The following is a 142,862-nucleotide window of genomic DNA, read 5'->3' on the forward strand; positions in this document are numbered from 1 at the left end:
GTGAGCTGATGCCAGTTTTACAAATGACGTTTCACATTTGCTTTTTGCAATATTTCTTTGAATTGGGGTGTGGTGCTGCATACAATACCCGGTTCCGAGGCTTGCTGCTCTCTCAGGTATGTGTACAGAGGGTGGGAAAAGGCAGCAGAGTCAGCAGGACAGAGGTGGAACAAGCAGGAATGCAGGGTGAAACCAGGAGAACAAACAGGTACTCAGGGAAACTTCTAACTTAGTTCTGCTTTCCCTGACTCAAAGTATAACTCCAGTGTGCCCAAGGGGCTGGTACAGGGAGATACCAACCTTATGCTAACTCCAGATCCTGCACAAGTAGAAACTGCTGGTCCAGACCCTCCATCCTGAGACTTTTGTTGAAAAATCTACTTTTAAGCTTATTTCTCTTCAGGTCCGGGTGATGCTGTGCTTCTAGCAGGTGCATCATTCTGGGCTGCCACTGTAGACCAGGGCAGGCCTGTCATGACACCTTGGTGCCTCTGGCTCCAGCCCTGTTTTCTAGAATTGCACTTGGCCTTGCCTTGGCCCTTTGCCCAGACTGAATTTGCCTTCTTGGTTTTCACTTCTTTCCCATATCGGTTTTCTCTCCTGTTCTGTCTTCCTGCTGATCCTCTGGGCTCTGGTTCTGTAAACCCTCCGCCCAGGTGGACCTCTGTGGAGGTGAGCACCCCCTCACTCCCAAGGCCCCTTCATGAGTTAAAAAGAGATACGAGATATCTCCAGACTCATTCCTTTTTTTTTTGCCATTTCACTTTTTTTCCTCTTCAAACTGACTTTTAGATATTCCTTTTAGAAAAGTCCCTCTTCTTTTTCTTTTAGCCAGTTCCTCAGCTTTATCCCTCTGTAAGCTATTTGGTGGCTGGTATTTTAGGAAATAGAAAGGCTGGTTTGCCTGTGGGATCGGACACGCACGGAACGCACGTACGACGCTGGTTTGCCCACATTGTTTGGATAAGGTATCAGAGAGGACAGACTGTCTTTGCATTGAAACCTGCAGGTCAAGAAATTGGCCTCCCTTCAGTTCACAGGCCTCATGGCTGCCAGCCAGTAATGTAAAGCCCTGATGAATATTTCTGGAAAACTCTGGAATCCCACCTCCAACTACAATGTGTTTAATCTCTCATTTCCAGGCATATTCAGTTTTCCTTCTTCTTCTCTTCTTCCTCCTACTCTTCTTTTTCTTCTCATCCTTCTTCTCCTTCTTCTTCTTCCTCCTCTTCTTCTGCCATGGGTGACGGGTGAATCACCAGGGGTCTCTCCAGTGATGGACAGGGCAGCATCACTTTTGTTCCATGTGCTGTAAATCAGAGATCATACAGAGTCTCCATATCCTGTCATTCCTCCAGTATTTTCCCAGGGCTTGGAGTCCCACTGAAAGGGTTTGAAAGACTTTTGTTCGTTGGGTTGGAATTTGAGGACCTGTTCAGAAGTAATGTTTATTTTTTTATTTCTTTCCGACAATGGTGAAAAATGCTCTTGTTCTTCCAGAATGGAGTCTCTGACCTGCTTTTAATTCTAATTGCATCCTTTCCCCATGTTTTTTTAATTACTTTTCACTGTTTAATAAACTCTTAACCACTTGGATAAAGTAGATTCTTGATGATTCAGTCACTGCCACAGAAGCACCAAGCTGAACCTAGACCTTCTGAAGTCCAAATCAGGTCCTTCATCCCTAGGACAACCTTCCTTTAGGCATCCCAGTACTTGGAGCTCTGCACCAAATCTATGGCTTTTGAAATTCCCAGGCTGCTAAAGGCCTCCTTTATGGGCTGCTGAGTCAGTGTCTGTACATGATGGAAGCAGGGAAGAGGAAAATAGGTACTTGCTTATGCAGAAAAGAGCCAAAAAGGAAATCAGGTTTCACTGCTTTTGACACAAACTGTGCTCCCACTCAATTATTTTTCGGTTGTGGGTGTTTGGGAGAAAGGTGGGCTTTGATTCTGCTTACAAGTGGGTTTTTTTTGTTGCCCCACAAAGAAGCAGAGCAGGTAACAATGTAAGTAAGAACATCTCTAACTGGAAATAATCCCAGCTAACACCTCACTAGTTAGCTTGCTTGATCAATAATAGAACAGAGAGCCTTGCCATGCTAGGCTGGAGTAGGTCCTGCTGAAAGGTTTGTCAAGAAGGACAGCAGCTGTGTCAGGTTTAGGTGGATATCAGGAAAGGTTCTTCCCCCAGAGGGTGCTGGGCACTGCCCAGGCTCCCCAGGGAATGGGAAGGGGCCCAAGGCTGTCAGAGCTCCAGGAGTGTTTGGACAACGCTCTCAGGCACAGGGTGGGATTGTTGGGGTGTCTGTGCAAGGTCAGGAGTTGGACTCTGATCCTTGTGAGTCCCTTCCAACTCAGGATATTCTGTGACAGAATGAGCAGGAGCCTTTCTGTCAGAAACCATCTTTTCAGTGTCACGTGTCTGTGGGAGGCTCGTGTTCTGCTCACACACACACCCTGTGTAAGTTTATTCAGTGAGCACTTTCTAAGAATGATGATTAATTGTGGGTATGAACCTTGTCACCAGGCAACTGGTACAAACGAGCCCCACCAGTTTGTTATTGCTGGAGATGGAGGGCACAGGGCATGGCCATGTTACTCAAGAGGGACTCCTGGGCAGGATCTTCCTTCTCTGGTTTCAGGTGAGGATGTTTACATTAATGAACTCAAAATTCATCCATGTGTTGACATTTCCCAGAACTTGCTATAGCACCTTCCAGTAAAGTCCTTTCCTATTGCTAAAAATCCGAAAGAGCTCATATGAATTATTTCTGCAGCAGTTGTCCTGCTCTGCTTATTTACACCTTGTAGTAGTGATTGAGATCATTAAATCTTCTGCTGGCAGCAGATCTCAAGCTGCAATTAAAGGACAAAGACAAATGTCGGCACCCTGGAGGTGCTACGTGGTTGTGCGGAATTGCAGATTTTGGCAGTGATGGAGGGCAAAACATCAGTAACAGCAGAACTCAGGGCTAGAGACATGGAGTGGTTTGTAAGGGCTGGGAGCTGCTAGCCCTGTGCTGTTCTCCAAAAGCCTTCATGATTCATCAGATCCAAAAGGAATCTGCTTATCTCCGGTGGCCACATGGCTGGACGGCGCTCGTTAGGAGAATGATGGTCTTTATTAGTACCAGTCACAATTGCAGAGCAGGAGGAATGAGTTCTTCATCTTCTGGAGGTCCTCCTTGTTTCTCAGGGTTGAGGCTCTGATGGAGTGGGGAGTAAAAAAGTGCAAAAGCAAACGTGGGCTAAAGGCAGTGATTCTTTCCAAGAGCTGGATGAGATCAGTTCATGTTCTTCTTGTAATATCCCTTGAGGAAACCCATTGATGTGGAGATATTTTACAACAGATGTGTTTCTAACACAGCTCAGGGGAATTTTAACAACAGACCGTTAAAACGGCTCTCCCTTTATTTTATGAGTCGTGTTGCTGAAGCACTTCCCTAATCATAGAATCATAGAAATGTTAAGGTTGGAAAAAACCTCCAAGATCGTTGGGTCCAACCTTTGGCCATTCACCACCTTCCCAAGCAGACCAGGACACTGAGCTGTTTTTTGAACACCTACAATGATGCTGACTTCATTCCCTCCCTGGGCAGCTCAGGCTGGACATCAGGAAGAATTTCTTCACAGAAAGATTTCTGAGTTTTGAGGCCCAGCCGCTCTAAATGAACAATATTTAGCAGCAGAGCCCTCACACTCTCAGCAGAAGGCAGACAGTGTCTGTATGAACAACAAGGGGTAACTTTTCTAGCCTCGCTCACTCTTGGGCATCTCTGAAAAGTGACAAAGGGAGTGAGTCAAGTAACAGCAACTTAAGATTCACCCTGCGTGGGACAGGCAACCTTTTAATAGCATTCTCAAAACAATAAAAATCATCCTTAAAAACTTAAAAATAGAAAAGAGCAGACAATCCTACTGTTTCGACTGCCTTGTGCCTGATTACCAAAGACTGCCTTTTTAGAACTGCATTATTTTAATGTTCCCACACAGTGTTTTTGTAGGGATTTGTGAAAAAAAAAACACCAAACCCCCGCTGTTTGGAATAAAAGAGCAGTGCTGAACCTGATTCTCCTCTTAGCTCAGAAGTGGTTCTAGACGTGGTCCTGACACCTCGGCAGAGACACTTTAATGTAAAGCAGAAATAAAGTCCAAGCTGGGCCCAGTTCTGTGTTTTAGGAGACATATGAATTTATTTATTCAGGAGGAGGCAGAATATTCTGGTAGAACAGGCCAGCTCTGAAGCACTCAGAGAAATCATGAAAATCTCAGAGTGGTTGTAAAAAATGTTCCTTTTGCCATTCAAGCAGCTGCACTTGTTTTTACCGGTCGGCCCTTAAGTGAAGAAAACGTAATCCCTTGGAGTTGTTTGCTCGGTTCCCTTTGTTTTAATTGACAAGCTTAGGCAGTTGAAAGGAAGGGGTAGGAGGGAATTGATCTTAGCACACTTATGGGCATCTCCTCCTGTAATTCATGTCATTAAAATGTCTCTGACATGGGCCTTTATTTATTTATTTATTTGTGGTTTTAGGCATGTTTCTGCTCAGGCACAAATCTGGTGAGGCAAGTTATTTTGTTGTTGTTGTTGTTGTTTTCTTTTTTTCTTTCTTTCTTTTTTTGTTTTTCCCAAGGCGGGTTGTTTGCCGACTTTAGAGCCCAAAAAGGTGCAGCTGCTCTAAAAATAACATAGGATGCAAGAACTGGTTTGGGAAGGTCTGAGTCCAGAGGCATCTCCTGAAATGCTGCCATTAGAGAAGTTTCCCTTGTAAACAGAGCTGGCCTAATTTCTAGAGGTGCTGAACATCGACCTGCAGTGCTTGCTGGTAGGTCCTGAGCACACAAAACCTGGAAGTGGGTCGGATGTGAGTGGCTGGGATTTTATCACGAACGTGTCCAGGCAAACCCACAATCAGTGGGTTGAAACAAAAGTGGGCAAATAATTGCCCCTCAGTTCCTGACCCCTGCGAGCAGAGCTGGGCACTGGGGCTCTGGGACACCTGCCACCAGCACAGTCTGCTGTCACAGCCAAGGTCTGCCCATGATGGATCACTCCTTGGTCTGGCCAGTCTTTGCAGGGTGAACGTCCCCAACACCCTGGCACTTTGCTTCCAAAGGAGACCAATGATTTTGCTGTCCAGGTGCAGAGATTCCCAGGTTTTTCACAGAAGAGAGAGAGGAAAAAACCTGGCAGCAGATCCCTTAGTCAGGCTGGGACTGGGTCACAGGCAAGACCACCATCAATCCCCCCATCACCCATGTGAGGTGTGATCAGGGGAGCTGAGCCTTGCGTTGAGTGGAGACACAATGTTCCCTGTTTCTGATGTGCTGGATCTTTAATGTTGCATCTACCGCTGAATTAAGCAGTGTTTGCTTTTCAAACCTTCCACATTTGTATTTTTAGCTCCGTTTTGGCATCGCTTTTTTGGTTGGAATATATAACACACTGGGTTGTTTAGTGTGCCTGGACCGAGTTCAGCCGATGTGTAACTCCACGGGCTGCAGCAGAAGCTCCGTTCAAGGTGAATTACGCTCTATGGGGCCAAGGAAATACAGCTTCTGTAGAAAGGCAGCCCAGCTCCTTCAGTAAACGCTACACTATTTCCATCCATGGTTATTCCTTTGTGGTTTGGGTTATGTATTTACATTTTACGGAATAAATACTACAGCTTTCCCCATGACTAACACTTCTTAGTAACCAGGGAGCTACTCAAATACGCTCTTGCCTCCTACGAGAGCCCAAACCACACTGCTCTGCCCTGGCTCTCTGGCCCCAGCTGGCCACCTCCTCGCACAGGGGCACGGTTAACCAGCGTTACATAAGCAATTTTTGGGATCTCAGCTTGATGGGATGGCTTAGGAGAGCAGGCACTGGATGCCGTGAGACTGAATTCCTCCGGGACAAACATTTCCAGCACGGCCTCTCTCTGATCCTTACAAAACCCAAGTGAGGTCTTCAGACAAAGAGAGGAACATATCCTACAAAGAGGGAGCCGGTTGCTTTTCCCAGTCCAAGGGTCTGTTTTAGGAACAGCACTATACAGGCCCTCACGTAAACTTTGTTTATAGACTGGAGTATTTTCAATGAAAATGTTATTTAACTCGAAAAAAAGTTGCACAGCAGCTACTCCCAAAATTGTTTTTCCTTGTTAAGAATAACACACAGTGTGATACATTTGAAATGGCGATAGCAATATTTCACAAATTTTGATGGATTCATAGTCCAAATACCTTGCTAACAGATGTTTCTTTTAAACTCGGAGTGGTATAGGAATAACTCAGAGATATTACAGTGTCAGCACTGCCTTTTATCTGTGCGTGTCCTCTCGGTGACATCCCTGGGCTTTTCTAATGCATGGGTCAGGTCTGAACTAAGAAAAAAAAAAAAAAAAGAAAAGTGAAATATGAAAGGAAGGCGTCTGTGATGGTGTGTGAGTTCTGGGGCAGCGCTGGGAGGACACCGAGGCGCTGGTGTGGGTTTGTTGTGCTCAGGCACAGCAGCCCCGTGGTTTGTGGCCACAGTCATCGTTTCTGAGCTGGTTTTTGGTTGTGGTTAATTGATGAGCTTAGGAGTTCCCATGGCCACTCCAGGACCACATCTTTTGGACTCATAAATTAACTGTGTTCTCACTGCGGGTGACAGTTTGCACGACACAAAGGGATACCCCAGCAGGGCAAAGGGACAGATTTTAATGCCCTGGTGGAGCTGGCTTTATTTACCATGGGCTTGCTCAGTCTACTCTGTGTCTCCAAAGTATGGTGCATCCCTCACACTTCATAGAGGGTCTTTCCCCAGAGCTGCCCTCTCACACCGTGTTCATACATCACAGAATATCCTGAGCTGGAAGGGATCCACAAGGATCAACGAGTCCAAATCCTGGCCCTGCACAGGACAGCCCCAAGAATCCCACCCTGTGCCTGAGAGCATTGTCGGTGTGTGCTAATGGTAAACCAGTTTGTCCCAAACGCCCACCTGGGAACAGCCTCAAGCCCTGGCAAGTCTCATTCTTATTCTCAGCCCAAAGCTGGCCCAGAGCAGTTCTGGGGTTGAACTGTGGGGAACAGAGCATCTTTCCTCCCGGAGACCCCTGTCCGCCCCTCTTTGGAGCCGCCAGCTGTGGCCATACACAGCCCGTGCGGGCCTGGGAAGGCGCCTGCGGCACACCTCGGTGGGGGTCCGGGAACCCGGCCTGGTGGGAAGGGGGAAAGCGCTATTCAGGCAGCCAGGGAGAAGGATGAGAAAATCCGGAGGACGAGAGGGAATCCAGGGCAGCCACTGGGGACAACCCCCAGTGCTGGCAACGGGCTCCCGACCTCCGGGAGGGGACCCTGTGGGCTGGCGGGTGGTGGGAGCACAGGAGCAACCAGCGCTCTGCCGCCGTGCCTTTCCCCCGCGCAACTGCTTCTCGTTCTTAAGCTCTTCCTCCCTTCTCATCGGAGGACAGCCGCTTCCCGAGTCTCCCGTCCCGAATCTCCCTTCCCAGCCCGGTCCCCCGGGGAGCCCCGCGGTGCCCGCTCCCCGCTGTGCCCCGTCCTCCGCGGGGACCCCGCCCCGGCCGCGCGGGGACAGGGCGGGGCGGGAGGGTCCCCCGGGGATGCACCTGAGCGGCGCGGGGGATCCCGGAGGCACCGCGCCGACCCCGTCCCGCGCCCCGAGGGTCCGAGCGCGGCCGCTCCGCCGGGGGTCCCCGCGCTCCCCCCGCTCCCCGGGCGCGGGCGGCGGGGCGGGCAGGGCCGTCCCCCGCGGGGCCGGGCCGGGCCGGGGGCGGGCCGGGGGCGGCGGGCCGGGCCGGGCCGGGCCGGGCTGGCGGCGAGCGCGGCTCCACGTGACTGCGGGGCCGGCAGAAAACCGGGGCCGGCGGCGGCGGCGGCCGCACTGCGCCGGGCGGCGATCGCGGGAGGCGCTCGGCAGCCGCTGCCCCGGGGCTTTCGGCGCGCTGGGTCCGGGCTGGCTCTCCAGAATCATGGACTGTGCTGATATGCCTTGCTTGCTGTCAGTGAGTACAGCCCTCTTCTTCCTCCGCCTCGCTCCTCGCTTTTTGTTTTCATCGCAGGGTTTTATTTATTTTTTTAATTTTTTTTTTTTTTTTTTTTTTTAAGAAAAACTTTTATGTTGCTTTTATCCCGGTTTTCCCTCCCGGGGTCCGGCGGCGGGATTCGAACCGGCGGCTCCAGAGCGCGCCGAGCCGCGCGCCCCTTCCTTCCCCGCCGGGCGCCGCCGCCGCTGGTCCCGCTCCGCTCCCGTCCCGTCCCGGCGGGGCTGCGGGGCCGGGATGCGCCGGGAACCCGCCTGCCCGAGGGGACTGCGGGGCTGCGGACAGCCCGGGGACGGCGGCCGGTCCCTGCCCGCCGGGGCGCTCCGGCTGCCGCTCGAATGGGGGCCGCTCCCCGTGTCCTTTTGCCACTTATTACTACTATTATTACTACTCTTATTATTATTTTTAAGTTTATTCGGAAGAGGAGGGGGGTTTCGCTTCTCATCCTGACTTTCCTTCTTGTTTGTTGTCGTATTTTTTACACCCCAGAGACACCATGATTCCTGGTAACCGAATGCTGATGGTCATCCTACTATGCCAAGTCCTTCTAGGAGGTACTAACCATGCTAGCCTAATCCCTGAGACCGGCAGGAAGAAAGTGGCAGAGCTTCAGGGACAAGCCGGATCCGGACGCCGCTCTGCCCAAAGCCATGAACTCTTGCGGGGTTTCGAAACAACTCTGCTGCAGATGTTTGGGCTCCGAAGGCGGCCTCAGCCCAGCAAGTCAGCCGTCATTCCTAGTTACATGCTGGATCTCTATCGACTCCAGTCCGGAGAAGAGGAGGAAAGCCTCCAGGAAATTAGCCTGCAGTACCCTGAGCGATCGACCAGCCGGGCAAACACCGTGAGGAGTTTCCACCATGAAGGTCAGTGATGGGAAGCGGTAAATTCCCAGCCCCGGTTGCGATCGGGATTTCCTTGCGTTTGGAAGCTCACAAATGCCTTTAGAAGCAGGACGTGCCCGGCCCTAAATTTATGGGAGGAAAACCACCCCCCCCCCCCTCCCCTCCCCAGCCTGCCGTGTGTGGGTGACAGGCGTGCTGCTCGGTATTTTTTCCAGCATCCTGTGCTTAACCCGAGCTTGACCATATTTTGAAGTGCTTTTGCTTCTGTTGACAACAGTGAGTTTCCTTCGGTGCCTCTGCCTCGGGGTCACTCCCTGGGCTCGCGTGGATTTAATGGCTCTGGATCGGATGCGGGAGTAAAGCGAGGGCGGGATCTCGCCCCTGGAGTGTTTCTTTTGAACTATCAAAGCAATTGCTGCCTGCTTTTACTCTTAAAAAAAAAAAAAAAAAAAGAAAAAAATCCCCCCAAACCCCGACTCGAATTTAATACTTACAGCTGTGTGTTTATAAGGTTTATTCAATAGACCCTTGTAATCTGATCCAAATGTTTCCTAGCGGATGTTTCTTTTCCAAAGTAAATCTGAATTATTAATCCAGCCGCATCATTACTGCGTTGGAATTTGCTTCTCTTTCTCCCCCTGCCCCCCGTAACAAGGCACCTCTGTGCTCCGCGGCGCCGCATCTCGCCGGGGAGATGATTTTGGAGAGCCTGGGGGAGGAAAAGCAAAAGGGGAAAAGCTAAAGGGACAAAAAAATCTCCCTGCACGGGGAGGCGGGATGGGAAGGGGCGGACTGCTCGAGGCGCGGGTGAGCCAGCGGTGCCGGGGCAGGAGCTGCTCCCGGTGCAGGAGGCGGGAGGGATGCGTGGGGGAGCGGAGAGGAGCCGCTGGCTGCCGGGCAGGTGAAGCGTGGGTGTGAGCTGTGGCTGTGCCGGGGCCGTGGCCGGGTGCCCCGAGGCTGACGTGCTCTTGTTTGCTTGTCTTACCGCTTCCCCCCCCCACCTCCCTGTTCTCCTCCAGAGCACCTGGAGACCGTCCCGGGTCCCAGCGAGGCGCCCCGGATCCGCTTCGTCTTCAACCTCAGCAGCGTGCCGGAAAACGAGGTGATCTCCTCGGCGGAGCTGCGGCTGTACCGGGAGCAGGTGGAGGAGCCGAGCGCGGCGTGGGAGAGGGGCTTCCACCGGATAAACATTTACGAAGTGATGAAGCCGCTGTCGGAGCGCGCCCAGGCCATTACGCGCCTGCTGGACACGCGGCTGGTGCACCACAACGTGACGCGCTGGGAGACCTTTGATGTGAGCCCGGCCGTGATCCGGTGGACCAAGGACAAGCAGCCGAACCACGGGCTGGTGATCGAGGTCACCCACCTCCACCACACACAGACTCATCAGGGCAAACACGTCAGGATTAGCCGTTCTTTACCTCAAGGGCGCGGGGACTGGGCGCAGCTCAGGCCGCTCCTGGTCACTTTTGGGCACGACGGGCGAGGCCACGCGCTGACCCGCCGAGCCCGCCGGAGCCCCAAGCACCAGCGTTCCCGCAAGAACAAAAAAAACTGCCGCCGCCACGCCCTCTATGTGGATTTCAGCGACGTGGGCTGGAACGACTGGATCGTGGCACCCCCGGGGTACCAGGCGTTTTACTGCCACGGGGACTGCCCCTTCCCTCTGGCCGACCACCTCAACTCCACGAACCACGCCATCGTGCAGACGCTGGTGAACTCCGTGAACTCCAGCATTCCCAAGGCCTGCTGCGTGCCCACGGAGCTCAGCGCCATCTCCATGCTCTACCTGGATGAGTATGACAAGGTGGTCCTGAAAAACTACCAGGAGATGGTGGTGGAGGGGTGCGGGTGCCGCTGACCCCCTTCCCCGCCGCCCTCTCCTCCCCTTCTCTCTCCCTCCCGTCCCCACCCCAGAACTGCTTGCTATAGCTGGACTCTTCTCTAAACTAAACGTTCACCTTGACCTTATTTATGACTTTATGTGCAAATGTTTTTGACAATAATGATCATATATTTTGACAAAATATATTTATAACTACATATTAAAAGAAAAAAATAAAATGAGTCATTATTTTAAAGGTAAATGCATTTTGTGTCTCGCCTCTCAGGGTGCTGCTGAGGCTGTGCTGGCTGGGAGTGCAGCCGGGAGTTTTATTTTGTCTCCTTATCTTCTTACCCCCCTTCCCTCCTTCTCCACTCCTTTCACCCCCACCCCCACCCTTTTTTCACTTAAAGGCTTTGCAAATTTTAGTCTTTCTATTTCTCGCCGAGGTACCGCGGATTCCCTGGTGCTGGGGCTGTGCCACGTGGGAGATGAGGGTCCCTGGAGATTTAAGAGCCGCTGGGAATAGAGCCGACCTTGCTAACCTGGCCCAAGCCTTTCCAAAGCAACCCACCAAAAATGCATTTGAAAAGAAGGTGAAGATTTACCTGAGGGCTTTATGCTAAACCCGCTGGGTTTTATACCCTTTCTCTGGCTTCAGGATTCCCCAGGTTTTAAAACTATTAACGTTTTCCCCCTCTCCTCCCCTCCCCACTGGAGATTGGGAAGCTTCAAAGGTTTCCACAGGTCCTTTGAAGATCAAATCACTCCATTACAATGCCAAAAAAAAAAAAAAGATATCTGGAGCAGTTAAATATGTGTTAGCTAATAGCTACCTGTGCTGTGTCCTTTCTAAATTGCTTCCGAGCAGGAAGGTGATTGGAGCTGAGCAGGTACAGTTTGGAGGTATCCAGGGCCTTGAAAACCCTGCCTCAAGTGCATTGGAGGGGCTGTGTTTGGCTTGGAAAATAGGGAGCTGTGCCTGGGATAGGTGGTGTGGGGCCATCGTGGGAGTGGGGAAGGGACAGCAGGGTGAAGGGTGCATGATGCTTGCTTTTTTTTTTTTTTTTTTTTTCTTTCTTTTCTTTTCTTTTAATGATTGAAGCTTTCCAACCCTCCGAAAGGGGCAGCTTAGTTGAAACCAATAAAAACTAGAGCGGAAAGCTTGCCAAAAAGCCTTGGCTCCCTGAAGAGTGCAGGTGGAGAGAGGAGATGGGAGCTGCGGGGGAGTTGGGGGGGTGGTGGGGAGGAGAGCGTGGCCCTGTGCTTCTCTTGGAAAGAAAAATCCCCAGCCCTCGACCTCCTGTGTGCCACCGAGGCTTTCCCACCCCTCCATCCCAGCCGCGTTCAGGCCACAGGGTCCCGTGTGCTGCCGGGGAGCCCTCGGGTGTCTCCGGGTGCTGGGGGGTCCTCGCAGGCTCCCAGCACCCCAGGGAGGAGCGATGGGTGTTGGGTCTCCGGGGCCCCCTCGGCCCCGGGCTGACACTCTCATTCCTGCCTTTAGAAGGGAAATGTGTGGCCTGGGGCATCGGCGACCTGCTGCCTCCCCTTTGATGCCTGCATATCAGACATAGCCATGCCAAAGAAAGAATTTCATTTTGAAGTGGCATCAGCTAAAGGCGAGCGCCTTTCAGCTGCCTGACAGGGCAATTACACACATCTCCCTCGATAACCCCGGCTGCTGCGGGGTCGGGTGGGAAAAGGGGGTCTCCGGGCCCCCAGGCAGCCCTGGATGTGGGGCAGCCGCTGTGGGAGGGTACCTGGGGAAAAAAAAAAGAATTTAAAAAAAAATAAATTACTGTGACTTTACTAAAAAGAAAGAGGCTTCTCCCAGGTTTGCTTCCCTGTTCGCGTCGGTGCATCCCGGGTTGTCCCAGGGGCTGTGAGGGTGTTGTGGAGCTGAGCAGCATCCGCATAAATGCCTCTTGGATTTAGGTCATTCTCGCTGGAGGAGCCTCCAACTGCTTTGCTGCGTTCCTGCTGCTTTATGGAGCTGTTTATTTTGGTGCTTCTTTTTGCATTGCGTTTCGATGATGAAATCAAAGCTTTCACCCTGTGGAGGCACAGGCACTTGCTTTTCTGTAGGTGCTGCTCTTGTCCTGAGGCCTTTGGGAGATTTTCCTTTGCCTGGGCTGCTGAGATCCTACGTGGGTTGTTCTGCTCAGAAAGTGTAGGGAAAAAAAGTCAACTGTTGGAAAAAAAGTCAACTGTTTTTAAAAAAAAAAAAAATTTAATTATGTAAAATTTACAGGAATCTAAACTGTGGCTATAAACCTGCTGGCGGTAAATGTGATCTCAGGGACAAAATACTCATGGATGCATTAAGGAATTTATTCATCATGGCTGAACTCCTGCATTTTACACAGAACCACGGGGGTTGAGGGTTCCCCTCCCTGTGTGTGTCCTTGTCACACACAGGTGGCAAGCTGCTGCATAACCCTGTGTGATTGGAGAGGCACTTAGCGAAATTCTCAAACTGCTAAATCATTGAAAAATAGCAAAACCCACCAAAACTGTAGTGAAGCCAGAATTAGTCCCTTTCTAGTTTCCATCTGACAGCCAGTGGTGGTTTTTTTTCCCCCACCACTTCAACCTGTGCTGGGTTTTAATGGTGTTGACCAGAGCTCTCTTCACCATCCTGGCAAGGAGGAGCAGGGTTGCTTTGGGGAAGCTGGGAGTGAAGCACCGGTGTGGAGAGACCCTGGAATTCCGCACAGTGTTCCTGGCCATTGTTTTGTGCATTTCTTGCAGCAGTTATGGGGTTTAATCCCGTGCTGGAATTAACGTGGTGACCAGTCCTGTCTGTTTGACAAGTGCTCTGTGCCATAGAAGTGCCAGTTTGGTTTCAACAGGGCAGACCTGGAGTGAAGCTTAGTCTCAGGAAACCAGTGCTTATCTCTGCTAAAAAATATGACAAATGTATCGTGCCATCATCCCTCTGAGCACGGAACTTACTCTTTGCAGATGTGCCTTATTTCAGAGTGAGGGCTGTGTTTGTGTTGGCCGGTGCAGGGATCCCTGGGAGGTCTGAGATAAGGCATATCAGTTTAATCCCCCCCTTATTCAGTCCAAGCTGTGAACGAAAGGGGAGCAGGCTGAAGGTGGGTGTGCAGCCACTTCCCACCATCTGGTGTCCTTCTGGCAGCTGTGCCCGTGGGCCAGCATCCCCAGAAGTGTGAGGTGGATGGGAGATGCTCTGCAGCTCACCACGAGGAGATTTCTCTGTGCTTTCCCCAGGAAGGCTTTGGCTTTGGATACCTGAAAAATGGGTATAGGAAATGAGGAGGAATCTCAGTGGGGTTCGCCAGCTCCCCGCACTCCAATGGTCACAGTGGTGGTGATGGGAGCCACTGGATGCTCTCTCTCTGCGCACAGGTGAGGGCGTGGGGTCAGGTGTGCTGGAAAACGGGGTCCCACGCTCTGCCGTGTGTCAGGAGCTCCCCCCAGAGACCTGTGGTTACACTGATCCCATCCCCAACCCTTTCCCTGTTGGTTTTAGGATCCCAAGAGTCTTCAGGCAGGACTTTCTTCTCCCAGGTGTGAATCCACCCCCAGTCCAAGTTTACAGCATCACATTGAGCAAAGCTGCTGCCGCAGAGATGCCGTGGCTGAGGAGGCTGCACAGACAGCCAGGCTTTGCTTGTAGCCACAGTGGCAGAGGCTTTGCAAATTAGTTTCTAAAAATGCAAATGGGTTTGGAAGAGAAGCACCGAGGTTTGCACGTTGCTATTCTGGGAGGAGCACGGAGGCTTTGCTGCAGAGCCAGCAAAGGAAAACTGGGCCCTTCCCTGCTGCTGTGCTTGGACACCTCTGGAAAACTTCTCACCCATCACAAAATGATGAGCACAGTCAGGCTGGGATGGCTTGGAAATCTTGGCATCAGCAGAGGCTTTGTTCTCTTTATTCTGGGGCTTCATAGCATGAAAGCTGGTCTGAAGATCCTCTGCTGTGGAGTGTGTGTCTGAAATCACAGGACTGAAACAGGTAAGAGGAGATATCACTGACCCCCTATAGATAAGGGTCTTGAGCACAGAGAGATGAAGAGACTTGGGCAGAGTCACGTGTGAAGAGCAGGCAGAGACAGGAGAGGTATCTGACACCTCAGCCCCTGTCCTGTGGTACGGCATAAAACTCTTCTCTGGTCTAGAGTCTGGCCTGAAGATCCATCACTGCACCTCAAACCAGAGGTGGATTCCTGTATGATATAATGGAGAGGAAGCTACAAAGTCCATGTTGTTTTCTAGACAGGAGTGATAATGACAGGGAGCATCAGAAACGGCCCAGAAAATGCTCATGCAGTTCATGGATCTTGCATTCAAGTCTGAAAGTGTGAAAAAGGACTTTCAATGCCTTGTTTTCACCTGGCTTCCTAAAGAAGTGCCTCAAACTTGCTCCTTAGTTGACTGCAGACTATCCATTAAGACACAATCAATGAAGGAAAAATTCTGTCACTTGCACCTTAACAGAGCACAGGGAGGGCTGAGGGTTCCATGGGGGACTCTGGCTCTGCTGGATCAGCTGTGAGCAATTTATTCCACCCAACAGATGAGAAAAAATGTGCTGGGACTTCAGTTCTGAGTGGTCCATCCAGAACCTGCCCCAGCTTGGAGATCTCGGCTGTTTTTCACACAGTCAGCATTTTTCATCCACTGCCTCCTGCTCATGCCTTGATTCCATGATTTACACAAGAACAGCAGGATCCCACTGATCCCTTGTGTTCTCCCAGAACTCTGGTTTGGCCTTGTGGGGAGCCGCTCTGAGCCCATTTTCTGAGCAGAGGCAGTGGAGTTAATGGGATCCATGTCCACAAGAGGCATCACAGAATCACAGAATTCTTTGGAATGGAACAGACCTTTAAAGGGTTTGTAGTCCAACCCCCCTGCAATGAGCAGGGACATAAAATCCCAGAATGTCAGAATGGTTTGGGTTGGAAGGGACCCTAAAGCTCATCTCATTCCAGCCGCCTGCCATGGGCAGGGACACCTTCCTCTATCCCAGGTTGCTCCAAGCCCTGTCCAACCTGGCCTTGGACACTTCCAGGATGGAGCATCACTCCCAGCCCCAGAGTTGTGTTGCAAACCACCAGGGCTTCCTGGACCTTTTGTTCAAACAAAGCCATCACCAGTAGGATTTCATCCTCGGAAGGACCTGTGATGAGCTGCCCATTACAAAACATCGGAGTGCCAAGGAAATCCTTATCCAAACCCAGCCTTGGATCTGTCCATGTGCTCCAGGTGTGGCTGCACCTCGAGGTGCTTTACACCATCAGCATTTCTTCCAGTCTTCGTTCAGGTGCTGGCACAAAATGTATTTATAGACGCAGATTTTCCTTTCCACTTTTGGTGTGATTCTCCCTTTTACTGGGGATCACAGATGTGCAGATCCAGGGAGACCACACAGTTCCCAGAGGAGACCTTGGCTTCCAGTTCTAGCAGACTATGGATGGGAAATGTTGAAGCTACTCTATATTCACAATGAAAAAAATGAAAAAAGTCTGTGCTAATTCTCTCCAAAAGTCCACCTAGTGCTGTGGGAGAAGGGAGGAACACAGCAGGTCTATAACAATTTTTTTCTGCAGCACCCAGCAGTCTCCACCTACTTACAGGTCAGAGCTCCCAGATCCAAAATCAGGACCGCTGTATTTAATATGCCATTTTACTTCCAGTAATTTATAGAATTGCTCTGTAAGTCTTATAACTTTTTTTTTCCCAGTGTAATCCTGTGCCAGAGATTCCTACATTTCATTTATCCATTCCTTTTGAACTGTTGCCTTTAATTGATTTTGAAACCATCACCTAGAAGTTCATGCCCCACAGTTCTTATGTTCCCACAGGCAAAGAACAAGTGGTTTTCCAAGTAATCCACCCATCCCTCACCTGTTCTTCAGTAATTTGAGATTATATGTTACGAAATGATCTCATACAGAGCGTGCTGTTTTACGTATCGGATTTGAGGGAAGATGGTGACAATCTGCATTGCTGTTCTTGGCTTGGTGGGTTTTATCCAGGCTGTTATGCACACCTGCTATTTAGTACTGGAACCAGTGAAATCCTTCATGCCAAGATTAGCTCAGAAATGCCAAATTGATTTTACACCTCACCGCGGGAGCCCTGGACAGGATGTGCAGGTTGAAGGACGTTTCATAGGGAATTAAATAAACAGAAGCAAACACTCTGCTTGAATGCCACACCAAGCAGTTATCTCCCAAGGAGGAGGACTGGGGATCTCAGTGGAGAGCCACCCATTTCCTTTTCTCCCTAATTTTTGGAGCAACCTGCTCTAGTGGAAGGTGTCCCTGTGCATGGCATGGGGTAGAACGAGGTGAGCTTTAAGTCTGTGATTCTCTGAAAATGCTTCTCTTGGCTGATAAAAGCTCTTTGGGGAGCAGGGAGTAAAGGGATGAAGTTGTGGAAACAGCACAGCCCCACTGTTGCTTCACTGCTGCTCGTGGCTGGGCCCTGGGGGCTGAGCTCTGGATCTGCACTGAGGGCACCCCACGCTGCTGGGCTGGTCCTGTGGGGAGTTTCTTGCTGTTGTTCTACATCAAAGAGGAAAACCAAGCCCTTATTCCATCACTGTCTCCTGCCTGGGTGCCTGAGGAGAAGGGCTCCGACCCCACATGGCACCTCCTGCTCTTCACCATCCAAGGGCCTTCACATCAGGAATGCCTCTAGCAGAGGCACCAAGCAAGACATCCTGTGGAACATCCTGATCCTTCTGGGCTCAGAACATCAGAAACAGATATTTCTAGGTGTCACTTGAAGAGAGTTAATATCTACAGCTTGAGGAGTCACTATTTGTTCTGGTGTTTGAAAGGATTAAAAATAATCACGGCAGCGTTCCTTGAAAGACAGTTTGTAGGGTTGGACAGTTTCCCAGTAAGAGGCAGTCCCCAAGGATCATTTGCAAAGATAATATTTTTAATTTGATTAACCAATGGTAGCACTGAGCAGGACTCGCATGTGCCTCAGTAGCAGGATGGAATCTGGGAGCAAAATTTGGTTGTACAAGTAATGAAATGTAGTGAGAAAGGCTCCACAGAGAGCTGAGCAGTTCTGTTGGATGTGGCAGAAAACAAAGACCTGGGGGCTTTGCTGGTCAGAAAACAACTTGAGAGAGCCCAAATTACACTTGGGATGGATGAAGTAAGGATTTTCCCCTAGAGATGCCAAGGGCAGAGCTGAAAGCTGACTGGTTTTCTGACCCCTGCATTCATGGGGAGTTGTTTCAGACATTACCGGGCTGGAATCAGGATCAAACAACCTTAGGGAACAGCCTGGTCAGGTTCTGGCAGGAAAATGGGAGGCTGGAGGGGAATTCTGTGTGTGTCTTGGGGTGAATACTGGTGAGAGGGAAGGGCTGTCCATCTCTGAGTAGGAACATCTGGGGAACTGGAAAAAAAAAAAATCATCCAGTTGTCAGAAATGAGATCCCAGATGGGTCACTTCAACAGGGCTACCCAGGTCAAAAATCTGTCCTTGTTTGGAGGTGACTCCTCTTTACCAATGGGAAAGCAAAATGTTGTTCTCAGGAGAGCAGAGAGCAGCTCTCCCCTGCTGGGGGTCCCTGCAGCTTTGGGCACAGGATGTCAGGTGAGCAGCTCGACCCAAAGTCACTCAGGGACCACCTGCAATCCCAGGTTTCACTGTGGGTCTCATCAGCCACGGTCAGAAGAGAAGCAACCTCAGACAATTATTTCTCGTCATCAGAATGGGGTCAAAACGCCCTTTCCTGGTTTAATGGGTAGTGGGGGAGACGTGGGAAGGGGCATTTGCTGTCCCCAGCCAGTCAGAGATTTGGAAGTGGCTTATGGAGGGGAAAAGAGGCTGGGGTGCCCTGCTGTGACTCCCTGGGGTGCTGGAAATATGGCACTGCTCAAAATTCCCGTTCCCGTGGGATGAATAGCTGGCTCATTACAACAACATGGCTTCTGTGGCCTTGGGGCAGCACAGCCTCAGGATGGGAGAGAGGAGGGCTGGATTTTCTTCCCACCTCCATCTGTGTGGTCCAGGGTGGGTCAGTGAATGGCCTCGTGCCTCAGTTTCCCCCTTTCACAAGCCAGCAATGCACTCATCCTGCTGACAGTCCCGGCCATAAATATTATCTCACAAGCAGCTGCTCTTGAAAAAAAAAATCTTTTATTGCTTCCCGTTAAGCTGATGACTGTTAATGAGGAGAATTAAATTCACTGCCCTGTTGCCATTAGACAAATATGTGCTCCATCTCCATCCCAAAACCCCATTGTAAATAGCTGTGGAGGAGTGGGATAAACATCGTCCTTCCCAGGGCAGGGCCCAGCAGCAGCAATGAGCAAACACAGGTGTGGAAGATTTGTAAGCTTTAAGGGAGATTGGGGATATTTGGGAATCAAATCTGGTTTTGGTTAGGAGCATCTTCTGTGGGAAAGAAGTCCCAAACCACCATGGACAGACCCCACAGCCGGGGCGATGACGGCTGTCTGCAGCTGCAGGCTGGATGTGGCGCCTGGGAATGGGGTGGTGGCAGCATCCCAGCATCCTGGGGACAACCAGGGGACAACGATCCTGACGCTGCTCCCTCATCCCATCATTTTGCCACGTGGCATCCCCAGATCCCTGCTGGATCCGAAGCCCCACGTGGAGAAACCCTTCTGCACCAGGCCAGCTCCTCTTGGATTGGTGTTGTTCAGTTTGTAACTGGGGCTAAGCTGGCTGCTTTCCGTGGCTTTCCTTTCTGTCTCTCCCTTTTCCTTTTGAAGGCGAAGGTTTTCTGTGGCTGGAAGGTGTTAAAGCTCCCAGAAAAGCAAGTGAAACACAAGTGGACGTTTTCTGGTTTTGGGGGAGGATGTGACCGGTTTGGGTGGGCCTGACCCAGAGGCCACGTGAGGGATGATTGGAAGCGTTTTCTGTTGGAATACCGAAAATTTGTGTCATTTGTGGAGGAAAATGTGACATCTAGGACAGCCACCTGTGCTTTGGGGGCCAGGCCCTCCCCTCCCTTCTCTCAGCCCTGCTCTGATGCCGTAGCAGGAGGTTTGTTTTTACTGCAGTTAATTTCTCCTGAAGGATCCTTGACACCAAGCTCAGCCCACCTGGCAGTTAAGGCCACCCAAATGAGATTGCAGGACAGAGAGTTTTTCCACCCTAAAGGAGGTCCCTGATGCAGAGATGGGACAGTTTGCCCTGCATCCACCCTGAGGAGCCGTGCACTGCCACTTTGCAATGCAGAGGACAACAGGATGTTTTGCACAGAGCCCATGGCATCCTGCACACATCCGCTGCTCTCCATTTATCTTGTTCTGGACAACTCATTTCAGACTCAGCAAAAGCAGGAGCTGGGATGCACTAAGTATTTCCTGACCTTGTTCTGGTGTGAGGACACAGGGCTCTTCCCTTTGCTCCCTGGAAGAGGCACAGCCAGGCCAAGCAAGTGCAAGAATCTGTCACAAAAATGCTGCTGAATTTTCTTCCGTCCCCGCCTTGGAGGAGCCAGCACTTGGTGGACAAATTTGCCATGAAAAGCTGGTGGGACTCCATCATTCCCATGTTCCCTGAGGCTTGTGGATGACAGGAGCCATTTCCCATCTGCTGGGAACTCGGGGTGAGGAGCATCTCCAAATGCTGGGGCTTCTGCCCTGCTTCGGAGTTCTCCATCTCTGTGGGAGGCACAGAAGAGGAAAGACAAAGAGAGGATGTCCCGCGGAGCTGGGCTCTGTCTCCAGGACTGTGTGTCTGAAATCCATCCCTCGATATTCCAAGCTCCAAACTCTCTGCTCTCCTGACAGGGAAGGACTTGCCTCATGAGCAAGAAGAAAGTGCATGGCCTTGTGTCACCTCGATGCCACAAAGCTCCAGTGATGCCCAAGGCTCCAAGCAGCCTGGAGCTGAACCTCTCCAAAACTATTGGCAACGTCTCCACCCACAGCTCCTGCACCTGCAGGTGAAAGGCTGTGTCCCCTCAGGGCTGCAACAGCTTCAAAAATCCCCACTGCAGCTTCTGGGATCACGCCATGCTTTGGCTCAGGTGTCCCAAGGAGATTGTGGCTGGCTGGGAGGAGATGTGGAATCTCCTGGATCAGTGGTGGGGCTGCTCTCCATGGTGAACACCTGCATGTCTTGGCAAAACGGGCTCTGCGGCCTGGCACAACTTCCTGCTGAATATTTTGGCTGGATCCATGAACTTGTGCGGCTTTTGTGGCATGGAAACTGCCTATAATTTATGCTGAATACAGCCCCATATATTAAGCTGACAGTTCCAGAGCATTCTAACATCATTTAGTCCTTTGAAAACAATTTCAAGCCACAGGGCAATTGTTTAATGATCAGTAGAAAAGTCCCACATTAAGCCCACAAATAAGGAAAAAAAAGAAATCTAAAAGACACCCCCAGCCTCCAGCAACTTGAAACCCAAGACCTGTCACACCTGTGACACACCAATGGCTTGGAATTGCAAAGGAAGTGCTGGCTCCTGGGGAAACTGCAGTGTGAGGAAACTGCAGGGATGAAGGTGGGTGCAAGCTGAGGAAGCATTTAGAGATGAGATTTAGGAGTGAACAGCCTCGGTGGCTTTAGTTGTCTCGTTCTCTCCCTTCACCTTGTGCTGTGAGGAGTATCCATACGGCATTCACCCTGCCCCAGTGCCCAAAGTGCTCTTCAGCTTCCACAAATCCAGAGAAAATATTGTGAGTGTAGCAGCAGCCTAAGGATGCCCCAGGAAGCCAACAGAGATCCAGGGTTTTCCTCTCAGAGCCCTCTTGAATACACCTGTGGAGATGGCATTTTTTCCCAGGGGAAGATCTTGAGTTTCCTGAGGCAGTTTCCAATGCATCCAAGCAAGGAGAAGACTCAGGTGCATGGATAACCTGTAGCGACTTGCTGGATATCCATCTGTTTGGTGTGAGTATCTTTCTGCTGCTTTGGGTCTCCTCCTTGCAGGGATCTGGGTTCAGTTTTGGGCCCCTCATGACAACAGTGAGGGGCTGGAGCTGGTCCAGGGAAGGGAACAGAGCTGTGGAAGAACCTGGAGCACGAGGAGAGGCTGAGAGAGCTGGGAAAGGGGCTCAGCCTGGAGGAGAGGAGGCTCAGGGGGGACCCTGTGGCTCTGCACAGCTCCCTGCCAGGAGGGGACAGCTGTGGGGTCGGGCTCTGCTCCCAGGGAACAGGGACAGGAGGAGAGGGAATGGCCTCAAGTTGTGCCAGGGGAGGTTTAGATTGAATATTGGGGGAATTTTCTTCCTGAATGGTTGTACAGCCCTGGCACAGCTGCCCAGGAGTCCCCTTCTCTGGAAGGATTTCAAAGCCATGTGGATGTGGGGACTTGGGGGCATGGGCTAGTGGTGGCTTTGGCATTGCTGGGGGAATGGTTGCGCTTGATCTTAGGGGTCTTTTCCAGCCTGAATGATTCGGAGTTCTCCCCCGAGGCCTGAGCTGTGCCCAAGCTCTGAGAATCCCGAGGGAGTCACCTCCCATCCCATGGCTCAGCCCCACTGTCCCTCCCTCCTGCGCTCTGTTTTCTTTCCCTCTTCCAGAGCCGGCTGCAGGTTGTGCTTTCCCTGCACTGCTTTTATCAGTGCTGGTAGCAGCCATCCCCACCACGCAGGATTTATTTACATTGAAGGGTAAGTGGGAGGCTGTAATTGGGATGGGATTTGAAGAGGTCAGGAGGAGCCCGTGCGGGAAAAGTGCAAATGAGGGAGGGCTGGGAGTTTGCTCAGTCCTTACGCGCAGACCATTCCAGCTTCCACTCAGTGCCATTAGCTGGGGGTAAACGTGCTGTCCAGGGACATGTGTATATACATTAATGGGGTTTTTTAAACAGACCATCAGTAATGAGCTGTTAATGTTTTCCAAGTGGTCTTTCAATCCCGCGCTCTGATTTCCTTCGGCTGCACGGCGCACTTGAGAATTTTGGATCTCTCTGTCCCTGTGCGGGGGACAGATCCCTGTCCCTGGGCAGATCCCTTTCCATGCACCAGGACCCTGCTCAGCCTTGGCCCCCTGGGCTCTGTCCCTGCCTGTCTCGTGTCCCTCCAGCCCTGTCACAAACCCCAGCTCAGTCCCACACACACAGGTTGGCCACGCAGTGTGTTGGTGTGACCGGTGTGAGCTCAGCCAGGAGGAAGGTGTAGGATGAAAATCCAAGGAATTGCCTTTCCAGGAAACCTGGTTAAATCACGGGCTGAAAGCTGGTGGCTCGTGGCCTCAGGCGCACTCAGGAAAACAAGAGCTCAGTCACTACACCCCCTTTCCTCCCAGCCCCAGCTCGTCTCTGGGGCACCCTTGGGAGCCCACTTGAAGAATCGCACCAGTGATAGAATCAGTAATTGAGGAAACTGATGCAAACGTGATGTCCCAAAAGGTTGTGTGGGAAGCAGATTTGGGAGGGATGCTCAGATAAGTGGAATTTTTGCTTTTTGTGCCTTTCTTGAGCAACATCATCAGGCCCAAGGGTTTCCTGTTTATTTATTCAGCGCTCACTGCTGTATTACACGCGTAGGAAATCACAAACCCCATTGTTCTGAGGACAGGTGAGGTGGAAATAAAGGCTGCTATTTAGGCTGGGGCATTTTGGCTGGTGCCGAGCATCTTGCCTTGTGACTGTTCTCACGCATCAGCGGAGAGAGCACAAACACACCCTGCAAACATCTGGAAGGAAGATGCCTCAGCTGTGCTGAGCAGGACCAACAACAATAACAACACAGAGCGGCCCCAAAGCTGCTCTGCTCCGGGCCAGGTAGCAGAGAGGCCCCTGCAGTGGGCTCTGGGTGGATCTGTGGCAGAAGGCAGATGTAGAAATGGCTTTGTACGCCCCTTGGTCTGGGTTTGGCAGGTGTGGGATGTCTGTAGTAAAGCTGGGGAGCTGGAGTGGATGATGCTGTAGGAAAACCAGCCGGGTTCCAGCGTGTCATCCGCATCTGTTCCCCCCGGGGAGGTTTGCATCCAAGTGTTCTCCCAAACCAGCCCACCACGCAGCCTCCTCTGGCTGCAAAAATGTGCTCAGATGACTTAACTTGATGACTTGGCTGAGTTGAACGGTGTCCAGTAGCTCAGTCATGTGTTTGGGGAGGGAAGAGCTTTCCAGAGGAAGCTGTTTGCCCATCGAACCCAAACAACTTTCCACTGCTGATGGGGGTACAGGAAACTCTGAGTGCCCTGGGCAGGGCACCCATGGCTTCATTCCCGTAGAGCTTGGCAAGGGAAGCAAAATCCAGGAATTCAGCTCCTTCCCACATTTCCCAGCTGTTGGACAACCAGCAGTGGGAAGCTGTGGCAAGTCAAGAAGGACTTGCAGGAAGTCTTTGTCGCAGGGCTGCTCTTGCTTGGCTGTCACCCAGTGATGCCAACAGGGCTGGGCTCAGAATGTCTGGGAATTCTTCCCTTTCTCAGCAGTAAAGGGGATTCCTCTGTCTCTCCCTGGTGGATCACAACTGGTGATGCTCACTAGGACGAGGGGTAATGGTTCTAAACTGAAAATAGATAAAAGACTAGATCCAAGGAAGAAATTATTTAGGATGAGGACAATGGGGCCCTGGCACAGGGGGCCCAGAGAAACTGTGGCTGCCTCTGGATCCCTGGAAGTGTCCAAGGCCAGGTTGGACAGGGTTTGGAGCAGCCTGGGATAGTGGAAGGTGTCCCTACCCGTGGCAGGGGGTGGAAAAAGGTGGCCTTTAAAGGTCCCTTCCAACCCAAACCATCCTAGGATTGTTTGTCTGAGGGAATAAGGAATGAATGGGCTGGTTTAGTGTCCTGGGAAGGACGAAATCCTTTAGGATCTGAAAATATGTAACTCCAAATGCTGTTCCAGCTTCGCATAATCGCTGTGAGCTCCACGGGATTGTGGACAAGGATATTGTTTCACCTACACTCATGTGGGGCCCAAAAATCACAGTTTAACAGATTCATTTACGGTTTTGATAGCTATACTTTGTTTTCCAGTAAAAGATGGGATTTGGTCAAAGAAAAAGGGTAAAATCCTCATTTCTTTGTCTCCTGAAATTCCAGGAAGCCTGATTTGTTTCAGTGCAAAATTTTAAAAATTGCATTCTCTGAAATAAACCTTCTGAAATTTATTTTAACTTTATTTTATTATTTTTCATTTAATTTTATTAATTTAGCTTCATTTTAGTTTCCTTGAAGTGTTGATTCTGATATAGAAATTACCCCAAACTTTTCATTTTACATTGTCATAATTTGTTTTTTAATGAAATATCCAAACAGGTGGCATGATATTTGAGATGACCAATGGACTGAAATTCTGTATTTTATTCAACCTCACCTGATTGTTTGAGCCTCTTTTAAATAGTCAGCAACTGCGAAACTGCTGTGACAAGACTCCAGGTAAGAACAGACAGTTCAGTTTCTCTTTTTGGCGTTTTCTTCTGATCAAACCTTTAAGACTGCTTAATCCAAAAGCAAATTTAAACACGGGGGATTTTTTCATCTTCTTTTTTTATTTTTCTGTGTCTTGCCATAGGTTCTACTTTTTAAGAGCTGAAGCAATTACATACAGCAAAAAATAAGAACAATATCAACAACAATGACAAGAAATTAATAATACTAATAATATTAATACCACTACTAATAATAATATTATCCCCCACAACTGCAGCACTAAATAACCCGTTATTTTTACTTCTGGCATAGTCTTGCCTAAACTATTTTATTCTGGTTACATATTTGTATGTTTGTATTTATTATCTTTATTTATATTGCCATTTATTTATAATTATTTATATAAATATTATATATGTACGTATTATTTACATTATATATTTTTAAACCTAATTTTTTTACCTAATACCCAACCATGGGTCCCAGCAGTGGTGCAGGTTTCCCAATCACTGCAGTGTAGTCAAGGATTATCCTGGACAATCTCAGCTCTTTCCACCTTGTCATTTCACCAGCTAATTGTGTTGGAAAGAGAGGGGAAAAAAAAAAAGAAAAATAAAGAAATCCCATCACGCCGCCGCGATGCAGAGGTTGTTTTATCTCACGGGGAGGTTGAATGAGGCCTCATAATTGCTGGGAGATTTATGAGTCTGGAATTCTGCTCAGTTCTTGCCGGCTGATGTTTCTGTGGTGTGGAGGTTGTGAAAGCACCTTGGGAGACCACATGTGAGGAAACTTCAGAAGGTGTGTGTGATCTCTGGGGGCAAAGTGAAAAACCCCACGTCCCACAGGAGGTGGGTTTGCCTGTGGTGTTGACAGGGAGCCAATCGTCCCCCCCTGGCCAAAATAAAATGTCTGGAGTGACACTCTTGTGCTGCATCAGATAAACAGTGGTGAGGACAGAGTTCATGTTCCTGATTCTCCAGGGTCCTCACACGTCCGAGGATTGGGAGTGAGTGATTCACAAACCTCCTTCAAGGCAGGAAATATTGGAACAGCCACGTGCTTCCCTCCATCCCACAAGTTCTCCCCACAAGCACAACCTCCTTTGGGAGGTGCTGGTGCTTGGGGTTCAGATTCCTTCGGGGTGGAAAGGCAGTGGGACAATCCAGAGCCACACTGGTGCCTGGGAAAGCACCGTGGGATGCAGCCGGCTCAGAGAAAGCGTTTTTGCCATCGGGGTGAGCTTACTGCCAGGCCCTGCATGGATCCCATGGCTCAGGAGCAGTCCTGCTGTGACTGGAGGCATTGGCACTGTCATTTACCCAACCAAGGCCTGGTGATGTCCTTCAACATTTTAATGCCAGAATCATCCCTGTGAGAGAATGGATGCTGCGTTGAGCCCTGACCCATTTGCTGTACATTTGCAGCACTTATTTAACAGCCTAACCTGGCCACAAGCCTGCGGCACCCACCAAATTTACGAATTGAGCCTCCTAGTTACTTTTTAATTTTGCACTTTTCTAAATCCCTTTTCCTTTGCTTTTTTTTTCCATGTAGTTTTGTGCAGCTCTGCCCAAGAGGGAGTCAATGACAGCCGCCTCGCACTGTGCACAGGAAGGTGCTCATCATTCCTGCCAAACTTTTCCTTGATTCTCCCCTGTCTTCTACTGCACCCAACCGCTGCCTTCGATTTGGTGCTCTGCGAGGTCAGTGAGTTCTCTTTTGCAACACGGTGAAATTGGTATTCCAGTAAATATTTGTGAAACAGGGTGACTCTGTTTGAGCAGTGGGGTGAGGAAAGCCAGCAGAAGGGTGTGAGGATGCCAGAGCCAGCTCTGCTAGATGTGGGTTCAGGCAGAAACCTCACCTGCTCTAAGGGAACTCAGTGCTCTGCTCAGCCCTGCCTGAAATGACCTGTGTGTCTGCCGACCACAGAGACTGACAAGTGATACAATCACATTTGTGTTTAGGCAACAGCTGTTTCAAAACCCCACGGTAAATAGTCCTGCTGAACCCCTTTCCCAAGGCTCTGCATCCCTTGGGGCTCTCCGTGTGCTGGCGCAAAGCATCCCTGCAATGCTCAATGGATCTTCTGCTGCGTGGAAGTTGTGGATGGGAAGCGCCCAGGTGTGCTGTGACCTGCCCACCCTAAAGGGCTGCACGGTTTGTGTTGGTCTGGAGCAGCTGGGGATGCCCTGGGGTCTGGATTGGAGGAGTTGCATCCATGAATCCACTGTGACAGTGACAGGGCCTGAGGGAACAGCTGGAGCTGTGCCAGGGGAGGTTTAGGTTGGATTTCAGGGAAAGATTCCTCCCCCAGAGGGTGCTGGGCACTGAACTGACTCCTCAGGGAATGGGCACAGCCCCGAGGCTGCCAGAGCTCCAGGAGTGTTTGGCCAGCGCTGCCAGGGATGCCCAGGGTGGGACTATTGTGGTGTCTGTGCAAGGCTTGGAGCTGGATCAATGATCCTTGTTGGTCCCGTCCAGCTCAGGATATTCTATGAAAAAGCTGAGGGTCTGTAACACTGAGAGGGAGGTGTTGGTTGTATTGTTATAAAAGCTTTAAAGAGCTGTAGGATTTTGTAGAGCACAGCACTCTGCAGTCTCTGTGATCCTTCTTGCAGCAACTGAGAGCCAGTGACGATGTTTTCACCTCTTTCAGAGGAGCTGTTCCCAGGGGAGGCACTGCCAAGCCTTGCCTGAGGGCACTGACATCTCAGTTCCCAGTTGCCTCCTCAACCTCCAAACACCTACAGACCTCCCCAGCCATCATTCTCTCATTCCTAAATTCTTGATAAATGGACTCTTTCAACCAAGTAATTCCCAAGCACTCCCCTGCAAGCCAAGACAATTATAGATGTAAATATAATATGCACCAGGTTTGGCACCCCTGAGAAATCCAGAGGTGCGGTGTTTTGGGTTTTTTTCTTCTTCTTCTTCTTCTTTTTTTTTCCCTCTGGTCTTTAAAAAAAAAAAAAACAACCAACCCTCCAGATGTTTCACCATGATGTCTTGGTGGAGTTTCTGAGAGTGGAGGCATGCCTTTCTCTGAGGAAAGGAGTGAGTTTCTGGTTTGGCTGGTTACCTCAGGACTTCACACCTTGTTTGTGAGATGCAGCTGGAGGCATTTGGTTTGGGGCTGGGTGAGGATATTAGAAATGCCTGAAATACATATTTGAGTGGATGCATAGCCAGGAGCAGGAGATGAGATAAGCTCTATGGTTTTGCATAATACAGGTGAAACCTTTGTTGCCTGGAAGATGGGAATGTCACTGCAAACCTGGGGAGATAGAGAACAACAAAACCTCGGAGCTGATCTCTTTTGTATTTTTGTCTTATGAACTTTGAATTGAACTTCTGCACCGGATCTGATCTGGATGAAATATCATATCTGGGGCTGATCCTTATCTCTTAAACCTTTCCTTTGTCTCTTTGATTCTTTGGGCTTTACCCTCTTGTTTTGTTGTGAGTGGCCCAGGGCTTTGATCTCGTGCTGAGCCCCGGCGGGCAGCACAAACCTTTGCTTTGGTGTGACACACACAGAGGGACTTTGGGGTCTAAAGAGACAAGAGGTTTCTTCTTCTGTGGCAAAGTCCGAAGGCAAACGGGGTAACTTCAGAATTCGCTGTCTCCCCTTACATGATGGGAAACTGGAAATTCACACGGGTATTTCCCCAGTAAAGAAAATGCACCTGTGGGAACTTGGTTGTTGTATATCTGTTTCCAATTTTATTTACAATCCCTTTTATTTTTATAAAGAGTCTGAGCAATTTAAGCTTACCTATCCTTTAATATAAAATAATTGAAACCAAAGCTCTTAAATGCTTTATAATGTCTTTTTCTCTGCTTTTTACAGTCACGAGAGGAGGTTTTCATTCTTCCAAAGTATCTAGGCTGCTAAGCTTGAATTATATTTTACCTTTTTGGGAAATTCCTTTACTAGAAACCAACAGCTGGTCTTAATCTAATCCGATGATACCTGCTGATCTATACAGTAAGAGCAAAGTGAGGCCAACTGTGTTGGAAAGCATCAGGGGCTAAGCTGAAAATATTCATTCATTGTTTTGGACTACATTTTTTTTTTTTTTTTTAAGGAATGATGTAGAGAGACACTTCAGCCTTACTCCCCACGTTTTCCATTAGTGGTAATTTAAAACTTTGAAAAATGTACAGTAACTTGCCTAGGTCAGCTGAGTATCAGCATGTAGCTTTTCATTCACATTTTTCATTTAATCCGGTGGCTTTGAATTCCTTGCCTTGTAAGTTCCTATATATGAAGATTAGAAACTGCTCCTGGCTATGGAGAATTACATGCTTTTAGATGAAATTTAATCCCTTGTAAAAGGTTTTGTTCGTGGTGATCTTTCCTGTTCACAGCACTGGGCTGCCTGGCTGAGAGCAGATGACACAGGTGAAACTATCAGCAGACAACAGGCAAAAATAAAAAAAAAAAATCACAGCCTGCATTTAGGATTAAATCTTTATCAGAGGTTTTGGAGATTTGGCAGCTTAGAGATTTCTGCCTTTGATTCCAGGAAAGCAGCCCAGCAAAGCGAAAGTCTGCAAAACCTATTGAGAATAAATTGGATGCGTCCGCATCGTCTGTGTTTTGACAGAGGTTGAAGTGGGAAGTCTTGGCTTGGGAAGAGTTTGGTGTGTGATCCAAGCACACCCCATCCCACGGTCTGGCTGGGACTTCTGTCTTCCTAGCAGGATCAAGACCTTTCCCCAGACTTCACCCCCTGAGAACTTTCCTTGAAGGGAAGAGTCAGGGCTCATCTCCTGCTCAGAGAGTTTCTTCTCCAAGCAATTGGTCATTTACACACCTCAGGATGCAGAATTCCCCAGCAGGGTCTGGGGATGAACAGGGAATCACCTCAATGTTTATTTGCCAGTGACTCCTCAGACCATCTAGAAGAACAAAGGAGAAGCAAAGATGGAGGTTTCTGCAGTTCTGTGTCCAGCTCTGGGGCTCACAACATCCAGAAGGACGTGGAGCTGCTGGAGTGAGTCCAGAGAGACCATGGAGATGCTCCAAGGGCTGGAGCCAGGTTGGGAGAGCTGGGGGTGTTCTCCTGGAGAAGAGAAGGTCCAGGGAGAGCTCAGAGTCCCTGCCAGGGCCTAAAGGGGCTCCAGGAGAGCTGGAGAGGGACTGGGGACAAGGGATGGAGGGACAGGACACAGGGAATGGCTTCCCACTGCCAGAGGGCAGGGATGGATGGGATAATGGGAAGGAATTCCTGGCTGGGAGGGTGGTGAGGCTCTGGCACAGGGTGCCCAGAGAAGCTGTGGCTGCCCCTGCATCCCTGGAAGTGTCCAAGGCCAGGTTGGACAGGGCTTGGAGCCACCTGGGATAGTGGAAAGTGTCCCTGCCCATGGCAGGGGGTGGAACTGGGTGGTCCTTAAAGATTCCTTCCAACCCAAACCATTCTCTGATTGAAAAGCTCATCATGGTGTGAGTTCTTTCAGCCTGGGAATTCATTACAGTCAAAAAAGAAACTAACATTCCCCTTCTTCTAAACTCGGCATCCAACCATGCCATTCCAGCCTGACATGAAAATTCACCCTGCAAAACCCAGCTGCTTCCCTTGCCCCATGGCTCTGCCTCAGCCACCCGTGAAATCAGGTGAGAGGATCCCATGTGGGACTCAGGAGCATCTATGGCACGTGCCAGGAGAGCAGGTGTGGAGAAAACACCTTTGGAAGCTCACTGATCTTATTTTGGGGTTCTTTTGTCCCATGTTGTATGAATTTAGAGGGGGGCTGTGTGTTAATGGAGGTATCACTGGGGCCTGTTGAATCCTCCAGTGGAGGACAAGGAGAAAAAGCCAGATGACTTAGGTGACAAATTATATAGGTTAAATCACAAATATTTCAATGAATTCTGGCTGCTGATGAATGGCAGTCTCCTGGCTGGGATGTACATACAACCTTGATGGAGAAAAATTGGTGAACCCTGCTCTTTTCTGGCAATTTTTAGAAAAATGAGGGCAGAGCTGTTCATTTCAAGTCGCTCTCCTGGCTCCAGCAGAGTTAAGAGTTGCTGGAGCCAAACAAAATTCAGAAAATTTCACTTCTGAATAAAGCATGTGAGCCTGGCCCAGAAGCTGGCTGCTCTCTTCCTTTTATGAATCAGTCTCCAAGATATGCTCACATTCCTGAGGAACAAGCCTGGAATAACAGGGCTGGCTTTGGGTGCAATACACTGATTGTGAGGAAGCAACAGTCTCCCGTGTATGAATAGCTTTTATGTTGCAATAGGTCAGAGCTATAGCATCCAGTGAAAAATGGCTTTTTAATGTGCTTTACGGGCTGTCAGGGCAGGATGAATGTAAACCACGGGCCTGGCTGCGTCAGAATGATATTTTATTTTTTTGCTTTATCGCCCAGACACAATGAATCTCAGATCAATTAGTTTTGCTTTGAAGTTTGCTCTTGATCCAGATCTTCAATAAAAAGGAAGTTTCCAAATCACTGGTCTGTGAACACTGTTTGTGATTAATTACCCTCTTATAATCTGAGGAATTCTGGTCGTCGCTGTATTTTGAATACCTCAGACTGCACGGGGAGTTTTATTTTGGCTGGTATATTTGGAAACTGCTAATAAACACCTACTTCCTGTTTTTCTTGCTACTGTGTATAACAAATTGTTAAAAAACTTGCTTTCCCATTTCAGCCTCCTGCCCGTTAGACCAGACCTGAACCATATATGGGTTAATCAACACCCCTATAGCATTTGCCAACGAATTTTCTCAGCTCTCAAAAGCAGGACGTTGTCTCTGCCTCTGTAACAGAAAAATGAGTAACTTGAAGAGACCTTACTCGAAGCCTCTGCTGGAGACAAATAATGACTGATCCGGTTTTAAATCCGAGAGGAAGCTTTCTGCAAAGCTTCCTAAAATAACAGCGTGTTTTCCTGTCGATGCCTGGGTTAATTGGGGATGGTCATGGATGTTCTTTGCTCCGTCCCGGGGAAGCGATGCCGAGCCGTGCCCGCGGTGGGAACATCTGTCTGGGCAAAGATTTTGAGGTTAACACTTCCACGGAGGATGTTTGTTTAGACAGGATGAATGCTTTTTGTGAAATCTAATATTAGGCTCTATCTAGGTATGTCCGCTTGGCGCCGGCCTCCGCATTTTGTGCGCGAACAAATGTTAATTAGCAGGGGACAAAAAAAATAATATAAAAAAAATCCCCCGCTTTGTGGCTGAAGTAACGCGGCGTAGCAGTGGGAATAGATTAGTCCAGCTGCTGAAAGGTCCCTGTGGCTGTTGCCTGGTGCAAGTGTTATCAGTGTTTGTGTGGTGCTCCGGGGGTTTGTTTGCTGGCCGTGCCCGCGCGGAGCGGGTGACTCACGGCAGAGCCCGTTTCCAGCACGTCCAAGTTCCTTAAATCCATCGCTTTCGTGGCGCTGGCGGTAACAAACACTTTCAGAAATTTCCCTGAAATGGTGTGCTGAGGTTGTTTTGAAGCCCAAGCCTTTGTTTTCACAGTCTGTGCTGCGTTTAACCTTTTACGTTTCGAATATGCTTCCCTCCCAGCTCTCTCTGGGGTAGCTGGGTCTGGGGGATCAGCTCAGAGTTTGGCAGGGTGGAGGGAAGGATGGATTTGCAGAGTGATGGTGGTTTCAGTGTGTATCATGTCCCGCATTCTCACCCACACGGATTTGGGGCAGGTGTGTGTAAATCACTTGGAGAGGACACCCTCTCTCCAGGTTTTGGTCCTGGCTCCTGCTGACAGGGTCTGGCAGCATCCAGCTGGCAGCTGGAGTGCAGAGACCTGTGGGGTTCACCTTGGCTGGGGGCATTTGGTCTGTGCAGCCTTGAGAAGAGAAAAAAGAGAGAGGAAACTGAGGGGAGACCTCATTGCAGTCTACAGCTTCCTCATGGGGGGAAGAGGAGGAGCAGACATTGATCTCCTCTCCCTGGTGACCTGTTACAGGACGTGGGGACTGGCCTGGAATGTCAGGGGAGGTCTAGGCTGGGTATTAGGGACAGCTTCTTCCCCCAGAGGGTGCTCGGGCACTGACCAGGCTCCCCAGGGCAGTGGTCACAGCCACAGCCTGACAGAGCTCCAGGAGTGTTTGAACAGTGCTCTCAGGCACAGGGTGTGACTCCTGGGGATGATCCTGTGCAGGCCAGGAGTTGGAATTGGTGATCCTCGTTGGTGCCTTCCAGCTGAGCTCATTCTGAGATTCTGTGATTCCTCCAAGTTCCCTTTGCTGCGGGAGGAGGGAACCTCTCCCCAATCCCAGAGTGGATTGCTCATCTCTGACCCTCGGGTGTCCCTGTGGTGGTACCAGCCCTTCGAGCTCACCAAACTATCAAAGCAAAGCACAACCCTGAGGATGCAGATCAATGCTGGGGTTCAAACCATCTGCAAATCCTCGTTTCTGGTGGATTTGGGTCCTCAATGCTCAAGCTCTCCAGCCCCAGGCTGCTTCTGCTGTGGTGACACTGGGGTGTTGTGACAGCACAGACTTTAGTGGTACCAGCTGCTTGACTATGCTGGTGGTCACCTGTGCTGGCCAGGTGCCACTGGCCAGGACAAACTCCAATCATCTCTGTTCCTCTGGCTCCTCATTGTCAAAAATGCAGTACCTCTTCCACATCCTCCTACACGTTCCTTTATTAGTTGCTTCTTTGGAAGCGTCTTTAAAGATGCCATTTGTGAATGATGGAGGCTGAAGGGTCACCGTGGAGTAAAAAAGCTCCAGGTGTATGGGAGTGGGAAGTTCTCCCTTGCCTCCTCACAGGCTGGAACACCTGCTTCACCTAGCCAAATGTCAATGACCTGCATCTGCTCAGGGAGCTCAGGGAGGAGTTCCAGTCTGGTGGCACTGCGACTTCCCCCCCTGACACTTCTCCCAGGAATACCCACTGTCATGTCCCTGCGCAACACCTTCTTGTCAGCTGCCTGCAGCCACAAGCCTTTAAAAGCAACAAAAAGGAGAGAGAACTGGGAGGAGGTGGAAATACTCATGACTGAGGGCTGGAAAATCCACCTGTAATTTTGGGCCATCTCAGCGTGATCCCTTGGGTTCAGCATCTTCAAACATGACTCAGACATCGCTGTCTGAGTCACCTTGAAATGGGGCAGGATGTGGGAAGTAAAACCAGCAGGCATCACGGAAACCTCTGAGTCAAGCAGGTCTCCAGAAGCACTGGGAGGGAGTTTGGGATAGAGGAGGACTCTGGGATGCACAACCTCTTCCATGGAAATGTCCTGGAGGGGCCATGGAATGCTGCAGGAAAAGGGGCACCCTTCCCTTTGCTCAGGTGGCCAGCAGGTACCCAATAGCTCCAGCAGCATCAGGAGTGCTGAGCTTTGCCAAAACGTCCTTTTTTTTTTTTTTTTGTGCCAAAAAACATCCTTTTGGTATTGCTGGCAGAGTTTTCTTCTTGACTTGCAGCACATTCAGTGGGCCAGGGCAGCCTACAGCTGTGCTGCCACCTCTCCCACGTACCCTTCCGAGGCACAGCACACCTTAACAGGCACCGTTTGCCTTCTGCCTCCCGTGTTTTGGTTATATTTAGAGCCTGTTTTTTGGCTGAGCTGCCCCCGTGTTGGGGCTGGCTGATGCTCTCTCCTTGGAGCTGGCTCAGGGTTTTACACCCTGCCCTCAAACAGGGGGACCTGCCCAGGTGGGTGGGAGCTGGCCAGATGTGCCAGCCTGGGGTTTGGCAGTGGGGAGGGAGAAAGCAGTGGGTGGAAGATGCCTGTCCTTCCTGCCAGCTCCCCTGTGGCAGCCTGGTAAGCTCAGATCATCCTGGGACCGTCAAAAAAGCAGTTTCTTCCTCAGGTTCCAGGTCTGAAATGTTTGAGATACAGTCCCACTGGATCGAAAAGAAATCCCCCACGGAAGGAGACTTTTTAATTTGTTCTGCTGGGCACAGGGAGGTTAAATGAGGTGCCTGCAGTCAAACAGACCTCTGGACCAGGGATCTTGCCGCTGGCCCCAGATTTCTGTATCACAGCCCCATTCCCATCACTTTTTGTCACTATAAAAGTCCACAGGATCAGGGACAGGCTGGTGCCACAGCACTGGGCATCATGGAGAGCTCAGCAGCAATTGCAGCTCAGTCCTGACCCTGTGGTTTCTTTCTGCTTCTCCAGAAGGATATGATTAATTCCTCACTGGAGGAACAAAGCACCTCGCTCGAGTACGCTGAACTTTATTAATGCCCACAAAATTATACAGGAAAAAAAGAAAAGAGGAGGTAATCTGAAGAATGTTTGACCGTGAGCCCATGTGTGTTTTGAAATGACACAATGTGTGTGTTTTATGATAGCTGCAACCACTTTGCGTGGAGATAAGAGATTTAACATAATGTTTTTTTTCTTCGCCGTCATTTAGGAAAAAAAGGAGCCAACATACCATTGCTGAAAAACATAAACAAAGTGGCCTTTTATATCTCTTACCTAAAACTCAGGCTGTTCCAAATGTGTTTTTACTGAATGGCTGGTGGGTTTGGTTTTTTTCTTTTTAAGTAGCAGAAACGTTGGTCAATTTTAAAACAGTTCCCTGCAGCTTCCCAGGTAAATAAATTAGAAGTTAGAGCTGGTTTAGTAGCCACTTCCTGCCATGAAGGCCAAACAGGATTCATTCCCTGTTTTCTCTGTCACGCAAGGAGCGGGCAGGGAGCACACAGGTTATGACTAGGAGAGTGTTTCAACCTCCTCTCTATTTAATTAGTCATATAATTAACACTTTCTAAAAGGAGGTAATTTTTTCCAAGCCCTTGTAAACTCCTAACCACTTCATTGAGCTGTTACTACCTTCAAAAAGGCTGCTGCAGAAAATGCTGGTGTTTCCCAGCCTTGGACACTTTTCTCCCAACCATAACAGACGGATTGCACAGTTGTGGAGAAGATCTGTACCAAAAAAAGCCAATTTATTCACTCTGTCTCTCCTAAGGCTGTGGTTGCCTTGTAACAGGTGAAAGACATAAACTTTGAGAAACAAATACAAAAAATAGTGAGGTAAAACTGATCTTAAAGGTAGCAGGGAGGAAAATATGAGAATTGTGGAAAACTTGATGTGAAAAATGACTACTTGTAAGACTTCTTCTTGGCTCATAGGCAAGGGATGTCCCTGCAGCTGTAACTACATCCCCTTCCCTCCCTCAGTGCTCAGATCCCAGGAGCTGGGTGTTGGCCAGGATCAGCCTGAGGGATAATGGAGCAGCCCCGTTCCTGTCAGGGTGAGAAGCAGCTGCTTGGGAAGTGAGGTGAGATGTGATGTCCTCGCTGAGCCTTTCTGGGTGAGAAACCACCCTCAGGCTGGGCCATGAGTCCTATCCCTGCGGTGATCCAGGCCTGTAGAAAGTGCTACACTCCCCAAATTCCTGTTTTTTGTAACCTGGATGGTTTCACCAGGTTGAGTGAAGTGCTCAAGGGGGAAAAGGTTCAGCCATGAGCAGCTCAGATGATGGGAAGACCTTACCCCAGCCCCCTGGCTCTGCTGGTGGGCCAAAGCCATAAGCGAGCTACACTTGAGCTCAAATGCCCACAAAATTCCCTAAACCCAAGGCACCATTTCCCCCTTGGGAACTCTCTCAGGTCCAAAAGCAGGGAGTAACTTTCCCCCAGCTGCGGGTGGGGAATAACCCGAATCGTTTCTTCTGCATCCCAAAATTGCCGGTGTGAGAGGCAAAGCCACGAGAGCTTCTTTCCTCTGCCAGCAGAAGGATGAGGCCCCCACAGGGACAGGGCAGGGGAGCAGGACCATGGCCATGGGGAGGGCTTGGCCATGCAGCTGGCTCTGATCAAAGCCTGGCAGCACTCTCCGTGTCCGACAGCCCTGTTTACATTATCCGGGCTCGCGCGGCGTTTCCTAACCTGGCTCTTGCTTCCATCGCTGCCCCTGGGGAGTGGGGGAGGATGGGGAAGGGCAGCCAGCCCCTTCCCGGTGCTGCTGAGTGCAGAGGAGGGATGGGCTCCCCTCGTGGGTCCAGCCCCCGTGGAGTGTGGCCACTCTGCAGAGCAGATGTGCTGTCCTGGCAGAAGGAAATGCTCCCATCACACTGATGGGAAACTCCTTCCCTGTGGAGCTCTTGGCTGTTCTGCTGACCCTGACTCCAGGGTGGTGGAGTCACAATATGAACACTTCTGTTCACAGGGTTTTCTCTGTGTGTTCTCAGAGTTTACCCTTTTTCTTCTTCATAGAATTTTTAAATCCTAGGATGGTTACAGATCATCCTGTTCCACTCACCTCCCATGGGCAGAGACACCTTCAATAGACCAGGTTGTTCCAAGCCCCATCCAACCTCTCCCTGAACACTTCCAGGGATCCCAGGGGCAGCCACAGCTTCTCTGGGCAGTCTACGCCAGGGCCTCACCACCCTCATAGGGAAGAATTTCTCCCCAGTATCCCATCTTACTCTCTCTTCTGTCGGCAGGAAGCCATTCCTCCTTGTCCTGTCACTCCAGGTCATTGTCCGAAGTCTCTCTCGGTGTCTCTTGTAGCCCCTTCAGGTACTGAAAAAAGTTCACCCTGGGACTTCCTTTTGTCCAGGCTGAACAATCTCAATGCCCTCCGCTTTTCCTCATAGGAGAGGTGTTCCATCCCTTTGATCATCTCTGTGGCCTCCTCTGGACTCACTTCTCCACTGTGTACAGGAGAGTCAGGTGATTGTGCCACTGGGAGGCTGCTGAGCACCAGGACCTCAGTCCATGGACATTTGCTGAGTTTTTGGCCACCTGTCTCAGTGTCCTCATCACCCCAGGACACCCCCACTGCCTAAGAGCAGCCTGTGGGATATGAATTCCAGCAGCACTACCCCAAAGCACTTGCAGGCCTTTAGGATGAGAAAGAAGCTGCAGTGTTTTCTTCTCTGGTCAGGAGTTTCGGGGAGTCACAACAAAGCACAGAGCACAGGCTGGATCTGCTGATGGAGGGGCAATCTGGCCTCTTGGAGATGAAAGAAAATTGTGCATCATGTGGAGATCCAGGGAATCCTGGTGTGGGATTATGTGGGCTTTGTGGTGGTGGGGAAAGGGGTGCAAGAGGCGTCTTGGGGGTGCTCTGGTGCAGCTTGAAGGTGTCCAGCAGGTGTTTTGCAGGAGCACACCTCTGCCCACATTTGGTGCTTTTTGACACTTGTTTTTGGTTTTTTTTTTTGCAGGAAGTTATTCGTGTTATTCTGGTTCTATAAGGACTCCAAGGCTCTGTCAAAGACCAGGGGCAGTTTGGAATATTATGATGGGAAATGGTCCCTTGGTCACTCATCTCGGGGTGAAAATTGAGTAATATTATGTGGTTAAATTCTCTCCACTTCAGTTTTAGAGGGAAAAACTATTGCATGCCACAGTGGCTGGTTGGTCCTGTGTCCTGAATTTGCTGGGTGTAGTAGAGCCACTCATTAGTGGGTGACAAACTGCCTCAGGGCAGGGCTGAATGTCCCTGCACATCCCTAGGAGGGGTATCTGCCACTACTTCTCACTCCTGAAAACTGTCACCTTTACTTTGCAGGACGTCACCCATCGAATTTCCTCACACTCCTTGGAATGTGCTAAGTAATCAAAAGGAGCAGCTGACAAAATAAATGAGGAAAGTGTGTGTTTTTATGGGGACGTCGCCCAAAGGGCAGGACGGGCCATTTGGGATGTGCAGCTCCTGCCCTTCAGGAGTGTTGATGTTCAGGTCCATGGGGCAGCTGGCAGAAAGGGTCACTCCCAGCCTTTGTGCACCCAGACACGACCCCTCTGTCCTTGGCTTTGCTCGGTGCTATCTGTCTGCTTTCCTAATTAACCATAGTCCTGCTACCTCTCCTCGCAGACATGATGCAAAATAAATGACCTAAGAATTCCCCCCAGAGCACGGCTCATTAGAGATGGACCAAACACCAGGAAACACATGAGAAGGGCTGGTCAGAGCCCCTCATGAGGTGAGCTAAATGATCTACCAGCCTCTTTCCCGTTCAGAGGGTGAAGGGCTGGGATCTGGGTCGCACACCAAAGGTTCCCTGGCTCACACCCTATAGCCCTGCAGGTCTGTATTCCACACACCCTTCCCAGTTATTCCACAATCCTCATGAACATATGGCTCTAGCAGTTGTCAAAAAACGTCGGACAGAGACTTTGTGGTCAGCTTGATCTGTCCCATCTGGTCATCTGATCTCTTTGTTCTCTGGACTCCCATCCCTCCACTCGCTGTGGAGATAATTTGAGTTATGCTTCCCTTGTTCTTTTTTCGTTTTGCTGTGTCGTTATTTTCCCTGCTAGGAAGTGCAATCTTCTCCTCCTTGGCTTGGGGGATAAAAATGGTATGGCTTGACCCTGGCTGCCTGGAGAGGTTTGTTTAGTCTTTCCTGTGTTGTAGAGCACACGGTGTATGCAGCGCAGCAAACCTGTCCAAGTTCAGCAGGACAGTTTGCATTGGGGATGCCAGAAGAGATGAGAAATGTCATGCTCTGGCCTGGAGATTTTGGTTTTCTCCCAGGTGAGATGTGGGCAGGTCTGTACCTTCATTTCTTCAAACCACTCTGAGCTGTGGGTTCCTTGGAGCTGCGCTCTTCATTCTTGATGTGTCCGGCACCTTGCACTGACTGGAGAAGGGATGAGGAGTCCCTGGGGGTCACGTCCATTGCGATTCCTCTCTCCTTTTTATCAGACCTCTGTTATTCCTGACCCAGCTTTGGCTGAACCCCAGTGAACTTCCCCTCCATCCCCGTGCTCTTCCCCCTTCCCCGCCAGCGCTTTTGCCGCCGTGAACTTCCCGTGCCCGACCTGAGAGTGTCTCCGAGAGGTGTGATCCAAGTCGTGGCAGGAATGGCTGCAGCCACAGGAAGGACATCGCTGACCCACCCCTGGTTCCCTCCCAGCCTTCCTAATCAGGGGAGGAATGTCTCTGGATGAGCCTGTGGCCACTTGGCTCTGTGCTGTGCAAGTGCTTCCCTTTGTGAGCCATCTGTGCCGGTCATGCCGGGCAAAGCACACCCTGTGCCCTCATGGATCAGCATGTTTTGACACCACTGGCATCAGCTGGGAGGAAGAGGAGGATGATACACAGAATGCGAGGAAAGGTGCGAGGTGGGTCAGCCACTGCTGTTCCTACCTTGCTGAATGGAAATGGGATTATTCTGGGAAAGGCAACTCCTGTGTCTGTGCTGAGGGTGTTTTGGGGTGTCCATCCTGCCAGCCAGTGCATGTTTCTTGGTGTGGGTTTGGAGATTTGTGGTCAAATGGCAGCTGCTCTCCTCTGCTTGATGTCGCATGATTGATCAATAAGGAGGCAAGACCTGACCCTGCAAGGAGGGGTGTCTCATGAGGACACACAGGACAAGCAGGAATGTCTTGGTGACCGTGAGGGTGGGGAGGCCCTGGCACAGGGTGCCCAGAGAAGCTGTGGCTGCCCCATCCCTGGAAGTGTCCCAGGCCAGGTTGGACAGGGCTTGGAGCAACCTGGGATCGTGGGAGGTGTCCCTGCCCATGACAGGAGATGCAATGAGATGGTCTTTAAGGTCCTTTCCAACCCAAACCATTCTGTGATTTTGTGATCTCCTTTCTCACTGAGATGCCCACCACGGCCACTACAACTGTGTGGAGAAGGCAGAGATGGATGTTCCTGAGTGTTGTGGCAGCAAAGGCTCTCCCCGATGGTTACAAAGCCCCTCTGGCTGGGGTTCAGCCCCTCATCGTGGTGGGTCTTGCTGCTGTGCCTGGAGGCTCCAGCACGGTGCCCATGGGTCACTCAGGGCTCTCTGCACCCTGCAAACCTGGGGGCAGGTCCTGATGTCAAAGCCTGCTGCCCTCCCAAAGCCAGCAGTGGGGTCGGTGGGACTCCACACTGGAATAAGGCAAACAGGATTTAACCTTTGCCACGGCGTGTCCCAGCCAAGAGCTATTGTTAACAAACTTGGCCCCCGTCCATTTGGCCTGGGTGGTTCGAAGAGCAGAGAGTAAATAATCTGACATTCGAAAGAAGTTAATATTTACAAACTTGGGGCCTGCTTCTGCTGCCATTGTTATTGGGGAAAAGTGTAGGTTTTGCTCTGGGCTTCACCTTCGGAGGAGCAGGGCCCTGCAACAGAGAGGATTGCAAAGTAGAGCAGCTAAAAATCCTGTAAGCAGATTTGACACCCTGCCCTGCAAATACAATGGCAGGTACTGTTAGAGCAGGGCCTGGAAAAAAGCCCCACTGAAAATATCCCCTTTACACCTCCATGCAGGTCTGTGGAATGCCATTTCTTTATTTGCCTTAGTATTTTCCCCTAATAATTTAAGCTGACACCTCCATGGTGGCATTTCTGAAATATTAAAAAAAGAATTTTAAAAAATTTAAAAAGTGGTTCCCATATTTTTCCTCTTCTTGAGTGGACTTTTACTCTCTGCTTATATTCCACGATCTTTCCAGTGCTTCCACTCCCACAAAGACAGAGGCACGTGCTCTCCTGTGAGTGTCCAATAATCCTATTCACTCCATGAATGCTTGAATGCTTCCAGTTCAATATGGATGTAGGTTTGGCAGCCCTGGGGCCTGGGCTCACAATAAGGAACTTCATTGATGGATCAAGCCAATGCCTAAGGATAACTCCAAGCTATCACGGAAATCAGAGCTGGAAAAGACCAGTAGGTTCTTCCAGCCTGTCTCCTTGCCAGTGCTGTGCTCTCCATTATTTCTCATAAGAAAGGAGATCCAGTTCCCTGGATATTTGGTTTAGCTTGGACACATCTGCTAAGGTCTGCAGATTTCAGTCCAAAACCGAGAGTTATTTATTCAGTTACATTTTCAAGTATTTTGGGAACTTTCTGCCAGAGTGTCCTTTGTTTTTATTTCCTGTGCTTCCAAGATGTCTATTTAAGCAATTTTGCATGCACCTGTAATGCAGAGCCCTGCATATTTATTTTAAGGAAAAAGGTGCAGGGGATGAATGTCTCATTAGCACTACTTTAATCACTTAATTTTGGAAGTCAGCTGCCAAGCTCTGAGCTGGAGCATTGTGAGCAAGATTTTCAGGGGATTTTATTTCTCCTGGAGTCTTCTTGGCAGGGACAGGTTGCAGAAATTGGTAGCTGAGTGGGTAGTGGAATTATAATCCAAAAATTGTCCATTGGAATGTCCAGGTAACCACAGGCACAGATAGCAGAGCTGTTTCCACATGCAGACACAGCAAATTTCAGCTACTTCTGCGAGCGGGGTGACCCGAGGAGCTTCCATGGATGCCACACAAAAAGCATCCTAGTGATGTTTGTACACACATGAAGGGGGTTGGCTCAAGGGAGACCCAGGACAGGAGTTTGTGGCATCAAAAATGGTGCCTATGTTGAGATATATATTTATTACAATATATATATATATAATATTATAATACATAATGTGTAGTAGATAATATATAAAATATCACACCTATTAGATTGTACATTATAGATATAATTAATATACAATAATTCATTATATTTATAATATATTATAGATACGGAATATATATTATAGATATATTAATATATAATATCTATATATTATATTATATTATATTATATTATATTATATTATATTATATTATATTATATTATATTATATTATATTATATTATATTATATTATACATATAATATAAATATGTAATTATATTTATAAAAATTGCTTAGAAACCATTTTAAAAAATTTTAATTGAGGTTTTAGAGCAGAGTTCCAGATACCACTAAATTAACATTGCTGCTGTGCCTCTTGGGTGGTGTTAGCAGGGTTAATGGGTGAACTATAACCTTTAAATTAGGTACAGGTGCAAAAGCAGATTTGATAAGTGCCACCCATGAGGTGGAAGGTAAAGGTGAAAAGCAAAAATAATAATGCATTGAATGTGTTGCTTTGCCTCTGTCCAAAGAAGCAGAGCAGAAGGAGCGAAGTAGGATTTTTTAAGAGTTAAAAAGTTAATGGGTGTCCCTTGAAATTTAAATTAAAATTAAAATTAAAAGTACTGGTTGACCCAAGAGCCAGGAAATGCATGTCCAAGCAGCAGCCACTTCTGCATATACTTGCTTTGGTGCAGCCATTTCAGAGAGAGGTGTTTCAGCTCCCCTGGGTGCTCTCGCAGTGTCTCTTTTGTGCTGGATTCTGAATCAAGACACAAATCCTCCTGCCTTTGCAGGGCAGATATTCCCCAAAAATGCTGCGTGGAAAGGTGTGATGAGTGCAGACCTTTCCCATTCTGCACTTTCTGTGGCACTTCTGTGGTGATCTTTTGAGGGTGTCAATGCCCCTGCTGCCACGGCATTGTTCCCACGGCCAGGGAAAAGCCCTAATTTGTGTTTTTCCTTTCTCAGGAGTTTGGTAGAGGTGACAGATAGAGCTGTCCCATAACTTCCCTGCCTGCTGCCAGCTATGTCATGGATGTGAAAAGGCCATTCCGGGAAAATGGTTGAGGGAGTCATTGCAAGAAATGACATCTCTCCTTTCCAGATCCCACCTGAAAATCCCTCCAAAGTATTTTATTTTATTTTATTTTATTTTATTTTATTTTATTTTATTTTATTTTATTTTATTTTATTTTATTTTATTTTATTTTATTTTATTTTAATCACAATGGCTGCAGAGACAAAGACTGAGGAATCAGCCCTAAGAGAAATAACTTCTCCATGAGCACTGCGAATGGGACTGTAGCTGTGGTAATCTCCAGACTGAGGCAAAGCAAAGTTAGGGAGAGGTGATATGTAGAAAAATTTCTATATTTTTTCAAATAGGTTGTAAAAAACCAGCTGAGCTTTGAGAAGACAAACCTTTCCTTGTAACCTACATGTGTGATTACGTGCTTTGTCATCTAAATGTGCAAACACCATAATGCTTTCAAATTTTACCAAAATAATTCTAAGTCTTATCTGAGGCAACTGCATTTGAAAGCAGTGAAAATGTTAATGCTAACAACATTTTTTTTTTGTTCTCTAAATTCCTATCCTTAATTTAATATAATACACTGCTGTTTTAAAGGGATATTAATATTCTTTTCAAAGTGTTTGGGACTTTTACATAATTTAAAAAATATTTGCAGCTGTTTTGAATGTATCTGCAAGTACTGATAGACAAAAGGCATGGATATCCATAAGAACGTTGTCATAATACATTCCATATTAACGTAAGCAAAAAAGAATGTTTGCTCAGGAATACCAAAAAAGGTGATTGGAAGACCCACTTCTGTGGCCTTAACATCTTCCTGCTAAACAAGTTACACTCCTTATTTTTTTTTTTCTGCATTCTTAATTGGTTACTTGCCTCTGCCTTTTAGAATTAGCAGCTTTTTTGCATTTGGATCATCCATAGAGCTGAGCTTGGGCCATTTGTTTTAGATTTCCAGAAATGATTTATTTGTACTGTAATGGGATGGAATCATACAGTGTTTCCCATTTGTTTTCAGCCTTAGTTCAGAGTGTAGCTTAAGCTCTCATAGTATATCTGGGAGTGCTGATTCCACTCTCATGTCCAAGGACCACAAATCTTTTCTTCCACACTGTTTGCACTTCTCTCTCACTGCATAAAAATCGAGGGCCCAGGGTCAATATTACATTAGGGGGAAAAGATTATCTGGGAGGCTGAAAAATTTTGCTCCTGGCTAAATCACTAAAGGATGGGGTGTGAATGTGTGTTGTGGTAATGAACAGGGCAAAAAAATCTTCTCAAATAAATTTCTTTTTCCTTCCATGACCTGCATTACATTAGAACTCCTGACAGAGGATGGGATCTTCCTTAGACTGTGTGCTGGGCATAGGCACAGCCCTAGAACCTCCATGAAAGGGGAGTTCCACTAAAGTGACTTTATTTTCCTTCTTTTCAAGTCATTGGGGTGCTCCATAGCTGTAGAAGATTGCATTCTTTTCTTATAATAACTGACAATTGTGGAAACCTAGAAAAAGAGGGTAGATGAGACCTCATGGAGCTGTCTTGTCAACCCCTCTTCCCACAGTAGGATTGGCTATAAAAAGAGACTTCCTTTGCTTTTCATCTTCTTTTCTTTCAGCGTTTACATTAAAAAAAAACAAACCCACAGAAGCAGACCAACAACGAATAATAGTGGGGAAAAAGGGAAGCAGCATTTTTTTATGACATACTCAAGAGCTGCTCATGGCTGTGTTTGAGGGCACTTCTGTGTCCACGGTGCTTTATGGCCATTTTTGATCAGTTATTGCACAGATCTGGGCTTGTAATGAATGGACTGTCCCTCTCACCGTGATAACGGAACATGAGAGTATAAAAACTTTGAAGTGCAGAAGGCAGCTGAAAAGAAAACAATAAACTATGTATATGAGACTGGCTTGTTGCTTGGTGATTAAGAGATGAAGACCCCGTAGGTCAGCTCCCTATAGGTACAAACAGATGTTTGCACTGTTTCACAGCTGCTAAATATGATATAAATCCAAAGAATTTCTCATGTTTTTATAAAGTAAAAAAAAAAAAAAAATACCCAGACAGCAAATTTTTGGTCATTCAGATACTCTTACCAAATGACATCTGGTTTCTGTACTGCTTATTTAAGCAATCCTTAAAAAAATGTTTGCCAAGGGGAATAACTCAAACCTTTTAGTTCTTCACCATATATAACTGTACAGTTTAGATTACAATGTAGCATGCAGAGTTTATTATAAGCAATGCAGTTCTTCATTTCTTAGCTAGCGAATATTACTTTAAAGAAAATAGGATAAATATTATGTAATTAGTTCAGGGAAATTCATGTATAGTTACATTTCAGAGTACCCGGGTTTCAGATCCAAACGATGACAAAGAAAATGAATTGTTTCCATATGTTAGGAGATAGCCCCAGTTATGAGCAGAGAGTTGAGGCATAAAAATGCAACGGGGCTCCCAATGAATGGAAAGACACAACTGCAGTGAGTGGAGCATTGGGATGTGAAGGCGCTCTGAAGGCACCACAGGTGCTGTTTGGGACCGAAGGAGAAGGAGAAATGGGTGGTTTCGACAGCAGGAGATCCTCAGGTCTTGGGCTCTGACTTGCTGATCCCTGCTGAGATGTGAATTTTTTCACACATCCCTGTTTGAAGATCCGTGAGGTCTCCCTGTGTTCTCTGAGGTCTCAGAAAGGGTGGTGTCCATATTGATGCCATTCCCTCAAGGCACTTGCCAATGAGTCTGCCACTCCTACCTGTCCCCCTGTGAGCACAAAGCGTACATGGGAACTTAATACCCTCAAGACCTCGATCCCTGTGCCAAAATTGGTTGAAATTGGCTAATGGGCTCCAAAGTTATTTTCTTTGGGACTGAGAGGGGACAGACGGACTCGCTCTTGAGGGAACATAATTGCCTGCATCTCATGTCTGTTGGAAACCAAGCTAAAAATCTCAGTATTAAGCTTATCATATAAATTATATATGCATGTATTTTACAGAGGAAGATTTATGGCCTTCAATATCTAAGCATTTTATGCTTTTGAAGTAATGCATATTTTGATCCAACAAATACTTACACTTTCAAGTTGCCCAGTGGACTGAGGGTTCAATAAAGCTGCTTATTTTGAGAAAGATAAATCCCAAAGAGCTGAAGGACCATAGCTAGGCTGTGATCTATGTGTTTTCTTTGTGGTCTTCTCTGCCATTTACTGTTTCAAAGGATTAAGGCTGGAAAGGGTGTATTGCTCATGAGGACCTTTGAGTGCTGCATAGTGACTCAGTGACTCCCACCCTTTCTGAATTGGTGGATGTGCAACTTTCCCCAGTTATTTTGGATCTAACGAGCATGTTTTTCTTCATTTCTTTTCACAGGCCTGTCTGTTAGTCTTCAGACAGAAATTTGCACGTCCACAGTGTCTATAACATTAAATTTATCTGTATCTGTGGTCTTTCTTGAGGTGCCTGGCAATCAACAGCTTTCTTCCCTCTCTTTGTCGAGCAATTCCAGTGTCACAATTACCATGAATCATCCATTTTGTATATATCTCAATGACTGGTTGGGTTTATTTTCACATGAATACACACATCCCATAGTCCTGCTTGGTGGCTAGAAGCAAAATGTGGTCATATGTTCTGCTGTAACGACATGATTGCATTTTTGTCTGTACTTTTTTGCTCTTCTTGATTTGGTCTGTCGCCACCATTGTGAGATGCACTGGACTAATTGCCTGTCAGATGGCAGGGAAACGTGCAAGTCCTTGGAAGTGGAAGCTGGTTTATCCTGACAAGAATGGAACCAGCAGTGAGTTCATTCTCCTTTTTTAAAGCTCCTACAAAAGAACATGCTGTATTAGAAACCTTCTTTTGGGGTTCGGGGCTATTAATTTTGTTCCACATTTGAGCAACAAACTGAGATCCTGCTCCAGGGCAGAAAAAGCCAAATGCTGCTGCAGTGCAAGTATTGCTGCAGTTGTAATTAGTGGTAATAACAACTATTGTGGGAGCAGTCCTAAAAAATATTAATAGCAGGACTGGTTTAGTTAGAGTGGTCCTCATGCCTGTGGTGGCTTCACCCTTCCCTTTTCTGATACTCAGCTTTCATTTTATCGCCAGCCTTATCAGACTGGATATTGCCCAAACTGGTGCATTTGAAGGGTATTTTCCTGTCAAATAAACAACAAACCCCAGTGGTTAATTTGTATTATTCTTCTCCACTCTTTCTCCAGCCAAAACACAGATTTACTCCTCCTGCCACAGTCCCACAACTTCCTGTTTAGTAGGAAACTTGATTAACTTGTTGGCTCCATCAATCTTGAAGGTCTTGCTTTTATTAGGAAGAAAATTGTTTGTTCTGCTTGCACAAGATTTCGCTGGGAACGATTGTTCACAGTCAGGTGCTTCAGGCACAGCTTTTAACTGGAGTTAACTGGGAGCAAACCACCACAGGGGCACTTCCTGGTGAAGACATCACGCTTCAAGTCTGCCTGAGGTGTCACCAAGCTGAGATAAACTGGGTTTGTAAATGGATGTGCCCACCTGTGAGCACCAGGCTTGCCCTAGTTTTTAAAAAGTTTTGAGCATGTCGCAATATGTGACCATCGAGAGGTTTTTTAAGGGTTTTTTGGTTTTTTGTTTGTTTTTTGTTTGTTTTTTTTTTTTTCTTCTGATTTATATAAACAGACTAATTCTTGCAGGTGGGGAGAAATCAATCTTACACTTGTGTCTTGGCCTCTGTTGACCCTGAGAAGCTCTAGCCAAGGGCCCAGAGGGGTTGACAAGTTTGTTTTCACTCCTGGTTTTCTTTCCTGCTTGGTGTGTAGCGATGTGCTCTGGCAAGGGGCTGGGGGTACTGACAGTGTTTGGCACAGAGGAGGAAATCAATAGCTTCACACTTCTTGAGAGCAGGTCTGGTTCCCCAGGCTTCAAACCAGGGACCTGCATTTGATGGAGGAACTATTTTTAAGTTTTGTAGGTTTGGAGAACATTTTACCTTAGAGTCACATTGTCATCATATAAGAAAAAGTTGGGTTTTGAAGAATTCCTGGAAGGTTCTGCCTAATTTTTTTTTTTTTTTTTTTTTTTTTTTTTTTTTTTTTTTTGTCTTTTGATGTTGGGGTGTGCTAGAGAAATATACTGCGGGGAAAAAAAAAAAACAAAAGTGGGAAAGAGGACTTTTCAGGTGAGGATTATGTCCATGTGTAGTAATAGACCCAGTAAGAACATCATAAATCCTTAAAATATTGTTCTTACTGTGAGAATTGCAATGTATTTGTAATGGTATAAAATGCTACTGTTTATTCAACTCCATAGTCTTTGTAACTCCTGGGAATCTGCAGGTAAATACCATTTCTGTGTACATTACAGGAAGGTCTAAAGCCTTTAAAATAAAATCAGGCAGAAGTATTATTTCGGCAGAAAGCTTTTACACCGATTTCCTGATGTTTGCAAATATTTCTGCAAGGATAAACATCTCTGGAGAAGTCATCTCTGAATAAATAAATGTTGCAGCAAACGAGGAATACCCTGAGTGGGTGTACTCCAGCTGTTGGGGTTCACTGGATGAAATGTGTTACAGATCTTCCCAAAGCTAAGCGATGACAGGCATTAACTAAAAACGCTCCTTTCTTAATCATCATCACAGCAGTCTGAAAAGGTGGAGAGGGGAACATCCCGGGCTCTTCTGGGTTTAAACCCAAATTAGCATGAATTAGTCGTCAAGAAACGTGCTCTGTAGCCAGGCTGCCGTGTGGTGCAGACATGGAATGTGATGCAATGTGTCTGCTGCTTGCAGGCTGAGTTTGACATTTTTGCTTAATTCACCATGGCCATGCGAGTGGAGCGCACGCTTCAGACAAATTCCACTGTTGTTACTGCTCTGCACTGCTGCAGAGGCAACACTTCTAATTAGAGACTACCTCCATGTTTGGCTTGGCAGCCAAAATAAACTTCTAGGAGTCGCACGCTGGATGGCTTTTATCTCCACGCTGGTGGTGGGCTCTTTCCAGCAAGTACAACTGCAAACACACGTGGAGACCAAAGGCGTAAACATTTGGGGAGAGGCTCAGTTGAAGTCCCTCAGCACTGCATTGGAAATCCCCATCCAGCAAGGTTTCTTTTCCATGTGACTCTCCGGTAGTACTGAGAGGGAAAAGGTTTCAGCTGGGGTGTGTAAGAGCACGAGGAAAAGGAGGATATTGGTGAAAAGCTGTGGTGGAGTGACATATGGGCACCGTGTGTGTAGATCTTGGAGGCCTGTGTCCCAAAGCAACAGCCCAACTTGTTCCAGGACATGTCATTTCACCTGGACCAAAGTGACACTCAGCAGAGGCAGGGGGGATGCCCACATTGCTGGGCACAGCAAATGCTACCTGTCTTCAGCCAAAGGTGGTTTCTGTACCGTGGCTTGCAGGGGACAGCTCCGTTTGGGATGGGTTTTCAGGAGCGCCTCGGAGGGAACTTCAATGAAATCAGGTATCAGAGTTCATCCTTTACATCTGCCCTGGTTTTTGGTAGTGCATTGAGTTAGACATCAAGGGCAACACTTTCAAAGTCTTGCGTAGCAGGAGAGCAAAATGTAGCTTTGGATGAGAAAACCCAAGACCAACATGGTTCCTTGGGCCTCCTGACTCCTGTCAGAAGAAACAAAACCTCAGTGCAGCCCAGCACAGGTCGAAATGTGCTGCTTTTTGTGGGGTTTCATTATCTCTCTGTCCCCAGAACCAACTGCAGTGACACCTCTGGAGCTGGGCAGACCTCACCCCACGCCGAATTCCTTTCCGCTGAGGCGTGCCAGCAGCCCACCCCGCACTCCAGATGTTGCTGCTCTCTGAGAAACAAGAGCTTAATAAGCCAGGCTCACCCTTCCTCCTGGGGTGAGCCCAAAGACAGTCAGAGATGGAAAATTGCTGCTCAGTACCATGAACAATGTGCTCGGTCAAAGAGCAGTGCCAGCACTTTGTCTTAATGGAGGAGAAAGCCGAGACGCACAGGGTGAAAATCTGAGCTGGCAGCAGCCAGCGACTTTAACATACATTGAAAACCATCCATGAAAGAGCACACTTAAACCAAGAGAAAAAGCCCTGAGGTATATTTAGACAAACTGAAAAAGAACAAGAATCAAGGGGGGAAAAAAGATTCTGTGTGGCTTTCATGGGTTACGTTTTTCCCAGTCTGTATTTCACTCGAGTTTCTTTTATTGGCTTATCATGAACACACGCCCTATAGAAACACACATGTGCACAGGACTGCGAAAATAAATCTCCTGTTTTGCACACACTGGACCCAGGTTTGCCATTGCCCAGAGGTGTTGGAGCTCTGCTCCTATAGGATTTGGACAGACCCTGGATATTTTTGTGCTCAACCCTGTGTGTTCTCATGGTCACTGCTTTTGCTGAGCTGAGTGGCCCTACTGCTGGCTGGCTTGTTGTCTTGCTCCCTGCTTTGTTTTCTTGGCCTCTTCCTCCAACCCTTCTCAAGGAGGAGACTTTCTGCTTACAAGACCCTGAAGATTCAGGAGATACAACATCCCCCCTTTGCTGGGGTAAAGGCAACTCCGAACTGATGTTGTAACCTACCCAAAACCACATTGGGAAGGTGTCTAGGCCAAGATGTTCACCTGGAATCTCGTGTCCTGCCCTTGCACAATCATCTTCCCAACACTCTGAGCCCTTTCCCCACTGGATCCACTTCAGGTCCCAGCGGAGCTCGAGGCACTAAAATGCAGCTCTTGGCCAGGCTGGCAAGTGCTCCTGGAACACTTTTTTTGCAGGGAAGTCATCTGACATTGGAATAAATGGGCTCCTCAGTGCTGGGATGGTGACCAAGACCGGAAGGGAGCACAGGGGACATCGGGCCGGATCCAGGCATTGTGTCCTCGGGTGTGACACCCTGCAGACACCGAGTGACAACATTTCTCCATGAAGAGCCTCCTTAGCTACCAGGGCTGGGTTTTCAGTGAGCTGTTACTCAGTGGAAGGCGCTGGAATCTGGCCCGGAATAACCTCCCTCCAGTTTCTCCCTCCCCGGAGCTGCAGGAGCCTTTCTGCACCCCCATTCTGCATGGCCAAGCCCGGGTCCCCAGAGACCAGTCCTGTGCACATCCCGAGCTCAGCACCAGCCCATAAATCTTGCTGCTGGATGCAGGCAGTGAAATATGAACAAAGGAAACCACCATGCAGTGCGGGGGTAGGGCGGGGAGTCGCTCTGGCACCCTCCTTGCTCGGAAAGAAGTGAGAAAACATGGCTTTGTGTTGCTGTTGTTGTAGTTGTTGTTTTATGGTTTCTACAGATGCTTCCAATAAAAGAATTATGAAACTATTCCCATCGGTGGCCTGTCCTCTACCCGCAGTAGTGACGGAGAAGTTTGCTGGATTTCCGTCAGCAGAACAATTTGAGTGTGGACTCTACTGCTGCAAATTTAGGAAAGCTCTCCACTTGCTGCCTGCCAAGGAGACAGGTGATTTTTTATTTATTATTTTTGGACACTGGCTGGCGATGATGACGATCAATTTCAATTCAAATGTGTGTGCCTAAATACTTCTGTTATTATGATTTTTTCCTTCCTGGTCTGTGATTTGCTGATTATGTTTAATAATCAGTGTTAATAATTAGTGCTCTAGGGCTTCGACCATGATCTCTGTCTGCACTAATATTTGCAGCCTCCTGGTGTGCTCCAGGGAAAGGGATGAGAGCATGGCAGAGCAGCCACTGGGGAAGGTGTTGAGTGTGGATGTTGAGGGGCTGGATGTTGAGACTTTCTCAGGAATGACGCAAAAGTGCTGTGGTTTGAAGACAGATCCTCATCCAGAGGGAAGGGATTACATTTTATTTAGGAAGTAACTTCTTAAGCAAAGTGGACAACCAGCTAACAAATGCTGGATGATACATCTAAGCCATAAAATGCCATTCCTGGATGTGACTCTTAGGAAACCAGTCCTGAGTTTGCTGTTTTCAAACGGAGTTTGGGCTTGTAAAACCAACATTTAGGCATGCAATAGCTTTTCTGAGACATGACATTTTTTCCCCAGTATTTTCTGCTCTAAATGCGCTCTTTTATAGGTGAAGTGATGTTTTCCTTCTCTGCTCCCCCTGCCCATGCCTGGCTCTGGGGCTTCCAGTCCTCAATTATGCTGCTGCAGCTTCTTTAATGAGTTTGCAGAGATGTCACCGGAACGGCAATGTCTTGGGTGGTGTGGAGCTCTGGAAGAGCTTGAGCAGCAAGGGTCGTGTTTGCAAAGGAGGGAAAACATCCTGGAAACATCCCAGCTCTGGCTCTGGAGCTGGACTGTTGCATGCAGAGCCAGAAATGAGACCTGATCTCTGCTCGCTGGGAGAGAAGCAAACATGTGGTGCTTGGGGTTCGTCCCTCCCCGTGAGTGCACGTGTGGTCTCCTGCCCTGGCTCGGCAGACACGTGGCATCTGCTCAGCTCTTCGAAAGGGATGAGCCCTAAAATATTAAAATATTAGGTAAATAATGAAAACATATTATTTTAAAAAAGGAAGGAAGAAGAAAGTCCGGTTGTAGCAGGACCTGGGAGGCTCACGCTGGAGTGGGCATTGAGCAAATGGCTGTTCTTTACATCACAGGGCAGAAATATGAAAAATATGAAATATGTAGCAGGGCTGGATAAAAAGGAAAATGTAATAAGAGTAGGACAAAGAATGTCACATGCTCCGACCGCGTCTGAACTTGGCAGCAGCAGCCCAGGGAAGCCCACGTAAATCCTAGGAGCATGCTAAAAGCATTTTCACCCCACAAAGACTGACACGCATGAAAAGTATCTTTTCAACAATGTCAATCAAGAACCTGGAGAAATAATTTACTAATACACTGCCTTGCAGGGACACATGGTTGGTGGGAACGGCGTTCACATCTTGGAATGGGAAATAATTCGGGGTGGGGTTGTAACAGGGGCAGAGAGGTGTGAAGTTGTGTGAACAAGCCTGTGTGTCACTGCTGAATTTAAATACGGTGAGCAAAGAGAGAGATTTCGTCAAGGGGCAAAAGGAAAACACAGGAGCAGAAGGAAAGCGCAGGAAAATGAAGCAGAGACAATAAAATGTAACCCCAGACCAAGGGGTGCTGTGGAGAAAGCCGAAATGGAAAATGCTCTGGGTATTGTCTAAGTCACATGGAAAGGAAATTATTATCCAGGCAAGAAATCCAGTGCTGGTGTCTGCAAAGGGAAGCAGCTCAGTGCTGCAGCAGGAGTGGGGTAAGATTGGATTCAGGATTGTCCAGGGCCTGCCCTGGCTCAGCTGTGCCCAGGGGAGCAAATCTTCCTCCCAGAGAGGTCCCTCAGCTGAGCCCTGACTTCTAGAGGCAGCATGGCCTTTGGATGTCTCTCCTTGGCCTGTCCTTTGTGCATTGGAGACAGGCCAAGATCTGCAAAGACTTAGCTACACTGGTATTTTTTCCCCTTGAAAAAATATACTTTCTAATTTATTGAATTAAGGGATACATCTTATTTTGCATTAAAGGGGATACGGTGAAACCGTAGCATGTTCATTTATTCGTATTTCATTTGGCTGTTGCAGAAGGAAATACTACAATATCTTCCTGAAAAAAAATAATGTACTGTAGTATATTCATGGACAGGGCGAGGAATTTTAATCTTTTTTTTTTTCCCCATGTAAGTCCCTATCAGCTCCTGCAGGTAGAAAAACTTTGGTCTAGAAATAGCTTATGGAACCACTTCCCCCAGAGTTCCGTGGGTATAACTTGACAACAGACAGGGTGTGATCATGTCTAGGAATGAGGTCAGTGCTGCAGGCAGGGTAGGTGGGAAAACTGTCCGTAGGTGGAGGACAGAAATAAAGAGGAAGAGTTGCTCCGTCTTTATGATCACTTCTTTTACTTACGTGGAGTTCTGATAACCCTTAATAATAAGAGTAACTTATGGCTGTTTCCCGTTGTCCTGTTCCCTGGGAGCAGAGCCCGACCTGGATGCATCCTCCTGTCAGGGAGTTGTGCAGAGCCACCAGGTCCCCCCTGAGCCTCCTTTTCTCCAGGCTCAGCCCCTTTCCCAGCTCCCTCAGCCTCTCCTGGTGCTCCAGGCTCTTCCCCAGCTCCGTTCCCTGCCCTGAACATGCTCCAGCCCCTCCATGTCTTGTTGTGAGGGGCTCAGGACTGAATCCAGGATTTGAGGTGGGTAAAAGGGGAAGATCCTGCCCCTTCCCATGGCTAATTTCTTCCTGTGCTTTCTCCTGCCTGTTGAAGCCATCCCTGCCCCAGAGAGCAGCCGTGTTGTGCCTCATTGCAGTGCCCGACATGGGGCCTATTGGGACAGCTGCTTTCCCTCCCCACCACCCACCAAACAGCTGAATTCCCCTGCAAAGACAAAGACTTATTTATGCTAGCTCCTCTTAAAGTACATATATTTTAGTCCAGGAGGATTTGCCGGCAATAAAGTTCTCTTCTGAGATTCCTAAATCACGAGGTACTTAGGCTCTCCAGACCGTGATGCCCATGGACAATATTTGCACTGTAGCCTGACACATCTTCCTGCTTTAGAATAACAAAAAAACATGCAGCTGGGACCTGCTAGGCTGCGAGAACTTTAAATCACCTGCTTTTTTTTTTTCTTTTTTTTTTCTTTCCAGAGGGGCAGGTGCAGTTCAGATTATCTGCAAACTACTTTTTAATACTTAACAGCATGGGCTTTAATGCAGTTAGAGATGTCTTTATTCATTCTTACACTCCTGAGTATTTTTGTGTAAACATTTTTCATCTGTGGCAAGCCAGTTTGTTTGTTGTGTTTTGTCATGTCAGAGCAGACTGTGATTAGACACTGAGATGAGACTACTAAATATTTTCAGATGTTTTCTATTTCCCCGGCAAAGAGCTGGATTTGAACCAAAGCTCCGAGGTGAAAGGGTGATGTGTAATATATTGAGACATCTGAAATAAAATAATGTAATGTTTTTAATATTTAAGAAGAAAAAGGCAGCAGTAAAACATTGTGGAAGGAGGAGAACATGAATACCTATATATTTTAATTTTAAATGCATGCAGATGTTGAATTTTAATCAGAGCATGTCAGAATCGAACTGTAACAAAGGCAAAAATGTGAGATCTGTTTTCTTGGATTGCTTCCATATTTTGGGCTCCAGATTTTTATTACATATAGCACTGCATCATCATATATTTATGTAAAGTGCCAGCATCCATTGAGTTGGTGTATGCCTGATGGTTAGCATGTAAAACACTTTACAGTGAGAAGTATATTCTTTCTCTCAGTATGTGGAGTATATATCATATTATACAAGCCTGTGCCTTCTTGCACAGTGGCAGGGCTCGTTTTCACTGCTTGGTACATATGGTGTTTCTTTTGGACCCTTCTACCTCTTTTCTCAGTTCCAGAACACTTTTCTGGTGAAGATCTCAACCTGGACTCATGAGAAGGGTCTAGGGCAGAGGGAAAGCTGTGCTTTTAAAAAGGGTGATAAATGCTGGAGAGCTGGCACAGATGGAGGATGCAGAAGCCAGGCATCACCTTTCTGGTGCTGTGTTTGCAGCTGAGTGTCACTGGTGTCACCCAGGAGCCACCGAGCAGCAAAAGTTGGGAATGGAGGTGGCCTGGGAGCTCTCTGCTCTTCCCCAGCCAGTGCCACCCTGGGGCAAACAGCAGGGCTGGCTGGGGATGTGGGTGAATGGTGCCTTCAATCCAGGGCTGGGCACCCTGCTTCCACTCACCAAATTTCCATGTCTCTGAATTTGTTCTGAGCATGAATCCATGAATCCACGAATCCATGCTGTGAAATGTCTTTTTCCAGCACACCTGCCTCAACTGCCACCGTGCTGGGGCATCTGCCTCTTGCAGAAGGTCAGTTTCAATGCAGAAAACTAAAAATGCCGAAGTCCAGAGACTACAAGGGGTTGCTTTAGGCAGAGTGACAGAAGGGGATCGAATGTGCCGCAGGTACGCTCCATTCTGACAGCAGGAAAACCAGTGGCATCTCAGGAAATAATTGCATCAGTACCAGTGGAAGGCAGTTCCTCAGCAGGGCTCCCTGTGCCTGCTGCAGAGGGCTGGGAATAGGTGCAGGAAAGCCAGCCTGGGAACCCCTGGTCTCAAGAGACCTGTCAGCTCCTTGCACCCATCCCAGAGGTGGGCACTGGTGCCTGTGTGGGCCAGGGTGATGCTCCAAAGCCACTCTTCTGTTCAGGATGCCCCACAGCTCTCTGGGGGGGTGTCTGCATTGGGTCTGCTTCCTTTTTTGGTTTCTTTTCTGGATTGCATTTCTTCAATGAATAGACTTTCTTTTTTTTTTTTTTTTTAAGCCCTTCTCACGCCTTCAGCTCCTGGAGTGAAACACGTGACGGCTCTTTGCTGATGTTTTTTCCTAAAACAGTGATGTTTGTGGAACGTGTCTCGAAAGCTGCAGCCCTGGCTGGTCTTGGCTGCCAACTGCTCTGTCCTGGGAGCCTCCAACCCCGGAGCTGAGGTCCAGCAGCCCAGCCTGAGCTGGGAGAGGGGGAGGGAGGCTCTGTGCCATGTTCAGGCTCCAGGTTTTGGCAGGGCAGTCCATAGGTTTGTGGTAGCACAAATTCATGCCTGAGGCTAAAAGTTAATCAGAACAAACTGATTTTATTCCACCTGGCTTACCTAACTTGACACTCTGCAAACACTCTCCCAGGGTCATACACCTTTTCCTCTATCTGTGGATATTCCCACTGGGTTGGAAACTCCCCCCGGTTCAGCTGTGCTTGGTCGTTCCCCCCATCCCTTGGAGGCAGCTCACTTAATGGGAGATGTCTTCAAAAAACTATTCCAGGTTGTTCCATGACAGGAGAGATGTACAGCACATGAGGAGAGATGTCCCTGGGAAGGTTTTGCATCTCACGGTGTCCCCACAGGGGAGTAATTTCCACCAAAGGCCTCACCCCACTGACGTGGCTGTGGGGAAATAGGAGAGATCATTTTCAGGCTGGATGTTTTTTCCTTTTCCGTCCCACTCCACCTCTTAATGGGTCCTTTTTGTTCAGGGGGTTTTCTGCCCCCTCTTACAGCATCATGAGCTGGATTCAGGAGAGTTTTATTCTCCTTAATGGATGCTGTTAGGATGACAGATGAGTGTGGGATTTCGGACCTTTTATTAGGGACTGGTGATATTATTAGGGATTCAGAACAAAGGGACTATCCCAAAGGCTAGATTAATAAAGGCCTCTATATGCCTGCCTCCTAACACCAGGTGAGGTGTTGGGAAGTTCATGTGCTTGAAGTGACACATTTTAAGCCTTGTACCTTTGGTTTTCCTGCAGGGAAGGCTGATCCTCTGCTGTCACCTGGGTATTTGTGCTTGTTCCCTGTGCAGAGCAGGCAGGGACAGAGTATGACAGCTTTGGAATCCTCCTGGCTTTGGGAGCTCTGGATTTGTGCAAGAGTAAAGCGCCTGAACGGAAAGGAAGCCGGAATCAGGATCTGGCTCCTGTTTCTGACATGTCGAAAATATACTCAGGGCTGGATGGTCGAACTGGGACCTTGCTGAACCAGTTCCTGGAGGGGGAAGGGTCTGGGACTGCCTAACACAAATAGACGTCCTCATCAAACTATGTGTCAACTGATGCCAGGACTTTTCCCCGTGAAGACAAAGCAGGACCCAGGGTCCCAAGTGATGCCAGCTTGGACACTGGTGGCCCTACCTCCCCCAGGAGCATTTGAATGCCCACACTGTTTGGCAAAGGTGATCCTGTTCCTCACATGTCTGTGTTTTTGCTCCTGAGGCTCCTGGGATTGCATTTTGAGGCCTCAGCAGGGAGGTCATTCCCACAGCAGAGGTGCAGATGAAGCAGTGATGCCGAAGCACTGCAATATGTGGACATACCTAAAGCCCTGAAGATGCTGGTGGACCTGGACTGATCAGAAAGGCTTGTCACATCGGTTATTTTCTGTTTTACCCACAATTTTCTGAGACTTTTGGAGCTGCAAACAGTTTGGCTCATACCCCACAATCTGAGCTCACACAAAACTCTCATTGACGCCAATAATTTTCCAGCCCGTCATTCCCAGTGACAGCAGCAGTTTTGTCTGGGCAAGAACTCTGCCATGAGGGCACACACATTTTCCAGGGTTTTCTCAGGTAAAGGTTTTATTTTCCTAATTCTTTCCCCCTGGTAGGTGCTGAGCTGTCAGAATCACAGCCATGCAGAATTCCAGCTTAGTTAAAACAATATCCTAAAGGTTGCAAAGCCGTGCTGCTTGCCAAGAGCGAAAGTTGAATGTTCCACTCTCCTCATTTGACTATATTTAGTCCGGGATCCTAATGAAGTCTTTCTTTGTGTGATTTCATGTCTACAGGGCAACTGTGAGAGAGGACTTCCTAATTCTGTCAGGATGCTGGCAGCCCTTGTGCTGGGACAGCGTGTCCTCTGGGCCTCTGCTGCATGGCTCTTGTACAGTACTGGATTGTGCCCCATGTGCTACTGGGGATACTGGGGAGATCCTGTGGCATTATTCTTTCTTTTCCCTTTTCCTCTCTTTCTCCATTTTTTTTTCCCCTCTATGAAAGAAACGTGTGTGTGTATTGCAGCAGGTTAATTTCTGGTTGTTTTCCTGCAGATATTTGATAATAACAGGGCCTGGTGATGGTGGGTTCAACCAGAGTATTTTGAAGGGTCGTTTGGGTTGAAATCCTCCTTCCTTTTCTGGTGTCCAAATGAACAAGCATGGGATGGTGAAACACAACATGAAGAATAGGACATCCTTTCCATGCTCTTCAGCCATGGATGACCATTGGGTGAAACAGAACCATAGAATCATTTAGGTCAGTAAAGACCTCCAAGATCTCGGAGTCCAACCTTTGATCACCACCATATCAACTAAACCACTGAGTGCCACCTCCAATCATTTCTTGAACACCTCCAGTGATGGTGAGTTCACCGCTTCCATGGGCAGCCCTTTCAAGTGCCCGACAACCTTCTGAGTGATGAAATTCAACCTTGAGTGATGAAATTCTTCCCGATGCCCAACCTGACCCTACCCTGGACCAACTGGAGGCCATTCCCTCTCATCCTGTCCTTGTTCCCTGGGAGCAGAGCCCAACCCCCCCGGCTGTCCCCTCCTGGCAGGGACTTGTGCAAAGCCACAAGGTCCCCCCTGAGCCTCCTCTTCTCCAGGATGAACCCCTTTCCCAGCTCCCTCAGCTGCTCCTCATAGGACTGACTCTCCATCCACTTCCCCAGCTCCATCAACTCTTGTGTCACCTTACTGCCCCACCATGCAGCACACTGGTACCTTTCCCTGCCCTCCTTTGCACACAGCTGAGGATTTGAGGATTTGCCTTCTTCCTCACATCCGTGTTACATCACTGCAGCATGCCAAAAATTATATAGAGAAATGTAAAAAAATCATATCTCTGGGATTCTGCTGAGGTTTCTCAGCATGAGAAAAGCTGTGCTGGAAGGAGATCTGCCATGTGGAAATGTCCCAGGGAAACTCCAGCTCCCCAGGGTGAAACCTCTGGAAATCCATGGAGGAAAAGGCTACGCACGAGCTGGGTTTTGCACTTGTGTTCCAGCAGAAGTGCAGGGCTGGGCTGCCTGCTGTTCATCAGCCTCCTGGATATTCATCTCAGTCCCCAGCTGGCAGTAAATGTATTGTCGGATATCCCTCTAAAGTTGTGTAAGTTATTGCTTTCTTGGAGGGCTTTTTATACCTGTGTGTATTTTTCTCCCCATTCCAGCATCTCACAAAGCTCTCTTTAGAGACTCTCGGCGCTGCTAAATATAGTTTTTTGGTTTTTTTTTAATATTTTGCAAAAGTCCAGGACACGTCTTCACTTGGCACATGAAAATTAGTTAACAGACCGTCATGAGACCTTTCTGTGCTCTCCCACTGTTCTCACTCCCACAACACCTGACGTGGAGCACGCGGGCTCAAGGGCGGCCTCGGCTTTGCTCCGTGACTCGCCATTAATCAGGATGAGGAACGGCCTTCCCAGTTCATAAATCCCAGGCAAACTCCGTTTCCCACGTTTTCTGTCGAAGGGACATCAGCAGGCTGTTTGTGTTAATCCGTGCCCTCTCAAGCCCCACGTTAGGGGAGGTGAGATGTGGCTGTGGGGGGCTCTGGGGTATTGACAAACACATTTCCACCTACAGTCCCAGACCTGTTCTCCCTCCGTGGTCTCTAAGTTGCACACGTAGCCCTCGAGCACAGATTGTTCAGTCACTGAAACCACAAACTAAATATTTGGGCTTCCACCACTTTAAGTAAACATGTCCTATCTACACCCCAGCTGCCAGGAGAGATGCTGAATTTGGGGATGAGCTCGCTGCATTAAAAATTCCTAAATATCCATGATCACTTAACTGGGGATTGCTGTAAATAGCTGTAGCTGCTGAGCAGTGGTATAAAATTAAATCATAGGGAACAATAGCGATTTAAGTGGCATTTCTGGCTTTTTATGGGAAAGGGAGGGGAGGAGAGGGAATGTTTCACAGCAAAAAGCATAAAGATGGTTAATTCTCCCTCGGTACCACTAGTGTCTTGAAAAGATCACAGAAGATGAGATGTTCTCCCTCAAAAGTTCAATGCACTGATTGAAAAACCGAGGGCAAAAACTAGAGGAAAGCAATGTTGATAGAGGGGCTCAAAGGTAATTAGTAACTGTGGCTGTAGGGCAGGGTGGAAGCTCGTTGTTAGCTTCTTATCACAGAGGAGTGATCAACACTTGGAATGGACAAACACACAGAAATGAAGTGGTCAACCCCAAATCTTTTCCTCTGCAGCAGCTGAGCATGGCACTGGCTCTTGCAGGATCCCCCTCCACTGCTATGTCACCTCTGCTTTTCTGCATCCCAATCACTGAGGTCTTTTTCCCACCCACTGCTTTCCAGGTGGAGCTTTAGCTGGATTACTTTCAACATTTCTCTGAGTGCCTGGGGCCTTACCAAGTTACTCCCAGGGACTGTGTCCAGCCTTCATGGAAAATGTGTGGTGTCTTTCCACCAGCAGTCAGGGAGGTCGGATGCTCAGCATCCATTGCACCACACACCTCATGCCATGCCAAGGTGCACATGTGCCTTTCCCCACTCTGGATGAATCACCTTCAGGGTTTCTTTTAGAGGAGAACATTATTACGGGTGAAGTGTTATTAAAAAAAAAAAAAAAAAAAAGAGAGATAAATTCTGCACTCTACCATGCTTGGAGAGTTTGCAACATTGCCTGCATTTCTAGATTTATCTGATTGTGGATATCATATATGCCTGAGCAACTTCCCTCCTTCTCTCTTCTCTTCTCTTCTCTTCTCTTCTCTTCTCTTCTCTTCTCTTCTCTTCTCTTCTCTTCTCTTCTCTTCTCTTCTCTTCTCTTCTCTTCTCTTCTCTTCTCTTCTCTTCTCTTCTCTTTTCTCTTCTCTTCTCTTCTCTTCGTCTAGTCTATGCTCTCAACTCACAAACACAAATAGGCTGGATTTCAAAATCTGGCTGATATATACTCCGTGGGAGGGTTGTGAAGCTATTCACCAACATTTTTTGGACCACAAAAGACTGCTGTCCATGTATAACTCTATACTTAATGGGGTCCAGGTTGTGATGCAGAGCTGAGACCTAAATGAGTTGTTTTTCAAGTCACTGTTCTGGTCCATTTATCCTCCTGACCTGCAGAACACAGGTACCAACCACTCTGGCACCCATGGGACCACAAAGAACAAGGAATCCAGGTTTAGAGGTTCAGCATTCTCCTCCCCTCAGCTGTAAAATGGAGCTTCCAGCAGAAGCTCCTCTGCATAGCATATCCCTGAGATGGAGAAGGCAGTGGGAGCCCTTGGGTAGCTCCAAAACTGCATCTTGGACTCCAGAACATTGAGAGAGGGAACAGTAAACACAGCAATCCACTTTGCCCTTCCCACAGAACAGTCCAGCTAGGCTCCAGAGCAGCACATCTGCATGCACACCATGGTATTTAATGCCTCAGCACTGAAATAAAGGAATTATTTTATTTATTAAGATGCTTTTCTTCATCGTGCTGCAGTGTCTGGATGCTCTCCCCTCATACAGAATCACGTTAGAGTGTTAAGGGGAAAAGCATCAAGAAAAGCACATCTTTGTAGGAAGATTTCTAAGCTATTTATCTCCCAGGAGGGTAAAAAAAGTGGAGATACTTTGTATCTGGGAACTCTTAAATTCATATTTATACACATTTCCCCTGGGGCAGGATTTATTGTTAAATAACAATAGGGGAACAGCATGATTTCAGCGAAGACATTTGGGCTAGTGAATGTTGGAGCAAATTCCACTTCAGCGTTACTATTCAAAGTCAGAGCTGCTTTCAAATTGCTTTAAAAGTACATCCTGAGCAGAAATGTCCCAGCCCAGGCACTGCTTCTCGGTGGCACCAGTGCCAGTGTGTCTTGCTTTGCTGCAACCAAAGGCCTGAGTCGTGTAAGCCCTTGAAATCTTCATTTTAGTAATGAAAAAACCTGGCAGAGAAGGAAAACACAGTATCTGAGGTCTTAGAGCATGTCAAAATTGTATGAAACTGCTGTGTATTTGAAGATAACTTTCTGTTTTTCCTGGGGGTTGCCTACTAACCTGATGTGGGATGGTGCTGGTGATTCCCATCTGCTGCAGCGAGTTGTGCGCCTCTGGGGATGCAGGTTCCCTGTGGATCCCACCCTGCTGGCAGAGGGACACAATGCCTGCTGGAATTGCTCCTGTGGTGAGCTGACAAAGCCATCTGCCCTCCCCATGGGGTGGGCATTTTATTAAAGATGAGGAACTTCCCTTGTTGTGACAGAGGACTTGTTCGACGTGTCCTCTTCCTGCAAACGTGGCCTCCTCTCCTCCCTTTCCCTCTGCCTGCTTCCGAGGGCTGAGGTCCCCAGGAGCTCCCCACAACAGCAGGATTTGTACCCTCAATTCTCAGAGTTGTCCCCCTTCCCCTGTGTAAGTGATATTTGTGTCCCAGCCTGCAGCAAAGCCCTCTGGGCACACCCCTGCTCCTGGGGATCCAGCACCCTTTCTTTCCACAAGAAAAATATCTGCCAGGCAGTCCTAAGGCTTATTTAAAGAGTTAAATCCATGTGTGTCCCTAGAACTGGAAAAAGGACAGAGAAACCTGACCAGGCAGCTATCAGTTTGTCCCAAGCTCTGTCCTTTCTGTGCTACACCTGCTCAAGGTGCAGCGATGAGGAGAAGCAAATTTCCATCTCCCACAAAGAAGAGCTTTAGGGTCTTTGGGACCAAGGCGATGCACCAAAAACCACAAGCCTTCTCAGGCAAGCAGCTGGAGATTTTTCTCCTGGAAAAGCCAGCAGGAAAAGCAGTGAAGAAACCCAAAGTAGGAGTTTGCACGCTGTCCTTCGGTTACTTCCCATGAGCAGCATCCAGCCATGGCCTCCCGTCCCTACTGCGGCTGCTCTGGCACACGCGGCAGCTTGTGCTGCTGTCTGAGTGCCAAAGGGAACGTCTAATGGGGTATTGTTTGTGTGTGTTCCTGAGATGGAAGTGATTAACATAAAATACGTAAAAGGATCATGTCAGGAATTCTCTCCAGAGCTGCACGGTTAGCGGGCCCGCTCTGGTTCGCATTACGGGATTACAGTGTGTTCCGTAACTGCTCCATGTTGGACACAGATTTGGGGCTCTTTCTCCAGTGTTTACAAACACGGATGGGAGCTGAGAGAAAAATGCAGCCAGCTGCTCGTGGATTTATGGACCTCTACTCCATCAACGCAAACACACGTAGGGATATTTACGTTGTCCTCATATCACGGCAGATACCGGAGGGTCCTTAAACAACCCTGCAGGGCCGAGCAGCTCATCCACACTTCAGATGCAGGCAAACAACCTTGGCAGCTCTTCTGGATCTCAACTGATAGACATGCTCTTCATCAAGGGCCTGGAAATGTTGCTCCTTTGAGCTCCAGACTAATTCAACGCCTAAAATCTGTGGAAAAGAGCTGCGCTGAGCTGGTGGGAAATTCAAGCAGTCTGAGGCATTGGAGCCAGTGAAGCTGTTAAAACATAAGGTAACGTTCAGGCTCAGATCTCCAAAGCCTGATCTGTTTGTCAGCACGGCTACATTGACTCTTGCCTCGTGATCCTTTCTCACAAAGAGCCTAGGGATGTCTCCCTCCCTTTCCATGCCGTGGAAGTGGGTTTAGTGGAGAATCATTAAAATAAAGGAAGGGGGAGAGGTGGGGGGAGGAAAGGAAAGCAAAACAAATCTCAACCCCCAGAAGTTTCTATTGTGAAAGTGTCAGAATAACTGTCCTGGAGCTGATTTTACCCTGGGTGTAGCGTTATTGATGTCAGCGTGGGAAGGAAAGGCCTGGTTCAGCCTTGCACTGCAGCAATTTTAAGCTGAGGCTTCTGGAAAGCTACAGTGGCATTAAAGTGATGTTGAAGAATGAGATATCACCGTGGTGCATGACTTCACCAGTGCCAGTGGCCTCACATCAAGTTAATCTTCCCCACTGGAGGCTCTGAGGAACGGTAACCGAAGCGCACAGAGCGCATCCCTCCTTGGGTGGTTTATTTTGCTCTGTTTTTGTCTGAAGACCACTGCCCCCAACTAGCCAGACCAGGACTTGGTGGTCCTGCAGATGACTCTCATGTCTGGATGAGGGGGGCATTTTTGGAGCAAGGCCCATGCTCCCATTCTCCTCTATCTTGACCAGACTGGCACCTGTTGGAGAGAAAGTGATGATCTCCACCATGGAATCTCCTCTTCAGTGTTTCTCTCTGCTTCTACCTCTTCTCTCAATCCTGAAAGTTTGCCTTTACTTTGTCCAGCTCTAACTTCCACATGGGACCTCCTCCTTTTCCAGTTCTACCACTCCAGAAGAATCCAGCTGGGATCTCTCTGCTGCTGACTTCCCAGCCACAAGTGGAGCACAGGTCTCACTCCTCTACTGACCAACATCCATTTTTCTTTCTGTGTTTCTCCGCTTCTTTCTCTGTTCCATGCCAAGGATAACGTAGCCATGTCTCCACTCTTCTCTATATTGTGCATCTTCTTTTCCTTGTCATCTCAGTGCCCTGTCAACCACAGTCAATTCTTGTAGATTTTCTGCAGAACATCCCTAACACAGTGGAATTCTTCTATTCCCGCAGCTAAAGCATTCATCCAGGATCTCGTTTCTCTACCTGGTTTCTGCAAATCCCTTTCATCTGGTCTTCATAGGAAGCTCTCCATAGCTTAAAAAAATTTATTGTCTACTTCTTTTTAAACCTCTCCCTTGAGGATGTGGCCTGTTTCACCCTGTTTTTTACCTGTCATCTTCTGTCGCCTCTTGACTGAACAGGGTCAGTCCTCTTGATCAGCCTTTCTGCAGTGCCCAACACAACAGACCCAAAGACCATCAGAACACAAGTAGCCAATGGTAATATAGGAAAATATGTAGTGGTTTCCATGGCAAAGATGTGAAGAAAAAAATCTGGTGCTCTGCACCAAGCTCGGTGAAACATGAGGATGCAGGAAAGGATCCTGATCATGCCCAAACTCACACCAAATCCCTCCCCAGCTTCCACAGTGATTTCATCCCTCTAAGTTAAAGGGCTCTGCATCTCATTTACTTTCCCTCTCTTTTATTTGTTTTATAATTGACTTTTTGAACTTCTGCCTGAATTGGGGCCAAAGCTGAGAGTGACTTAATTCCAGCAGGATGCGAAGGCCTGGACCTTCGCAGAGTCTCCCCACTGACTTTAGAGTGATGCTCAGAGAGTTAAAGGGAGCCTGTGATCTGTCCAGAATAATACCCCCATCACTGAGAGAGTGGTACAGTGGGATGGGGATCTACTTCATTGCTGGTGTCCAGGAGACAGAGTATTGCCCAGCAGTCCCCACAGCAATGCCCTCAGACGGGTAAATAACTGCATTTTCTCAGCTCTTCTTATTCAGCAACTTATCAAATACTTTCTTGGCCTTTTACATTTCACTAAACTAGATTTTGGGGGAACATGGTCACCGGTTGCTTTCTGGTCTGGGAGAGAAGCAGGGAAGAAGTCTGCATGTTGAGTTGAAGAAAAGATGGAGTTTTTGCTTGTGTGGATTTCAGGGTCACCTGGATTTTAAAATAGTTGAGAGAGATGCTAAATCTTCTTAAATCCATCAATATCATTCTACCTTGGTAATCCATAGTGGTTTCTCTGTTTTGGGAGTATTAGCAACAGTGGGAGCGAGCAGATAAAGACGGAGATTTTAGATGATATAAACACAGTATCCTTTAATTTTGCAGAACTGTTGTTCGTGGCCTTTCCACGACTTACCCGAAAGAAGCAGAGCTGATGTGAGAGAGCTGGAGGCCACGTACCTGTTTGAAAAACCAAATGGGCTGAAAAGTATGTGCTCGTTTCTTTTGTAAGAAATTGTTCTAATGTGTTGGCACATTAGAACAGCAGTCCCTGCGGCACACAAAGCATTTTCATCTGCCACTTTCTTAATTAAGTGGACACGAGCGAGTTTCTTGCAGGTGGGAAGCAAGTCTGCAGAGAATTACAGGGCACTACCTCAATACAAATTCCCTGAAAATCAGAAGAGAGGAGGTACTGTGGTGTTATAGAAAGGGGAGGTTCTTGAGTGATGCAGCCAGCCTGTGGGAGTCAGTCACGATCATTTACAGCAGCTCCGGATGTGACCCAAAGCCACTTTTTGGCTCCTTTCTGAAATTAAGCGTTTCTGATGAGGCAAAGGAAAGCTCAGGCCAGATTTTATCTAATGTGGGACACAAAGGGTCTGATCCTCACCTGCTGGAAACGGGAGTAACGCCACTGACTCACACAGAGTCCCACTTCTGGGAACACGGCCCAAACTACTCATTTTAGTCCAGGACTGTTGGCAAAACACGGCATTTACCCCCAAATTACGAGGAGCTCGCAACCAGTCAGCGACTTTCCAGCGCGGCTACTTTGGCCCCATCACACGCTGCTAATCTCTTCAATGATTTATGTGCTCTTTTAAGTTTTAATACTCCCTCTGTCATGAACCTTCCTCACTAGCAAGTTGACAGTTTAAATTAGTGTTTAGACATGGCTTTCATAATGTCAGCTTTTGTTTTGTCTCAGTCATCTGTTGGAATTCCTTCCATTGTATCTGAAGTGACTCATGACAATAAATGACTTCTTTCTTCTTTTGTTCTTAATCGGGGAAGAATGGAATGAACCATGCAATATTTGTAAAAGAGCAGTCTTAATTAGTCCTCAGCTGTAGCTAAAGATGCTTGTCTTGTCTCTTTAGCATATTAATGCAGGAAGCCATGCGTTCACGTGGGCAATTGCCATGTTCCTGAAAAGCCTCGTTACAAGCCAAATTCTCCAGCGTAAAAGTATTCAAAAGTATTCCCCGGCCCCGCTGCCGTGCTGAGCCCTGCCAAATGAGGAGCCTGTGCCCCGGGGCTTTGTGTGAGGCTGCTCAGGCCTGCGAGGAGAAAAACGGGCACACTTTGGAGTGATTCATCTCAAGGATTGGGTTTCTTTTTTGTTTTGTGCCTCTTAAAGGTATAAACTCTCCGAGCTGAAAGCTGGAGCTTCTCTTCAAAACCTCACGGCTGCTGCCTGTGCCTTTCCCTGCTCCCAAAGGGGGTGATGTTCACTGATTATGGACCTCAAAACTTTCTTTGCAAGGTTGAGTTGCCTCAAATGTCCAAGTGCTGATGAAAGGATTTGGGTGGGAATGTGTTAATATTTTGGGCAGAATTAATAGCGGCTTCTTTTAGGGACAAAATATGTTTTCTTGTGCAGAAATGCAAAAGGCTGTGTCTTCTATTGCCAAAGCTGGTGTGACCATGTAGTATTTAATACATTCCTGGACCCAGTGAACGGCAACATCTTCTTCCTTCTTCTTCTGTTTTCTGTTTGTCATTTGTGGGAAGAAAATTGATTTTGTAAGGAAGTGTGGGAAAATGGCATTCCCAGCTCGACTCCCTGTTCACTGAGCTCTCTCCTGGTCCATGTAGGGCCATGCCCACGATGCCAAGTTATGCAGTAATTGTTGTGAAACGCAGCTAAATAAAGGTTTAGGTTGAGAGCTGGCTTCTCCCTGATTGTGTTTCGAGGAAGGGCTGTAACGGGCGTTTGGGGATGTGCTTGTCACTGGATTTTAGGCATTAAGTCTCCTTTCCCAGTAAGCCTCCTTTTCCTAAAACCTGGCTTGCCCAATAGTCTGGGAGTGTGGCTTGCAGCCTTGTCTTACTAGTAAGGGGTTAGGGTCCCATTTGATGACATGCTTCCCATCTATCCATATTTCTCTACAGTTTTGTGCTTAATTCCCACATAATGAAGCATCCTGGATACATCCCTTAGACCCTGCTGAGGCGCTTCCTATTTTAGCTCATTAAAGAGGATCCTGCCACAGCAAGACACAACTTTAGAGGGTCAGCAGGAGATGTTTGAGAGGATGGGGAGCCAAAAGTGGTCACCAGGAGCCCATTTCCTGAAATCATCCCTCCTAGAGAAGACAGTTTTGTTTTGCAGGTTCTGATCCAAATGTGGTGCTTTGTGGAGAAGGAAAAATGAAGCACAGATGAACAAGGCTGTGATGAGAACACTGGTGAGGTGCTGTTTGCTGTGCACAACAACAGCCTCACTGAGCCCAAAAACATATGAATAAAACCATGAATTCTTCTGTGCCAGTACATGGTGCTCTGTATTTTAATAGTCTGTTTAAATATACATACAGCTATTTTTCTCTTGCTCAGACCTTGTAACAAAACCAAATGTCTTAATGAACACAAGGAGAAAGCGAGCAGCTGTAGAAGGACATTAAAATGTACAAACCCAGCAAAGTCCTGGGGAAATCATTGCAACTTTACTCAAACTACTTTCAAAAGTAAGTTGCTCCTCTGGAACCGGACTGAAATAAGTGCTGTGCTGATTTCCCTCTGTGCTCCAAAGAAATCCATGTTCCCTCTCAGGTCTGTGGTCTTGTACAGCCTCCAAAAATATTTGTACAATTCATGGTGAGCTCTGTTGGATTGTGCTATCACCAGGTTCATAAAAACCATGGTCTTCTTTCCAGCCCTGTCCTCCACCTCTTGCTAAGGAAGATTTGGCAGAGCATTTTTAGGGAAGCAGAGGTTCACTGGGAGAAGTGGTACCATTTATTGGCCTAATTGGTGAAACTGAGGAAAACAGAACATGTCTGGGACACAAATCTTTCTGCAGGTGCAGTAAGGTTTTAGGCAAGTGCCCAAACCAGCCTTGGAAATCCAGGTTTTTGCAGGCATAGATATTCTGCAAGTATAATGTAATACCTCAGAGGAGACTTTGGGCAACAGCTTTACCTCTAATATACAGAGACTGTCTGCTCTCTGTCCATCTAACATCTCACAGTGAATTTCTAAGAAAATTGCAAAATTGCAATGACAAGGCCAGGGTGTGAGAGCACAGGATGAGTTCTTTCCTCGTAGGAGAACTGTCACGCCTTTACTGACCCCAAAGAAATATTTTCTCCTTGCTCAACCTTGCAAATCTCTGCTGTGATGGTGTATGCCTGCTCTTCCCTAAAGCAGGAGTTGCCAAAGGGCAGAAATTCACTAATATTGCTTTTTCCTACATCATCATCAAACGTGTTCCTAGCTTGTCATCAGCTGAGGTCAACTTTTCCTTCCATCTGTGTTTACACTGGATTGGGATGAGTGGGTCCTGACCGTGATCAAAGCCTCAGGGTAGCATAGAGGGGGTTAAGCCTTCTGCTGGAAAAGCCATCCAAAGGGTTTATCAGTTTGGCACAGCGTTGATGTGGCTGGGATTTCACAGAAAAACTGGCAGATTTGGATGCCTTTGAAATGTAGAGGAAGATGGGGCTGATCATGTGGAAAGACTTCCAACCCTCCTGCAAAACCAGATACTTCTGTAAGGGCCTCTTAACCTCTTAACCAGCACTTCATTACAGCTTTCCCATTGGCCTCCAGCTCAATGTTAACCTTGGCCCTGGTGCAGAGAATATTGACTTTCAGGGTCAATAAATCTTAATATGGATCAAACTGGAAGTTATGTTTACTTACTTTACAACTCCTTTCCAGTGCAATTACTCTTTACACAATGCAAGGACGTTCTGCACATTTTTCTTCCTCTTCTTCGCCATTTTGAGGCGCGTTACTCTTCCAGCAAGAGCCTGGGCTTTCCAAGGCTCGGATTTTCCTCCAGAGTTTTTCTTTGATTTCTTGTGTTATTTATCTCCTCCTACAGAAGGCAAACATGATTTTTATTTTTCTTTTTCTCCAGTGTGGATCCGTGTCAAACGACTGCCTCCTGGCGTAGCCGCATCCAGGAGCAGCGCGCGGTTGCGTGGGACGCCGGAACCACAAAAGGTTTTTTCAGACTTCCAGGATTCCGAGCCCGTGTCGCTGAACCACACGACCTATCCCGCAGTCCTGCTCTGCTTTCGAGTACTGGTGCACTTTCCTCTTTGTTTATATCAGCCAATACCTACAGGATTTTAATGAGAGTACAGTGAGCTGCCTGTACGTGGCGGGGTGTGCGCCGTTCCCATAATGAGGCATGTATGGAGCCTGGGGCTACAGAGGCAAGGAGCCAAAGGATGTTATTATCGCCCTTATAAATTGTTTTCAAAATAAATAAGATGCGGAATGTTTAACTTCTGAAAGGGAAAAAAAAAAAAAAAAAAAAAAAAGGAAGGTTTGTGCTCTGTGTACTGACCCAGGGTGGGGGGTGGGAGCAGGAAAGAGGAGGAAAAAGGGTGGGTTGATCTGTAGCCTTTTGATTTGAGTCACTTCTGTTGAGCACATGTGAATTCAGTGTACACGTGTTGCTGGGGCTACAGCCAGGCCCAGATGTGTCCAGGATCATAGAATCATGAAGTGCTTTAGGCCGGACATTAAAAACCATTAATTTCCAGCCCCTCTGCTGTGGTCAGGGACACCTTCCACTACCCCAGGTTGCTCCAAGCCCCATTCAGCCTGGCTTTGGACATTTCCAGGGATGGGGAGGCACAACTTCTGTGGGCAACTTGTGCCGGGGCCTCATCACCCTCGCAGGGGAGAATTTCTTCCCAATATCCAACCTAAACCAATCCATTCCTTCAGTTTAAAGCCAGTGCCCCTTGTCTTATCAAAGGTGTGGAGAACTATTGGTGTCTATCTGCAGCAGTGAGCAAAGATGACAGAGGAAGGGTCCTGCACAACTTTTGTTCTGTTATTCCCATGAATCCATCCTGGACCATGCTCTTTAACTGTGTACCCAGGAGCTGAGATGGGGAAAGTGGTGCTCATCACTCAGAAGGATCTGCTTGTGCCCCCATTGCCCTGGGTGACTGAGGTGGATCCATCCTGTAGGGATCCTGTACAGGATTCCTGCCTTCTGCTCCTTCACTGCTGTGGTGTGAAGGTGACCGGGTCTGTCACTTGTGTGGTGGAGACAGAGAAAATCTTGTATCTTACTTGAAAAAATGAGGATGAAATAGTATGCCTTGGGAAGCAGAAAGGTTCTTGTCCCAGGATCAGTAAGAGACATCCAGTCAACCAGGCAGGAGGTGCTTGCAATGAAAGCAATTCCTATCATAGGAGGAGTTGAATCCAGCTGCTGAAAACAGGTAATTTAAAGGGGAAATAAAGAAAGGGCAGGCTGTGCAGTGCATGGCTGCACTGTGGCTTTCAGGGTTGGATCCACCAAAGAACAGGCAGATCCATGGCTCAGCCTTTGTGGAGCAGCTGATTCAGAGAGCGAGGCTTGTTCATGCTACAGCTGACCAGCTCCAGGAATGGCTTCCAGGCAAAAGCTGGTGAAGGAACCACCTGCCAAGGGATGGTGTGATGTGTGCAGGAAAGCTGCACAGCAAGGTGATGAGGACATCTTTCCTTCACTGTGGCAAAGGGACACAGCTGTGCAAAGGAACATCCGTGGAAAGTGCAGCAGCCCCGTGGGCCATCCTCAGGCAGAAGGTGAATTCCAAGTGTGTGTGTGTGTGTGATCAACATTACATAAAGTGCCCTGGAAAAGGGAAGGAAACACCATGAGCCAACTCTGTTTTGTGTCAGCCCCTTCAGAAACAGAAGGAAAAGATTAAAATCATTAGCAATTGGAAAAATCCAGTTTATTCTATGCATTAGTGGTGCTGGCATGCAAACACATCTTCAGAGAGCAGCTGCTGTCCTAAGGGACTTTAATCCTTCCAAAAGTAGCATGAGAAGACCCAGTAGGTGCCTGCACATTTTGCTGTGAATTCCCTGGTATTAATAAACCAGAGCACGTTCCTGGGCAAGGATTAGCCCAGTTCTCCCACAGCATTAACTTTTCTGCTCTCTTTTAGCTACTGCTGAATACACCAGAGCAGCCTCAGGTACTTACAGAGTTCGGTGTATGATAGGCCAATATCCAAATAAAGTTGGCGGAAGAAGACACCAAAAAAAAAAAAAAATTAAATAGCGCCACGAGGGAAGAAAAAGAAGAAGCAGCAAAATAAAGGCAAAGCAAAACAACCTGCTCCCAGCCCTTGACACCAGTGCTGACTCCCTTTTCCTTGTGATTTCTTGGCTGCTCTTGTGACTTCCACCAAAAAAGGGAGAGGAGGAATCACCTTCGTCCCTGGGGCTAAATTTGCAGTCAGCACAGCACATGTCAGGTGGGGATGTGATGGAGTGGCTCAGATCTGCCCAGAAACCACAGGTGCACACCTTTGCGTGGCTCACGTGGTAGTGACAGCCCTGGTTGTGTGACTAAGACCTCAGAGACACCAGTAAGCATGGGCAGCTCTACAGCCAGCTCGCAGCAAGGAGCAGAGCTGTTGGAAACAGAGGTCTTTCCAAGGAGATCAGGTCTGGGCAGGGAAGTGGGAGAGAAGAGGATTGATCAAGTTTGTTGCTCCCTCAGGGCAGTGCAGAGGGAACTGTGTGAAACCCAACATCCCATTTCCAACGTGTGGTTCAATTTGGTGACATGAGAGCTGCCTCCTGGAGCAAAAATGCACATGTGGCACTGCTCTTGGAAAGTGTCCCTGGAATAGGCTGGAAATGACCTTGGAGATCATCCAGTCCAGCCATTAACCCGACACTGCCAAGTCCACCACTAAACCTTGTCCCCAAGTACCAGCCCTGCTGGTCCAGCTCCCACTGGCAAGACTGGTGACAGGATTGGAGCAGAGCTGGGCACACATCCCACAGGTGTGGGGGAGCTGGCATTTGTTGTCACATCAACAGTTTAGGGACCTCCAGGGTATGAACCAACCTACTTGACATCTGGATGGTGCTTTAGAGCTTGGCTTGACCTCGGAAGGCAGTTTATGCCTGTCCTTTCTGCTGAAAAAAACTGGGTAAGACACTTCACAGACAGACAGAGCCTTCAGTGAGGAGGTTTTCCATGAACCCGTAGTTCCACAGATGAAGTTTCAGCAGCCCTGACCAACTGGCAAGTGTTTCCCTTGTCCAGTAAGTATTTGGCATTTGTTGCTGGGTTTTATTAGTAGTTCAGGGTTTTTTTTCAAGTAGTTATGACTCTTGCCAGGGGGCTAAAGGCATTCCAGTTCCTCACCAGGAGCCTGCTCCTAGGAAGATGGTCTAACCTGACAAAGAATGATCTGGAGTTTGGAAGCTGATTTCTGCTCTTGGTGCAGAGACAGGACATACTGGCACTCAGCAAGGAGCTAAATTGATCCTGGGAGGCCTTTTAAAAGGTAAGAAGCTACTGAGAAAAAGAGGTAGACAACGGGTGTGGTGATCAGGGCAGGAGGGAAGATGGGGGGACCCTGCACGATTCAGGCTCCCTTTTTTTTTTTTTTTTCCTTCCTTCCCAGTTTGGTTTGTGGTTTTGCATTTGCAGCTTGTAAAGCTGCATGGAAGGAATGTGCAGCTGGGGGCTTTCGCCAAGTTGGTGTCAATTTGGGTTAAACCAGAGGTCCTGGAACGGAGCCTCCTTGGGAGAGTGGGTGACTCGCATGAAGAGCAGAGCTTTCATTATTCTCCCTTCAATTGTGGTGGCTCCTTGGGGACGCCATTCCAGGAGCAGGGCCCAGAGCCTCTTACAGCAGGCACGCTGCAAAGCAATAACCTGAAGGCAAGGCCTCCCCCTGCGGCCTGGCAGCTCCTGAGATGCTCAGTGTCCTGCCATTGTCCTCCTCTGGCCTCCAGCAACGCTGTCCTGTCCTGTCAGCAGCGCTCCACGTGCTTCTCAGCTGGACCCCACCAGCGCTTGGGATCTGCTCCATCCAGGATGTTGACCACATGTTCTGTGAGGTGCCCAGCATGTCTGAGGAATGGTACAATGAAGACACTTTCCTTCCCTGCTCCCTGGGGATTCTGCTGCTGGATCCTCTCTGCCATGTGCTCACTGCAATCCCTGCGTGCAGCCAGCCTGACAGGGAGACCCTGCCAGCTTCCAGCACCAGCCAGAGCTCCTCTGCAACCCAGTCTGCCTCCTGGGATGTTGGATTTTTTTCCCCCATGCACAGATAAAGAGGCAATCTCCTCACTTTCCTTCATTCTCAGGGTTAAACTGCTCACAAGGACAGACTGATTTGTGCAGGGGGATGACTTACAGTAGGGGATTTCTCTTGTTCCCTCTGTCCTCACATATCAAAGAAATGAGTTTATGTTGGTACACAGCTTTCCTTCCTCAGGTCACACAGACAAGGTCATCTCCAGGAGGGTTTTTTTGGTTGTTTTTTTTTTTTTTTTGAGCAAGAGTCTCCTGACTTTATAGTTTTTAGGTCAAAGGAAGCTCAAAATTGTAAACATGGCTTGACTGAGCCTTCTGTTCACAGTGCCAGGTTTACCTGAGCTCAGCCAGACCCATCTCCCTTCACCAAAGGCCACAAGGCACAAATGAAGTCTAAGGTAATTATTCGTCTTTTAGAGCTAGAAAGGAGAGATTGGCACCTTGGAAATCCAACCCATTCCATCCTGAATGGTTGAAGAGTTGTTCTCAGGCCTGCTCCCACACCAGATCCTAGCATGGTTGCAAAGCCCATGCTTGGGGCTGGGGGCTGTGGAGGAGGGAGCTGGGCTTGTGTAGTCTCTGTGCTTCATTTAGGTTCGGCCTCATGTGCAAGTGATGAGTTACACTCTGCTTTGGGGCAGGACAGCTCTGCCTTATTGCCCTTGTGCAAGTTTTGTCCACAGAGCTTGGCTGGACCTTTCTGGTGGGGAGGGATTTTCTCCTCTCCAGCCTTGCAGGTGTTCCTGCAGAACTCAAAAGCTGCTTTGACAGCTTGGCCCTCCCCGCTTGCTCCTCCAACTCAACTCAATTTTACAAACCACACAAGTCTTCATGTGCCTGTTATTCAGATTCCTGACTTAAACAAAGCAGTATGACTGCTGTGACGGCAGGGAAGCCACCGAGCCTCGTGGTTTATTTACAGAAGGCAAATGCAACCAGCAGGTCTCGTAACTCACCATTGTTCCCCTATCAGCCCTTGAGCTGGCAACGCTGAGCAGCAGCAAACACATCATAAGAGACCACCTTTAATTATTCATATGCTCTCAAGGGGAAACCAAGATCTCTGATGAAGAGGAAACAAACAGAATATCTTTGAACTGTAAATCATGGCTGCAAATGGCTTTGTTCTTTGTTTCGCCAGAGTTTTGTTTTATCTGAGATCATAATTTGTTTTCAGTGAAGCACTAGATTAAATTAATTGAGGTTTAGAACACTATCCATTTCCTTTTGCAAGTGCTTTCACTGATGGTATGATCTTATCTGACTTGTTACCCCTGCTGGCTCTGTTTTCCTGACCTCCCTTTAGCATCACATGTTTTAGAACCATTTCTTTCTGTTTTCTCTCTTTTATTTTCTTTTTCTCTTTTCCTTTTTTCCTTTTTTTTTTTCTTTTTTTTTTTTCTTTTCTTTTCTTTTTAAAGGCATTGTTCAGTTTTGAAAATCTCCATTCTTTCCCCAGCTATTGCTTCTGTCCTATGGATAACTGTTGAATTCCCTCTCTGGGGGGGAAGACAAGACAGACCTTACAGGAAAACCAAGTCCAGCTGCTGTATCACCTGGACCAAGCACCCCACTTTTGTGGAAGGAAGTTGGTTGGTTGAGACCTCCATGAAAAAGGTGAATGACAACACGTTTTGCAGCCTCGGTGGAAAAAGACAGGGATGCTTCTCTGGAGGAAGTGTTGAGATCCATTGCAGGACAGAGCTGCAGAATATTTGCTCTGTTGTTAATTCCGTGAGTAATTACTGCAGTTCTTTCCCACAGCCAGTCCCTAGGACTGGTCACCGACAGACACCATCCAGACAAGCCTTTGGTTTGACCCAGTGCTGTCAGTGTTGCATTCCTGGGACACAGCTCCTGCAGGACAGGGCAGCACTGCGTGAGTGGGAAGGGACTGCAACCCTTCATGGAGGGTTTGGGTTGGAAGGGACCGAAGAGACCATCCAGGTCCACACCCTGCCGTGGGCAGGGACACCTTCCACTGAACCAACCTGGCTTTGGACACTTCCAGGGATCCAGGGGCAGCCACAGCTTCTCTGGGCACCCTCTTCCAGGACCTCACCACCCTCACAGTCAAGAATTCCTTCCCAATATCCCATTTATCCTTGCCCTCTGGCAGTGGGAAGCCATCCCCTGTGTCCTGTCCCTCCATCCCTTGTCCCCAATCCCTCTCCAGCTCTCCTGGAGCCCCTTTAGGCCCTGCCAGGGGCTCTGAGCTCTCCCTGGAGCCTTCTCCTCTCCAGGTGAACATTTCCAGCTCTCCCTGCCTGGCTCCAGAGCAGGGGGGCTCCAGCTCTTGGAGCATCTCCATGGTCTTTCTGGACTTGCTCTGGCAACTCCACATCCTTCCTATGTTGGTGCTCCAGAGCTGGATACAGACTTCAGGTGGGATCTCAACAGAGTGGGGTCAGAATCCTCTCCTTGGCTCCTGCCCACGCTGTGGGATCAGCCCAGGACTGCACGTGCACATTGCCATACCATGTCAAGCTTCTGAAGACCAAACAATAAATCAGGTCCCTGCCAAGGTTTCAGCTCGTGCCTGGGGAAAGATGTGAAATGATTGCGCAGGATAAGGAGCAGATCTTGGTCACCATGTCCTCCTCTTGGCAATCCATCACCTGGATGCTGCTGCTGCTGTTCCTTCACATTGTCACTGGGCTGGATCACCCACAAAGGGCAGGGAGAGAAAATGTGGAGAAGAATCTCCACAAACAACCTGTCATCTGGAAATTATTTGCTGAGATCTGCTAATTGAGTCTTCTTCTAGCCATTCATTGTATTAGCTAAAATGAAAGGAAGAAGCGAAAATCATGGTGTGTTTTGTTCTCCTGCATATTTGAACAGCTATTTAAAATTTTTAAGATTTAATTAGAAAAAAAGAGATGCCTGTCAAGAACCTATGTTGCTTAGCTGAGCTGAAGTTTAATTTAATCATCCTGGTGTGACAGAAGTGCTGTCCCAGAGATAACCTGTCCCAGGACAGGTTTCTGTCCTCAGAAATCTTTTCACAGCCACTGAAGACACCTGACATCACTCATGCCAGACCTCTAGGACCAGATTTATCTTGGAGCATTAAGTGGGCTCTCAAGGACTTCACTTTCACCACAGCACCGGGACACCCACCTTGGTTCAGCAGGAGTTTGCTGATATCCCTAGCAGTAAATCCTGTAAGGGAGAAGAGAAGGCTTCACTTTTGAGGATCTTCTCTCCCTTTCTCTTTTATTTCCTCTGATGCTCATTTCTGAAGCACATTTTCCCCCCTCCTCACCCCAGCTCCCCATATTTATTTTATTACAAGCATTTTCGCTAAAACGATTAACTCAATTTAAAATTTCAACTGTTTCCTTGCCAAGGATTTTAGGAATTTTCATTATTTCCTTTGGGAATTCTGAGACTGCGGTTAGCCAGTTTGGAGTTCAAGACACGAGAAATGCCAGCACAACTGAGGACTTGGCTGTAAAAGCATTTTCAACATGAAAGAATTCCAGCGTTTCATAAAAGGAAGTGTAGTACTTGAAGAGATATGTTGATATAAGGAAGGTCTTAGCAAAATGAAAGCCAATCTATTATTGCTTAAGTATCAAAGAAATCCCTTTGTAAAGGTGTTAAGCCCTCCTGGAGAAACACAGAACGTGTCTATTTATTTGTTGTGTATTTAAATGGTTTATGTACGATTAAGGAGCCAAGCCAGTATTACTGAGCTGGCTGGGGTTTTGGAGCTCTGTGGCTGTAGGCAAACATCAGTAAAAAGGTAAAATTTCTCGGCTAGGATGTGTCTGCAGGGCTGTTATTTAGCAGAGATTTTACCAGCCATGGGAGAATAGGTGCTTTTCTGAAAGGTGGTCTTAAAAAAACCAGACCCTGCTGGTTCCAACCTGCAGATCTAAGGGACCAATTCTGACCCCTTCAACTCCTGTGGGTGGAGGGGGATCTCAGTCTGTCACTGCAGCTAGAATTGCCTCATAGCGATTTTTTTAGCCTTATTTTTGGGGGTTGAGCGCAGTGACACTTTCTCTTTGTGCTCTGCTTGCAAGTGAGGAGGGAGTCCCAGGGCAATAAATCACCCTTGGGACTGATGCTGGTGTGGGTAGGAGCAAAGTGGCTTTGCTTTCATCTGCCTGCAGTGGGCAGAGTGCTCCTGGCACAGCCCTGGAGAGTTTCTCCAGCGTGGTCAAGGCTGGGGATCACCACATCAGCTCTGTACAGCTGCAGGAACCCCTCTCCAAGGGGAATCTGTCCCACGGATCAGCCTGTCCATGCTGGAATGATCCCAGGAGCTATGCCAAGGCCACGCATCTGACCCTGCCCGGGGGGCTACTAAATAAATCCCCCCCTCAGGACCTACAGTGAAACCCCACCAAATGACCCTTTCCCATCCCATGGTTTGAGCAGCACAGCTCCCCAGGAGCTCTGCAGGGCTGGGATCCTGCCCTTCTCTTTTATGCAACAGGGAAACAAACAGTCGGGTTACCGTGGGGTCCAGGTGGTGCTGCTGTAATTGCAACAGGCCGTGCTCGTCCTTTGCTCCCCAAATCACACCGGGGAGGTGGAAAGTGCAGGCCAGGGGACATGGGAAAGGCATGGGAGCAGGAGGCAGGTACCCCAGGGTGGCTGAAGGGGTGCCGTGCCTTGACCAACATCTGCTGGCCAGGAGAGAAGCTTGGAAACCGGAGATGCTTCGCTTGGGAACCTCTCTGGAGCAGCGATCACCCTGCTGAAAAGTGACTTAATTGGTGACACTTCAGTGGAAGCCCCAGCTGCACCGTTCTCCCGGCTTCCCAATAAAAATGGAGTTTTAACATAAACAGGATGCCGGGCGCTGATCCGGCGCGGTTCCCGATGGAAACAAATGTGCTCCCATGCTGTTCCGATGCAGCGCACGCCGTGGGGCCTGTCAGCAGGATGACAGTCCTGAGAGACAGCTCATTTCCCTCTGCTCTGGGAATGGCATCGCCCTAAATGAGTCCCCAGTACAGCCCAGCACCTAGGGAGAGTTTAGGTTTTTTGCCAGAGCATTGCTGAGCAGTGTCGTGTCTATGCCAGGATCCTCTTTCTGATTATTGATACTCCTCACCTTGGGATAAGTGGGGCAGCACCTGTTAGAGATGGGAAAAACAAAACCAAAAACGGGGGGGTTGTCTGCAATTTTTCAGAACAAGTATGTCAATTTGGACTCCCAGCCTTCAGGCTTCTATCTTGCCACCAAAATGCCCTGGTTTGCTGACCCCTCACCCCAATACCCTCTTTTTGCAAATTAGCTCCATCTGCAGTGCCTAAAACTGGCCCCCCTAAAAATGATCATTCAGAATCTTTCCTGGAAAAAAAAAAAACCAAACAAACCCAACAAAACAACAAATCCAACACAACAGAGCAAACCCTGCAGCCTGGGCCCCCGCTCAGGAGGAGTTTGGCTGAGCCAGATGCCACCAGCAAGGGACACGAACAATAGGGACTTGGTGGGGGGCAGAACAATGGGGTTGGCAGCAGGGACTGAAGCTCAGGAAAGTACACATGAGCTCTGGGAGATGGTGGCTGGGTGCATGTGCCTCTCCAGAGCTGGAAAAACTGTACTTTAACCAAGTCAGGCAGATATTGAGGTGATTTTCTCTGACCAACCAAAGGGCACTAAATTATGTCCCAGCAAACACGTCCTCAGCCGTCCATGGGGAGCTGGGGGACCCTGGGGATGCTTCTGAGAGGTCCTTGAGCTGGTGGGAGAGAAAAGGGAGGCAATGCCCCACGGAGGCTCCTGGGGCTTGGAGCATGGGAGGTTTTGCCAAGTTCTCCACATATGTCTGCCATGGGAGAAAACCACACGTGATCTCTCAGAGACAGCTTGGAGAGCCCCCAGTTAATGTGCCCCCATGCAAAAGGTCTCTCTGTTCTCCATTAAAAGTCTCCCCTCAGTGTCTCTAATTGTAAACAAAACTGAAGTGAGATCAGAATTTATAAAAAAAAAAAAAAAAAGAGGAGCCAAACTCAAAAACCAAACCCCAAAGGAGGCCCCATCATTTTCCCCCCTCCCCTCCTGGTGCTAAAAATGCAGGTGATCCTAGTTTTATTTTCCTGCAACTAAATTTGGTGATGATGTCATGTGTGTGGCTGAGCAGAGAAGTTTTCTGAGTGGACAAGTAAGGCTCAAGGATGTATTTAGTAATAATTTATGCACAGCAAATAAAAGCTTTGATGCCAGAAGATGAGCAGCTCTGTACAGCAGATCAAGAGTCTACAGGGCTCAGACCTGCTCTGCTCTATCTAACCCTGAGGTTTTTTGCACAAAAAAAAACCCCAAACCAAGCCTTTTGGCACCAAAAACCCAAAGGACTGTCCATGCAGAAATGGAAGTCCCTAAAGACCCACAGCTCCCACTTTGAGGGTTTGGGATACCCCTATTTAAGGTCTCTGAGTAATAGGGACACCTGGCCACCAGAAAGGGTAATTAGCCACTCAAAGGTAATTAGCCACTCAGGGTTAGAACCCAAACTGAGTGAGAAGATTTGCATCTCAGGTCACGGCCACCAACAGCCAAGCTGAAATTTTGTTTTCACATCATAGGAAAAAATACCAAATGCCAAGCCGTGTGGTAAACCAAAATAGCTCATGAAGCATGCAGGTTTTAGAACACGGGGAAGGATGAACCAGGAAGAGAAAAAAAAAAAAAATAGTAGCTTTATATATAGATGCTGAAAACCGAATAAGTCACATGACCCAGCCCAAAAAAGGCTTCAGTGAAAAGTTTGTGTCTGGGATTAAGAGCACTAGTCATTACTTTAACTATGTATGGTATGTTCTCGTTTTGAGAAATGCGTACACCAAATATTTTAGCCTTTTCTCATGGAAGGATCCGAAAGGCAAAAAGCTTTTCAGTACTACACAAATATTAGCCTTTCCAGGACAGTGTTGGCTGCCTGGCTGTTTCCTGTGCTCCTATATTCGCCTGTCTGTGCCTGCATGTGTGCCCTCTGACTCTATGTAGGGTTTCTGTGGTGGTTTTTTTTTTTTAAGAGGAACCTTACTTTTCTTGGTAAAGGTGGTGAAATATAGGGCAGATCTGAGCTGTGCTTGGTTTCTCCCCTGACTTACACCACTCCTGGTTGATAAACACTGAAATATTTGATGGGGTTTAGTGTGTTTTGGGGTTACTGGACTTTACCTGTTTTAATTTAATACCCCACAATGACTTTGGGAATGTCATGGTGTGCTGAGAGCAGGATTTCACCCCTGATTTGTCAGGTTTATGGGCAAACTAGGCTCTTTCCACCTCCTGGACAATTCATATTTATGGAGTGAGTTTTAGGGTTTTTTGGGACTTGCCAGTGTCCCATCACAGCCACTAAAGTGAATATCGCACTGGAGATCCATGAACAAAGCTTCCCTACTAAAAATAGACCGCAAAATTAGCCCAGCCAGCTCTCCTGGACGTGCAAATCGTGGAATCTTAGAATCACCAAGGTTGGAAAAGCCCTCTAAGTTCAACGTGTCCGGTCGTTCCCTCAGCGCTGCCAAGGCCACCATTCATCCACATTCCCAAGTGCAGGATGCACTGCCCAAGGGTGTGGATGTGGAAAGAAGCTCGAGATGTTCTTGCTCCTGCTGATGCTGCCATGGGTTGTCACGAGGCCTTTGGGAAGTCACAGGGTGTCCCTGCCAGTGAAATGGGGATAATGACACGGAGTGGCTTTGCCACGTGCTCTGAGCTTTGTTGACAAACAGAGCAGAGTAAAACCAAGGTATCCCTCTATTATTATGTATCTCAGTTAGAAAACTTCTCAAAGAAAATTTTGCCCATCTGTTGTTGATAGAATCCCAGAACAGTTTGTGTTGGAAGGGACCTTAAATACCCCTGCCACAAGCAGGGACATCTTCCACTATCCCAGGTTGCTCCAAGCCCCATCCAGCCTGGCCTTGGACACCTCCAGGGATCCAGAGGAAGTTCCAGCTTCTCTGGGCATGCTGTGCCAGGGCCTTCCCACCCTCACAGCCAGGAATTTCTTCCTTATGTCTAATCTAAACCTATTCTCTATCAGTTTAAAGCCATGTTATGTTTTCCATTAAAATAAGCCTCTTTTAAAACCTGGACTTATTGAACTGTGGTCAGCAGTTCTTCATGTTTCTTCGGTTACAACCCACCCCCCTCCCTCCAGAAGAAGCAAGTTGTTAAAGTACTTTAATTGATCGACAACTCTGTCATGCTGGTAATGCTGCTCTGGGGCACTTGGATAAATTAAAAAAAAAATAAAATAGTTTGGCTGTCCCCCATCCAAACAATTTGCATCGCCTAAGCTGAGACCTGGAGCTTGGACAGAACCTGGAGCTTGGACAGAACCTGGAGCTCCCTCACTCTGCGTGGTGGCTTTGCACCCCTGTGGCTTCTCTTGCTGCTGTGAGCAGCATTTGGGACTTGCACAGACTTTACTACACCACGGGAGTTACACCAGTGCCAGAGTCCTCCGTCTAGACAAGCCCTAAAACCTGATTGCTTCATTCCATTACTGATAAAAAGCACTAGACATGGCAATGAGTTTTCCTCTCCATCCTTTCTTCTTATTTTTTTTCCCCTTATATCCCCAAGGAAGGAAGACTTGATTTTTTTTTTCTGATCCACCCAAAAGAAACCACAGCAACCACAACTGCAATTATATATATATATCTTTTAGAAAAACCAAAAAACCTTTCTGGCAATTCTTTCACATTCTTTTTTAAGCTTCTTTGCTACATGTAGAACAATAAATGATTTAAAAATGAAACATAAAGGCATCTGTTTGCACTATATTTGAAATTAAATTGGACAAAGCTGAGAGGGAGCAGCTAGTGACTAATACCAAACAGTGCCCAAGTAATAGTATGACGAAGTTAACAGGACCCAAGTTAAGCTAAGTTTCTTCCTAAGGCAGGAAAGACTCCTTTTCTTAGCTCCTTCTAAATGTCACACTGACTTTTTGCAAGATGGGGCCAAAATATTTATTTTCTGAAGTTATTTTTGGTAGAGAACAGTTTTAGGTCTTTTTTTCCTTTGTCCTAAGAAGATGACAAAGCTAATGAACATCGACACCAAGGGATTATTGTCTGGTGGCTTGGCTGCTGCAAAACCATCACCAATACAAAATTCTCACATCAAAGTGTTTTTAGTGACTTACTGGAGAAAACGGAGCACAGACCAAAAGCGACGGAAAAGAAACATCTGGATGTTTTCCTTGGTTTCATCCCATTCCTTTAAATCGCTCGTGCTGTACTGCTGTTTCCAGCGAGGCCAGGCTCTAACTGGTTGATGGTTTGGGGGATGCAAGACTGGGGGAAAAGTCATCCCTTTATCCACAGGCCGCTGGAGGGAGAGCAGATGCCCAGGAGGGCAGCTGGCAGCTACGGTTACATCCACAGCCCTTCAACTGAGATACACGATGTTGGATTTGATCTTATCAGAGCCACAATTAAAAAGAAGTATCAGTTCCACGAGGCCCATAACCACAGCTCTGGTGTAATTACAGCAGTCTTGCAGCACATTCACACTGTGGGATTATCCCTGGCCTGCCAGCTATAAATTATGCACTAAGTAAGGCTCATAATGAAAAAAATGGCATCCTCGGAGCAGCTACCAAGAACATTTTAAGTGCTCGGTTATTGCAAAATGATGGAGCATTTGTAATGAGCCCATTGTTATGATTTGGTTCTCTCTTACACTTGGAGTGGTGGTGGTGGTGGTGGCAGGGAATTTATGTTCTTATTTTCATATGTTTCCATCTTTTTTAAGGCTTTTAGCACTCAATAAAGCTTAGGTTTTCATGACAATATTCAGACAAGCTAGTTAATGAATCGGAGTCTTTAGCAATCGCAAACTGACTTTAAATGAAATTTATATTCTGAATCTGAGACTATTTAGTCCTTTCTAATTTTAAATTCACTGCCTATCTGCCTCACAAATCAGGATTCTGGGCAGAGTAAGCACTCATAACTGACCCTGGGGCTATTTGTTTACTTTAGTAGGTAAAAGAGAAAAAATACAGATTATTCATCAGAACTGAAGGCCTCAGTATCCAGGTAGCAAGCAGAGATTTGGAGTTATGTTACCTATTTCCATTCTAAGATACTCCTTGAATCAGCAACAGCCTTACTATTTTCCTTGACCTGCTGAAATGGGAAGACTTCTCCCAAATGTAGTTAGGGACAGGTTGTCCAAGGGTGGGCACTGATGGACATTGATGTGCTCAACGGGGTATTCAGTTCCCACACTCCCAGCTAGTTTTGTTGTCATACTAACAAGAAATTCAGTCTTCACGGGCACTTTTGCATATTTTGCCTATTTTCAAGATTCCATTGCTATTAAGAGTAAAGATTTCCGTGCCATGATGTCTTATGCGTCAGAGATGGGACAGGAGCTGGGCTGTGAAAAGTTAGATTAACGAGCTGAAAATGCTTCTCGGAGCTGACAGATGATGCTGGCCCTTTCCCTCCACTTTAAATTCAGTGCTAAGGACCAGTCTGTGACAGGGAAAGTAGCAGGAACCTCATTTCTCTCAAAATAATAATTCTTTAGAGCTAACATGGGTGATGTACTCAGCTCTTGGTTGCCACAAGTTGTGATGCTGTGAACTCTGAGCACACACAAATGAAGCTGTGAAAACACTCCAAGAGGGTGAAGAACAAAAAAAAAAAAATATCCCAGAGATATTCTTCACTATTGCGCCAAGGAAGGGCAGGTAGAAACTGGCATCTGATGTCTCCTTTATCCAAGGAACAGATATTTTATAACCTGGAAAATCCAGTCATAGAGAATTTGCAGGTAGGGGAGGGGGTTTTACTGAACCAATCTAGCCAAGACAAAGTGTGTGGTAAAGAGGAAAACAAATCAGATGTATTCCCAGAATCAGAATAGAAATATTGGAAACAGAAATATCGGTGGGAAGGATTTACTGAAGGTGTGTAGGTTCTGCTTGGAATGGGACCTGATCAGTGATGGCTTTAGCTGAGCCTTTGAGACCTCCAAGGAGCGAGACTGTCATCACCTCCTGAGTGACCTGCCCCAGTGCTGCACCACCTTCAAATGTAGGTTTTTCAATTGATGTTGAATCAGAGCACCTTGAACTTCAAAACGTGAGGGAATGCCCCCAAACTGGACTTGATATCCCAGGTATGAAATCACCTGTGCTGTACTATCAGACCAGTGGGATCTACCAGAAAAGCAGGATCAGGGAATAGCCAGGTTCCCCACAGAGGAATGACACCAAAAGTCAGAGCAGATTCAGACAAGATTTCCTTGCCCATGTTACTCCTTATGGATCTCAGCTGGGATGGTTTGGATGTGGATCTGGATGGAAGACTCCCAAATTCCTGAGTGTTTGTAGCCAGAACTGTGTTTGGGTTGGATCTGTGAAGTTTGTAGAGCTCCACAAGAGCGAGTTATTTGTTCTAGCAAATGTACAAACAAGCAGACAAACAAAAACAGAAACGGAAAGAAAATCTGAGCTGTTCCATCAGCAATGGGATTAATAAGCCTCAGTTTCCTATGGCTTTGTGATTTCAATGTGAGTACCCATGTGGATTTGATGAGGTTTCATAAGAGTTGATCTCCTGCTTCAACTTTTCTTTCTGGCCACCCTTTTATTTTTTCACTGACCTTGTAGGAACTTAACATCTTGAAGATCTCATCAAACCCAACCAGAAAATGGCAGGGAATTCCACAGTAATTGGTGAAGAGTGATGGGCAGATGGACATGTAATCTGATCAAACAGGGCCTTGTTTCTGAAAGAGTCTGGGCTAAAAAACATGAAGATGGAGGTCAAAACATATCTTTGTGAAGCCTGTGTTTATTAATATATAGATGGGTCCTTTTCTGCCTCCCTGAAGAAGAATTTGTTGTTCTCTTTATCAGAGGTATTGTGATTTATAAGAAAAGGAGCAATTGAGAAGGAAGAATATGTTAGGCAGGAAAGAGTTTGTAGATTTAGGACCATATTTATCCTTACTTTGAAATCGTTGGCCTCAAAGCTGAGAAGTAATTTGTTTGAGAGTCTCGGGGGGGGAAAAAACTTCTTAGAATAAAAATAGTGGGTAGGTAGAAAACTTCAGACCATCAGCAAGGAAGAAAAAGGGTTAATCCAGTCTGAACCCAGCGGCCATTTCCTTGCTTCCAGCTGAAAGGCAGAAATTGCAGGGAAAAGACATGAAATGAGAAGGGTGTTAACATTTATGAGGGGCTGCTCCGACACTCAGAGCGGGAAGGTGGCGGGAAAAGCCGGCCCGAGCACGATGGCAAACAAGCAAACGAACAAACAAACAGAAGGGCTTTGAAGGTGGGTGGCTTCCATGTCCGACTGTTTGCCATTGACAGAAACAAAGTCGTTCTGTGGTTTGTAATTGAGCGGATGCAATGGGAGCGTTGGGGCCTTTGATGATGGGTGTGGTTAGACGGCATCCAGCAATTCCGGCGTGTCCCGCTCACTACGGAGCGGCCCCTATTGTGGCACTTCAGCCTGGCCTGTGAGGTGGCCAAAATGTGTGCTAGGGTGTCAGCTCAGTGACAGCAAATCTCCTCCAAGTCGAGAAGGTGTTGGAATTCTGGAAGCTGAGAATTTCAGCTGGGCAACTGCTGAGCAGAAAAGGAAAAAGCAGGAAAAAAAAAAAACCACTTTTCTGAGCCCGAGGAGATAAACCCGGGGGTTAAATGTTCTGCCTGGCGCCTCTTGCTCTCTTCTCCTCAGGAGCTTCCCAAAGAAGTCATCGGCGAGGCGGTGCTTCCCAGCGTGGGGTGGCAGAGGAAACAATGAGTCAGGTGAAGAGTCCCAGAAGAGCGTTTCATAAGCCCTTGGAAGAGAAACCGAGCAGCGCTGCCTGAAATAACTCTGGGTTGAGAACCCGGGAGCTCGGAGAGCAGCAGCCAAAGCACACTGGCCTGGAGGAACACGGCCAGGCAAGGCGAGGGAAGCACGGGCCTGGGTGCTGGGCTTGCTCAGGAGAGGGACAGGAGATGCCAGTTCTGTCATAGGGCCAGGGTCTGGAGCAGCCACCCCAAATCCTTCATTTCCCGAGTCCCTGACCACAGTGATGGATGTGGGAGCAAGGACAGATGGATTGAGTTGCTTTAGGAATGTTCTAGTCTTGCAGACACAGCGTGGAAAGAGGAAGAACAATGTGGGCAGTGGTGTTAGCTGGGGAGAGCATTCCAATTTCACCTGCCAAGGACCTTCTGTCCCTGTGTGAGAGGGAGGGCAAAGAGGGAGGGATGAGAGGGAAGGGGGCAGATGGAGGGAAGGTTTGCATCATCGCTCCCAGGGGAAGAGGTGAAGAACCGCACGGTGCCATCCAAGAGGAACTGATCCATGACATTCATGTTCCCTGTTTTCCACCCCAGAATTTTATATTTATTTCCTCTTCATGCACGTCACCTAAGTGGATCATCTTCTGTGGTGGGATTAATGGGTATTTGATAATTTTTGGAGCCTGGAAATTTGTTTGGAGCATATTGTCAGCGTAAATCTTACAGGCTCCCTCCTCTGGTGTAATTAAGGTCTATCAAGGAACTGTGTATGTTACAATAAGCTCCATAATTCAACACAGGATAGAGCCATCTGCCATGTCAGGATTCATACATATCCATAGGCAATTTAACCCTGGATCTTGCACTGACAGTGTAAGGATCAGTTAAAAGACTGAGGCTTTGGTCCCTCGCACGATACTGTGACAGAAAAGAAATTAAGCTGTAGAATTCAAAGTCAGTCCAATTTGTATAAATAGGCAGTGCAAAAATCCAGAGCTGCAGCTAACCACACGTGGACTTCCAACTTACACGGCAGCTCCTTGCTGGCAGAGACAATTCCAAGCCAAAACATGGTATTGTTGGTCATGGGGAGCACCAACTGTCCTTGCTCTAATTGCAGGGAAGGGATTGAGGATCGGGAGTTCTTTGAGTTCGAGATGGCTGGCAGCTTGATGGTGTTTGTACATACATCAAAGGCTGTGCTTCTCCACAACTCATTAATTTGGGTTGGAAATCTCACAAAAGCAAGTCTTCCAGAAGTTCTGTGTTCTGGTTTCACCCAGACAGCGGCAGCTGTGACAGCAGACCTTGGTCTGGGCTGGCAAAAAGTACAGAGGCTGACAAATATGATATTGGTGTGCTGTAGTAACCAAAATAATGACTTTTGATCAAAAGAGTGACTTCAGTAGATAGTACATGGAGAGGACTCACAACCAGAGTGTGAATCAGCCCCAAAGTAGTAGCCAAGGACTCCTGACACCAGTGTCCAACCCCAGGATACCTCAGCCCCAAACACAGACCTTCCCAAATAATTGGGGATTTAAACCAGACATGGCACATTTCTAAGCCACATGACACTTTCTGCCAGGTGACACAGCCCAGGGACAGGGCCTAGCACTGGGTGTGGAAGGCAGGAAGCCGTGGGCCAGGGCTTGGGTCATTCGAAGGCTGAGTCTACCACCTCTTGGAAATGTCACATTGCCAGAGACAGTCAGCATTCAAGACACCTTGGATCCTTCCCAGTGTCATGGCAGGAGGCAATGCCAGTGACCAGAGAGCCCAGCGCTCAGGGGTATTCCAGCAGCACCTGGCTCTGATGTTATTTTCTCAGTATCTTTGGTCTATCCCCTTCCATTGCTCCAGGCCAAGGCAGAGATGAGCAGTGCTGTCCCCAGGCAGAGGTGCCCTGAAGGGGAATTCTCACCTGTGTGAGGCCATCAGCTGGAAAATCAGAATTGGGCTCTTTCCCCTGGGAGGCGGCATTGCAAATTCCATTCAGATTATTTAAAAAACATAGCGATTTGGTTACATAACTAAATCCAAGGCAGAATGAACCAGAGTATTTTGCTTAAAAGGCCAACATGTAAACTAGCTGTTTTGCTTAAAATAAACAGAACTCTCCAGAGGACAGAATTTCTCACAGTCTCCTCTGGGCTGGCCGTGTTCCTGCAGGACCTTGCTCCAAAGCAAAAAGGTTTAGATGCTCTGGGGCCTATGGCAATATGAACATGCATTGCCTCCAGCTGGTGAGAAAAGTTGAAGGTTGTTGTGTTTCACAGGCAGGATGAAGCCTCCAGAGAGAAGGAGATTCCAACTGCACAGCAACAAGTGCCACATTCAAAATTCCATGCTGAAATTCGTTATGAAATTGATGCCATGGGCAGTATCCCATGCTTTGTTTCAAACCTTTCTCAAGAAAGTAAGGTGGCTAAAAACCTTTTCATTTCTATGAAGTCCTTGGATTTATGGGGTTTAGCCTGGGGTAAAGGAGCCTGAGGAAATACATTCTCTCTTTCTACAACTACATGAAAGGAGTTTGTAACCAGGTGAGGTTCAGTGTCTTCTCCCAAGTCACAGGACAAGAGGAAATGGCCTCAATTTGCACCAGGGGAGGTTTAGATTGAGCATTGGGAAAAATTTCTTCATGCAAAGGGTTGTCAGGCACTGGAATAGGCTGCCCAGAGCAGTGGTAGAGTCCCCATCTCTGGAGGGATTTAAAAGCCATATGGATGTGGGACCTGGGGACATGTGTTAGTGGTGGCCTTGGAAGTGCTGGGAAATGGTTGGACTTGATGATCTTAAGGGTCATTTCCAATATCAATAATTCCATGATTCTAGGTTTGGGTGGTTTTTTTCCTTTCTTCCACCTCATGTTTATTTGGTTTTTTTTCCTGAGGGTTTCCCATTAGAGACATTTCAGAAGTCACTTTTGATGGATAATGGAGAGAGAATCACACCTCCTGATCCATCCATCCATCCATCCATCCATTGCTAATCTTTGAAACATTTGTGTGCTGAGACAAGTTTGCTGGAGGAGGAGATCTGTAGAGAGTAGTGGTTGCTTCACTGCAGCCTTTAGGTAAACTGTTATTTTATAAAAGGGGACAAATCTGGGCTGCTGTTTTTTGTAGCAGGGAGAGACAAGAATGGACTGTGGGCTACAACAGCTCTCTGCTTTCACAGGATCTGGATGCTGAGAACAGCTTGATAGGAAAGCAGAACACCTGGCACGAGACAAAACCAGAATAATTTCTAGAAATCTGCTCCCATAACCACCAGTTCCTAATGGACGTAATTGCCCCGAAGTTATGCCTTTGGATTGCTTTTTATCTTTGTTGTTTGCCTTTTTAGCCTCCTCGTGAATCCTTTGCTCCTCCCTGAGCTTTCTCCTGACAGAGAACTTCTGAACTCAAGCATTACAAGGGCCTGGAGTGACAGAACAAGGGGGAATGGTTTTAAGCTGACAGAGGGCAGGGATAGATGAGATACAAGGAAGAAATTCTTCCCTGTGGGGCCCTGGCACAGGGTGCCCAGAGAAGCTGCGGTTGCCCCTGGATCCCTGGAAGTGTCCAAGGCCAGGTTGGATGGGGCTTGGGAGAGTGGAAGGTGCCCCTGCCTATAACAGGAGTTGTAACAAGATGAGCTTTCAGGTCCTTTCTAACCCAAACCAGTGTGTGAATCTATGATTCCATGTTTCTGTGACTATCCCCAGCTGGAAAGCTGGTAGAAGGAGACAAGGAACCAGCGACGACCACCATTCCATTCTGGAGTCTTCCCTAGCCCACGTGTTGGGGGTTGGGTTTGTTCCTTCTTTCTCTGGGAATTTTTTCCCCACGGGTTGCCAAGGGGACCGGGTGTTGGATACTTGAGAGTGCTTGGCTGAAACAAAGAGGTGGACAAAAGGTGGAAGGGGGAGATAACGCAGGTAAAAGACACAGCTTGAGGCAGCTGCGTGCTTTTCTGCTTCCGGCGTTCGGGAGACACGTGTCGGCCGCTCCTGGAGGATCTCAGCCGCCGCAAAGCCCGCCGAGGAGAAGCTGGGCGCTTTCTGCCTCGCCTTCGACCTTCTTCGGCGCTGCTCCTCTTGCTGCAGCGTGACCCTGCACTCCCTGCGCTGCCGGGACATCCTGCCCCTGCCTGCCGGGACACCCTGCCATCCCAGCGACCAGCCCGGGACTTTTCCACTGTTCCAGCTTGGTGCTCTGAGGATCCTGCAGGGACACCGAAACCAAACTGCCCTGGGTTTTGTGAAACAAAGCCCTCAAGGTTCTTGGTACTGTTGTCGTTTGTCATTAATGCTGTAGTTGTTTGGTGGGGGGGGAGTTTTTTTTTTGTGTTTGTTTGCTTTGTATTACATACTAGTAAAGAACTGCTATTCCTATTTCCCAAATCTTTGCCAAAGAGCCTCTGATTGTAACTTTACCTAGCAGATACCTGTCTTCCTAAACCAAGACAGATTTTGGCGCCCAAGTGTGGGGCTTGAGGGCACTGAGAAAAGAAAAGGGAAGAGAAATAGCAGTTCTTAACTAACCTAGTACTTTCTTTTGTGTGCGTTGGATATAAAAACCTCATTAGGCTGCATCATGTGGTCTAACTTAGCCTGGTTTGGGTGGCATGTGGTTGTGGCTGTATTCCTTCCATTTGCAGGCCCTTATCTAAACATGGGCCCTATAACTAAGGCTACTGTGACTGTCATCCAGTTTATTTTATGGCTTAATAAGGTGAAGAACTCATGGATTTTTAATTTCCTCTGGAAGGCAGGCACATGGATTCAGGGCTATCGTACACTAACTGTGTGTTTTTGGAGTTACTTTAACAATGGTACCTACTGTGAGGAAATGACACCGGGGGAAGTTTCTTTTTCCCAACCCTTTACCCATCTCTTTGGGTCTGCCCCACCAGTTTTTGAAGGGTTTAAATCCTCTCTGAATGCTAATGATATCATACAATGGCTGGTGCTGCTAATATGCGTATTCTGTTTAGCATTCAGAGATAAGGGAAGATTGACCTGGATAACCACCCTGATACCTACCCCACAGAATAGGGATGATACCCCAGAGCCTGACTCTGCCCCACAGCCTGCCTCAGAAAGGACCCACCCGGATTGGGTTGAGGTTCTGGTAAAAGAGATACATGAGATGGGCCCATGATGCCTCGGGTCATCAGGGCAGAGATGCCACCTATAAGTGGGCCCGAGACCGAGGGGTGGATTTAACCATGGACAGTATTTCTCAGGTTATCCATGACTGTGAGACATGTGCTGCAATCAAGCAAGCCAAGCGGGTGAAGCCCTTATGGTATGGTGGGCGGTGGTCCAAATATAAATATGGGGAAGCCTGGCAGATTGACTACATCACCCTTCCCCAAACCCGCCAGGGCAAGCGTTATGTGCTAACCATAGTGGAAGCCACCACTGGATGGTTGGAGACCTACCCTGTGCCTCATGCTACTGCCCGGAACACCATCCTGGGCCTGGAAAAACAAGTCCTGTGGAGACATGGCACCCCTGAGAGAATCGAGTCGGACAATGGGACTCATTTCAAGAATAGTCTTATAAGCACCTGGGCTAGAGAACATGGCATTGAGTGGGTGTACCATATTCTTTATCATGCACCAGCGGCCGGGAAAGTTGAACGGTGCAATGGCCTGCTTAAAACTACCTTGAAAGCACTGGGTGGGGGAACCTTTAAGAATTGGGATACTAATTTAGCAAAGGCCACCTGGTTGGTGAACACTCGAGGTTCCACCAACCGAGCAGGTCCTGCCCAATCTGAGCCCTTGCAAAAGACAGACGGAGATAAGGTTCCAGTGGTACACATGAGAGGTATGCTGGGAAAAACTGTTTGGATTAATCCTGCCTCCAGCAAAGACAATCCCATCCGTGGGGTTGTCTTCGCTCAGGGACCAGGTTGCACCTGGTGGGTGATGCAAAAGGATGGAGAGACCCGATGCATACCTCAAGGGGACCTTGTTTTGGGGTGAACTACCCATGACAATGTGGCTGCATCCATATTTGCATATATATATATGTATTTTTAATAGTTAAAACTCAATGTAATATGTTTGTATGGGAAAAAAATTCGGGGTGGATAATGTTGGGGGTTGGGTTTGTTCCTTCTTTCTCTGGGAATTTTTTCCCCACGGGTTGCCAAGGGGACCGGGTGTTGGATACTTGAGAGTGCTTGGCTGAAACAAAGAGGTGGACAAAAGGTGGAAGGGGGAGATAACGCAGGTAAAAGACACAGCTTGAGGCAGCTGCGTGCTTTTCTGCTTCCGGCGTTCGGGAGACGCGTGTCGGCCGCTCCTGGAGGATCTCAGCCGCCGCAAAGCCCGCCGAGGAGAAGCTGGGCGCTTTCTGCCTCGCCTTCGACCTTCTTCGGCGCTGCTCCTCTTGCTGCAGCGTGACCCTGCACTCCCTGCGCTGCCGGGACATCCTGCCCCTGCCTGCCGGGACACCCTGCCATCCCAGCGACCAGCCCGGGACTTTTCCACTGTTCCAGCTTGGTGCTCTGAGGATCCTGCAGGGACACCGAAACCAAACTGCCCTGGGTTTTGTGAAACAAAGCCCTCAAGGTTCTTGGTACTGTTGTCGTTTGTCATTAATGCTGTAGTTGTTTGGTGGGGGGGGAGTTTTTTTTGTGTTTGTTTGCTTTGTATTACATACTAGTAAAGAACTGCTATTCCTATTTCCCAAATCTTTGCCAAAGAGCCTCTGATTGTAATTTTACCTAGCAGATACCTGTCTTCCTAAACCAAGACACCACGGCACGTAGGTGATGTGATGGATGTACAAGGGCATGAGCACTTCATTTCTCCCAGCATTGCAGCATTCCCTGGTGCGGGGATAATTCTGAATACTGCCATAATGAGTGCTGTGCCTCGGCACTAACAGAAAATCCATCTCGGACTCCCGTGACTCAGCACTGCGGCAGATCAGCCCCGCTCGGCTCCCCGCGAGCCATTGTCTCCCAAATTCGAAACAGAAGGCCGGGCAAACAGAGAGCCCTGACCTTTTGGGAAGGTTGGGTTTTGCACCACGCGGAGGGGCTGGCAGGGGGAGGAAGCCTCCAATTCAGCTGAGCAGCGAGGAGCTGGAGCAGAGCAGCCAAAAGGATGTGGCTGAGGAAGCTGAGGGCAGCGCGGCCGTGGGCGATGAGTTGTGTGAGAGGGGTGTAGGTGAAGCGGCCAATTCAACAAAAATAAGGTTGGAGCCCTCCCTGTCCATCGTGTCTGACATTAGGCTGAAATCCTCCAACAGACTGAGGGTCCTAGGTGCTGGGTTCTTAGGCAGTACCTGCACAAGAGCTTGGAAGCTGCAGAACATTTGCTGTAGTGGTTTTCTCTGAAAACAACAACAACAACAAAAAAAAACCCCAAAATAAGAAAAGGCCCCCCAAAACAAAGCCAAACTGTAAAATAACAATGTGTTGAATTAATTCTGCACTCTGGGAACGTTGAGCGGCTGGTGGTGAAGGCCCAGGAATGTGATGCTGCTGCTTCACAATTCACCCTGGCGGAGCTGGGGGTGGTTCATTGTCTTCCAGCCGCACGCTGAGGGCCCGGGAAGAAGGAAAATGCATCCACATCTCCCAGGAAAGTCAAGATGTCTGTGTTTCTTGGTCACAGGCAAAGGATTAGTAAAGCACCATTAACCCTACTATAAAAACACACCAGTTAGGGCTTCTTTCATCCCAAACAAAGTTTATAAACACACCCTTATCACTCGGAGAATGTTTATCTTCATGTGCTATAAGCGGATTGTAAGAAAGCAACAGTAGCTAATGAAATTAAATATGATGTTTGGAGGTACATTTTCTTCACTTGACTAACTGTGCATGCATGTGTGCGTGCGTGCCTGTGTATCTAAAGAGAAAGAAGCAAGCCTGGGGTTTGGTTTAGCCTAAGCCTCCCATTCCAACATGAATTTAAAAGCCTGACTGATACACGTGGAAGGGTAGGAAAGAGAAAAAAGGAAAACTCTCCTCTCCTCTCCTCTCCTCTCCTCTCCTCTCCTCTCCTCTCCTCTCCTCTCCTCTCCTCTCCTCTCCTCTCCTCTCCTCTCCTCTCCTCTCCTCTCCTCTCCTCTCCTCTCCTCTCCTCTCCTCTCCTCTCCTCTCCTCTCCTCTCCTCTCCTCTCCTCTCCTCTCCTCTCCTCTCCTCTCCTCTCCTCTCCTCTCCTCTCCTCTCCTCTCCTCTCCTCTCCTCTCCTCTCCTCTCCTCTCCTCTCCTCTCCTCTCCTCTCCTCTCCTCTCCTTTCCTCTCCTCTCCTCTCCTCTCCTCTCCTCTCCTCTCCTCTCCTCTCCTCTCCTCTCCTTTTTCTCCCTCTCCCTTCCCCAAGCCAGCTCAGAGGATTCAGGCCATGCTCTGGGAGGATTCTGCACACATTTGTAATTTATGATCACTCACTTTAGGAGCGATTAACGGCAGCAGAAACCTAATTACAGCCCCCCTGGCTGAGCGCAGCATCCTTTGGGGCTGGGGCTTTAATTGTTTTCTATTTACATTCAAGTTTCCAGGGGCTAACAGCCCAGTAAAGACCCCCAACTAACCCCTTCTCCTAAAAGCTTCATTTATTCTTAATAACATGTTTATAGACCTAACCTCATTTTTCACAGGAAGGTCACGTTTGTTATCCGTGGTTGTTAGGGAAATGATTAAGGAATCCCGGAAACAGTGGAAATCCCTACTAAGGAACTGCACAAATGTCTGTTAGCAAAATGCTCTTTCCAGCCCCTGAACAGCCATTCCTGGACATGGATAGGAGGATGCCTGTGGCATATGGGATCTGTACCCAGGAGAAGAGCAGGAACTGTCTGCACAGTTCAGCTTAATGTGCTCTAATTAGTCCTCTTGGCCTTGACCAAAACATAAATTACTGCCATCAGTGTTGTTTTTTACTAAGGGGAAAGTGGAATAGGTTCAACCCACCTCACAGAGGTAGGAAAATATTATTGCAGACAATAAATTTGTCAGTACTTTATTTGGGGAACTCGAGTGCAGTCACTCTGTCGTGCCAGCATCCCGGCAAACACGGAAGCTTTCAGATAGAAAGATAAAGGTCTCTCAAAAGAAAATCTCCTTAAGCAAACTGGAAGCACAGCTCTCACCGAGGGAAGCTGCTGGATTAGCGTTTCAGGTTTACTTATTTGTGTTAAAACTGGAATGAGCACTCAAGGGTGAGGAGCTCAGTGTGGTAGGTCCTGCATCACTTCAAATCAAATATTTTGGTCCAGCCGCAGCATGGTTACAGATGGCCACTGCTGGGAACAGACAGATGAGGCTACTGCGGTGTTGAAATGTTTGTGACACTTAGTTTCGATAGAACATTCATTTTGAATGAAAAGAAATTTAGTTGCCTGTTTTTTCCTAACTCTGCTTTACCAGTTGTATTTTCCTCATCTTGATTTTTGCATGCCTAAAAAGGTGGTTCAAGGTGTGACTTGCAAGGAGATTTTACGAGGCTTTTTAGAGGAGCTTAGATGCACATTTAGGTCACTGAGAATTGCTGTACATCAGCTGAGCCTTGACAAGGGGAGCAGTGGATATGACTCCAGATACCAGGCAAAGAGCATTTCCTTGAGTCCCTCTGAAGGGCTTTTCAGGACAGCCTTTAACTCATAAGAAATAATGAGCTGGACCCAAGCAACTTTGCTCAAGATAAAAATTTGGTTGAAACCGGTACTCCCCTCCAAGAACTTCAGTTTGGAATTGTCATATTCTGATGAAAACCCCATTTGTCAGGAGGAGGACATTCCTGACATCTCCTCCCTGAACGGCTTAAGTTCTCTTCATAAAAGCAGAACAATTAGATTACTTAATATTTATAGTAAGGAAAGTTACAGTCGTGCTTCCAGACCCTTTTTTGTCTGCTCACAGATGCAACTTTCAGCCAACATCTTTTCATCATCATCTGCTGCAGACAACCTTCAGAGGACACTGATGTGCTGAGAGCCCAGGCTGGGGTTTTATAAGGGGGTTCTCTATCTGAAAGTCTTGCTTGAGCCTGCAAAATTTGCTGCTTAAAACACATTTAGAGTTGTGGTCGGATACTTGGAAAAGGTTCTTCCCCTAGAGGGTGCTGGGCACTGCCCAGGTTCCCTAGGGAATGGGCACAGCCCCGAGGCTGCCAGAGCTCCAGGAGAGTTTGGGCAACACTCTCAGGAACAGGATGGGATTGCTGGGGTGTCTGTGCAGGGCCAGGAGCTTGACTTGATCCCTGGGGGTCCAACTCAGGATATTCCATGATTCCATGTCAGCCCCATGGTGGCAAAGAGCAGGCAAAGCAACTCCTCCCTGCCGTGAAGGTCACAGTTTGGGAAGCAGCACTGGACAATGGTCCATGCTCCCTCTGGGAGAGGATGGAGTTTGGCAGTCCTGAGGCATGGAGGAAAGCATGGCTAACTGGCCCTGTGGCTTTCAATGAACTCCATGTGCCAAAGGACATTCTTGACTCTTTGCTAATCACAGTGGTCATTCCAAAAGGGAATAGAGAAAGGCTGGATGCATGGATGATCCCAGAAAACTGCACAACTCCACCTTTGGCACTTTCCTTGCCTTTAGGTTGCTTTTTCACAAAGTAATAAGTGGTGGAAGTGCAGGGCTGGGGGAATCTCTGCTTTCTGCAGTGACACAAGGGCGAGTCCTTCTGGATCCTGAGGTGGAGGGTGTGAGCCACCAGCCCTTCCTCCCACACTGGCCGTGGAGAGCAAGCGGTGCTGGATGGCCTGATGCTTTTATAACAACCTTTCCTTCGCAAAAAGTCCAGAGCTCTGTCCCTCACTTCAGCCTTCTCCCTAAACCCAACCCATATAATTCCTACTGCCTTTCCCTGTCAGTTTGTGTAGTCCTTCCAGCACCTCCACCATCCAACTTTTTTTTGGAAAAACTCTCATTTTTCCCTTGCTTCTCCTGGTGGGTTCTTGAGACTTATATAAATATTCCTGGGGACTCCAGCAGACCATTTTCTGCTGAGTTACACGGCTGGAAACCCAGAGCAATCCTACTCACTGGAAACACTGAAGTCACTGGAGCTACTGCAGCATTCACCGGTGGGATTTGAGTGATGTCCTGAGCAGCTTCCCGGTGTGTTTTCCTCTCTTTCCGTTCCCATTCTCTTCCAAGGGGACGGAGAGTGAGGAAGGGAAGATGAATGGATGTGTGAACCACGCAAACACATCGACTCCCTCTAGTGGCTTTGACTCCATATGGAAGCTGATGGCTCGTTCCTTCATCTCCAGCCTCAGAGGGCTGCGGCCAGAGCAGCCCAGGGACTGAGCTCAAGCAGGACAAGGGACACTGCTGCAAGACCTGTCGTCTCATGAGTCTCTTTTCCTTGAAAAATGAGTTTATTTGGAGAAGAAACAGCCCATGTGCAATGGGAGGGGAAAGCAATGGAGGCAAGAGCTCCTTGTGAGTGTGCAGAGCCCAGGACACGCTCAGGATTAAATACACGACAGCCTCTAGCTTGCAGTGTCTCTTGTAGACAGTGCTTTGTCCAAAAAAGGCTTTTATTCGGAGTTTTTAAAGCCCTGTTACCAGAGATGCTTTGATTTACCTGGTTTTTCTGCCCTATGTAGCTGATTTTTGGGGGGGCTCTCCATTCTTAGCTCCATGAAATCACACCTATGCATGCCTGCTTCTTCCTCTCATCATGAAGTCCTGTAGTTACTTCTGCAGCTTCACTAAGCTCAGAATCATTCCCAAAAGCCTCCCCTCTGAATGCATGAACACAAGAGTTAGATTAGTTTTACTTTTTCAGTAAAAAGCCTTTTTAAATTTTGTGGTTTTTTTAAACAATACCACAAGCCCCTAAGGGGTATATATATTTTTTTTCTCCCAGAAACAAAAGAAGAGAATTGTCTTCAAATTGTAGCCACAGAGGACAATGTCAAAGACATGCTCATTAGCTAACTAGGTCTTCAGTGCAATGATCCCAAATGTCCCTCTGGATTTCCTTGGTTTCCTGCAATCCCCAGTCCTATTACAGGCGTTCAGGCAGCTGTGAAGTCTTTGCATGTTTAAACTGCAGCCATTGGGAACAGACTTTCCCTACTTTATGAACCTATTTTTAAGAATATGGGAATATTAGATATAAGGAAGAAAGGTTTTACAATGAGGGTGGCGAGGAACTGGCACAGGTGACCCAGAGAGGTGATGGAGGCCCCATCCCTGGAAGTGTTCAAGGACTGAGACACCAGATCTAGCTGAAAATGTCCCTGCTTATTGCAGACTAGATGGCCTTTAAATGTCCCTTCCAACCCAAATTATTCTGTGATTCTATGAACACAAATTTTTCAGCACTCCTTGAAGATGTGGCTTCTTCTGCCCACCGGTGGAGCTGCAACTTTGCTCAAACTCCTCCTCTCTCAGCATCACCTCTGTCTCTTACAACCACTGCTGCCCACCTCGAAAGCTCTTGCAAAGGTTTCTGAGCCACCGTGTGGCTTTAACCATGTGGCATTCACCACGTCACACCACAGTGCATTTCTAGATGGTTCCCAAAATTCCCAAACCCATTCCTTCAAGCTCTTTTCTTGTCCTCTCACCTGTTCCCATGCCACTTTCCACTTCCCATTCAGTACCAAGAAACTTTGCACAGGTGACTGATGTTCTCCTTCATTCTCCCAATGCCTGCTGGGTTTGTGCTCTCTCCCATGCTTGCAGGAAGTAACCAAAGCACAGAGGTGCATCCTGGACCTCCTGAGAAACCTCTTTTAAAAATTCTTTTGCGACAGCAGTAGGAAAAAATGCACAGAAGTGAGGTCCTGGCTTGTCACACTGAATATTCCTATGCCCTATGACAGTGGAGCTATGAATAGAAGAAGTGATGACAATAATAATTAGGATGGGCTAATTTTTATTATTTTTCCATGGTAACTGGAGTGTTTCAGTCAGTGTGATGTCTTGTGCAGCCAGAGGAGATGGAGAGGCCCAGCCTCTGCAGGGTGACTCAGACCCTCTGGATGAAGCAGAGGGGGTCTGGACTGCACAGCTGAGCTCAGGTGAGATTGATTCCTTGGGATTTGCAGCTGCTCACACCCCAGCGCTTCTAACGGAATGGAAAACGCTCCGGGCTTTTGGAAGAGGCAGCCCTTAAACCCTTGATGGGAGCTTTGGTTTTCCTTTTGTAAATGAAGTTAGTGATCCCAGTTCCTGACCAGTCTTTGTTTCCTGACAATGCAAACTCCTGTGGCAAGGATACTTCTTCCCCCCTGGCTGCAGCAGAGTTTGGCTGCTTGCTCATCCTCTCCTGCCTGGGCCTCTGGCTGCTGCAAGGGCACGAAGGGATCATCACTGTCAGTTTACAAACACAGGCATCTCCTATTTTTTTGTGGTTTCCTGCTGAATGTCCAGACTAGGACACTGAAAAACATACAATTAGTAAATCTTCAAATCCCCAGCTGAGACAATTACAACCCCGTGGCTGTGGAGCAAGGAGATGCCGCTGGATAACGTAATCACAGCTTCATATGGCTGCTGCTGATCTCTGGGTTTGTAATGATTTCATTTCCCCTCTCCCACCTCCTTTATATTTGCTATTATGTGAAACCCTAAGAACTAATTACAAGTGGGTGGATCAAAGATGATACATTTTGATTTTCCTTCCAGCCTCACCCGCTGACGGTGAGGAATCCAGCATAACCCATGAAACCGTAGGTACTTGCTGACAGAAAGGGAACCATCTGCTGAACAACTTCTGTTAATTATTTTGGAACACACTAAGGAGAAGAAAGCACAGGCCTGTAGTGACCTTTCCCTTGGTGGCAGAATCCACTGCAAAGTAGACAGTTGTGGCTTGAAGCCAAAAGTTAATGGTTAGTATTGGCACAAAAGACTCCGGCGCACTAGTATTTATTAATTTCCCTGTAGTGGAGAAAATATTCCAGGCATTCTGAGTATAAAACTTCCTAGCACCTGCACAAAACCGAGCTCCAAAATATTCATTTAGAGCATTTTTCAAGAGTCCCTCAGAAAATGTGGACTTCACATGTTTACTTCCTTGTGGTGTTCTTTTTGTTTTGTCACATCTGATTTGGTCAAACAACCTTTTGTTTTGTTTAGCAATGAGCAATATTTACACAGGGCTTTTTTGGCACATAAGAATCACAATTATTTCATGTCCCTGAGGCAAAGAGGTCGATGGAAACTTATGCCCCTTGTAGACACGTGGACTGGTAACTCATATGTTTTATTTTTATCTATTTTGTCTGTTTTAGTGCACCTGAATAAACTGGCTTTTTCTTTGCCCTTTCTGGTAGATGCCTGCTGGGCTTAGTCCAGAGATCACAGAGGTTTCTGTGGAGCTGAGCAGACTTTGGATCACCCCTCAAAGTATCTGGATATCTTGAGTATGATTTACCCATCTGCCTTAATACTGAAATGGTGTGAAACTTCACCCTGTTTCTTAATAGGTTTTGTAACAGAGCCGTGCCACTGTTTTGAGGGAAGAGAACAGGAGGATAGCCCTCTGAATCCTGCAGAGTATTTCAGCTACAACTCTGTCCCTCAGTGCTAAAATATTGAACCTTTGAACTGTATTTAAATTAAACAAGGGGCTGCCCATTGCACAGGCAGCCTGGTCTACTCTGCTTGATTCCTCTGGGGGTTTTTTGACTGTGGAAACTGTGGCATTTCAGTGCAGCAGGGCCATTTCAAGGACAGTTTTCTCACTTGTCTAACCAGGAGCTCTAACCAGGAATGCTCTTTCTAGGTCTGCGTTTGCAGCCTTGTTGCTCTAAGAGCAGCAGGTAAAGTAAAGACGCAACATAAGTGGTAAATTAAAAGCTGTTTGTGTCTAAGTCATCCCATCTGTGTCTTTTGGATAGAAGTCAACCATCTTTGAAACCACATGCATCAAGCAATTGGCTAAACGTCCTCATAGACAGGATGTCTCCTATTTGCATTTGAAGTGCTGTGCTTTCTGTTTAAAAGACGAATGCAACTCCCTTATACCATTTTCAGGACCTGTTTACAAATAGTGGCTGTTGCATAATCGAAAATAGGTGTTAAAATGCTGAGGCTGTCAAGGGGCTTTAAAGCATCTTTGTGTGAAGTACATGAGATTTATTGAAAACACCTGAGGTAGTGAATGCCCCGGGCTCTCCCCTGCCTCCAGCCCAGCCCACCACCACCACTGCCACCCACCACCACCTTTGAAGTCCCTTCATTGGTCACAGAGGCTCTGCAAGTTCGTGTACACACCTATCATTCAAAGGGCAATATATTATCCACATGACAGATGTAATCAGTCCCTTGGTCTCTTAGAAGTGCAGCTGTTGGTGAATTCTTTTTTGTGAATGTAATATTTGAGAAGACTTAAGTTAAAAACTGACACTTCCATTGAAATCTCATCTCCTTTGGAAAGAAGGTTTCCCCTTTTCTGGCTCTCCTCCCCGTGTGACAGCCAGGGATGTGTCAAACAGCATTCAACTGACAGTTTCCAACAGAGATGCCATTAGCAAAGATGGCATGAAAATAACACTCCCTTAGAAACACTTTTAATGTGAGCTGTTTGTTTCCAGAGCTGTGGCAAGGCCAAGTGAAGAGGGAAAACCTAATTTAAGAGGAAGGTATCTATCGCAAGGAAAAAAAAAAAAAAAAGAGATGCTACAGTTTGGGAACAGGTAGGAGGAACTGGAGGGAGTAGGACCAGATGAGGAGAGGGAGAGGTGCAGGGACCAGCAGTGGTGACCTTGGACCATTTAACCCTCAGCCTATGCACCAAGCAAGGTGACTCCAGCCCAAAGCCACACTAGCAAAGGACATTAAGGGCACGGAGAGGTGTGGGGGAATCATCTGAAAAAAATCATTGGCAGCAAATGCCCAGAGAAGCTGTGGCTGCCCCTGGATCCCTGAAAATCTTCAAGGCCAGGTTGGACGGGGCTTGGAGCAACCTGGGATAGTGGAAGGTGTCCCTGCCCATGGCAGGGGGTGGAACGAGATGAGCTTCAAGGCCCCTTCCAATCTTAACAATTCTATGATTCTCTGAGGTCTGGAAGGAAAGCACTTCCTTGAACCGGGAAAGGTACCCATCCCCAGTCGGGCCAACTGCCCAAAGTCTTGGCTCAGTTGGGAAGCAAACCCCAGGCTGCCCAAAGGCTCGTCCAGCGCCTGAACCGCAGGCTCGTCCTTTCCTTTTATTGGTAAAAATAAAAATATGACCTTCCTTTGGCAGCCTTACAGAGCAGATGCTGCTTTTTAGATGACAGCATAGAAATGCAGAAAAACTTTGGGGATTTGCAGAAATTCTTTCCAACGACAGATTGTCTGGCCTACCAGTGTCATAATGTCAGGCCTGAAACATGCCATAAAGCTTTCCTTCAGCAGAACAAACATAACCCCCTAGACCAGCTCTGTGACAAGCAAGTAAAACAAAGCAGGGTAATTGTGACTGGAAACCCACCAGGCTCTTAATGTGACCTCTTGAATATTAAGAGTTATTAGAGATGCAATGAATAAACATCAGGGATATCACCAGCAATCTGTATTTAAAAGAGAGACTCCAGAGGAAAAGTTTATGAGCAAAAAACCCCACTTTTGAATGTGAGTTACAGTAAGGAGGAAGCACTCACGTGGCTCCTGGAGAGCCTGGATGTGTTTTTCATGCACTGGTGGACTCAAGGATGGAGACAGAAGATTCCTGGCTGCTACAAGCTACCAGATTGTCAAATCCCCTGATGCAGAAGATGAAATCCAAGCTCTTTATGGAGCTTCTTTGCTCAATAAACACACAGGTGGAAAACAAGTGAGGAGGGAATAAAAAGGATATGGCACATTGCATGCTGATCCACCTCAGCATCTTTGGAAGGCCACAGGTTGCCTATAAACAGTTTTTTTGTGGGTGGGAGAATGTGTCAGTCATGCATGCAAGGCAGTCCCGGGTGTCTAAAGCTCTTGGGAGATCCCACTCCATGTTCCCTCCCACCCAATTACTGGATAACTGAGGGAGGTGAGCCAGGGGTGTGTGACTTTTGGGGTTATGGTCAGAGTGCCTTCAGGGCAGGAAAGCTTCCTTTCCTGGCAGAGTCTGCCTCTGCCTTCAACTTTGAGCATTTTAACTATAATCTCAATCCTTTTTTCACTTCCAACTATCTCCTTCATGCTCCAGCATCAAGGGTGACATGTCTGGGCACAGGTCCTGTCCAGAGAAAATTCTGTGCTGAAAGCAAACCCGAAGTTTAATATAAGCAGCCAGAGACGTAGTGTTGGTAAGACCAAACTGCAAAATGCAGAAGATGCCAAGAGAAAATCCGGTTTGGCTGACAAGTTTCTGCTCTTCTTTGCATAACAATATGAACAGAATTGACAGAGTTAAAAGTACAAAAAAAACCCCTCAAACCTATATTTTGTTTGTGTAGGAACTGGAAGACGAGAGAAATGAGTCACTGGGTTTTTTCTTTATGTGGGTCTCAGTGCTACAAAGGAGAAGCCAAGAGGTTTGATTCCAAATAGCCACTGGTGTGTGGCCATCATTGTGTCCTACTGAACAGCACATTTTGCATAATACTACTCCTTGCACTAATTCTTGAATTTTTGAATTGAAATGACTCAGATGCCTTGGATGCTCCTTTGGTTGGTGCCTGCCCCTATAGCCACGTCAAGGAATAGTCTGACCTCTTTTATCCACATTTAATGAAGGAGCAGAGATCTTGTGGCAGCACAGCCAAAGCTCGTGTGGCTCGTGCAGAGCTGTTCCCCTTTAAATTGGCTGCTCAGCTAAGCCATTTGTGTGACTTCAGCGGATCAGATATGTCAGCCTGTTTCCTTTTTCTCATTCCCTTCGCCAGCGTCACCAGTGATATGACTTAAGACTTGGGAGGTAGCACTGAGGCTTGTTGGGTGGTGTATGTAAAATGAGACACTGTTTAGTTTCAAGGCTGGGAATTCAAGAGCTTGGTTGTACAGGCTGGGTAGGAAAGTGTTTCTTTTTATAGGTTTTGAGGGTGCCACCTTTAAATGTCATGGAGAAACCCCTTGTCCCTGCCACGGACCTCTGCATCTGCTTGGCTGCTTCCTACTTGGCCATGTCCTTACCTCTTTCTCTTCTTTCTAAGGAAAACAATCCCTTGGAGGTGTTTTTGTTCTTGTTGGTTGGTTGTGGTTTTTTTTTGGGGGGGGGGGGGGTGAACAGGGGATGTTTGTGGGAATCCAAGATTTCAGCACTAAAGCACAGTGAGTGAGTGAGTCTGACAGGAATATAAGGATGCCCTAAAGATACAAAAATACCCAGCTTGTACGAGAGGACGAGCCAACCCAGGCCAGCATTATTTTGAGCCTGAGTTGGGTTCCCACCTTTCGAACCCATGCCTCACCCAGTAGCAGAGGTGTCCTGCTGGGAAAGCTGGGATCAATGTGGTGCTGATTGGACTTAAGATGGCACGAGGCTGAGGTCCTGATTGCTTCCATGGGTGTTTGCACCTACTCTGTGCACGGCGAGTTGGAAGCATGGCCGGAGAGTTTCTGGTGTGAGGAGATGTGTGACCCAGGCCAGTGACACAGGCTCAGTGCTGGGGGGCTGCCTGAAGGGTGTTTCACCCCGCTTCCCACTTGCTGCAATTAAATTTCCCCTCTATTACCCACCCTACACTTTCCCAGACCTTTCCACCTTGCTGTGGATGCAGTGACTCTCCTGCCAGTCGGGCAGGGGTAGAGCAGAGCTTTTAGTAATGAAATTCGGCAAGTAGTGTCCCCTTTATCTGATGGGCCCAGGGAGCCCCGGCAGCCCTTTGTTCTCAGTTGTGTGTGGGGGGAGCCAGAGGATCCTCCTGGTTCTGGGATGAGATCTAAGGGGACTGGCACCCAGAAACACCCTCAGATTTGTCTGCCTGCCTAAAAGTCCTAAAAAAAGTCCTAAAAAACACACTGGCTGCAGCATGCATAGCCCAGTGTGAAGTCAGCCAGGAACAAGCCAGAGAACCTGCCTCTGACCCTGAGGACATTGCTTGAAAAATATTTTCCAGAACTCGGTGCCTGGGGACCTGCAGCTAACAAACATTCTGGAAGTGTAATCACAGCCTTTGGCTCTGCTGCTGAACCACCTACGGGAGGTGAGTTTAAAGAGAGCGGCTTTAAAGCTGTCAACATAAGAAGGAGGGAAGCCAAATTGCTTTCGTGCTTGCACGCTGGTGCCAGCTGGTTTGTCATGGGATTGGTATGTAGCAAAGATAGAGTTGTCTGCAGAAAAGCTGTATTATTCTTTTTTTGGATGGGTCCGCTGGAGATCAGTCAGGACCCACAGTAATTTCCTGAGGGGACGAATCCAGGCCTGAGATAGGCCACTGGCTCCTCGGAGGTTGCATGGAGCTCTGCGTTGGGTCAGAAAGTCAGCCTTTGAGGAGAAGAGCTGGAGAAGCCTTCCAGGAGTGAGAGCTGATAAGACAGCAGCTCCCCAGCTGGGCTGTGGCCTCACAGAGCCGTGGATGTCATCGGAGGAATGAGAATTAATAACCCCGGGCCAGAATCTGGCCTCTGCTATTCAGGCATAGATCCCTGGCAGCTCGTGGGACCCGTCTCAGCCCTCCCACAGCCCAGGTCCCCTTGTCTCCCACGGACTCTAAATGGAGCTGGGGACATCTGGTCCCTCTCCAAGGCAGATCCATGTGGAGAAGGATGGAGTGTTGGAGAGCTGAATGCCAAGGGTGTGCTCCTGTGAAGAGCGCGGCCCCGCTCTTCCTCCCGGCACCTGAAATAGAGAGGTGTGATAAGAACCACCCAGCCAGGGATGTAATGTCCCGTGCCAGCCCAAGGGACACCACTCAGATTGGGTGGGACCGTGGCACAAAAGGTCAGAATTCATGAGCAGGGATACGTGGGCTTGATAGAACAGAAATCCTTGGCCCCAGGCAAAGCATGTGGTGTATTCCCACAAGGATCCAGGTGAAACTGAGGTCAATCACATTAACAGGAGCTTTTCCAGACGAATAATTTGCCAGGTGTCCCGGCTGCAGGGTGGAAGGTGTTGGTCAGCATGGAGCATCCTGGAAATGTTCCGCTGGTGTCAGCTCTGTCTGTGGGCTCATGGGACACACAAAGCCTCAGTGATAAGGATGGGGGCAAGGTGGCCCTGTGCAATGGTGCAGGGCAGGAATATGTTGCCAAACCATCCTGGGAGGATGGGCAGACAAAGTCTTCCCCCTGCAAACCAATCCCCAGTGCTCTTTCAGGATTTTTCTCCAAGATACTGACACAGGTGCCCAAGGTGGCATCCTCAGCCTTTCGCTCAACAACTCAAGTTCATTTGCTCAATAAAACACACTAAAATAAGAATGGGGAGGGATTAATGGGCTGTAGAGAAGAAAAGGACTAAATCTATGCAGCATAAATCAAGGCTGAAGTGTTCCCAGCCTCTGCCCAGAGCGCTGTCTGTGGTCTGTGTGGGGCTGGGGTCTTTCCTTGGCTCAGCCGCTGCCACTTCCTTGGGCACCTTGAGGTGACAAATCTCGTGACTGGCCAAGCTGGGCTGGACAGTCCTGACAAACTGTCCTCCTCTAAAGCCCCAGCTGGGCTGCAGCCCTGCAGCAGACATGAAGCCAGAGGCCTTTCCTCACCCTCTTCTCAAAGGTGTCTTCCCAGGGATGTGAGATCGGCCCCCGTCACTTCCCTGTGCCCGGGGCTGCGAGGAGCCGTGCGTGCGTGAGCTGCAGCCCCACGGCTCCTCCCCACATGTGGCTGATCCCTGGTGATGCTCAGCCCACACCCTGCATCCCCATCCTCCCAACGAGCTGTTCCCACCCTCCAGCTGGCTGGGGAGAGTCTCCAGCTGCCTCCGTGAGTCAGGAGTGCCGGCTCAGCCCGTCCTCACCTTTCTGGAAACATTGGCAACCCCTCGTGGGCCTCCAGGGACAGGGCTGCAGGAACGTGTTCTCAAGTAAGGCTTGCAGTGCGGAAAAGCTGTGGGGAAGGAGGGCAGGTGGGAAGCTCAGTCCTTGCTGCCACGGGGCTCTGTTCTCCAGGGAGAGAGATGGAGCCCGTGGATTTTGGGGACCATGGGTTTTCCAGTCTTTTTTCTTACTCCGCTGTTGTCTCGTTGATTAAATCACAAACAACGCAGCCTGGGTCGGTGATTCTTGGGCTTATTGGGGTGGATGGATTGAATGGTGTTTTCCTTACTTAGTGCAGGTGATCCAGAGGTAACGTGCTTTGCAAGTGCCTGGAGATGCTGAGATGAAAACCACGTGGGGAGGCAAAGGGCTGCGAAGGGACTTGTAAAGTCCATGTGTTTTATTTCTCTCAGCCCCGAGCTGCAGGCACTTACAGGACCCAGCAGACTCCACAATGAACAGTTCACCTGTGGACCTCCTCTGGGTTTTCCCCCCCAGAGCACTTTGCAGCCTTGTAGAGCCTCCAGCATGGAATGGATAGTGCCAGGCTGATGGAGAGCACTGAGGATGAGGAGGGTGCTGTTCTCAGAGCTGAAACAAGGGCATTTCCAGCCCAGCTCAGACAGAAGGATTGCCAGGAAGAACAGGTTTTTTATTCAGTCTTTATGGGAAGAACTGGTACTGTTCCTCCAAGATCTCTGTGTATTTCTAGGACACTGCAGGGCTTTAGGACATGAGTAGTGCTCTCCTGACTTTTTCTGGGGACACATTGCAGCCTGTAGGATCCTGAGGTTTCCTGGTGTCCTGGTGAGTGCTCTGAGGCCAGGACTCCAGGGAGGCACAGGCCAAACCTCTGCCTGCCCAAGCCGGCTGGTACAGGTGGTCCCTTCCCATTCCCAGTTCCTGGGATATTATATCATCCGATGTGTTTATCCATCTGTTTGCAATCTCGGGGAGGTTTGGTGTGGTTTTAATTAATGAGCAATTGTTTTCGTGGTTGTTGTGCAGAGCCCCGAGCGATTCAACAGGGGTGGGGGATGCTTATAAATAAAACAATTATTATTACCCAACTTCATTAACATGCAATGCTGCTGTTCCCTCCTTCTGTCCTGCCCCTCGCTGCTGCGTCTGGTCAGGTGGGTCTGGAAGGGAGAGTAGTTACAAGAGCACAAATGCCCTGAGCAGTGGCAGTGTGGACTCTCTGATGAGTCTTTCCCTCACCCAGGCTAGAAATAATATCTCTCTCCTCCAACCATTTCCACAAAACTTCCAGGAGACAAATTCTTTTTGAAAGTTTTACTCCTCTGCCAAATTGAGGAGTATCATCCGTGGGTTAGAAGCTATTTGCAATAGATTGATGGTGTGTGTATCCACCTGTGCACATTAGCTATGTAAATTCTGGGTTTGAGGGGTATGAGGCCCAGAAATGGGCATAGGTGCCTAAAATCACATCTAGGCAGAATTTTGCACCCAAGTTGCAAAACTCCCTTGTGGAGGGGCTCTTGGATGCTCCCAAGGTGCTGGATGCCTTTTGTGCCCATCAGGTGCTGCAGCTGGTCCGTTCCCCATGACCTGCTTCACCTCAATAAGGGTTATTCCCGGGTCTGCTTTTTTACTGCCTGCCTTCTTACAGCTCCTAAGAGTCCCTGGAGCCTTGTGATCTGCTTTCTCCAGAAGATTTTATAATTGCTGCTTTGTTTTTCCCCAATAACCAGAGCAATGCAACACAGCTCAGCGTGCTCAGCCTCGCACCTGCTGTGGGGATGGAACCTGCGCCCACCCCCGCTGCTTTCCACTGTGTTTTGGATTTAATCAGGAGGTGTTACACTGGACATGGGATGGGATGACTGTGGGAGGGTGTGATGTGGAGCAGTACAGTGCCAGAGGCATTGCTCTCCTTGTCACCTCATGGCCACAGCCTCCTCCAGGCTGCGACACACAAGATGCAGCCAGCTGGCAGCTCTCCAGGGTCTGGGTGGCTGCTGGCCCTCGGGTGCTGCTTCTTTGGAGATGGATGTGGCCAGCCTTGGCTCCTTCCAAGGACTGGAGGGAGCATGAACAGAGCCCAGCAACTCTCCTCAATCCAATTTGCCTGGATCTTCATCCCTGAGCCAGGCCACACCAACTCACAGGGATGTGGGGAGAAGCAAACCTTGTGGTCTCACCACAGGCAGATCCAGACACGCTCCACAGCCCCAGCATAGTGCAGAGTAGGAATTCCCCATCAGACAGCTCTGCTTGACCCTCCACATCCATGTCTCCTCACTGGGGAAGGGTGGCAGATGCCACCACATCCTGGTGTCAGATGGAAAGGCAGATCTGGCTGTGCCTTGGTCCCTGATCAGGTGTAAGGAGGTGTCCTGGCACCCCATCAATCCTTCAGCATCAGCTGGAGCTGGAGGAGCTTTGCAGAAACTTGAGATTTCTGAATGCTGGGACAGCAAACTTTGGGATATCAACGGGGGGGCACTACAAATGCTCAGAAAACAGCTCCTTCCTTCGAGATCCTGCATCCCAGCACCTCACACAGTGGGACATGCACCCTTTTCCAGCCCCTCTTTTACCAGGAGGGCGCTCCAAAGCTGGAGTCTCCTGGAGCCCAGCAGGACATGGGTGACATCAGCTGTCCCCGGGCTCTGAACAGGCAGAAGCTGCAATGACAAGGGCAGGGCTGGTCCTGCTTTAAGGAGCTGAGGATCTGCTGGTGACCAGTGACCAGTGGAGGTGGCTGAGTGCAGAAAGGGGACATGGCTGGAGGGCCAGGCAGCCCAGCCCTGCTCTGGGGTACGTGCCAGTCCAGGCAGAGCACTATGGATTATTTCCCTGTGTGCACTCGCTGTGCCAAATATAACTGAGCAGCAGGAGGTGGCTCTGTTTCTAATTGGGTGATGAAAGCCCGTTTAGGAGGCCAAGACCTGATGGTCAGAAGCAGGAGAGGCAGGAATGGAAATGGGACTGATTCCTGGAGCAGCCAGCACCAGCTCTCCCCACTGTGTGGATCTCAGCCCTCCTCGTGGCACAGGGATCTTGGAGCTGCGCTTGGGGAGGATGGGGTTATCTCCTGGGAAGGCCTTGGTATTAAAAGGGGTGGATAATACATTTTGAACATTGAGATGTCTTGGCTGCACATTGTATTATATTTATATTAGACTTTCTATTTAAAAAAAAAAAAAAGAGCTGATTGGAATGGCAATTTTTATCAAACAAAATTCCCGGTCCCCTGGAAGACTTTGGTGTAGACAAAGATTCAATTCCAGCAGGGAAGTGCTTGGGTTCTGTAACAGATGCTTTGCTGATGGCCTCCCAACACATCCTGCCTGAGGGGAGAAGGCTGGGTGGACCCTGCAGACCAAAGATAAGCAAGAGAAACCTCAGCCTGGCAGATGAGAAGGAACAATCTGGAGGCCTGGAGCACGTGGTGAGCAGAGGGCTGAGCACACATGTTCCCTGAAGGCTCAGTGGCTTTGAAGCCATGCCCTGGGACCCCTCCCACCAGCCCCCTGTGCTGTTTGCAGCACCTCTATGGGAACCCCATCCCTGTGGGGTGGGAATTAAGGACTCCTGAAGACAAGAGATTCCCAAAGGGACAACGTAATGCCCTTAGTCCTCCTGTTGTGGGGGGTCTCAACAGCTCTGTGCTTCAGCAAAGCCTCTGCAGCACCCAAAGATCTGCTAATTACACACTTGGCCCATAAGCTGTGTTTGCAGAGGAGGGGAGAAGAAGGGATCCGTGTACATGGGAGATACAGGGCAGTGAAGTGATGGAATAATTCACTTAGTGTTGGGACATTTATGAGTCACCTTCCTCTGCCCCTCCCCTCCGAGGTAGATGTCATAAGGGAGACTAACCCCGCAGTAATCTCCATATAACATATGTGATATGTTTACTTATTTCTTCCCTCTGTCTTCCCTGCTCTGCAACGTAAACAGTCATTTGTTCCTCTTCCAGCTGCTGGTACATGGTCTCACCAGTAGGAAATATATTATCATCCAATAAAACCAAACTCTTGGTGGCAATGATGATGATTTATTGATTTTGGCTCCGTCGCCCTCCCAGATGGAAATAGAAGCTGGCAGTTAGCTCATGTCTTACAACCCAGCCTAGCCCATTCCCTTCAGCTCGCTGAATGCTGCACTTTGGAAACGGGATCTGCTCCTCCAAAGAAAGTTTCCAGGGTTGTGGCTGGATTTTTTTAAGACTCCAGTCAATGTTGGTGAAATGTGAATGCATCACGGGGACCCCCACTTCCTAATGGCGAGCTCCCCCTGGGGCAGAGACATCCAGGGCACCTTTCCAGCCCTGCAGGGATGTGTCGGCCCCAGTAAACACACACACAGGGAAGCTCCCGGGCCAACCCAAATAAACACTGAGGAACAGCCTGCAAAGTCCTGACCCATGGAAACTTCCTGGGTCCAAGGGTCTCTGCAGCTGGAGAGGACATCCTCGCTCGCAGCTGCTGTGCCTGCTCCCTTCCCAGAGGCTCCCTTCCCTTTCCCTGCCCACCCTGACCCCATATGAAGCCACGGGGCTCTGGGAAGTGGCCTGGGAGACCTGGTGTGCCTCCTTCCCAGGGTCTAGTGCCGGGCTGCTCCGCTTGCTGGCCGGAGTTCAGCAGGCAGAGCCTTCCCTGGAGCAGGGTTTCCAGCCGAGCCCACACACTTGCACTGTGAGAAGAACTGAGACCTCTGTGGTTGGTTCGTGTTTCAGAAGCCACTTGTGTGTGGAAGCCTGTTGGCTGGGCATTACTGGCTTTGCAAAAAAAAAAACTTTTTCCTTTTTTCTTCTTAATTTTTTTCCCCTCGTTGATCCTCTAACCAGGCCAAGAGGAACCCTGGGAGCCACCAGCCTGCTCAGGGCTGAGCAGATCCTGATGCCTTTTGCGCAGGGTGAGGATTAATGAAGGTAACAACAGAACCATATCAGCTGGTTTGGAGACCTGGTTTGAGACCCATAAAAGATCTCTGGCTTGTGAAAGGCACATGCAGTCCCTGAAGCTCAAACATTTTCATGCTTCTCAGGTCCACAGCTTCTTTGGAACCACACCAGCAGTTAGAGGCACGGCAGGACAGCCACTTCTGCTCTGCCATCTTCACCCTGGGAACCCCCAGAGCAGCCTTTCCTTGGTGTCCCACTTTTGGCTGCATCACCCATCGTGGCCAGGAGCTGGTGGAGAGGGGTTTTCCCAGAGCAGCTGAGGAGCAGTAGCCTGTTTTCCGTGGCAGGAACCTGCTGGCACGGCCGTGCCTGGGGCTAGACCAGATTACAGCCATCCTTAAAACTCCCGCTTCATCCTCCGACTGCTCCTGCTCAGAACCTTTCATCTGTTTTGGGAAAGTTTGGTTAACTTTCATGTGGTTTCCAAAAAAGAAAATCATCCACCAGAATTTCCTGTTATGCCATCAGCCTCCAGCCCGGCCAAAAGGAGCAGTTTACTGTTGTTTACATAGCTGCAAAAATGTACTAGGACCTTCCCAGCCCAAGGTGCCTGCTTATTCTTAAAGCCTGGCCTCCCGAGGCTCTGAGTGCCATTTGCAGCTGTGTTTTGCTCTGCAGGCTCTCGTTTCTGGGGAGGGAATTTCTCCGAGGCAGGAAACCATGTCTTCACATGCCTCCACTCCCCTCCCCGTGCCAAGGGGCCCTGGTTCTGCCGGGGGATGCAGGATGCTCCTGCATTTGCAGATGTGTAGTGGAGCAGGGAAACTGCTCTGAAAGCTCCTGCTGCCAGTGTGTGTGCTGTTAAATTGTGGCATCTCCTGCTGGGCGAGGAGGGAGGGGAATGGCTCGAGGTGCAGCAGCCAGGGCCGGTGGAAAGGGGAACTGTGGGGCAGGAGGAGGGAGAGCAGCAGGAAAGCGTGGAGCTTTCCAAGAAATCTCACTGCTATTTGGGGAATGATGCTGAGTCCTTGCCAGGCAGGAGCCAGGCTGGGACCTCACGTAAAAGACCTCTGGGAGCTGTGGGAAGGTGAGCAAACAGCCTCTATCGCAGGGGCTCTCTTGGAAGACATGTGGTCTTCTATATTTTTGTGTTAATTGGCCTCTTTTCCAGGTGCTGGGGTTTGGCATATGGAAAAGTGGTACTTGCACAGGAAAATAAACCTGTTTTTTGAAGTAGACCTGGAAAGATCTGGGCAGCGTGGAGGAGGCTGTTAGACCCATCTGCTCCCTGTAGCTCTGGCATGGGGCACCTCTGGAGTCCTTCAAACATCACGGTGAAAAAAACAACCTCTCAGCAAATGCTGCATTAATTTTGAGCATTACACAAACCATCTGTCCTCGGGGTCTGCTGTCTGGGGAGACAGCTCTGGCAAAGCCTGGCTCTTGCTAATCAACCAAAAGGCCACTGTGGGAATGCACCCATGGGGAAAACCCCACCAGAGCTAATCAGGGGGTCAGAGGAGGAGAGGAACCATTTGAATTTGTACCTTCAGGGTGCTGTAGGTATCATTCAAGTCCTGAGTGGCCAATAACTCGAATTCCCCAGCTTTCTAATGATGTGCAACCATGGAGATGGGCCTTGGAGATGCTCCAAGGGCTGGAGCCAGGCTGAGAGAGCTGGGGGTGTCCACCTGGAGAAGAGAAGGCTCCAGGGAGAGCTCAGAGCCCCTGGCAGGGCTTAAAGGGACTCCAAGAGAGTTGGAGAGGGACTGGGGACAAGGGATGGAGGGACGGGACACAGGGAATGGCTTCCCACTGCCAGAGGGCAGGGATGGATGGGAGATTAGGAACAAATTGTTCCCTGTAAGGGTGGGGAGGTCCTGGCACAGGGTGCCCAGAGAAGCTGTGGCTGCCCCTGGATCCCTGGAAGGGGCTTGGAGCAACCTGGGATAGTAGAAGATGTCCCTGCCCATGGCAGGGGGCGGTGACAAGATGAGCTTTATGGTCCCTTCCAACCCACACCATTCTCTGGTTTATGTCTCTGTTCCTATGATTTGTTTCAGCACTGAGGTCTAAGGGATTCACTGCAGTGGGATTATGCTGCTCTTTGTTGGCAGAGCAAAAAAGGCTTAATAGAAAGCAGCAAAACCTCTATCTAGAGGTGATACCTGTGTGATTTCAAGGTCTCTGGTCTTTGAATACCTCTGAAAGACCTACCATGAAGATAACCCCATCTCCCACTCAGTTGCTTTCACCTGCAGGGTTTTTATTCCCCAGCAAAAAGAGCTGAATCACTGAGCTTCCCCCAGGGCACTGATCACAACCCATAAAGCACACTGAGGTTTATGGAAGGAAAAGCCGAGTTATGTTGGTCACACATCATATCTGAAGTTTATAAAGGGTTAATAAAAATTTAACAGGCAGTTTTGTAAATGGTTACTCACTTTGGTGCCTGATGTGGTCCTTCACAGCCATCATTTGCTCATTAGGATCAATCTGGAACACAGAACAGTCGGACCTGTGCTCTGCTTAGGGACAGAAATAATTTGGTTTCATTTTTTCTGATGAGGAAGATGTTTTAACAGGAACACAGTCCTTTGAAATACACAAATGAAAGGCTTGAAATGGCCAGTTCTGTAAGGAACAAAGTAAACTTTTAAATGTATATTTTGTTGTTATCAGGGAAAAAAAAATCAGTTTTGCTTATTTCCTCTCTTTTTTCTTTTAAAATGTGGGAAATAAATCCTGCAACCCTTTTCATCATATACTTTTTTTTGTTTTAACCAGACCGAGTTTAAAAAGCAATTCATGAACAAATCCTTAACTAAGACCCTGTGCTTTTATGTTTATATGGCTATTGATTTACAGTATTTTTAAAATTAAACCTTTGTTTTTCCATTAATGGAAATTTATGTAAATAAAGAATGAAAAAGAAGTCACTTTTGATCTAAGTAAACTTGTAAGATTTTTGCCCAGCTCAGAAGTGATGAGGCTTTCAAAATACGGTCTTAGGAAAATCTCTCTGCAAGGTAAATAACTATGCAACCAGCAGAGAAAATGTTATTTTTTCAGAATATTCAGAATATTTATTTTTTCAGAATGGTTCTAAAATGATTCTCCTGTATGTTTTTCAGTCGATTATGGAAAACGTTTCTCTTGCAGGAGCAGGGCAAGAAAAGTGGAGACTTGGGGTTGCCTCCTTAATGGAAACCAGCGTCACATAATGCTTTCCAATAAAAAGAATGTTCTACCCGACTGGAGCTCCAGTCCTACAATAATCAGTCGGAATACAATTATCCATCCTGGAATTAGATCAGTAGAGCTGGTAAAGAAAAAAAAAAAACAAACAAAAAATCCTTTTTTTTTTTCTTTGTTTTTTTCTTTCCCTAAATGAAAAGTTATTTTCAAAATTTGTTTAAATGGAAATATGCTTGCCTGAACATCAAACACTGGAGAAGACCTCTCATCATAGAACTGTAAAGTCATGGAATGGTTTGGGTTGGAAGGGATCTTTAAGGACCATCCAGTTCCCCTCCTGGCATGGGCAGGGACACCTTCCACTAGCCCAGGTTGCTCCAAACCCCATCCAACCTGGCCTTGGACACTTCCAGGGATCCAGGGGCAGCCACAGCTTCTCTGTGCACCCTGTGCCAGGGCCTCCCCACCCTCACAGGGAAGAATTCCTTCTCAATATCCCGTCCATCTCTGCCCTCTGGCAGTGGGAAGCCATTCCCTGTGTCCTGCCCCTCCAGCCCTTTTCCCAAGTCCCTCTCCAGCTCTCCTGGAGCCCCTTTTGGCACTGGAAGGGGCTCTAAGGTCTCTCTGGAGCCTTCTCTTCTCCAGGCTGAACAGCCAGCTCTCCCAGCCTGGCTCCAGAGCAAAAAAGCTCTATTGCTCCAGTAATTTTTTGATAAAAATGATATAATTTTTTGTCCCCTCCTCTAATTTAAATTTGGCAAAACAAATTTTTTTTTTTAAATTCACTTTCTCCATGGGAAAAATAATCCTATTTTCTGACTTGTTAACAATGAAGTTATACCCAGCAGTGGGTGCCCTGGGAAGGTAAGTCCACGAGTTTCAAAGAAAATCCTGCATATTTATATGCTGGTAGATGAACAGACTCTCATCTTCTGCACAAGGGTGGGGGACCTTCACGGGGAACATGGTTGGGATGGCCTTGGGTTCCCTTCTCAGGTGCAAGGCTGCATTTTAGGCATAACATGTCCTGAACCTGGTCCATTCAGTCCAGGTTCTGTCTCCAACAGGAAGAAGACAAAAAGGGAGGTGTGCAAGTGGTGTTTCTCTCAAAAATCTCACTACTCCCAGCTCAGAGGATTTTCTTAGCCTGATGTGACCCATTTTCCTAATGATCCCATCAGGAGTGCTCCTCCAACTAATTGTCCAATCTCTCTGGTATCCCAGGAAAGCTTTTCACCCTCAGAGCTCCCACAAGCAAATATTTTCAGTGGTCCCTTCCCCACCGTGGGGGAAACGCCTCCTTTTGTTTATTTGTAGCGTGGCTCCTTTGCATGGAGCTGCTCCTCTCCCACATCCTGCACAGAAATCCAGCTTGGGGAAGGTTTCCCACAAATGAATCATCTGCAACGCTCCCCAGAGCATTTCTTACCATGCCCTCCACTCATGTGAAGTAACCAATAAATTTCAACAGCGTTCAGCTTGTGAGGGCTGATAAGATCACAGTGAGAAAGGGGACAGTGCCAAAAATATCCAACTTTTTAAAGGATGTGCCATATAATGCTTTTAACATTTGGAGTCCCTGAGGCCAAGGGGATCATTAGATCATCTGCTGTGACCAGTATAATGCAGGCTGGAGAGTTTTGCCTGTTTAGCCCCTTGCTGAACCCAGGAATAACTGGTGTTTCAGTGAACGGGTAACACTGAGGGTATTAAAAAGCACCAGGACATGAAACTGCAGCTTCAGGAGCAAGGAAGGATAATGAATCTGTCAACTGGAAGCCACTGTCCTGGGACTGGAGAAGGAAAAGCTAATGTCTAAACTCACACAGGTGAGGTATGGAGAGCAGGATGCTCGTGGCCACCACATATCCATTGTCTGACCTCATTTTTCTGGAGGGTCTGAGAGCAGAATTTGATGCAAGGGGGCAGTGGGAGCATGGGAGATGCAGAGAATCCCGTGTGGTTTTGTTGAGGACAGATTGTGTTGCTCTGACTCAATTCATAATCATAGATATTCATTAAGATAGCTGACTCCTTTGGCAAGGGGAACTCATGTTCCGAATCTGGCGTCAAGCAATTTAATATTGGGTTTGAATGAAAAAGAAGTGGGGATTACACTAGAAACACCTTGGACTCTCAACAGAGCAAGAAGTTAAAGAAAAGTATTCTCTTTTTTTTTTTTTTTTTTTTTTGAGACTGACCTGACATCTGAAGAACCTGTTGAAGGAGTGCGAACTAAAAGTACCACAACTTTGGGTGACACTGTCAAACCTGAGTGATACCAAAGAGGCAGCCAAAGTAGTCTGGTGGAGTGGAAGACGCTTGACCACACAAATGCAAGGTCAAATGCAAGCCAGAACCATTCCCTGGATTGGACAGCAGTGGTTTGGAAGTGCAGAAGATGGCACAGAAGGGTACACTCCCTCTTTGTGGGTTGACAAAGACCACCAGCAAGAAAACAGCTGATATGTTGGTCACAGACATGTTAAGGCTGAAAATCAGGAGAAATTAGATCCTGAGAGACATGGAAGTCTGGACACCTCACCAAACTCAGGGCACGAAGAGCCCCGAGGTTCTTGTCTCACAGTGGTAGGCACAATCCTGGGATTGGAAAGGAAAGCTTGTGGTATGATGTGCTGGGTGTCTGACTGTCTGGAATTTCCAAGTGGGATTAGAAGAACAGCTGATGCCCATGTTTGTCATAGAGCATTTACAGCACATTAAATTAATCACAGGCTTCGGAACTTCCTGGCTCTTGCAGGGGATGAGCATTATTTCCTCACCACAGCTCCTTTCCTGCTCCTTGTGCAATCTCACTCCTGGATTTGTTTTCTGGCCTTTCCCTAAAGCCTGATAACTGGTGCCAGGCAGAGCTGGTGGCCACAACCCCAAGATACTCCTCAGACCAGCCTTGACCACTGCCTCTGTTATAAAACCATTAGTAGAATCTGTGCTCAAGCACAAATTTTCTTCCCACTTAATTAGTCAATTATGGTTGGGAGTCCTACTTCTCCCACAGGATGCATCATGGGCCACTTCCATTTTCCCCTGGTATAATTCATACTCCTGCGTGGACCAAGTTTGATCTCCCCTCTTTCTGTGCCACACTGCAGTTCTTGAGGCTTTCTCAATTCATGTCTGGAGAGCTTGGCTGTGAGGTTTTTGCTGTTCCCCTGGGCTGGAAGAAGTAACATCACACAACTGAGTGAATAGAAATTGCTCAGCCATCCACAGTGACTGTGCTCACCTGTCCACCTGTCAAGCATAACTTTTGCCTTTAATTTGGACGATTTTTTGCTGCACTTGCTGCATTACATAGAGGAAGAGTTCATTCACCTGTTTTCACTGTAACAACGGTGAGTGTAACGAAACTCTAACAATCTTGAGGTATTGAACACTCTTTTTGATAAAGTGGTATCAGGGAGAACAAAAGGAGAAGAAGAAGCCAAATAAACACACTCTCCTGATCCCTTGGGAAGGCTGACCTGGAACAGAGACTGGACAGAGCTGGAGAATAAAGTAGGTATTAAAAGACCTTTAAGGATACACCTTGGGCAGCACAAGAGCCTGACCAGAGCTACACCCAAGGTGGACCCAAAATGGTCACAAAATGGACAGCTGGGCACGAGGTCTCACACTTTTATAAGTTTTGGTCCATTTGCATCTTGGGGTTTAATTGTCCAGTTACAGCTTCAGATTTTGAAGTCCCATCCTTCTTGCTTTGTCTCTTAGTTTATGCTTTTGGGCTTGAAACTTGTACTCATTGCTCTTGCTCCTCGTCAGGAAAAGGATTTGTTTTGTCTCCCTACTCTGTGAAGAGAGCTTACTGACACTTAATATGAGGCTCAGAACTACAACCCTAGGCAGCACAGAATTTGAAAAACATGAAAGATAAAACTTAAGGCATCACTCCCTGCCAGGAGCTACCTTTGATTGATCCATTGGCTCAATGATTAATCGATCAACCCCTCTTAGGCAAAGATTCCTTCTCAGGATGTCAAAACAAAGGAACAGAAAAGCTCCTTGTCTTTCTCTCCATGGCCATCTCTTTCATCTCCTGTTAACGCCTTTTCTGCTGGGGCCAAGGGCTCTGGCTGCCACCCTGGAGCTGTGTTTACACCCCAGGTTTGACTGGGTTCTTGCACAAACCTTTCAGATAAAGCCAATGTGAGTCTAGGGGCAGGTGGGTGTCTCTGAGCACCTGCAGGACCACATGGCACAAAGTGACCACCACTGGTGAGTGTGGCACCCTCCAGGGATGTGTCAGCCAGAGCCCACACTCATGCTTGGCAATGGCTGTGCCCCATTCTGCTACATCTTCAGCCTTAAATAAGGTAGGAATGTGATGGGTTTCACCAGCCCTACAAATCAGACTCCGTCCTTGTGTCACCCTGCATAGAAGGAACAAGGAGAAAAGCATCATTTGACACTCAGGAAGCTCTGAGCAGGCACCATTTGTCTGTAGGGAGAGCTTGGTCAGGCCTCTTTTCACTGCTGGGCACTGGGGACAGCAGCCTTCTCCCACCATCTGTGTATAATAAATGAAGAATTTGGGTCATAAAAATTTCTACCCTGTTTAAGATGCACGGCATTGCTTTGCTCAAGCTAACTGCCCCTGGCAGTTCCAGTTAATACTTCCGTTTGAAATAAAAAACCTTAAAAGCCTTTTAAGTTGACATTTAAAGTAATTCGGGAAACAATGTGAAAACATAATCTCCCTTCCAGGGTCTTTTTGCAAGGTATGGAGTGTAGCAGCTCTGCAAAGCCTTTTCCCATGGCAGACAGGCTCCGTGAAGCCTCGGGAAGAAATGTTTATCCAGGTTGTGCAATATCATCCCTGGCTCCCAGCCTGGCCTTGCACTGCTGTGATCACGGTCAATGCCTCTTTTCTCCAAGGGTTTGTGCCAGCTAATGGGAAATAAAATAACGCTGGAGCAGGTGAAGGTGTTTAAGGAAGCCTTGGCACTCTTCAGGAGCGCGTGGCCTCATCTCAGCCTTCCTGAGCATCCATCCATGGAGAGGGTGAATGGAGCTGCCTGGCATGGCCTGATGGATCCTGTTCCATCATCTGCACAGGGCCTGACCCCCACATCCCACCTGGCTGCAGGGCAAGGGCCTGGATCCCCTGGTTTTCCCAAGGGAACCATGAGTCACCTCTTCCCAGACAAATCCCTCTCTGCACCTGCACCGACCCCTGGCAAAGGAAGTGGGAAGATGGTTTTGTGCAAAATACCCCGAATGTTTTCACTTTGCAAGGGCTGGTTGGGCCCGTTTTCCTGGCAATTATTTTTAGCCATTTTTTCCACAAACATTTTTTCCCCTCAAAAATGCACAGAAGTTTTTGGGTTTGTTTTTTATTTCTTTCTTTTTTTTTTTTTTTTTTTAATTATCATGTGCTTGGAATCCTGTCTTTAGCAAGTGCATGGCTGAACAGCTGTCTGTGACATGGAGAATTACAAACATCATTTCAGCTCATGATTTTGTTTACATAGTTTGTGGAAAAATGGTAGAGCTTCAGAGATGTCTCAGTGATGTTAGAAATTTTTTTTTTCTCAGGAATTTTGTTGTAGAAACAAGGCCTTTCTGGTGAAGGGAAATCTTTAAGTGCACCACACCAGACACAGGCAGCTTTGAACTTCAATAGTACTCAGAATTTTACTGTAAAACAAATTAATAGAATTTCTCAAGGGAAACTTTTATCACAAAAGAACCCCAAAAAACCCCAAAACCACACCAACAAACAAAACGAACAAAAGAAACCAAAACAAAAAAAAAAAAAACCTGGGGAAAAAAAAAAAAAAAAGCCAGCATGGAGAGGGAATTGTTTTGAAATTGCTTCCAAATTTTTCTTTCTAGTTAATCTGCAGCTGTATGAGTGTCAGTCCAAGACACTCGAGCTTTGACCAGTCCCAAGATGTACATGGTGAGAGATTTCCCAATGGCACTAACCAGAGGTATCATGGAGAGGAAATAAAATATGTGTTTACTGGAGGCACCAGGGACAGAGTTCACTCGATGGTCCAAGAAATCAAAGTCTCCATTTGAGCTACCCACCCTACATTCCTCTACAGGCAACAGAGGTCTGATCAATACAGGGTTTAGACCATGTGGATGGCCATGGGAATATCCATCCTCCTCAAACTAAAGTAAATTCCCACCTTTTGCCAGGAAAATCCCATGTTAAAGGTGTTCTTTTTCCCCCACCCAATATAAAGAAAATCTTGGGATGAATTGCTCGGGTGAAGATACCCATGGCATTGACAACAAAATAAAAAGATAACACTTTTTAAGTTGATCAAATGTCTTCCAGGGCAGATGGACAGGTGGCTGTGAGTGCTGTGGTGACACTCCTTAATTAATTCCACCACTTAATGAGTTTTAAAAGATGATTCTGGAGTACCAACCACCAGGCATATGTTCAATATGGTCAGGAACAGGAGTTTCTGTTCTGCCAGGGCTTCCATTGTTTTGTAAAATGAGAATCATTCCCATTTAGAATTATAAGCGAAAAGTCACAATTGCCTCCAGGATAAAAAAAAACTGAAAGGGGATTGGGATGTTTTGTTAGACTGCGTTGAAGGAGGTAATTTGTTTTGACTTTTACATTGTATCAGCTGTTAAGTGTAGCTGAACATGTAGAACTACATAATCTGCTCTAATAGAACAGGATTGTATTATGATAGAAAAGTCAAAATGTCACAAATTGAAACTACCCTATCAAAATGCAATGTTTTGACTATTTCCTGACCAAAGAGTGTCGTTGACATTTGAACACGTTCCTGCTTGATTTCAGAAGGAACAGCATTTTCCAGTGGAAAACCGCTTGGTCAAAAATATTTTGACTGGCTGAGCCAGGGACGGAAATAGAGAGTGAGCACTGGAGAAGGAACTGCTGAGGATTTCTGCCTGAGTTTTCTGCTCAGTCCTATTCCATCCATCTCAGGCTCTGTGGGACAGGAGTGGAGCTGGGAATGGAACATGAACAGCCACACAGAGCCAGGAACACTCTCTTACAGAGTCACAGAGTCCCACTGACCTGCTCTGCTCTTCACTCTGCTGAGGGACCAACCCTGAGAGCAACCCAGAGATCCTCTGGGATAATCTCACCTCTCCAGAAAAAGAAATCCTGGTGGTCTCCCGCTCTGCTGGGCTTAGGGGCAGCAGATCTTGCACTCCAATGTGTCCCTGCCCATTTCAGGCACATTCAGACCCGGTACTTCGATCAACAGATCAATTTTATGAGCACAGCCAGAATATTGGGATTTAGCCAGTAATGATAAACAACTCTCCCTTTCTCAAATTTTTTTCCCCCATCAAAGTTCTGTGGAGCAAGAGAGGAAGCTTCTACTCTGTAGTTTTCAGCTGGAAAACCCAAGGTTTTTGAATTCTTCATTTTCTTGCCACACAGTAGGTCCAGCACTGAACAGCTTCATTACCCCCAGAGATGAGTTATTGCTGATGGAAAGCTGAGCAGCAGGCCAGCCTGTCACCAAGGCCCTTTCAGTCTGTGGCTCAGGGCAGTGTCTCCTCTCAGCTTCACTGATACCTGTCCCTGCAGAAGCACCTGAGGGCTGTGGTTGAACTAAGTCCCTGATATTTGGGAACATCTGGTCTAGGGGGAAAAAAAGTGATTTTTTAAAAAATTCTGGTCCTTTTGACGCACACAGAATTTCTGGAGTTTTCCTTCCATGGGCCGTTTCCAACACCCCGACTCTCCATTTCGAGGCTCAACTCTACTGAGTCACAGCTCAGTGTTCAGTGGTTAACTTAGAGTAGCACTGTCCTGAAGACAGAAAATTCCCTCATTTAGAGCCTACAGGATTTATAGAGCAGATAAAATAATTTATTGTTGAGACCAAGGGGCTACTTGGCCCAGGGGCTCTATAGTCAAAGCCTTGCTGCAGTGAGGATTCATGGCCAATGTCTGACCCATGGAAGCTCCACTGACGTGTGTTTTCAGCCCCTTAACACATGCTCTAGAACCACCAGAAATATGTTTTCCATCTAGGCCCTTCCTAAGCCATACTGAAAATGATGGCCTGAGTAAAATTTTACGCCACACTTGAAGGTTTATGAGTTTGCAACGCGTAATTTACCCCTGGTGAGGGACTCAGTGGTGGTTTCGTGCTCTCTGTAATGCTCAGCCAACGTTGGCCCTAAAGATAGCTCATCAGTGTTTAAATTGTGAAAAGAATGTTGATGACATTTTCTTTTCTTTACTCCGCTCTAGACAAGAGAGGTTCATGTAAAACATAAGCTCTGGCCCCTTTCCAACGTTAATGCAATTTACTGCAAAAGTGCTCACTTTTTTAATTAAGCTGGAATGCTGCTACTCTTCCTAGGAATGCAAAGCCAATGGGTTACTGACAGAGGGAAGGGCTGATGACGGCAATCTACAATTAACTGAGCAGGGGAAGGCTTTGCTCAGGAGTTAAAAATTACTCAAGGAGTAGCTTTGGGTCCCAGCAAGCAGAGAGGCTGTTCAACTGTCTGAGGAGTAATTCTGCAACCTCTTCCCTCTTCGGTGAAGTCACCGTGATCAAGTGGCTGGGATGTGAATTTCATAGGCTGATCTAGTTTCTGAATAAATAAAAGTCTGGAATTTTTTTTTTTTTAAACTTCAAATGGCTCAAAATGAAGAATCTACACCCCCTCCACATGTGCCCACAGAAAGCTGTTTATGAAAGGAGAGCATAAAATATGTGATCATGGTTTTGATCCAGAACATGCAAACATTTGTCCTCTTGTGCCGGCTTCACCTGGTGGCTTTCATTTTCTTCGACATAAAGACAGGGTGAAGCAAAGTAATAGAAAAATAGAAAACATCTTTGTCGAAAATGAGATTGCAGCTGTGTAACTGGAGCGCACAACCATAAATCAGAATGTCAAATCCAAAGCACATGACTTTTTGCGAGTTCTCCATGTGTGCTATAATGTGATTACAGCCTGGTTACTATTATGATTTAAAACAAAGTCTTTCATGCTAGAAACAAAATGCGGAATGTGAGCAGCCTGGGGGAGAGAGACGGGAGACTTAGCCCTGCCTGTCAGAGGTGGGCTAGAGGGTTTCAAGTGCTTCTCCGTCAGGTGTGAGGGAAGGACTCAACCCCAGCTTTGGCTGCAGTCTCAACATCAGGGACAAATTAGCCAGCGCTGCTCAGCTCTGTCTCACAATCCTCAGTTAGGGATGGGGTAGGTTTCTGTCTCCCCACGTCGTAGAAAATCCTAAAGCCAAATACACAGATTACAGAAGTCATTCTTTTCTGTCTATCATATAAACAAATGGTCCAGCTGTTATTGCTAAGATTCCAGTTTGAAAACTTGGACTTTCTTGTATAAACTTCAATGTAATGGTATTTAAAGTGTCATAGACAATAAGCATCTAATCCTAGTCAATAAATTGCAGACTAGTTGCATGAGCTTCGAGAGCTGTTAAAGACAGCTGTGCTTTTTTTGTAATTCAAGTCATTTCCAAATTGGGCAGCCCTCCTGGTGTATTTTCAGACAAACACAGTGTGCTCAGAAAATGTGTTGTTTAGAGCAGCACGAGCAGGAAGGCAAGGGCGTCACAATCACCCAGAGACAGAGGGGGATCACATTCTCCGTTTCTAAGAAGCTCAGGTTGACAAGGGGGAATTGCTGAGATGTCTGTGAAATTAGTAAATGGCCCTGCAGATCTCCCGAGGGAAAAATGTGGCCCCTGTGGAGAAGAAGGGGAATATTCCTATTAACTTCAGTTGAGCCAGCAATATAAATGGGTCCGTAGAGACTCCCATTCCTTTCAGAGAGAGGGGAAAGAGGGCAAGCATTTTTTAACTATCACTCAGCTGTTTTGGAGAAACAGCAGCCTGCAAGGTCTGAAGAGGGTGGTCAAAGCAATATTTTCCAGGAGCCAGCCAACTGCCGTGCCCTGAGGAAGGCTGGTTGGAGCCACATGGGCTCTACCAACGTGAGGTGTCTGGGACACATCTCAACGCACATGACTTCTCCTGCTGGGATCAAACACGAGGGGTCAGAACAGGGCTCCCTGGGTAGCGAATTTTGGGATCGCGATCAGGGTTTTGCAGAAAAAGCGGCAACCGCCAGCCCCTCTAATTCCTCTTGTTGACCTCAGTAGGAGATCAATGCTTCTGAAGACCAGACAGGTGCTTGCAATAAGCTTTCAGAGCCTCCCCACCAGGCTCAGGGTGGAAACCTTGGCGCAGATGTGCATTTGCGAGGTATTTCAAATGTTACATTTGAAAGCAGTTAGTACAGGGTCACTGCCTGGTACCGGGGCTGCCCTGCGGGATTTGGTGGAGTTGAAAGGTGCACTTGCTGCTGGGCTGTCACTCTCCCTCTGTGGCAGCTGCGGTGACAAACATCCAGTCGAGCTGTTTCAAGGGTATTTTTCCACATCTGTGAGCACCAGGCAGATTAATCTATTTCTTTCCCTCCCACCCCCCTGTAAGTCGTTTTATGGCCATCAGAAGGTTTACACCTGAGGAGCAGCCCTGCCTCCTGCTCTGCGGTGCTCAACATCTGCCCCTCAGCACGGATCAAATATCCCTCTCCTTGTCAGCAGCATGAGTAAAACAGACAAGCTGGCAGAGAAAATATAAATCAAAAGCCTCCACTGCAGGGCAGGATTTTTCCGGACCTTTTCACGGGGCTGAGTCCCCAGCATGTTCACCTGGAGTTGCATAAATCCCGCTGAGCACCTGCTGCAGGGGCGTCCCAACACCAAGCTGTGTTTAAATACGTGCAGGCAAGGTGCTTCTGTCCAACCCATCTCCCTGTGTTGCGCCAGCACTGCGTGGGGAAGGGTCCCAGGATGGGCAGCCAAGCCCCAGTCCTGGAGCTGGGAGCCTTGGGCTCAGTTTCCAGCTTGGCCACAGGCTTCCTGTGTGGTCTTGGGCAAATCATACAGTGCACGGCCCGCTCTCAGCGTGCTGATATTTTGAGAGAGCCGTGGTTTGGCAGGTGAACGAGGGGAGAGGAGGGTTTATTATTAGCGCTGGTCGACGCACAAGCGCCGGCTCCATTGCAGTTTTGCAACTCTCTCGGAGCAGGGTTGGGAGGTGAAGGCTCATCCAAACTTGTGCATGCCGGGGATTCATCCCTGCCTCGTGTGCAAGTGGCAGCATCTCCGGGAAAGCAACTCTTGCTGCTCCAAGCAGCTGAGAAACCAGCCCACCATCACGTACGTCCTCAGGAATGTGCGCCTGTGTGGGTCTCTGTAGACAACCCTGATTCATCACCTCCAGAGCAATTAATAAAAACTCAGGCTGGCCCTTCCCCAATATATTGAAAATGATTTGCAATTTGAGAGCGAGAGTCAGTGTTGTTTTTCACATGGAATCAGTTTAATTAATCACACTGTTTGAACAGCTGGGTCCGCCATGCACTTCTACTCGAGTTCAGCATTCCTAGAAAACTCGTCAAGTATGAATCAAAATAATACCATCTCCCTGCTTCCAGTGATTAATCGTATATCTTTCCTCCTCATTCACACCTAAACATCAGCTAAATCAAAAGCAGCCTCCTTCCCCACCATGGAGTTTGTGGCTACTCGCCAGTCTAGGATAAATTATCTAGAGAAGGCTTTGAAAAGCTGTTGGGTTACCCTCAAACTTTTGTTATCAACGTCTGTTGCAATTTCACATGTATTTGTAGTCTCTAGGAGCCAGGGACCGCACAGGAAAAGTGCACATTCCAAAATTAAGGATTTGTGGCACAGAATTAAAAAAATAAAATTAATTTCTTGCATCTGGAAGTCCGAGTGAGGTATTTGCGGGAGGTCTCCAAAGGGCGTCTGAACAAAGGGTCAGGGTTTGGAAGAATATGGCTCTGATTTCCAGCGAGGAGTCTGGTATGTCCTGCACATTTCTGTTTGCTTAAAACAAGGCTCTGACTCCGGATTTGCGGCACTCTGCCGGCACAGATGGCGGATCCTGGTCACCAACACCATGTGTGAGCTGTGGGCTTGGGATTTCAGGGCTCAGGCATGGAATGGTGGCTCTGCAAGCCAGAATGAGCATGGAAGAGGAATGAGCATGGGATTTGTCCCAAGTCTGAGGAACTCTTGCCAAGTGGGTACAAGTTATGGCCCCACTGGCCCTACCCAGAAAACAACAGATTTTGAGACTGCAAAAGTGAAGATGTTTGTGGAAACAAGGGAAAGCTTTGGGCAGACATTGGAAGTTTGGCTTTTAGAGGACAAAGAAGAGCCCTTGAGGCTGTTGGGATTGTCCACCCCAATGGTGTCATAGGATAGCACAGCACAGCAATTTTACTCACCAAATCCCCTCTGCAGAAACCTGTCCTCAGCCCTTGGAGGGGTTAAGGCTTGTTTTCCTCCTGCCATGCCATTGGGCATGAGCCTTGGGAAATCAAAAAGGAGGTAGAAATAGCTGAGCCTTCCCTGAGAAACATCCAAGAGGAGCTAAATAGATATGGGGTTTCTTTTAAGTACAGTTGGGATCAAGGAAGGAAGGAGATTAGAGCCAATAGGGAACTAAAAGGTAACACCTGGTTCTTTTCAGGGACCACCGCTAGAAAGAGGCTTTCTCTGGAGAGGGGAAGTGTCCAGAGGAGCCTTTCCTTCAGCTCAACAGGAGATGCAAATAGGGAAATGAGGTTTGGAGAGACTGCTTTGATGCCTCCTTCTGGTCCCAACGCCTCCACACTGCAGGAGAAAGGCATCAGGCCTGGAGATGTGGCCTTGATCACCCTAGAGGAGACTCAATTCATCTGTGCTCCACAGAGAAGTACCCCATGGAGGCACTTGAGCTGCCTTCAAGTGACAAAGTGCCGCCTAAAAGGAACAAATACTGTTCTGGTCACAGGGTTAGAGTGCCAGGACGAGGCCATGAGCCCAATCTCCAGGCAGCACAGTGGGATCCAGGGACAGACAAATGAACAGAAAAGCTTGAGGCCACTCTCCCACCCTCCTCTCACAGCATTCAGCCTTGACATTCGTGCCTTTCCACCCATCCATTCCCCATGAGTGAGTTCTTCTCGTGTACTTCTATGGGAAACGGTAAAATACAAGTAGGCAGGGGTGAGGAGAACCTTTGTCCTGCCAGGATGGCTGTGGAAGGCCTGATGGGAACCCATCAATCCGACCCTGTCACCAGGGGTGCCAATTAACCAGAGTAAAGTGCCTTTGGGAGATAAGCAAATCCAATCGTTGACCTTCTGAGGACTGAGCGATAGCAGGACAAGTCCTTAACTTGACAGCTGAGCAGGCAGCACATGACGTGTCCCTGTTGCTGGAGGCTTTTCCCAGAGTTTCCCTGTCTGCTTTTTAAGCCCGTGGGCCTGTGTTTTGGTGGCGATTTTGTGAATTCTTTAAGAGAGGAAAAGGGCGGGTGTGGTTTTCTCGGGATCGTCATGTTTTTCCATCCCCGCCGTCCTCTGACCCATCTGCCAGAGCCCTGCCACGACTTCTGGCAGAGCAGATGTCCTCAAGAGTGACACGCAAGTGTGTCTGCCAGAGGACGTGTGTCAGAGCGCCTGCCAGGGGTTTGTCCCTAAATGTGCTGTTGGTGACATCCCCTGCTCTGCTGAGAACGTATGAAGCACCAGACTGCTGCAAAAATCAGCCCTCAGAATGAATCACACCTCGCTGCCCCACTCAGAGGGCTCAGGCAGGCTTGGTTTGCTCTGCAAACCCTTCAGGAGTTCCCGACCCTCCCTTCAGCTGCCTGGGGTCACACATGGCAGCGAAGGGAGGGAATAATCTGTCCTCGCATCCATCGTTGAAAAGGTCTGAAAAAATTTTTCCGGCCAGGAAAAACCATCCTGGAGGTACCTTGCAGCAAACCCAAGGAACTTTCTAACAGGCAAGATAAAAAAAGTCAGGATGGGAGTACCTGGGGAGGATGTGGTGTCTCCATCACCAGGTTGAGCTGGTTCTGCCACGGGGCAGGAGGATGGAGGAGGAGACCTCTGGAGTGCTCCCAGCCCTGCGACCCACACATCTGTGCATGCGAAAGATGTGATGATGAAATGATTTTGCTGCTCCCTCAGGCTTCTCAGCCACAAATTCCCCTCATCAGATCCCACTTCTTCTATATGATTCTGGCAAGAAAATGCATACTTTGAAAAAAAAAAATTAAAAGAGAAAAAAAAAAAGCAAAAGAAAAGAAAAACCCTGGGTTTGCTCTCCATAATGATACCAGATATCCTGCCAACAAAAATACAAACCCTGAAATGGATCTAGTTCTTTTCCCACATTTTTCTAAATATAAGGTCTGAATAGCAACTCCAAGCTCTCACTTGGAAGGAAAGCTGCAGCCCAGGGCTGGGGTTTAGCTCAGCAGGGGGATGATTGCCTCCAGCAGTGCCTCAGGATTGCATCCTGGATGGGGGTTTTCCCGGGAAGCTGAGCTGCTCCATTGGGGCTGAAGCACGTGGGCAACTGTGTGGGGCCAGCCCCGGCTTCCAGCAACACCTTTTGCTGCATCCAAGCTAGAGGGAGACTTTTGTTGGGATAACAAATGGAGCAAAACCAGCCAGGAGCTGGGACACTTGTGTGGGTGGACTGGGGCACTGAGGGGATTTGCAGCCAGGTGAGCAACCACTGCTGAGCTCTGATCCACCCCTGAGGGTTCCCCACCTGGGATCCCAAAGGTGCCAACCCACATCCTTATCAATTTTCTCCAAAAGATTAATAGACAAGTCCGAATCAGCAGTGAAGGGACCAGTGCTACTGCCAACGCTGGGCAGTTCTAATTTCCCACTGCTTGGATTACAGCAAAAATTTAAAAAGAAAATAATTAAAGGTAAATGAAAACTACGACCTTGAGATCAGAAGTGGGGTTTTTTTTCCTCATTAGTGCACATACAGTTCCCCTCCCTCAGGTCTTGCCAGGATGGAAACCACAAGGATCACAGCCCAGCCTTGCACAGGTATCAGAAGAATGTAAAGGCCCTGGTGAGTTCAGCAGCAGCTGGGGCCAGTGCAAATCAGTGAATGCTGTATGAGGCCAGGGTATATTCCTTCCTGATTGCCTCAGCTCTCTCTGGATGCCGTGGAATTGCTTCTGCCCTGCCTGGGATATTCCAGGGCAGGGATACCACTCAGAAAAAAGAACAGCTGAACCTGGGAGCATCACAGGCGAATTAAAGGCCAGGTGGGGAATCTACCGAAATTAGCAGCCTTCTTAGTGGGTTGGGGTCACCATTAAAATCTGAATATTTGAGTCTTTTCAGCTGGACTGTCCCGTGGCCTGTAAGGCTGGGTTTTCTTCCACTCACAATTTAATCATCAGATCCTTTTCAGGGTGTTTTCCAGGTCTTGGACTGCATTAGGTTTACAGGACCATCCATCACCTCCCCTCCAGGTTGTTCCCACGGAGTATTTTTGCTCCTTTCACTCTCTCTATTTTGCCTTGGCAGGAGCAGGGGAGGTTGGAGGTGCCAGTGGAAACACAGAGCATACAACCCCCAGCTTCTGGCCCTGGAGGAGAGGGGTGCTCTGAGAAAACCTGAAAGAGTGCTGGAGATGGGAGTGACCAACACCTGGGGACACTGCTGGACCTTCCCCTGACCCAGTGCCACCTTCCCAGAAGCTTCTTCAAGCCACATTTGTCGAACAGAGTATCCGCTAAAAGAAATTACCTTTTTTCCAAACGACCTTTTGGAAATAATCACCGTTTTGGAAACAGTGCTGGATTGGGTTTTTAGGTTTTTTTTCAATTAGAACATTGGAAAATGCTGATTTTTATTTTATTTTTTCCCCTCTATTTTCATTTTTTCCTCTCATTCCCTCTCTTTTTTTTTTTTTTTTAAATTTTTTTTTTCTTTTCCATTTCCAAAGTCTGGATCCTCTGGTCCTCCCATTAAACGAAAATGTTCCTTTGAGTGGGAAGCTGTAGGGACGTGTCTGGGTGAAGCCTCCTAGGGATGTCTGGCCCTGAGCTTGGTGGGAAGGGGCATTCATTCACTCAGAGCAGACTTTTTTTGTGTGGCAGTCTCTGAACAGTCCCTGGTATCTGCCTGCACTATTTCAAGTGTAAGTCATTCAAAACATTCCCTGTGTTTTTGTGCTCATAAAACTGCTGAGGTACATCCTGTACAGTGAACAAATTACTCAGCTTTAAGCAGATATTTATGCTAATTATCCATGGGAAACTCTCTCTGCCATTGTAGTTTTTCATCTGCTGGCATAATATTCCAAAGGTTTTATGTGGCGTTAACTATCAGCAGTAAAATCCCCCGAAAGTAACATGAGAAGGAATAATCTGCTCTGTGCACATTTATTTTCTTTAAATGTTCTTGATTTACCATCTACGAGATGAAAGTGTTTACACTCAGCACTTCCTCCCCATCACTGCAGCAGCCTCCTCTCCCTGCCTGCTCCTGCTCCAGTTTATTTACCGAAGAATATTCATATTTTGTAAATCCCAGGTATTTATTCCCTTGATTATTTTGGCATGGTGCAATTTGAGGATGCTTGCTTTGTTTTAAGCAAATCTTTTTTTTTTTTCTGCCTTTGAAAAGCAGAGCACTAGTAAAAACAAAGGCAACGGCAATATTTGTTAATGTAAGTCCACGCTCCTAAAATATTTATTCTTTTTTCATACGAAGAAGATTAAATGCTTGCAAAATTCTACAGACACATGCACATATTTGACCCAGAAGGATGTCTCTTGGGATTTGTAACAGCAAATGTGTGTTGAACAAAACGTCTTGGCCCTGTACAAACTTACTTTGTGTTCTGAAAGCCAAAAACTTCATTTTAGCATGACCTTAGAAGAATAGTGATACTTTTAGTATTTCCTGGTATTTGGTGCAAGGAATGTTTTTATTTGAATGCAGATGTCATTTGGTTTACAGGAAGGATTTGGTAACATGTCCATGCCAGTACTGCACTTATCCCAAATTTCCTGCTATGGAGGAAGAACATATGTCAAAGCTCACTGTTTGTTAAATTGAAAAGATTCAGTACACCAGAAGCTTCTCTTCTAAACATTGTGACTTTGTGCAATTTACAGAATGTTCTATCTCCATTAAACAATAAACCCTTGACCCCTGGAGCTGGCTTTCAGGATCCTGCTATTTGAGAAGGTAGACATAATGGATGGCAATAATAAATGAAAAGTTCAAGAGGTTAAGAAAAACTGTTTAATTATTTCTCTAGAGCGTGGGCTGCAGAAGAATTGCATATCTGCCTTCTCTCCTGCAGGAACCCTGCAAGGAATGACTGGGGCAGTGCAGCTTGGGCAGGGGATAAAGCAGGTTGCTGGCCCTCAGCTGTGTTTATGAACAAACAGTCTCTGGATACTCTTCCATCGCTGAACCTTTCAGCTTTCTGTGAGTTAACTCCCTGCCAGCAGCGAGCCTGTGCCAGCCCCACAAACCTCAGCATCTGTTTTGCAAGGCTCTTTTATTTGTTAGCATGTGAAAGCTATTGCTCATGTGTGCTTCCCAGCTGTGGTGTGCTTGGGCTTGGTATCTTTAAAGAGATCTTTGCTTTATTCGCTTGTTGAACCCAGACACACACAAAGCAGAGTTCTGCCCTCCCTGCATGAGCCAGCAACGTAACCTCTGCTGACAGGTCACCCTTCTCTGCCTTTCCTCTGTGCAAACCCAGGACAAACTTCATGACAAGAAAATCGGGAGGCTTTTCCTTCCTGCTTGAACAGGCAGCTCTCCTTTTTACGCTCCTGTTTGGTTTCTGTCACAGCACTTGCTGCATTCAATTACCACGGGCTGTATCGTGGGACTGAGAGCCCTGAGCTAAAATCATCATCCTCTAGTTATGCAAGTCACTGTACAAACACCCAGCCAGGGAAAGGCTGCTCCAAAAACATCCACGGCAGGGCAAGGGGTGAGGGAGACACAGGGATCGGGAGTCATTGCATACAAGCTCAAGCCCATCCAAGGCAGAGCCTCAGATAGGATCGTGCTCAAGGTCTGGCCCATGGCCACCTGCTGATGAACATTTCCTTCTCTTGGACATACAGAATCATGGAATGGTTTGGTTTGGAAAGGGACATTAAAGCTCATCTAATTCTAACCCCCTGCCATGGTCAGGGACAACTTCCACTATCCCAGGTTGCTCCAAGCCTCATCCAACCTGGCCTGGAACACTTCCAGGGATGAGGCAGCCGCAGCTTCTCTGGGCACCCTGTGCCAGGGCCTCACCACCCTCACAGGGAAGAATTTTTTTCTATGCCTTTTTTTGTGGTGTTACTTGAGAAGTCTTCCATGTACAGGGAGTGTGGCAGGACACAGGTGTGGATTGGATGCAGTGGTGGGTTCACCCAAGGAGGAGCTGGAGTGTCTCTGTCACTGGGACACAGCCCTGCACTGCAATGGGAACGCTCCAGTGAATCTCCACCATCTGATTCCGAGGGCAAACGCTCTGCTTTGGGATCCCAGCTTGCCATGCAAGACCAGGTTACTGGCACGGTTTAGTGGCAGGCTTGGCAGTGCTGCTTTAACTCTTTGGACTCAATGACCTCAGAGATCCTTTTCCTACCCTTATGAATCTATGATCCATGTTTGGCCGCCTTTTTCATGTGTCTTGCACAGCTCAAGGCTTCCTCTGAGGGTGCTTTGGGAAAGGAAATTCATCATTTAATGCTGAGGTCAGGAGATGGAGCAGATCCTCCTTTGGGGTAAAACAGCTTGTACATGTGACCTCCAAGACTCTAGATCAGTGTGTGAGCTAGAATGTTGGCCAAAAGCTTTTTATGACTATTTTATGACAGATTTTGAAAGGGTTTTAATAGCTTTTCACATTCACTTTCTCCATCTAAGTGCCTTGATCTGCAGCTTATACCATCAGGAGTCGTTTTCCCAAGATGGGCCTGATGTAAGGAGAATGGCTCGACTTTGTTCTTTCTAAATAACCCCCTTGAAATCAGCTTTCCCTCTCTGCCTACTGTGCGGGATATGAAAGCATCCCAAACACAATCCCCTCTGGTCTCCCCACAGCTCCGTCATGCGGGTGGGAAACGCGACGTCACTTTGTGACCCTGGTGGGACCCTCTCTGTTTAAATAAACAGCCCAGGTTTCATGTAATGCTACACTCCATCATGAGCCCTGGAACAATAACAGAGCAGGAACCACTCACGTGACTCCTCTGGGATGGGTCAACAAACAGAAGGAGCGTTGGGCACTGGTGGCCTGTGCTGCAGGTTGGATGGGACGTGTCCCCAGTCTGCCACCAGATGGGCAAAAGGGCTTTCCATGGCCACCGCCTGTAATGCACCAAATAAAAACGCTTTGGGTGGAAGATTCTTCAGGCCCAAAGTAAGTTCTAAGCAAAAGTACTTGTGAGCATCGTTTCCAAGCACAGGTTTGAGGTTCAAGGGTCTAATGCCTACTGTTGCTAAGAAATGGGGAGGTCACCCCCAAAAAATGGGTTTGCAAGCACTCTGCTTTTGCACCCCTGAGGTTGTGATGCAGCCTCCTGGCCAGGTTTGGTTTCTTTCCACAAGGGAGATGATTTAGGTCCATCAGCCATCGTGACAGAATTCAGCCAAGGCCTGCAGGTGATGAGGAGAAAAAGAAGTCCAGAGAGTGGGAACACAAACTGTTTATGGGACATGGGAGCTCATCCTGGCAGAATCTCCAAAGCAGAGGGATTTCTCCTCTCTGTCCCAGTCCTGGAGTACGTGACATTCTCCTCACGCTGGCTACTTCTACAACAAGAAAACCGTGGGATTTTGAGGTCAGTCTTCCTTGGTAAATTCCCCATCAGCTAATGACTAAAATAACGATTCCCCACCCTGTCCCCTCCCTTCCCCTCGTGGGTGTGGTGGGAGAACAGTCTCATTTCCACTCAAGAAGGTGTAAGGAGGAGCTTTGGCTCCTGGTAAAAGCTGTCCCCACTTGACCTGGCTGCCAGTGGTATCTGTCCCTTTGGCCCAGGGAGGTTCAAGGAGACCGAATGGGATCATGACCACGTCCCTCCCTTGGATGCTGCTGGCCACACAACCTGGCAAGGCTTGGGCTGGAAAGCCTTCACTGCATCCTTCTCTGGGCACACTGAGTGCCTCTTGGCTCCAGGCCACCGGGAAAGCTCCACGTCCAGCCGGAATCCCGGCAGCTCCCATGCAGCCACAGCACAAAGCAGGCTCCGGGCCATGTTCAACCCACTCATGGCAGCCCCAGTGAGAGATTTAGGCACTTGGACTTGCAAATGACCCAGGGGTTTTCCACCTTTCCCTGTGGGTGATGTGCCCCATATCGTTATTGCTCCTTTCTGGAGTGCCTTCAAGGGCTTCCGTTTTTCTGGAGCTAAATGTGACCATCTCATGTGAGGTTCCCTCTCTACCTGAACACAAAACCTCAGCTAAAAAAAGACTGTTCCTCATGGCAATGTCACCAACTGCAGGCTCTCTGTCTCCAGAGTTCCTCAGGCAGCTTTCCTCTCACCACAGGCTGACAGGTACAAGCAAAACCAACGCAGGAGCCAGAGAAAGCCCTGAAGTCACCTGTCCGTCCTGCAAGAAAATGGAATTATGTGCAGCCTCCCCTCAGGAGATTTTGGGTTTACCTTCTTTTGGGGGAGGACACCTTGCAGCGCACAAGACATATGGCTGAAGTGGGATACAAAAAAAAAAAAGGTTTTGTTTTTTTTTTCCATCATGTGTCAGCAATGATGTCTCACTTCTTAAAAGCCACCCTTCAGCCCAGCCAAGACAGGTACAGACCCACCATCCTCTAGGGTTTCTCTTTTAGAGCCACTCAAGTACCACTGAGGGTCCCAGTTTCTAAGAAATAGGTGACACCGTACCTTGGCAATTTGGTGACAGACCAAACCAACCATGATGGCAAATTTTCTGCTCCTGGTCCTTCCTCCAGAGGAGACTGGCACTTCTGAAGTCCCCCCCGCCCTCCCCTGGGAATGTCCCTCATCACCTTTGCACAGCAGCATCAGGAGGGAGTTCCTCAGCTCTGCCAGAGGAGCGAGGGAAACCTCGTACAAACCTCTTAGGGACACCCTGGCCAGGGAAAAGCCAAAGAAAATAGTGACTCACTTGACCCCTCACAAGACAGCCAGCACCCAAAAGTTTTCCGCGCAGTGTTAAAAACACCATGCACTGGCCTCGAACCGTGCCGGCCATGCCAGACTCCCACCTGTTTATGTGGAAAACTTTATGCACCCAAAGCATGAAGTTTTTAAGCATAATGTGTTGGGTGGATCAAGGTTTCCATGTGCTCCGGGGCTGTCAAAAAGCAGTGTCTCGGCCAACACGGGACGGTGCAAGGAGGGCACAGAAAGTTTGAGTCTTCAGGAACTCATTTGCAGCAGCTCCCTCATTCCTCAGGCACTCAGAGACCTCTCACCTCCTGCCCTTTGATGCACAGAGTGCAGACTGAAGCCAGCTCTGGAGGATGAAAGAAAAGCCCCACTCCTGCACTGCTCTGCAGCTGTGCCCTGGGGGAGGGCCTGGACAGAGGTACCCCCTAACAGCTGAAATTGGCAGGATGGTGGGTACAAAACACGACAAAACAGAGAGCGAGCTTAGGTAAAACAATGCAAGAGGCAGGGCCTAGAAGAAGAAGAGCAGATGATAAGAAAGCCCTGTTTGGAATGAAGCTGTGTGGACTCACACAGTGACTCCTGGGGTGTCCTGTGCAGGGCTGAGAGCTGGACTCACTGATCCTTGTGGGTCCCTTCCAACTCAGAATATTCTGTGATTCTGTGACTCTGCACAAAATGTTTGTGGCAAAAGGTGAAGGGCGAAATATCTTCTCTCAGGAGAATTGCCTTCGTGCAGCAGCAGTGTCAGGACCAGTGCTGGCCAGCCTTAATCTAGGCTGAGGGATTGACTAAAAAGCTGGGGAAGGTACCTGGGCAAAGGCAGCAGCACTCCCAGATGCCCTGGAGCCCATGAATGAGATAAGATGCAACCTCCCAGCCAGGTCTTGGGCAAAGGTGTTGCATGTCCTGACCCCAAAGTTCAGTCCTCTGTGCTGCTATTTGAACACTTTTCCCATGTTCCACCTCCGTAAAGTGTGGAGAACAGAGCATTTTTCCTTCAGCCACAGAAATGCAAAACTGTTCATTCTGGGAGGGACTTGGCAAGTTTTGAACTCAGGGTCAGAACTGAAGTCAGATCAGTTTGCTCAGGGCTTTTTTAGTCACCTCTAGAAAACCTCCGGTTTTTCACTGTAGGTTTTAAGTTCCCTTATGAACTTCCACTTCCCAGGCTGAACAAGATCTGATCCTTCTGCACCCCCCTGTAGGACCACCCAGCCCATCATGGTGGCCATCGGCTAAACTCAGCCCAGTTTGTTGGCATTTTTTGCTTGTGCTGGGGACACAAACCTGGACACTGCATCCCAGACAAGATCTAATTGTCCCTGGGAAATGGGAATAGTCACAACCTCTCCTCTGCTTGCAGTGCTCCTGCTGTACATTTCCCACATGTCACAATTTGCTATGGGTGTCTCAGCAAGCAGTTAGAAAAGCTCCTGCTTGGAATAATTTCCAATTGCAGAATGCAGTTGCATTTCTCAAACCCAGAGCAAGAAAACATCAAATAGTGATAATCAAAAGCGACATCGTTTGACTGAAAAATACACAACTCACTTATTACAAATCCTGGCGATGATTTCTCTTGCTCCTTCCCTGGAGAAGCCACGCTGCCAAGGGCTGGGTGTCCTGGGGACAGCCACACTGAGGCAATGCCCTTCTCCCTTGCTGAGTTCTGCTTCTTGGACACTGATGAGTTGAACTTTGAGTTGATCGAGGTCCTGGGACTGGAGCGGTGAGTGACAGCTTTGTTAAGCTGTGATTGATGACTTTGCTACCATATTTTGATTAATGTTTCCTCCCAAAGCCTCCTTGCCCTCTCAATATGCTGTCCATTAGCCCCTGCCAATATCTGCCTGGAATAACCTCCTGGCTGTGATGGGCGTTGTGTGATTATGGTTATCTAAACGTGTGAATAATTGGGAGGTTATGCCATATTACATGCTTCATCAAGTCCTCTATTCCAGTTTCAGGGAAGCATTTGAAGTCCAACACTATGTCTCAATTATGGCTGAATTTCTGGCAAGGGGAAAAAAAAGAAAAAGTCCCATTAACGAAGCTGTCAAAAACACATTCTGCTTTAAATTTCCTGGGACAATTGGACAATGAAACTTGCTCACTCAGTAAAGAGCTGCTTTCTCCTCACAGCATTAACAGGCTCTTGGATTTATTGGATTTCTTTCTTGCTTGGGCTCTGAAATGAGATCTTGATAAAAAGGAGTTGCACAGCAAATGAGTAAGCTCTGCAAACAATAAATTCTGTGATGAAACATTTATCTCCAGTCAGTCTATATGGAAAGCAATGCTGTTCTGGCGGGATATGGAATGAGTTTGCACTGTGGTGATATTTGTAAATTATAAAAGAAATAAAATAGGTCTGTTGTTGCAGTGCTGGGACAACACTGTTACTGAAAGCAAGATCTTATTCTCACGTGCTCTGGAGGGCATGGGTCTGGCCTGGGACTCTGCCCCAGGCAGCTTCACACTTCAGGACTTTTCTGGGGAGCAAACCTATTGATATTCTGACAAATTCCTTTGAAATTTCAGGAGTAAAGAGCAAAGTGCTATTGTAGAGTTACAGATATGGGCATTGGACACTGCCACAGGTTCTCCAAAGCAGAGCAGGGCTTCTAACTGGGAAGCCAGACCTCCAGATGTTTTTCTCCCAGTGCTCACATTCTGTGTGTGGCAGCACATTCTGCCAGGACAAGGGAGATTGGTACAGGCTGAGTTCAGTGTGAGCAGACACAGGTCAGGAGATGGCTGGAGAAGTCCAAGGTTTTCAAGGAGAGGTAGGACAATAGCAATATCCATCACCTCTTCAGCTTGTTCTGCCACTGTTCCCAGTGCCAGACTGGTTCGGGACTGGGAAGTCACCATTAAACAGTGGAGGTAAGTGAAATCATCACAAAAAAAATTTCTTTTTTTCTTTTTCTTTTGGAAAGACAGTATGAAGAACTTTTTCTCTGCACATTTTCTCCATGGAGTGGAGGCCATCTTCATCCTAGCTTCCTGCTCAGTTGTGATTGTGGGAAGAGGAAGGATTTGTGCTCCACCACAACAGAGACCAAGGAGGGACCAGCCCATGGCCACTCAGGGTCCAAGGTAACACAGGGCAGTCAGTGGTGCCAGAGCAGGGGTGGGCATCATGCTTTATGCTCAGTGTGTGCTGAGCAGGGGCCACCAGCTGTGGCAGTTCCTGGAGGGGTGGCTGTGCAATAAAGTCACCCGTGAGATGATGACAAAGCCAGTCCCTCTGCTTGTCCCGTGTGTCACCTGTGGTACCTGGACTGGCATGGCCAGGGACATCTCCTCACAGCTGTGGCTTCCTTGTGGTGGGAAAGCAGCTGCCAGGCTCGGTGACAAAGCTACACAACCACAAAATCACCTTTAATAGGGACAGCAGCCACGGAGGTTGTAGCTCTTCTTCACCTTGCCTCCTCTTTGCGTCCTTTCCTTTCTCTCCTGACGTGCTCCCTGCTGCAAATCCCACAGGGAACATCCCCTCTCCAGCGAGAGGCTGGCCATGCTGAGTTCATAGTGCCTCTTGCCATGCAACAGTAGTGGGAACGACGAGGCAGTGAAAGGCTGCAGGAAAATCTCAGCAAGGTGAATGCATGGAGACAGACCAAATGTGTTTATATTTCCCGAAATATTGCAAAATACATCCAGCCTTGGCCTACAGTGAAAGCACGAGCAGTAGAGGAATCTAAAGCATGCAGATGCATTGCATACCAGCATGGAAAAGTGACAGCAAGACAGGGCCAAAGCAGGCCAACCACACTCCCCTGGGAGTCTAGGAAATAAGTGAATCAAACAGGGCTTGGGGCCAAAACAGGCCAAAAAAAAAAAAAAAAAAAAAAAGATCCCTTTAGGAGTCCAGGAAATAAAATGAATCAAAGTGTGTTTGGGGCTGTTACAGGCCAACCACAATCCCTCTGGAGTCCAGAAAATGAGTTTAAGTATTGTCCAGGCCAAGACAGGCAATTAAGCTTCCCCCCACAGGGACAAGTCAGTTGTGAACAGCAGAAAGTGGGGCCATTCTGCCTTGCCATGGTCAGGACCCCAGAGCACAGGGCACCAGCCTCCTCCCAAGTTTCCCTTGGGAAGCCCCAGAGGCCCAGGATGCACATCTTGAGCTCTGGGATAGAGTCACCTGGCCAGGACCATTCCTCCTTAAATTCTCTTTGATTTTCACAGTCCTTTTAATCACAGAATCCCAGAATCACCGAGGTTGGAAAAGACCTCCAGGATCAGCGAGTTCCAACCCGTGACTGATTCCCGCCTCATCACCAGCCCAGAGCACTGAGTGCCGCATCCAGGCATTCCTTGGACACCTCCAGGGATGGGGAACTCCATCACCACCCTGGGCAGCTCCTTCCAATGCATAACAACACTTTCCGTTAAAAAATTCTTCCTGATGTCCAACCTGAACCTCCCCGGGACAACTTGAGGCCATTTCCCCTTGTCCTGTCCCTTGTTCCCTGGGAGCAGAGCCTGATCCCCCCTGGCTGTCCCCTCCTGTCAGGGAGCTGTGCAGAGCCACAAGGTCCCCCCTGAGCCTCCTTTTCTCCAGGCTCAGCCCCTTGCCCAGCTCCCTCAACCATTCCCTTCCCCAGCTCCATTCCCTTCCTTGGACATGCTCCAGCCCCTCAAAGTCTCCCTTGCATCGAGGAGCCCAGAACTGGGCACAGCCCTTGGTGGCATCACCAGTGCCCAGCACAGAGGGACAATCACTTCCCTGATCCTTTGGCCACACCATTCCTGATCCAGGCCAGGTGCCATTGGCTTTCTTGGCCACCTGGGCACACACTGGGCTCACATTCAGCTGCTCCTCTGAAATCTCCCTGGATTTCCCTGGAGGCCCAGCTGCACATGCCCAGGTGGAGAGCTGTCCTGGCCTCTCTGTGCCCACGGAGGTCATGCCTGTGGCACTGCTGAAGGTGCTCATGGATGTGTTTGCAGTAGCACTGGCCACACTTGCATCAGCCTTGCCCGAATTCATGGTGGTGTTGGCCATGTTTGTGGCAAAGATGATTTGTGAACTTCAAAAAGGATCAGGAATAAGTTTCTTCCACCGTTCTAGGCTGACAGGTGGGTCTGGGCCCGCAGATGCAAGGTGAGAAGCACAGTCTGCATTTGGGCATCTCCACATGAGGACCTTTTAAATTTCTTCTTGTTTTGGCAAATGGTCACAAACCGTGGGGAGCCTCAGCACCTTCTCCCCGAGGCTGTCACTGCTGCCACTGAAGGGGCACAGAGAGAGCAAAACTGGTGGCCTCTCCATTTTATCCCTGAAGAAAATGGTGGGTAAATGGGGAATAAATCAGGGGAGGTACTGACAGTCCACAGACAGGCCCGAGGATTTACTGCTGCAGGAGTTTCATTAATAGAGCTGTGGATGTTGCAGGCCCGTCTGTGATGGGCTGCGGGATAATTTAATGATCAGCAAAGATAGAAAGCTGAGATAAGGATAACTGTGGTGTCCACATTAGCAGTGTTCCCTCTCTGCGCTGGGCGGTAGCTCCCTCGGAAGGGGCAGCCAGAGAT

General features: G+C 47.9%; 1 protein-coding gene and 1 long non-coding RNA gene across 2 annotated transcripts; both read left to right on the forward strand.

The window, feature by feature from the left end:
* The first annotated feature begins 7,887 nt into the window (after positions 1 to 7,887).
* Positions 7,888 to 10,967, forward strand: BMP4 (bone morphogenetic protein 4). The gene is made up of 3 exons (XM_066189118.1): positions 7,888 to 7,996; positions 8,525 to 8,901; positions 9,900 to 10,967. Exons 2-3 carry the CDS (start codon positions 8,532 to 8,534, stop codon positions 10,739 to 10,741), a joined length of 1,212 nt encoding a protein of 403 aa, XP_066045215.1. The 5' UTR covers positions 7,888 to 7,996; positions 8,525 to 8,531; the 3' UTR covers positions 10,742 to 10,967.
* Positions 10,968 to 26,662: 15,695 nt separating this feature from the next.
* Positions 26,663 to 70,715, forward strand: LOC136291862 (uncharacterized). The gene is made up of 3 exons (XR_010721787.1): positions 26,663 to 26,720; positions 51,637 to 51,804; positions 70,520 to 70,715. It is a non-coding gene; the product is annotated as an uncharacterized lncRNA (long non-coding RNA).
* The last annotated feature ends 72,147 nt before the right edge of the window (positions 70,716 to 142,862 follow it).

Source organism: Chamaea fasciata, unplaced genomic scaffold (genome assembly GCF_029207755.1).
Source record: "Chamaea fasciata isolate MVZ Bird 193981 ecotype frontalis unplaced genomic scaffold, bChaFas1.0.hap1 SCAF_7, whole genome shotgun sequence".
Lineage (NCBI taxonomy): Eukaryota > Metazoa > Chordata > Aves > Passeriformes > Sylviidae > Chamaea > Chamaea fasciata.

Coding starts and splice junctions, on each gene's coding strand:
- BMP4 (XM_066189118.1), top strand. CDS start 8,532: ATGATTCCTGGTAACCGAATGCTGATGGTCATCCTACTATGCCAAGTC. Junction 8,902..9,899: donor GAGGAGTTTCCACCATGAAG/GTCAGTGATGGG, acceptor GTTCTCCTCCAG/AGCACCTGGAGACCGTCCCG.